This window comes from Lepisosteus oculatus, chromosome 5 (assembly GCF_040954835.1).
Source record: "Lepisosteus oculatus isolate fLepOcu1 chromosome 5, fLepOcu1.hap2, whole genome shotgun sequence".
NCBI lineage: Eukaryota > Metazoa > Chordata > Actinopteri > Semionotiformes > Lepisosteidae > Lepisosteus > Lepisosteus oculatus.
The window spans coordinates 44,118,626-44,262,804 of NC_090700.1; the positions used below are offsets into that span (position 1 = coordinate 44,118,626).

Genomic DNA, 144,179 nt, shown 5'->3' on the forward strand with positions numbered 1-144,179 from the left:
AAAAGCCTCAGCCAATACATCAAAGCCATTGGTTCCATCAAAGTTCATTTCTTTATGTCTCTAAACCCATGCGGCCCACAGCAAGGCTCTCTGAAGCCTTTAGGAGAGGTAAACAGACTAGTACAACAGAAAAAGTAACCCAAATTCAGTGTCCTTTCTCCAACACCTTCATATTTGAGAAATAGCTCAGCAGAAATTTGGAGACTCAAGTGACATTTTAACGAAGTGGGATGTGCCAATCTTGCCTTATAAAGTTGTACTTAAAAAAGAGTGCAGTAATTTTAAGCACCATTAAACTTGGCCTTTTTTAGCTACTTAAATCTACTCCTTTAAAGTCACTGCCTCATATAATGGCCAACATGCTGTGTACACAGGACCAGGCAACTAAAGAGGCACCTGAAGATTAGATCAGCAGCTCTTGTGCTGTCATTTGATTCTTAAAGGGCTGTGTTGTCAGGGCTATTGTACTGATATTGTCAAGATGCATTCTTGATTGCTCTTTTCTCATGTTGCCGTTAACAGGCACCCATTTTATGCCAGCTGGCTGGGGAATCATAAGTGACTTGTGCCAGTCTCTGTTCCCACTGCTTTTTGCTATGCCAGGATAGCAAGACAGTGCATTCTTGAATCCCCAGTAAGCCACTATTGTATTCAAGTTTCTATCCCATATGGTGTACTGTTGTTTCCTTCGATTTGCAGGTCACTACGTTCTCTGCAGTTCTTCTCACCTGGCACTGCCTTACTCCTGTTGCAAGGATTTCTTCCTGAGAACAATAATATTATTTTGCCTTCTCTCCCCAGGCTGTCCCCAGTATTGACCTGCAGACACACACGGAACCCTCCCACAAGAACAGTAAGTGTTACATTTGTTTTTGCTTTCCAAACTTGTCTCGTCCAAATAGGTTGTTATAGTGCTGACACAAACTGGGCGCAATTTTTTACAAGCCTTTCTTAGTACATATAAAAAGAGAAGCTGTCTCCATCTCTTTTTCATTAACCAATGACTGCACGCTACACATTGTGCCTTTTGTACCGAGAGACAATGAAAGTTTTTGTTACAAGCAAAGAATGATGCGTATTGTTTTCAGGTTATATCTACAGAGCATGGATTATGTGTCAGAGAATGTTTCTTTTGTTGTGATGCGTTTTGTGGGATGTGGAATGGAAGAGGATATGTTTGGGCTGCGATTTTGAGCGTTGTGATTTAGAGCAGCCTGCGTTATCATGCCAGAAAAGGGCATCAGCCTTTGGTAATTTTCTTATAATTTTAAATTATAAGAAAATCTTATAGGAAGGAGGGGGAATAATGAAATATGTTTTTAAATGCCCTGTGGCTTCATAACAAAACAAAAAAGCTCTTAAGATTTAAAAAAAGGAAAGTATGGTTTAGTGTACAAAGTTTCAGAAGTCAGTGGAAGCATATCCATATGTGATGGCCTAAATTCTGAAATTGAACAAGAAAGCAGCCCTGTTTTATTTCTGGCTGAAGAATACCTAAACGAGTAACATCATGAAGGGGAGGACACCCCACCTCACCTATCAGGACAAAGATTCAGTTAGGCTGCAGAAGAATTCAGAGCCTCTGCTGAACTATGACAGTTGGCGTAACAGAACTGGCCAGCGAAGTGCTTCGGGGAACAGAGACTGAATCCAGAGCAAATAGTGAAGCTGCCTCCTCTCCGAGACATTGGAGATCTCCAACCAGGCCAGCCTTCATGAAAGCCGCAGATGGCTCTGTAAAGCCTGCCACAAGGTTTGGCATGTATGGAGTTTGGCCAAAAGAAATCCAAACAAGTCAAAATCCTGCAAAAATAAATTTATTATTGACAACACAGTCCCAGAGGCAAAAGCTACAAGTCTTTGGCATTTAAACAAAGAAAACCAGCCAACAATTATTTCATCCTCATAAAATACCCTTCTTTACTTAAAGGGTGAAACAGTCTTTGTCTGAGCCTTTACTCTTAGCAATAACCAGGAATAATATCCTTACATTTGCTCCCTTTGGCGGGCCTGTAAGAGTCTCCTGCCGTGTTTCCACTTGGCTGGGCTGAAGTCGGGCTCAGTGCTTCTCAGTGATCAAAGAGCTGCTGTTCAGACCCATGACCTTTTTGAACACAAGGCTGACACACAATAGCATAAATGTGTTGAGTTTTTTTAACAGGCTCTTATGGTTTGTTTGTTTTTTAAACAAGGCATACTAGTCCTAATGTGTGGATCATTTTTCCTACTTGATGATATGCACTTGATAAATGTTTTTCTAAATCTTTTATTTCAATTGCATATACCAGAATGTGAAAGACTTAATCTTCCTCCTTTACTTTTTGTGTTAATTCTAACTGAAACCTGTTTTAAAACATGAAGGCTCTTGCAAAGTATAGAGACACCTTCATGGGGTAATGAAGCTTCATCATATTACATGAAATTTCTCAAAAATCCACTAAAGGTTTCTACAGTGTTGTAGGATAGAGCAGGAAATGTTATCAAAATGACATAAACTTTTCAAGCACAGTAAGTGCCAAAATTCATAGATGGGGGTAAAGAAATGTCATTTGAAGCAGCACATTAGGCTTGGATAAAGATCTATAAACCCAGGGTGAAAACAGGGACAGTATCGCTTCCAGATAAACTTAAGACACCAGAGAATCAGTATAGTCCAGGACTTTGTATGTACTGCTCCTCTGCTTGTGTGTGTAAAGCAACTGGAATATCAGCAGTGACAAATCCAGTGAGTATATATAGTCATTACCTTGCAGAACTCTTTGTGAAGCTGCAGTGTTGAGTTTTTGGCACATCAGGGGAGCAGGGACTGCCTATCTTCTGAACCAGTAGTTATTTTTTATTTATTTTATTTATTTGTCTGGGGATGTGAATTCATCAGGAATGCTGCACCTGAAAGGGGACATTCCCATTCAGCAAGTTTGTGTTCAGTCTCTAGATGCAGGCACATCTGCAGTAAGCCCTTCTGGCCAGAAGGGGTCTCTGTATCTCCTCATCTTTATTTCACAGACCTAGGCTATGCACTGTATACACTGATCATGTTATTGGGATGTCCTTTATTATGGATTAGCCAGGATATGTACTGCAGTAGAGACCAGCAATATGTACTGTGTATTAGAGACAGGATGGGTGACAATGAGAAGACTGAAATATTTCTCATTCAAGGTGGTGAACTGATAACTAACAAGATGCTTGCAATTTGGATCTGCTTTGCTTCTGCTTTGGAAGAAGTTAACCACTGGTAGATGAAAACTTTCTTCATACACCGTCATGATATAGAGCTCTCTGGATGGCAGGTGTTTCCATTACATTAAAATCTGCACAAAGGTACATGGAAAAACCCTCATAGGAAGTAGCCAGGGTTCAAGCATCTACTCTAGTGCTCTGAATATAGGGCCCTAAGAGTTTGGACTGATGGCAATAATGCCACACACAGACATGGCAAATCTGAGGCAGTAAAGGAATCTCCTGAAGCAATATGATCAATCGTTGCACAAGTGGGTCTACTTGAGCAAGAAGAAAACCTGACCTCCACATAAAGCTGTAATTATTTATCATTCTGTAATATGTTTATCTTCATACCCAATATGCGCTCCCTCCAGTAATTTTTTAATCAAAAGCTTCCACAAACAGTTCTTTTTCCAAGGCCTGTGTGGTGTTTATCATAAATCAACAAAATGCAAATATAGTATAAACAGGATTAACCAATCTAAGCCTTTAGTTCTGTCATAGAAATTCGTTTTTGTCTGTGGCTGTGCAAGAGATGTCATCATTGGCATTTTCCCTAGGTCAGCATTAGCCCCAGAGTACTTGTTGTTATGAGCATTATATATTAAAATTTCAAACTGTGTAGATGTGATTGTTTTAATAAAATCAAAAGATAAGCAATCTGGAGAAAATAAGGTGCCATGCATCACTGATGTGTGTTTTAATGTGCCTGTGCTTTGTGAAAACTTAAGGGTGGAAATCTATGACTATCCTTCCTAGTACCAGCTGTGCAGCTAATTGTTTTGCTTAATCTCATTGTTGATTGGGCTGGCTTTCAATTTTGTGTGACTGTTGAAGGATTGTACTGCATTCGCTTTTTGTAACAGTTATCAGTGACTTTCTGTCCTCATTATGTACTGTATTTTACTTTGCATGCAATCAAAAAACAACAGCCAATTCTTTCTCTATGCGCAATATCTAATATGGCAGAGAAATATAATGCAGCTAATTATGCCTGGTAGAATGACAGTTCTCCTTTGAGAATTAGAGCTGCTCCACACAATGGCTGATGGATCCTGAGTGACCCCTGTGGTTTCCCCAGTGAATGAGTACTTTTCAGGGCAGCCTTTAATAAGTTCCATCCCAGTCTGCCCCCTGCCCCCGACATTGTGCAGTGTCACTTCTGCTATGGTTAAAGTCTAGCAGGTGGTTTTTAAACGTGTCATTATGGGGTAGCAAAATTCAGCGTAGCCATGCTTGCACATGTATCGGTAGGTTCACCGCCTATGAGTAACAACATTTGTAAATTGAAACTTTTTTCTTGTTTTTGGTACTCAGCTATGTTTTGCTACACTTGTGTGTATTTAAGCTCTGGTTCTGGCTTCTTCCTGTTTCTTGGATGTATTTTCAATACCATTTCACTCAGTGAAGTTAATGTCATGCAATGTTTTGGCACAAAGACATTCTTCATCAGGCCTCATCACTAACGATGTGACATCAGACAGCACAAAAGGACTGTTGAGTGACATCTCTTTTCTGGGTCACGTATTTCATGTGGACGTTGCAAGTCAGTGGAGAATGGGCCGTGCGCTTTTATTTCAGTGCGCTGAAAATAAACTTAAAACTCAGGTATGCCACTGTTCTGTCTATGTGTAAATATAAAAAATGAGTTTCCAATAAACAAATATTACATTATGTTCTAAACACAGTTGCTAAACATTTGCCAACAAACATTGTTTTGAAGACATGCAATCAAATTTACTTCTTTGATGCAATCAAATATTTTGACTTGTCTTGATATCAAATGTAGAACAGTAAACCAACAGGTACAGGGTTACATAATAAGAATTGTTGGTGCTTTAGAAAAATAATTGTAATTAAAAAATCAAATCCTAGCTCTCGATTATAAGGTTGTTTTAGGTATGAAAAAAGTTAACTACAGACGCTTATCCTTTTTAAATGATGCTTTTAGGACTGGCTGTTCCTGATTTTTCCATATACCTCATGCTGCTTACCAAATGAAACTGCCTTAGACTATTTCTGTATTATATTCTATGAAAAGTACCTGCAGCACTTTGAATGCAAAGCTTTTATCACTGCAGTACACTATTAGATTGACGTGCATGGTGTTTTGTGACGGAAAATCTCAATCCACTCTAAAGATTTTAAACATCTAGAGCATGAGAGCATTAGCAATAATAATAAAAAAGTACATGTACTGTAGTTCAGACTGCAGTAGGTTAGCTGAAGTAAGTGCTCTAATTTGTCTCTTCTTTTGCCTGCAGGTAAGACTGTTTTGTAGAAGTGCTCATACTGAAAAACAGCGAGGGAATTGCAGAGCCTAGGAGAAACACAGAGCGTGCGAGTCAGGAAGTGACTAACACAGCTCTGTCTGCTGTCGAAAGGAAGGAATTTAATTGGGAAACCCCAGCCCGTTCAGTTCCTAAGATCCTGGGCTGTTGGCTGCTGTTATAACAAGGTGTGCGTGCTGAGTAATCTTAGCCCTCTCCTCCCGCTCGTCTGAGCTCCCGCCCTGGACTCCTCCTCTGCAGAAAGGTTGATGAGTGCATACATCAGGTAGAGGCTTGTGTGGTGCTGGTATAAGTCTACTTTCAGACTGTATTTGTCAGTGCTTGTTAGTTTACACACCAGCAACACCAGTTGCTTGAGGAGATACGATGTGTAAGCGCTTCTCCTTGGAAATGGTCTTGTAATCCGGTTGCAGGAGTGGGTTTTCAATGATTTGTACTCCCTGTTATGACATACCTCTTTACGCTGTATGACTGGGTTATTAGCCACACAAAACCTGTCCCAACACTACCTTACTTACCAACCGTTTTGTTTGTACATTTTTCTTCGTCTACTGCAGATGGACATTTTTTTCAGAATAATCATTTTAAATCTGGGAAAAAGGATCTCGCACAAATTGGATTTTATTTTTGGGGGGCTTTTGGGCTTTTGATTGACAGCTTTTAAGTTGATAAATGTAGTTGGCATACAAGTTCATAACTTCATGTTTTTTACGGCTTAGCAAACTTTAATTTAGGATTTAATGAATATTTTCATTTTAAAACATTGACTGTCCTTGTCATCTTGAGAAATATTATCCCTAAGAAACTGCAATGAAAGTTCCTTCTAATCTCTTGATTTGCGACAGTGTGCTTTTCCAAATTGAAACTTAATTCCATTTAGGTATTTTCATTGCTTGACATCCATGCAGCAGAATATAATCAATTTTGTGTGCTTAAACAAAAATAAGTCATCTGGACATTTTGTTTACCCAATAATCAACATCCAAGCAGTACAGTAATCAGTTGCAGTTTACATTTTCAATTTCTTTCTGAAAACTTCTTTTTAAAGAGCAAACTAGCATCAGGGAACATTTTTATAACAGTGCACTTTGCCTGGAATGAATTGCTTATAGGTGAGTGGTATTGGCATTGGGATGTCGTATCTTAAAATTAAAAAAGAGGAAAAGTAGATATATATAAAGTAGATATAGAAAATAATTTCCCACCATTCATTTGTCAACAGATTAGGAATCATTCGCATTGTGTTTACATGATTGAGAAGGTAATGTGAGCCATTTCCCTTACTTCCTTTACTATGAAGAAATTATTAAAGACCAGCTCAATCCCCAGAACCCTGTGGGTGATTACACTGAGCTTCAGACCAGTTCAATCTGAAAAGAGAAGAAAGAAAACAACGTTTCAGCTGTGGAGCCTTCTTCGGATGTAAGCTTACAGAAGAAAGATGTTTTCTTTCTTCTCTTTTCAGCATGGAATAAACCTATTACTTGTTCCTTTGCAGCCTGCGCATGGTGACACAGCTCCCCACCTGAACCAGTTCAATTTCTCTGTCAATCTTACATCCGTCAGCATTTCCTGCATCTGGAAAGAAAACATTTGCATTATTACAAGTGCACTATTACAAATTAATTTGATGCAAAAATCAAAGTCTTCTGTGTACAAACTGCAACACTTGTGTCCTTTTTCGGGGGTGTGATGGGGAGGGGGATTGTAACAGCAGAGCGTTGTGGCAGGAGACGTATGCGTAGACACTGCTGCGGAGACAGTGTGTGCAGGAGCAATCTGACAATATGGGTTTAGTGATGCGGTTTAAGACGATCAGTCCCAACCGTTAATGCCACTGACAAACATTAGTGATAAAAACAATGTAGAAACAGCCACAAGTGAGAGGAGGATGTTTGGTCTGTCTAGCCCATAATTGATGGGGAAACATACTGAGCTGTCAGAAAGCAAGGAGCAAAATAGACCCATCTACTACCTAAGACCCCAAGACAGAACCTTACACCACTTGGCCACCATGCTGTAAATAATCACACTAATAAATCTCAAGCGTTTTATTGATTGTCTTATTAATCTCTGATTTAGTTTTTCTTGAGTTGATCTCTTTATTTGTTCTTACTGTACCTTTTCAGACAGTGTAGAGTTGTGAAATGACACTGACCTGATACCATGAGTTTCACACTTTACTGTAGCAGCTGGTGGAGGGATCCTAATGTAGTAAAATAGGTAGGTAAAAATGATTTTCCGGTGAAATACCTCAACTTTGGTAAAACTTTAAAACTGGGAATATTGAGGAGCTGAAGGAAGAATAGGTTAAGGTGTGCAGCATTTATCAAATCTGAGCAACACAATATATCTTTTCTGGTGTCATTCTGATGCTTTTTAAGAAAGATAAAATACAATATTTAGTTACTTTATAATTTTATTTTACTCCTAAGTGGAATTTAAGCAGATTCACTAAATCAGTCTTGATGGGAACACTTCTGAAGATGTATTCTATTCCAGTGATTAGTACAAAGTGCTCTTCAGACACCTTTTTATAATTAACATGTCAAATTATAATTAAAGGTTTTAGATTCAAAGGGCTTAAAAAGAAAAGAACTTGTATGGCACAGTTTTCAGTATAATTGCTACCCTTTAATCTCCTGAAAGAAAGCCATTGAAACTGATTTTCAAAGACAGATCAAGCTGAGTGCAGTGGGAGTCAGACCTCAAAATTAGTGCTGCAAACCTTCACAGTTTCATATTTTTTTTGCCATTTCATATTTTACAGAAAGGGCATCCATCCAGCTAGACGGCAATAGAGAGTAAGAGATATACTTCTGGACTACCGCTACTGCTGTTGTACCCTTCAATAAGGCACTCCTCACATTGCTCCAGTACAATTCTGGAAAACAATTAGAAAACAATGACTATAGACTATAGTATTATCTAGTCTGTATATTATTGCTTTACTGTTTGTATTTTTGACATTTTTGTAAAGCAGTGTAATTCCAATTCTCACTAGTAGTTCGGTAATTTCCTGTGAAAATGTAAGCTTTATGCATTCTGTCGTTTTCTTTCTTAGACTATCTGTACACATGTACCAAAAGTTAAACAGCAGGTTTTACGCAGCATTTAAGTGACTAAAAAGTCAGCCAATTCCAAGACGGCTGAACTGGCTGATACAGACTTGGAAGGAGCGGGAGTTGATTTGTTAGCTCCGCACTGTTATTTTTCTCTCGGATGGATGCTGGCGTAATGATGCACGAGAATCAGAACACTTCTCTTGCTCTGCCTCTGTGATCTCCAGCCTCCGCTGTAGTGGACTGTCGAACATTCAGAATGTAACACAGAGGTGTCAGAGCTGGTTTTTTACAGAACACCTTCAGCTGCTATGAGGTGTTATTTTTGAAACCTCTCTGTTAAAGTAAATTTAAGAGGCCCTTTCCTTGCAGTAGAAAAGGAGGTGACAACACAGAAATTTCTCTGTGTACATGAAGAAGAAGTTACCATTCCCCTCAGTTAAAATACCCACATAAAGATAACCAATATGTAGATATTTATTTTGTATTGGTTCATTTTGTAGAATTTTAATTTTGATCTGAACTGCACTCAGGTCTTCTGTGTTCCTCAAGACAGATATTATATCACACTGCTGCAATAGACAAAGCTACACTGGAATTATGGTAATACTATATGTTAATATTTTAGGTGTTACAAATTCTATTAATAATTTAGAATCTGTAATTATACATACCATTAATACTCTCACAAATGATTCACTGTAGGTTTATTATATAGCAATTACCATATATATATACTGTATGGTAAATCTCTTGTATTCATCTAGCTGTTATCTTAGATTAATAAAATTGTGTCCTGTCGGTTGTCTTAGTTGACTAGTATATGGTGTGTCTGTTCAATATTGTAATCTGGAACAGCTGACTTGTTGTAAGAGTAATAGGTTAACTGCTTTATAAGGGTAAAATCTCGGCTCATCTGAGAGATCATCTGATAAAGTGAACAGAGAAAACCACCTGAGAGAATCAAGAAAGCTAGCATCTAGACAGTGCTCAGCCAAGCATTAAGCCCTAAAATAAGTCAGTCTGAAAGATCTTGTAACTACTGAGCCTTTGTAGAAATGTATTATAGAAGTGTAGAACAGATCACTAGTATGTTCTTTTACTAGTATCGTTATTATTAACTCAGTTCTGCCTTTAAAATTTAATTCCTTTTGTAACATTTAATAAATACTCCAATGAACAAAGTAAAAGGCTACAACTGAAAGAAGTTCAATGTATTTTCTGGATAAAAATGTTTTGGGCTTGAATCATATCCGTTGAATATAACTTTAAACTTTACCAACTTCCGAATACTTCTTTGGAGAGGATTTCTTCAGATTACTTCACAGCAACCAAAAGGCAGAGACACCTATTGATAGACTGTAGATTGAATCATTTTTATACATGTATTTCTTCAGGCAGAAATGTTTAATATTTATGTGCTTAGTTGAAATGCCTTATTATTCATTGTTTCTGTAAATGTGATTTTTCAGAAGACTGAACCTATAAATATTTCTGAGTTTGCTGACCCTTCCCCTTGTTTCCTATTTTAATGTAGCACCAAACTTGGCATTTGTATGGATGGATTGTTACAGTGTGGTGGCCCTGACAGAGAAAGTCTTGAATGGAATTTCTATGAGTATTTGAAAGGACAAATGCAGCATCATCATCCAAGCAAAGGAATTATTAACATGTCTACCAATAACCAGTATGATAATGTTCTTCGTGAGGAGGTTAGTCCAAATTCTGGCCAGTTGAACACTTAACATGAACCAGTAGAAGACATATCATGCTTATTGAGTGGGTTATTAGTAACTGCGAATGATGACTTTTAACTGACAAGAAAAAAAAGTTGAACTTTTTGAAACTATAAGTAGTCTTTTTAACAGATAAATGCCCGAAATGATTCAGCTATGAATGATTTTAGGATTGCAATACAATGAATGCAAGATTTTGAGAAGTGTAGATATAAAGTTTTGAAGTCAAGAAAGATCTAAAAAGCCTGCTATTTATCTGTTCGAAAAAAAGAGTAACCGAATGTTTCAGATGTCTCAAATGTGTAAAGCTCAAGTGAAGTAGACTCTTAAATATTCTTATACTCCAAGTTTGTTTGTTTTTTTTTTTTTTGGTGGTAAGGATGCAGACCAAAGATACTTTGAGAAAGAGAACTCTCTTTTCAAGGAATGACCTCCTGTGCATCTGCTGCAAAGCCCCCAAATTAATTAGACTGGAGAGCCCAGAAAAACAGATGTGCTAAATTTTTTAGAGCGGTGTGAAAAATTTTATCCTCACTACCTTTATCTTGCCAAGATATCGTGGGTACACTTTCTTTTCTTTTTTAAAAATGGGTGGAGGGCTGAAGAGAAGAAAAATATTAATAGTGGGGCTCAGTTGCACAAGGTGTTTTTGTCAGCATTTTGACCTAGCTCTTTTATAGTAGAGTTAAGCAATGATTCAGATACCAGAATGATAACAGCCAGATTTTGCTTAGAAGTATCTGGGCTCTGCCTGGAATGGAAATTTAACGTGTATCAAATGGAGATAGTTTGTCACATTTTGAATAACTTATCTAAAGATGGCTAGTTCAGAAATTAATTTTGTAGAAAATTGATTACAGTTGGTATTATAGCAGAGAAGGATTGGGCTTCTTGGAATGATTATTGGGCTAGAGTAAACCATGGCAGACTTGAGAAACAGAGGGAATATCCGAGAGTACCTACTAAGCCCTCTGCTAAAAATAATTCAGTGCTGCAGAGTACTCATTAAAGGTAAAAGGCAGCATGTTGTCATAATTCGAGTCTTTTGGTAGTCCCCACGGAAGTGAGGATTTTAAAGGGAGAAGCAATTTTGGTATTGCACTGGTTGTACATATAACCTGATACAACAGTGGTTGTGGCACAGAGTTTTCTGCTTTAAGGAGAAGTTATTCATGCCTATTTGAGTTAACTTTTCCTATGCATTTCAGGAGTGATTTGCAAACCTTTAAACTAGTACAAGTAGAAGAATCCCATTTTCAGTTTTTTTTATTCTGAAATTTGAATGTAGTGGCAACAGGGAAATATGTCTTCATTAATAAAGGATGCAGTTTAGGCTGCTTGTACTTCCGACGCTTGTGAGCTCTCTGAATAATGCATATTTTATTAGAAGTGTTTAACTGGGAACAGTGTGGCCTTCTTGGCCACCCTTGAGTAATTAGCAGAGTTACCTCTCATTCATGTATTTCTTTTGAGTTGTGATAGTTTGGTTTCCAAAAACTCAAGATCTACAAACTCTGGACACAGGGATGTGTAGCCTTGTCAGACACTGTGGTGATGACAACCATGGTCTCGGGGAAAGGTGAGAGTTCCAGGACTAGAGAAGCCAAGTGGTATGAATGGATGCATTCTCAGTGATGCTAGTCCATTTTAATCTGCATTTTACTAATACACTCATTTGTTTCCCCTATTTCTTATCTTATAAATATTCTGTTATGTTGTACTTTGTAATGCAGGGGTGCCTGGAGGGACAATGTTTCTAATTTTCCTTTTACCTGAGCCTTTAATTATCTAATTGAAATTTTAATTTTCTAACTGCACAAGTTTAAGCCTTTCCTAATTGTTGGGAAGCTGAAGACTTAACCTGACCTATAAACTAACTGGTTTTAATGCCACAGTAGTGAACTTGGTAGTGAAGATTGTACTTTCCCCACTAAGTACTGAATGTTTCCAAATGACAATACCATATTTTTAAACACTTCAATTCACTGGAGAACAACTGAAAAAATTATATTCATTGCTCCGCTTAGCAATGAGCTAAGTGAAGGTAGCCACAAATGAAAAAATAAAAAATTATTTTACCTTAGGCTAAGGAGCACTATCTGTATATATGGGTTTGGAGGAGACAGACCTAAACAATGCTCTGCCTACAAGGCAAAAGCTATGCAGTGAATCAGAGCAGACAAGCTGACGAGGTTTGGAAATTTATTTTTCAGTATGCTGGACGACTACTGTAAATTCCAAGTGTCTCATGTTGGAGAAAAGTTTTTTTTTGCTAGCCCCATTTACCAGATCTTATCAGACTCTGGCTATACATTACTAGAGTCCAGATGTTTAAATGTTCCGCTTCAGTGCTATGAACAGTTATGGAAGCTTTCTCACAGGTATCTGAAGTAGTTCCTTTTCAGCTAAAGAGAAGAGTGATTAATCCTTTAATGGTTATCATGCCACTTTCATAACACATTACAGGATATTTATAGATAGTTTAATTTTTTTATATTGTTACAGTGCACAATATTTTAAGCTGTTCAGCAAAGAGTGTGCGAGAATGCTTCTGCTGCAGTTACTACAAGCAGAGGCGTGTTGTTTTTCTAAGGATTAGCAAAACCGATGGATATAACCACTTCTATTCCATTATGATCATGAAACAATAAGGCAAACGCTGCAACTTAACATAGCAGAGGATTTACAACAGTATTCTGTTTTTTTTTAACCCAGAATACTCTTGTATTGTATACTCTTGTATCATAGTTTTAACTAGGACCTGAAACTACACTAAACTCATAATCAGCACCGGTACATTTATATTTTTAGATCTGAGTAAGAAAAGAGTGGAATACTGAAAACTGTTGAAAAAGCATAGGTAATTCAGACATTTGTACAATATAAAAGCTTGGAGAAACTTGATAAGTGTAAAGAGACCTGTCTGTAGTGGCACAGATTTGTTTAAAACTTTGTCAAGCACTCTATGTGGATAAAGAAGGCTCTCTGGCAACAGGCCAGTTTCTTCTGATATGAGGAAGCTGTTCTGACTCGGTATTACTGAGAGGTGCATCCAGATAGTACAGCCTAGTAGCTAAAGAAAAACTAAGCACAGCTGTTTTTGGGGTTGGACTTTGAAAAAACACTGAGTTTCAATTTTAAATTAAAGAAAAATCTGGTTACAGTCATGCCTGAGGAGGATTGGAATTTCTGTACTGTGTTTGAATTGTTCCGGGCTTCCAGAATAAGTATGGTGTCCACAGATGGTTTAAAAATTGGGCGCTTTAGATGACAAATGTGACAGTTCTCTCTCTCTCTTTAGGCTGAAAAGTACCAGATTAAGAATATTGCTATCAAACCAAAGGCACCCAACTGCCGTTTTATTTTAGAAAATGGCAAATTTCAAGAGACTATTTCTTTTTTGAATTGCAGAGTGAAATTAAATTGGTAAAACTTCAATATATGCCCATGTAACTGTTAAATCTAAAGTAATTTATCTCTGGTAATCCAATGCACCTTTTTTGGTAATGAAAGAATTGGGACATTTTTTACAACTTTCTAAAATGTGTTAACTTGTGAAACATCTGTGAGGGGAACTAGTATTGGGGAATTCAAATGAAAGCATTTCATTTTGTGAGTATTACAGATTTTACTGATGGAGCTAGTCACCTTACTTAGATCTTCTGCACTGTAATATTTTATTTCAGCTATACATGCCGTGTTAAAAAAACAACAAAAAAGCAATGAACTTAATTATTTACACATTCACAGTACAAGTTTACAAGATATCTACACGTTAAAGTACTCTGTAAAACATACAACAACTGAATCTCGGCTCCGATTTTGCACAATCTTAAAAACAAAAAGTTGACATCCCGGTTTATTTGCACACAAAGCATTTTAACTGAAATGTAAAGGCTTGAATAAGTCAAATTGCAACATAAAGACTTTGAATTCACATTGCAATATACAAGGCAGCTCAACATTACAAACCTTTGAAGATGGTTCACACGAATAGTTTTTACTTTGTACAAAAATCTGGTTATGAGCAGGTACTGACAATTACCTAAATGATTGATTTTCAAAATTGTAAACAAAATTGAACTTTGGGGCTCATATAGGTTACAAAGCATGTTAATTTTAAGAATTAAGCCATTAACATTTATAAATGGGAACAGGCTCTGCGTTATAGTCTGTTTTTCCTTTGAATAAAGCATCATTGTTTAATGTTTAAGTTCCCCTTTTCTCTCACATTTGTGACTTGACTGCTGTGTATAAAATTCCACAATGAACATCACCTGTTGGAGAAACTGAAACAGTAAATCATTTTCTCCCCTCTCAATAAATTGATATTAAGATTTTATTTCTGATTACCTGCACATCAAAAGCTTTGAGGGGGAAAATTTTCATAACAACCGTATAAACGCTGAATTAAAAAAAAAATGTGTAAGAGTTTAATTACAGCAAAGGACAATCCTGAACAGGAACTAAAGTAGGCAATTCCAGCAGAGGGCTATAAAACATTTGCTAATGATTAACAGTAATTGTATGCTCAGATTAACTCACCTTGCTTTATCATACTTCCATAACTTTCTGCTACAATTTGACAGTATTTTAAATAAGGTAGTTCTTTATTGTGTGGGTTTATGGATCCACGACTGATGTTTTTTTAATGCTACTGTACAAAGTGCAAGTGGTAGCATTTTGATGTTCTACATACGAAGATGGAGACAGATTATTGTACTACTCTATTAATTAGTGTTTTACATTCACTGAAGAGTCCTTCAGCTTAGCAAGGCAGCTCTTTTCTTACAAAAACAGAATTAACCTTGGTGACTTTCTATGAAATGGGGAAAAGCCAGTGTACTTTGTGAAATAATATTTCACGTCAAGTATTTTACTATCCCTTCTCCTAAAAATGGAATGTTTTTACAACTTTCTGATGATATTTTCGTAAAAATGCAATTTTGGTATTTTTGTTTCCTTCAACCAATTTTTAAAAAACTTATTTTTTTAGATAAGACGTTCAACTGGCACACAGAAAAGTTCAATGAAGGCTCAAGAACACTTGACATTTTCAGTATTTATAATGTTCATTGAATAAGGCACACAATGCACAGATTCAGGTAAACTTGCCAAAAAGAAAAAAAATATTTACACAACATTATTACCTGCATGACCCTTAGGGATTCCTTGGTACTGTTCTAAAATGATTGCCCTATTATCTTTTTTAATGGGATAGCTGATTTGTAGGTCTTGGAATTCATTTGTATCCATAAAAAGAATGCAGTGATAATACGAAGTTGACTTTAAATCGGTATGAGGACATTGTTTTTAGATCTCACGAGTGTTAAGGAACAAAGCTATAGTAACAGCCATGCACTTTGCTGACAAGACTCCCCACCGATGAACTGAACACACCTTCTCTATCGCTTAGCCCTCAGGTTGAGTGTACACCATTTCCCAACTACGCCCTGTCCTGTGGCAGCCCTGGGATGAGCTGTCACCTGTGATGACGACCGTGACATTATCAGTTGATTTCAGATGCTAGCCAAATAGTTAACTCAAGTGCCCCACATGAATGGGCTAACTGTCAGAATTAGCCTCTGTGCCATATAGCCCACACAGAGACCGCATGTAATGCTATGCATAACCTCTAAGTTTAAAACTGGAGCTTCGATTCACAGTGGCTTGGCAGTCTTAGAGAACCAAAATGCTTATGTAACAGAGAACCACAGCTACATGACAATGCTTTCGAGTCCAAAACACACAGATGTCTAAGTTTTAACAGATAGCAGCAAGTACGTTTAGTAATTTCTCAGCGAGTTAAAACTGCTGTCCAAGTAGGCACCCTGGACTGTTACCCCATACACAGATGACCCAAGATTAATGTCTTCAACAATTCTGACATTAATGGATCTCTGAGCATAATATCCTGTTTAGTTTTAGGAACTAATGTGTTGTTCGTGTTTTAATTAAAAGTGCATCCTAATGTGTGAGACCATTACACACAGGATTTGCATTAGTCTGTGTCAAAACATTCGGCTTTGTAGGAAATGTCTCTGCTACAATCGTCCATAAATGCATTTCTCTTTAGCGTCAAGGCCATATGCTTTCAATTCAAAATATCACAGATGCTAAATTTGTGATATTTTGTGCAAATGGCTAGACAAATGCATACTTTTTTCCTTGTTTTTTGTAAAGTTCACATTTAATGGGAAGACAATGCTCAGTGGCAGTGAATAATGGAACCCATTCTTCAAGTATTCTTGTGTGTTAAATCATGAATGCCACATCGGCACAACTGCATGAAATGAACAATTGCGCTCCTCTGCGCAGTTTGTTCATTCTCTCTGGCTCCAGGCTCACGAACGCAACGGATGTCGCGACCCGCTGCTCGTCCTCGAGCGCGGAAAGAAATCTCGCAACAGACCATCCGGGTTTCATTAGCAGAAGAACAAAAGAAAACGGGAGGATGCTGCCGGAAGTAGCTTCTTTGGCCACTTTTGCAATTTGTTTTACCCCCCCTTTTCAAGTACAGTCAGTCTGGACTTCCAGCAGCATCAGAAAAACCTCAGCAGGTCTTAAAACACTGTAGTCCTTTTACAGAGTCAACACCTACATGTTCAGTAGCTGTATTTGTTCACAGCCCTCACTTGTGTAGTCTGAGGGACAAATCCATTGGGTTTTGGGGGGACATCTGGTTTTATAGAGGGTGTCCGCTTGATCCCTGTGCGTGGGAGAGAGCCCTGTCCACTGTAGCTACTCTGCCTTGATATGGAAGGCTGTGGATGACCAACAGGTGCTCCATGTGAGTCCATCCTGGAAGGGGGAGTGGGAGGAACATATCCTCCTCTGTTCATACTGGGTTGCCTAGATAAGACAATGCCATTTGGCGAGTTTATGTTTTTAGGAAGGGCTGATATGGAATGCCTCTGAGAGGAATTCCGGTGGTAGCCCCTCTGTCTTTCTAAAGTGCTCATCTGCACAGCGGACGTCACCGGAGTAGTGGGCACATCCACCCTTTTAGTGGGACTATTCCTCGGCAGGGTCGAAGACGGAGAGTACAGCGAAGCCTCTCTGCTCGGGACTTTGGGAGGAACCTCGGTCATGTTCGCCATAGGGTCCAGCATCAGGTTTTGGCGAGTCATGGGAATGTCGCCAAGAATGGCTTTAGAGCCGCTGTTGGTTTCATTTAGATGCTTCAAGAGATCATTCAGGGTATTCCTTGCATCAACCGACCGCCTGTGGTCTTTTTTGCTGGGTTTACCAGAAGCAGGCTGATCAATATTTTGCATTTTCCTCTCCGACCGGAGGACATCTGTATTGGAAAAGGAAGCCCGGTAGTCGTGGGTTGCGTTTGGAAGAACGACGGCACTCGGTATGTGAGAGTGCCCCATAGGAGAATGAGGAGGGGGACTGGCAGGAAAGTATTGGGGGCTTTTGAGGGGAGAGTCCTTCCTTGAAGCATTTATTTTATTGTGGGCTTTCTCCCACTGGTTCTTGATAGGCTGAAGGGTCTTCTGCTGGAGAACAGGGGTAGATTCTGGAGTGGGAAGAGCGGCCAGTTCTGGGGGCTGACACTGGCTGCTCAAGATCATCGTCTTTGTGTCTCCACTAGGTGCACTGTCCTTCCCATTGCTCAACAGGTTTGTGTACAGCTTAGGCGAATCAATGTTTTGCTGGTATTCCTTCACTGGACTGTCGAATAAGCCGTTGAGTTTAGCAAAGCTCCCACTGGAGTCTGTGCACGACTGTGCGGACTCGGCGTCCTTGTGTATTTTCCTTGATTTCCGTAAGAACGCATCTCGGTAGCAGTAGACCACAACGGCGGCAATGAAAGCACCCAGCAGAAATGCAGCGAAAACACAAGTGATCAGGACGTTCATGTGGACCATCTGGTTCGACTCCCCAGACTGCACATCCCAGACACCTGAAATAAAGTGCACAACTGAAAGTCAAAACTACACGTTTAATTGTTGCAAAGTCAAATTATTAGCGTTTAAATAAAGCAGTAAAGTAACTGCAGAGCTTTAATGACAAATCTAAAAGGTTCTTCTCTATTCTTAAGTTTTCATATCATTACATTTTTTTCATTCATTTTTAAATATACATCAGCAGTTTCTTGACACTATTGGCTTCCAACATGATTAGATTTCAGAATAAGATGGCAGATATGCATCAATGTTGCAGCATTTACATAAATATATTGTCTGTTATTATTTGCAGACAACATGAATAGCCAAAGCACACAGTGCATCACTGGGGAAGCCTACTGTTACAGGGTCTGGAGTTCCATCAGGGTTATTATAATTGTTCTTTTAGAATTCATTGAAATTTTCAAAATAATTTTCAAGTCTACTCAGGCAGGTGAAAAGATAATGGAAACAACATATCAAATGCAAAATGAGCTTGTATCTATCCTAATCTTTCAGGCAAGTAGTTGCTTTCATAGAATTTTATTAATAACCTGCACAAGCCTAGAACATTTTTAAACAGTTTAATTCTGAGCACTTTTGTGAAGAACCTAGAGAAAAAGTATTTTTTTTACAAAGGGCATGCAGTTTAAGAGACAATAGAGATTAGTACTTCTCATGTTAATAAAAATATTTAGGAGTAGCAGTAATGTATAAAACAGAGGGTTTATAAAAATGTTAACCATCTATAAGGAATAAACAGTTGTAAAGTTGTAAGAGTTAATGCATCTGCATAAGCACATATTGCTACAGGCCCTCAGTAGTTTTAAACGTTGTTAAAATTTGTTAGTAACCACAGACATTTGTAAAGTTAGTCATAAAACTCTCATGCAATGCTGTATTGGATCTAACAGGAGGGACTGGAAATAAGAGTTAGTGGCAAGGCCTTTTAAACATTATTGGGGATAAATCTCAAGGTTAAAGGCTTCTAATGGCAGTGAGAAGAAAACAATGTGAAAAATAGAGGTATGAAGGAAAACATTTTACAAAGAAACACAGTTCAAACTGAAGAATAATCATGGCAAAAAAATTTTAAAAAAGATACAAAAGTATTGAACATAAAATCATAAGTAAATATAAAATCACTGCCATCTCAACTGATGGAAAGCCTGAATAGCTGCTTGTAATTAAGCTAATAATCCCACTTGAAACCTGTGATTTAAGGTGCTTCCTCTCACGGAAGTAATACTGCAGTTCAAAAGTCTTTTTTTATGAGTGAACTCATGTCTTGTTAGTGGACCATGGGCTGCTACTATCACAGCTGCTCCCAGTTTGCACTGCAGTCATCCGAAGACCAGGTGCTGTCCTAGACCCTGGCTGACTTACAGAGACTTTCTAATGGCAGCGATTATTCAGGTTTCCATTCAGCACTAAAGAACTCCCTGTAAAAGGCCTTACCCTTCGGGACACCTGGCAATGAATCAAAAGAACGGGAAGTGGCTGGGTCATCTTGGAGCACAAATTTCCTTGAACCAAACAGTTCAGGTTTCTGAGAGTCAATGATTTGGGGTGATTCTATGGGGCCAGATGCCATTGTTGTTACTGGAGGTGATGACAACTCCATGTCTGTGGTGACAAACAGATTGTTAACATTTGGTGCACACAGGGTATGAATGAAAACGTACCTTTGCCTACCAGGTTATTAGACGTGGTCGATGATATCAGTTAGTTTATACAGCTCTTTTCTTTTACTTATTCCCAGATAACAAAAATGTAGAATGGTAGGTTTTGTACACTGACATTAGCTCATTTTAAATCATTTACTCACGTTAAAAATAATTAATCTTGTAAAAACATGGTTAATTTAGTTTCTATATCCTTCCAAATTTACAGAGTGCTCTGATAACTAACCTGTTCATTTTACAATAAAATATCTGAGACTCGAAGAAGCACAGAATTATTATTAAATCTTTATATTCCAGCTAGTCTGACATGAAATGCATATTTAAATGGGAAAGGTAGGATTATTTCTGCATATTGAAGAATGACACCTGTATAAGCTTTAGAAGAGACAAAGCCTGATGGATTTTCATGCAGGAGATGTTAAATGAAAATCTACAGGAGGAAATGTGATCGGCCAGCGATGAATAGGTCTAATATGCTGTTGGAGAGCGATGGTGCGCTAAGCACGAAAAAGCTCATCTGTCACTATTGTTGTAAAGGCAAGAAATGAAGGAAAGATGGTAAGATGGATTGCCAGCAGCTTCAGAGGAGCAGAGAGGGTTGAGATATGCTGAACTTAAAGAAAGAAAAAAAGATAAAAAATTTAAAAAGTAAAAACTAACCAGATGTTGGATCGCCAAATGTTTTGTAATCTGGCGTAGATGTAGTAGCCAAAACTTCTAAAGGAATTAAAGGAACAAGAAATCAGTGTAAAATAACCAAAATAAAGCAAATGTGCCTGCAAATTATAAAAGGTTTTATTCAAATCATAAAAAGGGAATTTTCTTTGCTGCATATTACTTCTGAAGCCCAGTTTCATGTACAAGAAACAAACGTTATTTGGCAACTGGTGTTTGTTCAGATCGAACAGTTCAGCTTTGTGAATCTGCTGTGCCAGCACTGCGTGGTATGTATATGTACCATGAGTGCAAAATTAGTAGAATGTGACTGTAGATACGTGTATCAAGAATCCACAGAAGAATGTGACAAAAGGTTATTTGTGTGATACTGCAAGCTACTGGGGTCATTGGACATGACAGAGCTGTGAAAGCCTCACCATGACAGTCTCCCAGCCGCACTGTGTTGCCATATTCCACATCTTGCTCATACCCAGAGCTGTTCATTGGAGAGAGAAAGAAAAGAGACACTTAACTGGGATAATGAACAACTGCCATCACTCAGAGATACACTTGTCTGCTTTTTGGCGATACACATTTATTGGAGTATCCTACCAAAAACTGTGCTAAATTCCAGAGGCATTTTTCTTCCACGCAACTTTTTAAAATTCAGTCCAAGGAAAGTTACAGAAAGAGATACGTACGATATGCCTGGCTGCAGGTTTTCACATGATCCATGGGCCATCCAACCACAGTAAGGGTCACGGGAGGCAATGCAGGCCCTGTATTACACAACAAGAGAATGAGACAACTCTTCCTGAGAGCGCAGTCACACTTTGAATCCCACAAAACATGTTTATGCCCTGGCCTGTTAACCTGCTGCAATCATGTGGAACTTTACGACCGAATGCAAAAACGAAAGTAGAAGATGCTAGCCTTGACCGTGGTGTGAAAGATCGCTTACAGGAAAGTTCAGTAGCATCTTGGCAGCCAGTTGTGCTCACTTACTTCTGACACGTGCTGTGACGCTCACACCGGCTTAGAGGGATGCGGATTACGCAGCTTGAGAAGGCTACGAACAAACCGTGGTTTTCTTTGTCCAGATGCAGCATTACGACTTTTCGGTCTTCTTCGGTGTTTGATATACACCTAGAATAAGGAACGGAGAAGAAAATAAGACCACGCTAGTTCTTTTTTTCACCAAATAGGTGAGAAAAGAAATCCCGACTACATTGGAGGTCTTGGGATATTTAATTCTTTGTTCTAAACACCTAGTTAGCAACCCTGGCTTCGGTGAACCTTACAATTCAGGGCAGGGTTTTCTTAAACCACAACTATAGTGTTCCTGGTCCTTTGGTTGTTCAAAAATTGAATTTAAAGTTAAAAATAGGGTAAAGTTAAAGTCCACTGAATATGCCGTAACTGGACGATGCTTGCCAAGAACTGCAAGAATCAAGACCTCGTATGGCAGAAAATGCTTCTTTCAGCTTCCTGCAAAAATGTTTATCTGTAACACAAATCAAGGTACAGTGAAAATAACTTTGTACTTTGCCCGGTTGAAGACGTCAATCTCTTCCAGCAAGACGCTGTCATTCAGGGAGAAGGGTGCGGTCTTGGCCAGAACTTTGAGCACCACACCAGCTTCGGATCCAATGAAAACAATGGTGTAGTTCTGACGAGGGCCTGCAGAATTATCGACCGCTACAGCCGTCAACCTGTACCTGCAAAATGGAAAAAAAGGGAGCACACTGCTCAGTTTCTGGATCAAAACTGCATTTTTAGCAACTGGAGAGAGATCAGATGACTTCCGCAAGAAAAAAAGTCCCACCTGACACGGGTTTTTGTGAACCACGGCTCCTCACCGACAGAGGGGACGGCAGAATCCATCAAAGGATGGGATTTGATGAAAGATAAGGTTTCATCAGGGAAATCAATGGAGGTTTTGTACGCCTCTGCCAGACCTTGTCCTGCACAGCAGCCAGGCCTGAAAGAAACACAGCAGCGTTTTATTACCCGAAACGAGAAAGGGAACACTCAGAGGGGCCAGCAAAGGTCAGCCGCTTATTAAATGTGATAACAGAGATGGTAAAAACATGCCACGCACTTGTAAACATACACCGACGTGCATATGGTGTTCGTGAGGAGATACTGGCTCAAACATGTGACGTTTCTAATTATCGTTTATGAATTATTTATGCCGCCGCCACCACCTTTCGGGAGACCACATCACCTCAGATCGGGATCTACCTGGGTTTGGGCAGTTTGTCTTCGGGAAAAGCCGTCCAAACGGAGTCAGGAGTTTTTTGCTCTTTGAACCGGCCCCTGAACACTTTTTCGATATCGGCCATTGAAAAGGCACAAACTGCAGACCCCGGGATGCTGTCAAAACCAGAAATGAAAAATGAGAAACTCTGGGAGTCAGGAGTGTTGCTGCTTCCAGAGATCGGTGACTCGATACTCACCTATTAAGCTGTGTGGTAAATACTCCAATAACGGTGGGGATCCCATTGATTTCTATTATGTCTGTAATGGACTGCAAAACGTCAAAATAGAAAAATGACTCCCCAGGAACAGAGCAATTGAGGCGCGCCTTAACAAACGAGGTCCAGTGTTTTTCTAGCACTCTCTGGGACCCGCCGACATCATTTTTACATATGCGTGCCACTCGGGAGTACACAGCCTGAGAGACCGAGAGAGAGAGAAACAAAATGGGAGAGATTCAGTTTTATGAAAGCACTTCTACTGTTTAAATAATGCATTGCGAACCCATTCCTGCGCAGCCCATACAAGCTGTTCCTTCGGCCAGGATCTGAAAGCATGCACATCTAAAGCCTTTCACCTGAAAGTTGATGTTGATTAATGATTAATCTAGATTAATCAATGTTTTAATGTTTTAATCTACCTCCGTGCCGACAGCTCTCCCAACCCCCACTGCATACCCCCATTTAATACAAAAAAGGAACAGAAAGGAACAGATACTGGGATTTAAGGCCTTTAATTAACCATGAGTAACAAGCTTAATAATTTACCACTGCAAATCTACATCACAGTACAGGTATCATGCTCTGCATTAGTGCGACTGAAATATTTATCAACTTGCAGCTTTAGGGAAAGTGCTTAAAAACCTGTTGGGAGATTCCCAGCCCAAAGTATTGGTAAACTTCAACATTAGTGATGAGACTAGACTGCATCCTTATACCTTTAGGGGCTGTCTTATTCACCCACTAAGACAATTCTTTAAAGTCTTGAAATGAATTGCTCATAAGTGGGTTTTTAATATTTCCAGTCAGGTTGTAATTTAAAAACAAAACCTTCATGTAAGCATTTGAAACGTACCTTTCCCAAATTGTTGTGTTCCACCGCTATTTCCCTAAAGAAGAAGTAAACGTAGTTCCCATAATCCACAGCATGCAGGAAGTGAGGTTCTGAAACACAGGATGTTTTATTAAATTAAGTTAAATGCAAACTGTAGGAATACATTATCTACCTGTGTGTTTATCACCCCGGCAGCAGTAACTCTCAGTATAAGGTTACACATCAACTAAAGCAATTTCCTGCATCCTGGAGGCATAAAAATCTCCATGAGTGCCCGGTGAAGCATGAGGAGAAAAGTAGGGGGAACTTTCACAGCTTAAGATAAGAGAACATAAATGGTTCTGTTCTCCAAACCTCTGTATGCACACTGCAGCAATAAAAGAGCACTTCAGTGTAACTTCGCTGTAAAGAAAAGTTACATGCCACACAGCAACTAAGGAGAGTCACATCTGCAAAGGTAAAATGGATCAAATTGTACCAGATTTTGAAAAATGGCCATTACCTTTCAGCCACTTGGAATCATACTTGATTGTCCGCAGGGCTGAGCCGTCCCCCATGCTGCGGTAAATGACGGCATCGCTAGCCAAGAAGTCGGCCACTGTCGCTGAATACAGTTTGCCATCTGAAATGACATTACACAGGAAAGGTCAGGCACTGGTTCTGTAGAACCGCGATATTTATTTTGGACAATGACCTGTGATGCTGGCAATAAGTAGATAATATTAAAAACCGCTTGTGTATTTATTAACTCTGACACTCACAAAGCCTGGTTGCTATGGGCACCATTGTGCAGCTCATTTTAATGAAAATGATGATTAATAATGTTTCTGATCAGGCTTGGCACTCACTGAGCCTTCATATTTTCCATCTTAAATTCCCACAGCACTGAAAGAGCCATTAATCATTCTGACTTCTTATTTGGAAGTTTTCATACCGGCGAAGAGGGCAACATTGGTCTGCTTGGCATCAAACGGGCACCTCGCCAAGCCACTGATTTCTTCACCGTCAAATTCCAGGGTATCCAGCTGGATAAAAAAAACACAGATATGGACTTTGGTTGATTGGCTTCTGAGGTAAATGTGCACAGGCTGATACAGGCTCAAAAACATGACTTTCGTGCATCACCATAACTTAAAGAGACATTTCACACTGTAGTTGCGTAAAAGTTGGGAAACAAGCAAGCTGTTTAAGTCAGTTCCGTAAGAAAAGAATGCACCAAAACAACCAAGACTGTTCTTTCCTATTAACACACACACACCACTGGACATTGATTACCTAGCAGAAAGGAAAACGGTGTTGTGACATTTACTTACTCTGTAGTATCTACACATTGGATTGAAGCCATTCGTGCCACAGATGAATACCAGATCCTCATTTCTGGGAACTAGCACTTTAATAAAATTATGGCATTCATCCTTCAAAAAGAGAGAAAGATACATGACAACGTATTATTTCAGGAAAACAGTTTGGTTTACTTTTTATGAATGAAAAAACAGCAGCGATTTCAAGGCTAAGCTTACTCTATGTTTCCCTTTCATAGCGCAGGTCTCCCGGTCAGCTTGGCCTGATCTCCAGGTTAGTTTCTGTAAACGAGAAGGAAAAATGTTTGCAAACTGTTCACTTTCATTCTCATGTCTTTGTTACAACAACATTAGATTCCTGGTGGCATTTCACCCATAACATTGTCTTTTTGTTTTAAATCACAGCTGCTTGTTTGTAAGATGAGAACATTGCAAACCACAATTGGACTGTTACTGTACCAAGGGAACTTACTCTGTACGGGATGATTTCATTCCTGTAAGTTTCTCTTAAACTTACTGAGTAGACCTGGTCTCTACACAAAGAGAGAAAATTAAAAGTGGAGAATAATTAGGGCTTGCAATAGAAAGGACACCATTTTAATACCAACACAGAAAGTCATGGCTTTGCAATCTGCAGTATTGCTTAAGTCTTCCATCAAATCAATACTTTCTGTATATATTATCGCACAGATGTTTCATCACTCCAATACAATTAAGAGTCTTTTAAAGATTTACCTGCCAGCTATGAAAAGCGTGTCCTGGATTTTTATCATCAGCTGGAAGTCCAGTCTGTGTTGAGATTCATTGCCTGAAGGGCGCCCTCTAAATGCAGCATATTGCTTGGAGTCTGCAAGCCGAAATGAGAAACAGCATTATTTGGGATTATGGAGCACCACAATCAATAGGGAGTATTGATTAACTGTATAGATGCCATGTATAATGGTTTAAACTAAATCCCTCCGTAATGTAATGAATATTAAAGAATGTAACATTGACGCATTCTGAATGCTTACATAAACTGTGTCAGCAGATTTTTGTGTTTTTCTCACCGTAACTGAAGAACTTTACATTTTAAGGCCCCCTGATCTTCAGTCTGATAAGGAGATGTATAGTTCCGTATTCTGCAGTTTATTTTTTAATATCGAGTGTGATCATATATCACCACACCTTGAGGAAGCATAGCTGTGGGGTGGTAAATTTCACCTACACAGTTCCTGTTCGGTAATCTGCTGGCATGACAAACTTAACAACAGCAATATAAATAATAATAACAGCAGTCTGAGGGTTGGGATATAAAGTATTCCTGAAGCATGAGCCAACTTGAAACTACAATTGGCAAAAATGTTTTTACGATGACTTCTGCACACACAACTTACATTGATAGTCTACGGTGTCGAGAGGCTCAGCGTCTTCAGGAAAGCTAAGTGCTAGAAGCCGTGAGGTCGCGAGAAGCACCAAACCAAGAAAGAACTGTATTCTCTGGCCCATGGTTCGCACAGAAAGGAAATACTTTCTGCTTCAGAAGAAATCAGATGTTACCTGCAAGAAACAAAAACACTAGGGATAAGAACATGAGCTTCCTTCGCTTTTGTAACCCGACTGACCCATTTGCTAGCTAGTAGTTAACTGATCCCAGGATCTCATCCACCCGTTTCATGAAAGAAACCAGGTATCAGCTTCAACAACATGCCTGGGTAGCGCGTTCCATACTCCTGCAGCCCTTTGTGTAACTAATTGCACTCAGGCACTCCTCTGCTGCTATATTCTGTCAATCCTAAACTTTCTATGCAGCACACAGACAGTTTGGGGATTTTTTGAGAACCCTAATGGCCATTCGTATTTGCAGTGTTGGCATATGCTATTTTTTTGTTGTGATCTCTGCATCAGCAATTGAGAACTGCCTTTTGTGACAGTTTAAGAAAACGGTCAAATGGGGCTGAGACCTGGAAAGCTTGCAAGCTCCAGAGACGAGCACTTTGGACACTGTGAACATAATGGAGATGGGAGTTGTTTTTATATGCACGCTAACTTGTGTGCCCCTTTTAGTTTGGGGCAGTTGAGTGTAAACCAAGTTCCCATTCTTATTTATTTATTGAGCTGCAAACATTTTAAAACCCCAAGCAGTGACTTGGTGCCATTATCTCACATCTGTGCCCCTAGAACATTGCTCCTAGTTCTTGTGGGTCAGTAAATACGACAGGTAGCACTTCTTCCATGAGTTATCTGGATTGGGCCCTGAAGTAATAGCGTTACAATACAAACTGCACAGATATTAATGAACGTTTTTAGAGTCAAATATTTATGAGCCAAACAAATTATTGATGTCGACAGTGCCTGAATGGATATAAACAGTTTACTCTGAGACAACAAACGGCCAGGGACACGGATTAATGAGACTCATGCAGAATACCAAAAGTAAAGCACAGTAACAGTCTCTGTAAATCGCCGACTTGTACCTCTTCCCAGCACAGCCAGACGTCAATATTGACAATTTTTCAATTTGCCCTGCTGCACACCTGCTCCAAGCTTTTGATAGCATCAACTTTATATCCGCTAAGAATACTGATAGTTTAGAGCAGTGGAAATAGAACAAATTCACCTCCACAATCTGTTTAAGTCAACATTAATAGCTTTTTATCAGTGCTGAAGCACAATTTGCTTAATGTGAGCGTGCTGAAAAGACTGCAGTGCATATTCCACATTTGATCTAGCTTGGCTTCTGGTCTCGTTTGGTACCAAATTAGCATTGCTATCATGTCTGTAATTACAGGCCTCCACTCCACACTGGACATGGCTGATTAAGTACTATATAAAACAAGCTGTTATAACTTCTGAGTGATGCAAACGCTTGGTGGCAGACTGGGAGTAATTCATTCCGCACAACTTTTGATAAATTGGGTTCTTGTTATTTTTACCTCTCGGTTTTGATAGCTCCAAAATTTTATTTTAATTTGAATTTAACAGAAGGTATTAAAAATTCTGTCCATTTGTGGCACCTCTTACATTTTACTTAGGTCCGAAGTGAAAACTTTCATAAGGGACTGCTACTCCAGAAAAGTGGTCATTATAATCAGTAAGGGTTTGGAAATCGTCCTTAGACCACATTCTCCAATAATCTTCCATCCATTCTACAAATAGCTCATTTAAAGGAACAGCTCTTTGAGGGCTTTGCAAGTTGACAAATGTATGATAGGAACTCAAGAGGGACAGATAATTTTTCCTCCAGGGTCCAATAACAATTTCTGTTCACTACTCATAAAACATGAAAGGGGAATATTGGGGACAATGTAATTACTCCTAGTTTTTTGCAATATAGAATAAATAAGGGTTTGTGAGAGACACTTAAAAAGAAATACAATATGTTCAAAGGTCAAAAATCTAAAATTACTATTCAGACCATAGCAAAGAACTTCTTTATTGAATGGCTGTATGCAGTTTCTTGTTTTTGTCCCCCAGCGAGCAGGCTCATTCAGAGATGTGAGCATTGCAGTAGTCACGCAACATGCTAAGAGTCTAACCTTTCTCCACGCCCAGCCGGGAACTGCTGTATCTCCGTTTTTTCTTTTATTCTTCAGTCACGCACCTCATCTCCTTAACCAACTGCCCTGGCTTCATTCCAGAATTGTCCAGAGTCATTAGTGTTGTAAAAAAACGAACATCGGCCAAAGATTTTTTACAGGATCCGAGTACAAAAGACATTTATATCTGATGTGCACCAAGCAGCCTTCCTAGAGATTCTAGCATCTCCAATTCAGATGTGATGCTTGCCTAGCATTGACAAAGGGTGACTATGCACAAGGCAGGCATGTCACTGTACATCTCACCCAAAGTCATGGCTCCACATGACTGCACAATTGTTGTGCTTTATAGCGTCACTTTAGTCATCATTCTGTACCATGCTGTGCACAGTAACGAGAAGACATGAAACCAGATAACTGGTAAATTGGTTTTTGATTTTGTGCAGCACTACATGAAAATTGCTCCTTTCATACATAGGCAAAGGAAAGCCGTCATACAGAATATGCCATCTTATAGAGAGCAACACTTCTTTGTAGGTGAACTTCTACGTGCCTTTATTTTCGTTTGCTTCTTTACAATTTAAACAACAGGTCTAATCTTTTAGTGTTCATGCAATGATTAGTTTGAAAGGTTGGGACTTGCTGGGCTAATCGTACTGGCACAGGATGCAGCACCCCCCCCCCCACCCCTTGTGTGAACTCTGAAATTGGAGTCTCTTCAACCAAGCAACCTTTTAGGACTCGCAAAACTGAGCTGCAGGTGTGTTCAGCGAATGGGATCTGAGACGAGAGAGGCCAGCCACACAATAGGAACCTCATGTTCTAGATGTTAACTTTAGTTACTACTGCCTCACAATGCAGCCAGTGGTGTGGAAGAAAAAAATGGCTGTAGCCAGCTGTGTTGTTAACAGTCTGATGATCTCTGCTTGGCTTCAAATACCCATGGAGCCAGCAGCCTGTTTGTGGTCAGAGACAGAATGATTGATGATTCGTACACAGCGTTTAGGTTTGTGAGAAAGGGAGAAGTTCACTCTGAGGTTGTTAAAATGCTAATCTTGGCTAGTTAACAATAGGTGTGGCAAAGCAAGGGTAATAGAATAACTAAACTAATATATGTGCCTAAGCACATTTTAATCTTGGAGGTTATTTAAATATTTACTTCTTTGAAAGAGCAGGGTGCACTTGGCTGTTTAACACTCAAATCTGTGTGAGTAACCTGTGCTTTCAAATTATCAGTAATAGAACAGCTGTCCCAAGAAATAATGTACATAAATGCTGAAATATCACACTTTTCCGCGGGAGGGACAAGAATCCATGGGAATTTCAGGGGTCAGCAGTAAGTTCATCATATTTCAGGCAAAATATTGCAGCACTAGAAGTTATTTTGAGGTTTAAAAGGTACCGTTAAGAAGGGAAAACATTTGACTTAAGGAATAAGAAAAATAAATCTTCACATTTCTCTCCCGAGTGTACAATATAATACACCCATAAAATCAACTCCCATTTCAGGCTAAAAAACAACTTCGGTTCATTTATCCATCGGAAGAAATGTTGATCTCCGCACATATGCCGGTTTTAAAATGTTCTTTTCTAAACATATTCAACTCCCATGCTTAACAATCATGGTACTGTGGCGTACACAACAGCTGACATCAGCTTCTAATAATCAAATCATATCCAAGAAACTAGACATGATTTCAAATAAAATAATTGACCAGCTGTGACTCAGCCAGGAACTTCCGCCTTCGCAAGGAGAATATTATGACTGTTACCATTTTGCAACAGGACTTCAATTGGATTGATGTGTAGATGAGTAGGTTTTAGTTCTCTGCGTGTGCACACGTGTTTTGGTTCAAAAATGTGTTTTTAGAAACTGAACTTTAAATGCCCGTGGAATCTAAATCCTGTATTCCTCGGACACGTTTCGAAAAGCTTTAATGAATCCTCTTTTCCACGGCCAGACCAAACGTTTTATCTATTATCTGCCGGAAGAGAACAGCCTGACAGTCACACTATTCTCCCAAAAGAAGATATTAAGAATTAATTGTTATACTAAACTGTTCAGTAAATGTTACAATGGATAGGGAAATCGGGGTAGATTTTTAAGCGATTTTTTATGACGCAAATGGGTGAAACATTGATTTATTGATCCGCGGGTTTATTCCTTCGGCTGCAACGCAAACAAGAACAAAGAGTTGGGAGCAGCAAAAGTGACAAAAGGTAATGGGACCGGCAACAAATTGATCGATTCCTTCACCGTCAGGGGGGATGGGCACTGAGAGAAAAAAGCCCGGATACAAATGCCCCTGTTACAGATTTTGGGGGGAAATGCATATGTAAATTTCATGTACTGAAGTCGCCATAAGCGAAAGTATTTAGTTATATCCACTTATAGCCGCTTTAAAAACACCGAATTCTACAGCCCTATGAGTTTTCAAACTTGTGGTTTGCACAATTGTTTTCCAGGTTTTTCAGCTTCGCGATTTACAAAAACGGAAGAATGGGTTAACTTAAAGTGAGCTATGTTCGAACTCCAGAAGTTATTAAAGCATACGGTCGATTCCAGAACAACCCCCCGGGGAAATGTTTAAGTGCAACTACGTCTGTACTGTGTTTTCATAACATGACAATATAGCCTATGCACATACAGCTGTTCTTAAGCATTTCGCCCGGCACGCAATTTTAGATGCATTTTGTGCACTTTAATTTCGGGAATTTATACCGGGTACCTACGCGGGTATCGTAAAACTTTTATTTAAAATCTTGTTTTTTCAGATCGGGGTAGACGTATTACAACGTAGTAATAAAAACTGAAAACGTTTTTCAGTAACGGAATATCTATAAAGAGCATAGAAAAACGTAAACAAGTATAACGAAATGAACAGCACGCAACTGACGTCTCTGTCCAGTAACATACATGAAGTCTAGGTGATTTTTAAAAACCAGTAGTCCTTTAACTAGAATATTTTACTCTAAGTTTTATGTGAACAATAATTACTTTCCACAAATATGGTTTTGTTTACTTAGTATTGTATATTGATATTACAAAATCGATCAGACAGACGTTCTTAAATTCTTACAAACTGCAGCTCCCCTTAACACTATTCGATTTACAATGTAGCCCGTTCATTAAAAGTTGCCAACAGATAAATACAGCGTCTTGCACAGCACATGCAACATATGAACGAACGAAAAACGGCAACAGTATAAGCACAGAAACAAACTGCTGCATTGATATATGTCACTAAATCGCCACGAATGACTTACTTCGGCTTTCATATGCAAAAAAAATGCCCAGTGCCATACATTTTGATCTATCATTGATTTGATCGCCAGAGCATCCCCGTCCAAAACAGAGTAAGCTTTTGGAAGAAGAAAAACACACGAAAAGAAGTGGCGACTGTTTTCCCTCATATCTTTTATAAAGGATAACAATATATATATATAAGAGAATGGTAGCGATTGGAAATAATATTCGTCTCGTCCTACCTGGAAGTTTGTAAACATTCATGAAAACTGTCGGGTCCACTTTAACAAATTTAGATCCAAACAGGTCTCTTTCGTCTATGTTATAAATCCATTTGGGGGAAAAAATCTGTTTAATTCCTTGTCCACGTTTTAAATACTTTTTTTTTACCCTCTTGTCGCCTTATCCCGTTGTGGACCTCAAGAGAAAAACCATTAATTCCGATACCAAAAAACAGTCTCTACCGCTGACTCGCCAACCAATCTGTCCTTAGGCCCAGCTTTAAGCTTTCTGATCTTCAAAGCTCAAGACCGATCAAATGGGAAGAAGGCAGCCCCCCCTTACCTTACCCCCTCCCTCCCCGACATTAACTTTACAAAAACTAAAAAAATATATAAACAAGTAGAAGCAGCAGCGCTCTGGTGTGAAGACCCTACTTCAAGCGCAATGCAAGACTGAAAAAAAAAGATAACATCTATTTATAAAAGAATTAAAACAGCACCTGTATCAGCACAACCGATGCATAAAAATAGCTCATCAGCTACTATTTTTGTACTTACACAAAAGACAGACGAGTTGGCTCTGATGAAAAGCATTTCTACACTGACTGCAACACGGTGTTCAAATCTCTCACCTTAGGTAACGCAGCTCTTTTTCCCCCCGGAGCTCACCATTAGTTCGATCCATTAAAATCGGGGTTCGCTTCTGCAACTCACCTCATCTGAATCGGTGTTTAAAAATCCTCACGCAATAGTCTCCACAAACGAAATCTTCCAAACTCCCCAACTTCTTAGCAGCGGAATACGCCAGCAGAAAAACAAACTGATGCACGGCCAGTGGTGTAATTCGATCCATTTCGAGTCAATCCATCAAGAGAACAGCCCGGGCTGCCTACCAATAAGCCGGGCTCTGCCTGGCGTCCCTCCCCCAATCCTTTCTCTTTTGCGCTCTCCCTGGATGTGGATTTTGGCTTCTCTCCCTGCTTGACTGCCTTTTTTTTTTGCAGCAAGTGAGGCCCCTAGATCATGGTGACCCAGCAGTACCCCTCTTACCCATCCCCCAGCTCAAATAAGCACGCTGTAAAATCTTTAACAGATTTGTTTTCAGTGGGGATGATGTGGAGCGGTCACAGAGGAGCCGCATTTTTTTTCCAATTGTTCAGACTCTGTGCTGGCTTCAGACGTTCAGATACTGCCAAAACAGAAATCCTATGCCATCTCTGGGAGCTGCTATTTTTCGGCGCTAGATTCTATAGCCTCGCAGTATCACCGCGAAATACTTCATTTTCTTTCACTAAACATTGTATCCGGAGTTTCCAAGCAGCAACATCACGGTTTCCTTTCAAATTTCAAAGAGTGGAGCACCACTTACCAGTGTAAAGCATTTAAATATGCGATAAGACTTACAGTTCTTTACAACAATTAAAAGAAGTGAGACTTATTCGGGTAATTCTGCTTATTCGGATTTTTGTGCTTCATTATTTGCAGAAAACGAGCCATCACAACTGTTGAGGTAGTCATTTGAAATCTGTTCGTAGTGAAAATGCGGACACAGATGGAGAAGAGAGAGGAAACGTGGATATAAGGTATAACACGGATTGCCAGAGGTGAAACAGCCTGTGCGTGCCAAGAGAAAGGGTGGGAACGTAGCAAAAACCCGTAAATACAGCTCAATGCTTACTGCGTGATATCGCTGTTTGTTCAAGATTACGCATTTAAGCAAGTGATTAGACTCGCACACATTGTGCATTAAATGTCAGAAAATAAGTAGGTATGCTCCTTGCCTACCGTGGTTGGATGCCAGTTTTAAAGTGAATTAAAGCTGCAATGCAAAGAAGACAGAAGGCATAACAAGCATTGACAAGCTCTTACTATGATTTGGGAGAACAACCATGTCGAATTAAAATAATTTTGACCGCAGGAGCAAAGGGCGCAACCAGTAATTGCCAATGGTGAGGCGACTCTTATATCCGATTTTTAACATTTGTAGTTGATTATCCCAAAAATGCTTAGGACAACGCAAATTATTGTTGTTGTGGACAACACTAATTATTTTTGTTTTGGAAATGCACAGAATTGATAATTATCCCTGATGTCGCCCCTTTTGTACTTTAATGTGAAAAGTTTAAAAAATAAATAATATTTACAATTTAGCATTTATGATTCTGCCTACGTGTGTGCTTTTTAAAGAGAGGGTTAACCATTTGCATCCATGAAACAAAAAAGTTTTTGTATATACAGTAGATTTCCAAAATGCTATCCATAATTAAGTGTTCCTAAGTGCAGTTTCGATATTCCTGAAATCCTGCGAAAACCTGCCTTGACAAATTACTTAGCATTGCAGTTTGCAATCAATAATAACATGCCAGCTCATTATACCGTCTTCACATAATGTAGCTGCTTAGAGGTTTCGTAAAATGAATTTGAAGACAACAGTTTATTCCAATATAACGAACGTACCATTAGGGGTGTCGCACCGCAGTGTGTATCTCCTAGCATGTACATCTACGCAGACAATCTGGGATTCTTGGACCTTAATGGTTGAAATCCACAGTGTAAGCCTGCTCTGCCAATAAAAAGCCATCTTGACGGATATATGCTAACTGGGGGCAGGTTGGACAGAGCAGAGGAAAAAGAGCTATGTGATTTGAAGATTTTCCAAAGGACAGATGCCACCGACACCGTCCGGATGTCTATTAAAATATGGTAGCAGGGGTCAGGGAGAGTATCCAATCTTCTACTGCTGCCAAAGGTAGGCGAAGGCCACACATTTAAACCATTTGCCCATTTCCTGAGAGCTCCAGTATGCCTGTAGTGTTGATGTGAATGTGAGTACATGACTGAGATTTTCTTTAAAACAAGATTTAGCTTCTGACCTCATGATCTCCCCTCTGTACTTGCAGTAATGGGGTTTGTAAAAGGGAGATGGCTGAAAAGAATGTGAGGCAACAGGGGACTTGTTGCCTCACATTCTTTTCCACCATTTCCCCTTGTTTGCATACCCCACCAAAGCAATGATATGATAATGCTGGAAGCTCAGAGATGGATTTATACCCTATTTATAATTATCATTTGAATGCAGAGAGATGCCGCGTAGCCCCTTTGGTTTTCACTCACACAAATTGAAGTCAACTCAACAGACCAGCCTATTTGCATCTCTGTGGTTAACTTCTCACTGATTCAAACTGTCATCCACACAAAAGAGCCAACACCCAGTGGACATGGCTGCCTGTTCATCTCTCCAATAGCAAAGGAACAAGTAATAGGTTTATTCCATGCTGAAAGGGAAGAAAGGAAATGCATCGTTTCGGCTTCCACACCCGAAGGAGGCTCCACAGCCGAAACGTTGTGTTTCCTTTCTTCTGTTTTCAGCACGGAATAAACCTATCACTTGCTCCTTTGCAGCCTACGCATGCTGACGCAGCTACCCACCTGAATCTCTTAAGTAGGTTTGTCTACACTTCCGGTTCACACTGGAAAAAGAACGAGTAGCTTAGCAGATGTGCCTTCCTCCGATGTTGAAATTTAAAAACACTTCTATTTGCATTCATAGAAATTCAGGAGACAAATATGGAGGCATTAATCGCTGGGTTGGCAATTCTACATTAGCGTGTTAAGGTATCGAATTAAATTTAAAGCTGTGTAAATTAATTTAATGTTTGAGTGCACGGGGAGGGCATCTGTATTTGATTGTGGAGGAGTCCGTTGTCTAATGGACAGTGGTGGTCCTGCCTTTAATGTCCCTCGGGGAGCTATCCAAAAGCAGAAAGGACCCCCTGAGTCTCTCTGTCCACGGGCTGTTTGCCTCACCCTAATTTACAAGTACGGAATGTCCATGCAGATGGTTTGGAGATTGAGTTGGAGCAGTTCAGCATGCTTTTCATTTCAGTGATGTGTGAAAAAGGTCCTTGATCTAACTGAGAAATTCCCTTGCATTTACTGTGACTGACAAAGTCACCCAAACCAAGGTAAGCCTTGTATGAGAACCTTATCGAGCCAAGCTCCTATGAATATGTATTATAATTATAGCCATGTTCAGTTTTTGCATTTGTAAAAACCAAGGTACTTTGCAACAGAAACTAATCAGATATGATTTCTAAATGAAATAATCCAGCAAAAAAGTAAGTTAGACATAACCCAAATACAGCATTATTTAACAAAACGGAATCTGTGTATTGAATGGACATACCATCTATTATGAAATCCTACACCTATGCATGTCTTTCTTTGGGGGATATCCTGTCTAGCCTAAACTCTGATTTGTAATGCACACCACAGCGGATTCCCGTATTACACATGATGTTTGTCTGAAACTCATTGATTGCCTTACCTGCGGTTTTAGGATTTTTGTTGCCATGGAGATAAATATAAGGGCCTTCATATTAAAATTGCACCAGCGCAAGATATGCTTGTAGGAAGAACGTCACCACATGAATCAGAGCTTTTACGATGTTTACTCAGCAGGAATGCTCTGAGTCCATACAGGTAAGAGCACACCCAACACATTTCCTGGCTAAACTTTTCTCCTTCGTTTTGGAAGATACAGTACTGTACTGGTCTATTTTTCTGTATAAATTACTTTACAACATATTCTTAAATGTGGACAGTCAATTTTGCCTATAACTACTGCATTATCTGGGGTGCAGCTGTGTGAACTAATTTTAAATTATGAGCATGGAAATTATCGGTAACCAAATAGGTAGTTTCAGAAAAACCAGGCTCAGGTATTGCAAGGTTTTCTGTGTTCTTAATTATAATAATAACAATAATAATAATAATGTATTTACCCTTCTCAAACAACTCAATTTTTGTAATAGTAGATCATTTTTTCCTCCAAGACAGTAAAAGTATTTTGTTTCCTGATAGACTAGCACTGTATTGTAGTTCAGTTGGAAGCAAGCAGTATGACTCATCCATTACCAGCGCAAAATGAAATTAAGAAGTGGTGTGTTCCATTTGTGCCATCAATATTGTACTCGCCAGTATCCCAACTGACCCAGTTTTCTGGGAAGTCAAATATATCTGTTCTGAATCCAAATACTATGTGGGGTGTCCGAATACTTCCACATCTATTTTAAGCAACTTTTCCATTTTTTTGCCTTTCGTTTTGTTTTTATCAGAACCCATCAGCTTAATTCAAAGCTGCAACAAAGCCCAATCAACCTTTATTCTAATTTATTTTAATTACAATTAGGCAGGTAACAGCTCCTTTCAGGAGAAGTCTTGCTATAAAGTTCATGTCAGGAGTAACACCATTAATTTACATTTACATCAATGTATAACAGTTGCAGTAGGTCTACCTGGAATCTTGTGAATCACAATTTACACTAATGCAGGTAAACTCAGAGGAACCCTACAGTGTCCGTTTTAATTCAACTTCACATAGTCAAGAGGTTGTTTTCACCTTTTTTGTATTGATTCACGTTAATGTTAGAGGGATGAAATAAAACAACAACAATGATGAAGATGAAAATGAGAATGATAAAACACTTTTCTGGAACAGCACTGGGTCTTTTAGGTCATCATGTATTAATCAATTTCTCACAATCCATATTTTTTGTTGTGTAGAATTATTATCGCTTTTTAAAAATCAATGCAAATGTATATGTAGTACAAGAGATTTATACAAGGCATAGACAGGTGCAATCTGTGTGAAAGAGCCTGTTTTATTCCATTGGTATGATTTTGGTCAGTGTTGCTGTGATCATGCAATCCTAATTTTCCCTTCTACCCCCAACACACACTCAGCAAAAAGAACTGAACAAACAGCACGTTGTTTCTTCCAAAATAATACAATTGGATGGGCACACAGGATTAAAAGTATTATGATAATGAGTAAGTGTTGCAATAAAATACATTAAGAGGTAAAATATTTTCCATTACTTATCTTCTGTTTTATACTTCAAAATCCAATTATCTTAATCCAGTATAGTCACATATAGAGATATTTCCTGTTCTGTCTTGTCTTTTGAAAATGCTTTTTCATCCCACATTTGTTTTTAATGGAAGAGTTAGGTCTTTTTTCTCTCTGTACTAATAGCTTGGGTATCTTTTCACCAAATGGAACCGGGTTGTGCTGTGGTTTTTTTTTTTCATCCTCAAACCCTGACTACTGTATAGCATACATGTCTACAGTATTACCCTTTATACTTAAAAAAAAGCTTTTGTTGTTTTTGGATTATTTATTATTCTGCACACTGCACACATTTTTATGCATTATTTTATCTTGAGTAAACTGTGCAGGGAAATCTTGTAATTTGCCATATCAGTAGTAGCAGGATAATACCATGGTTGCTTTGTAAACAGCCTAAATGGTATGTTTGTTGACACCTTGTTATATTATTTTGCATTTAGTGGTTAGTACTAAAACTAATAAAATACGCTTTGAAATGTCTGTCTTCAGCTAGGAACAAGAAAGAGGACTGAAGTTCTCTAGTTGGAAGAATCTCCTTCCTATATAATGAGTCATCGTCAGGAGAAAAAAAATCCCAATTGCTGGTCAAAAATGCTGTGCTATATATATGAAGAACTATATATAAATATAATAATTTTTCTGTGCTAATCTCACAATCCCAGTGGCTACAGCAGCATGTCACAATTCTGTTTCTTGTTTCCAGATGTTGACGTGTGAAACTTTTATTCGGAGATATGTTGACTGCTGACTCCTTCCCCCCATGCAATTTCAATGTGCAAACAGTAGGGAGGAGGGGTGCTGCTGGAGACAAAGCTCTTGAATGGTGAGCGATCCTGTTGGCGGTGCCCTCGGGCAGTGATCAAGGAGCCGACAGCTGTTCCCATCTCTCTCTGGCCCAGCGGCATTTAGCTAGTTTATGCCACTAGTAAGGACTCTCATTCTCTAGTGATCATGTGTGCCACATGTGACAGGGAAACAGCATTTTAAACCAGGTTTGGTCAACAGGGCCAAACCCAGAGGGAGATAATTTAGCATAGCCAATCAAATCTAACCTGCATCTCTTTGGGAGGAAGTAGGAACTCGGAGTGCAAGGAGGGAAAATGGGAACATGAAGGAGAGACCATGCAAACTCCACACAGAGGGCACCATAGCCTAAAATCTGAACCTCAGAACTACCACCACAGTGGCCTCTCATCATCTGTGCATACAGCCTGGAGCCAGAGCTGACATGTCAGAGATCTAGAACTGCTTCTACATACTGCAAAGAGATGTGTCTCAGATAAGCCATTTGTGGGTCCCAGAAGCTCAGGCTTGTTAGAGCTAATAATTTGCATTTTTTGTTCTTAAAAAAAACACCCTCGGAGCATGCTATTTTTGCTTCAGATTTGGCAAACAATTGTATGCCCTTATTTAATATCTCTCTCACACTGCCCACATGTGATTAACATTTACAGATTGCTCTCGAATAAAGAAAGAGAAAACAAGCTGGAATGATGATAGTTCTCAAGCTCAGACTGGTAAGGACAGTCTAACACTGAGAGTGTAAACATCAGCAAGACAGTCAGTACGATGGTTAGCATGGATCAATGTGCAGGGGTTCCTGCTCTCAGTGTTTTCTTAACAAAACGGTTGGAGATGAAAACCTCCAAAATCTCTCAGTTCTGCTTGTTTTTTTTCTGATGCCGTTATCCATTTACTTTATAATATTCAATGCTTTTTGCTCATTATAGGATAGCAATTACAGTAGTACTATTGTAAATTCTGTGTATATGAGTTGCTTTCCTTTCCTTTGTTAATATGGATATTAGTGAAGCCAAGAGCAGCTGGAGACTGTAAGCCAGTCTCAACAGGTCATACAGTTAGACATGCTGGAGCAGGAATTGTATTTTGAGATTCCTAATTAACAAAAACCAACAGGGAAATCTAGGAGGTCGGTGGCTGGGTTAAAAATATATTTATGCTTTCCTCCACTGCCAGTGTAAAGCTCTTTGACTAGTTGCTACATGCTAAAACTAGCCCTGATTGTTTTAAAATAAGTTCGTAATATGCCGATAAATCATTTGTAGTGATTCAAAGACAGTTGTTTGATTTTGAATGAGTGTCAAATGTCAGCATTTCATTTTCACACACCTGAAGAAGGCTCCACGGCCGAAACGTTGTGTTTTCTCTCTTCTTTTTTAAAAGCATGGAATAAACCTATTACTTGTTCCATTTCATTTTCAAGCCTGCTGCTAATGCTGAAACACTACAAATGCAGTTCGGACACCATCAGAGTGCATCACAGAGAAATTGAACATACAGTATGCACATTCTTACGGGGCCAATGTAAATTCACTACCAGCTGTGAATTTTTTGCTTAACACAGAGAGCACTAAATGTTAGTGCTGTTAAGAAGCAGGGAGTTGAAATGTGGATAGAATTATTGTTGTTTGTAATACCACCAGTAAAGGAATTATCATTGCTTGAGATTAAAAAATAAATAATAGAGACAGTAATCTGTCTCAGTATTTATATCTTTAAATTAGGTTAACCAATGGCATGGTACTGCACGATAAGGCCACAGTGGGGCCTCAACACAGGCAGCACATACTGCAATGTATATTCTTATGTCTTGCAATATGACCTTATTACTAATGTATCTATACATTACAGCATGCTAAATTCCTAGCTATTTTCTGCCACCTCTGAAGTAACAAATGGAAATATATTTGAAAACCAGGTAGCAAATGGTGATACATTATGCATTTTCTTGGGATTTCTTCTTTCTTTATTTGGCTGTTGCTTCTTTCTGGAGCAGTTACCATACACATTATTTTACTGGAGCAATATGGGCAAAGTAGCTCTGTCAAAGTAGTGTCTTACCTGGGATCTGAATGCTCATCCTTCAAGATATGTGTCTAGAAACCTCACCACTGCTGCCCCCATTTACATGAAATTATATGAAGATATTTTCTTCCCAGGCTTATAGAACAAATGTGTATTATATGTATGTTTACAGATACAGACATTTTTTTTAACTAAGAGCGTGTAAATGATGTGAAAATGACATGCACGTATTTCAGTTGACTCAAGCTAGAAAATAATGGCAAATATAGTTAAATTATTTTTCCCTCGCTAGTTAGCTGCTGCATGGTGAATCAAATTACAATCAACATTCAAACTTTAAGCATTCAACAGAGAGAGAAAGGGAGAGAGAGGAAAAAAATACATAAAAAACCCTAAACAAAACAGCTTGAGCCCATACAGCTTTTGAAAGTCAAACAAAAGTAACAGGCTCTGACCTGCGGGATAATTCTCAATAACCACAAGAACAGTTTACATTCAGGGGGCACATTGTTCTGCACACTCACATGCTAAGTGATGCCATATTGATTTGATAATGGAGCGGCAACAGGGATAATGCATGCATCCAAACTGTTTTCCCCTCAAATTCCTTGAGAGCTTATCCAGGTAGCAGTACATGTGGATCATTTTTGATAGCTTGATCAGTATGTCTTGTGAAGCAGTACAGTGTGCTAGGATTCAGTTTAAATAAAAGTGAAATTATTTTTCCTTAGAATCTGCATATTAAGCACCATTGATAGTGTTTTTTTGTTCCATTGTATGACATACTGAGAGACATCAAAAATACTACAAACGCTGTTGAATCCATCACTAATTTGTTGCTATTTTAATTCCCTGGAGTTTATATAAATCACTTATCTTCCGAAGAGAGGACATGAACACCTTATCTTGCAGTTTGCTTTTAAAATAAACAAGAAGTGAAGCACTCTAGTGGTGTCGTTTTTCTGTTTCCTCAGGGTATGGGCAAGTTTCATCTTGCATATTAACTAAATCCTCAGACATGCTGCTTTTTTCTCTTCTCTTTGGTTTAACATTCCAGATTAGGCAGCTACTTCAATTAGAATTTAAAGCAGTTTACACTATTTTGCTTTGCTGTTTTAAAAAACTGTGAATAATTGAGTTGGTAATAGAAGAGAAAATGTGAGTAGATTGTTCATTCATAGGCTTTAGGGTGTTAACTTTATCTCCTATTGTACTGCTGTGCCTTCTCCCAGACTAAGTGGAGTCATTTAGGAGAGGTTAGGACAGGATTCATGGCTCCATGTACTTCAATTCCATTTCTAATTGTTGCATGCTGATAAGGCAGAAGTGACTGCAGCCCTCAGTCCTCAGCTGCCTTTGTCTGACCCTTGAATTCCATCATTTAAAGGTTTTGTCATTCGCTTTCTTAAGAAAAATTTCAGTTCTTTGCTAGCTCATGCAATCCAAAGTATTTCCACTTCCACCACTGCTCCTTACACACGCAGATCTTCTGTCAAATATTATATAAAATTATTTACATCTTCAGAACATTTCTTGCTCCCTGGCTTTGCCAAGATACCAAAACAAAAGAGCTGTATGTGGCTTAAGGGGTTGTATTGTAAATACAATAAAACCTTTTGAAGAGTGAGCACATCAGAACAAACTAAACTGGGAAAACTGGAGGGATAAATTGCAGGGAAAAAAAGTACTTAATCAAATAAAACTTCTTTTGTGCATGTAAATGGACCACTGTTTATTCATTTTTTAATGAGAGTTTTTGCAAAGATTATTATCTTCTATTTTCTCCCTGATCCTTTTCTATTCTAACTTCAGATTTGATCAACTTTTCAAATACAAATGTACAGTACACAGGTTGATAAATTCTTCAGTTGTCTTAAAACATTGACATGTTTTTTTTTACTACTAATTTTATATGTTACTGAATGGCTCCTGTTACATAAAACGGAACAAAATTGACTTTTTCATGTACATATATATTCAGCTCTGAAGCCATGTTAGCCTGCTTAGAAGGAAACTTCTCGGCACTTATTGAATGTATCTGCATATTTTTGCTGTATGTGTTATTATCCTGGCTTTTTCATAATGACCTCAGATTGACAAGTCCCATTGTGGACTGCCTCAAGCAAAGCACAGCCTCCTTTGTGAAAGTGTGGCTTATTTTAGAATTCAGTCAAGAAGTGTATTTGATTTTGGGGGGTGGAAAAAGATGAAGCTGTCTCAGCACAGTGACAGCAACATTTCCACATCTGCTACTTAAATCACAGCAGCTATTTCAGCCTTTAGCTGAAATAGGTTCTAATTGATCATAAACCATACAGGGCATTCATATATGAAGTTGTGCCAATAGTGTGCATTTTTTTGGTTATAGCTTTTTGTGATTTTTTTAACAGGCTATTTTGCTAACAGAAATTTGTTAAGTTTTAGAGTGTGCTTGATTTGTTTTATTCTGTTTTTAACACAATAACACAATAAGGATATTCACTCAGAAAGACATTTACAAAATGTGACCATCCATCCATTTTCTAACTTCTTTATCTATTATAGCAGGCCGGAGACTATCCTGGGATGCATAAGGTGCAAGGCAAGATACACCTTGGACAAGGATGCCAGTCCATCGCAGGGTAGACACAGACATTCATTCACACTAGGATAAGTTTTCCCAGAAGCCAATTAACTTAGCAATATGAGAGGAAACTGGAGTACCCAGAAAGCCAATGAAAACATAGGGAGAACATACAGATAGCACCCCAGGTCTGAAATTGAACCCAGGACCCCAGCTAGCACAAAATGTGATTACATCAATAATAACAATTTTAAACAACAACAACAAAAAAGTTCCCAATCATTCCTTTAGAATAAAAATGGTTTAAAGAATGAATGATATGCCACTTCCAGACATTTTGCACTTTTTTGAAGAACCTGCAGTGACAGATACATCAGAGCTCCCAGACTACAAAGAGAGTTCTTGATGTAGACTGAGTTTGGTAATGATTGTCTAAGATTCATCCTAAATGTCTCAGTTGTAGAGATCCACTTGTGGTTGAAACAGAAGGGGAGGCTAGACAAAACTGCTGTTTTTAGTCACAAGATGAATTTGATATGGTTACAAGATACTGTCCAATTAAGAACCATTCTGCGTGATTATTTGCGGCTACAGCTGGACAATATGGTTTTAGCCTTTGTTCAGGGAAATAAAAAAGGGATTTTTAAAAGCTGTTTAAATAGCATGACCTGAAAGGCAAAGAGGGAGGAATAAGTTAAGCATTCAGACCTGGTGATTCAGAGTAGACACCTGTGTGGGCCACGCCTGAGGTGTGTGAGGTGTCTGAAGTCTGAAGTGTGGTCATTCGATGATATTTGGCTATGTCCCAGCAGCTTGCAGTTTGTAAGCTGGAGACTTTTTCTCAGGGCAGTTTATTGTTGGTTGCTGGTTTAATTTGAAGCTGATTGCTTTCAAAGATGAAACACAGTCGCTCTTTTATTCTCTGTTCTCAATAGAGAATTGGCCTCCTGCTACTGTACCTGTCTGCCTGCGGGCAGGCCGCACAATAATTACGCAGTTCAAGAGGTTAGGGTACCTTTCAGAGTGGTTGTTTTTTATACAAGTGCAGCATGAGCGGGATCTCCTATACAGATTATCGGACTATTCCAGAAAAACAAATTAAACGCTGTGCTCTTTAAAGACCTTTGTTAAAAGAAGAGAGTGAAATCAAGTAATATATTAACATCAACTAATATTTTTTTTATAATACAGAGTATTGTGTTTATAAACTGGGAAAATACATTTATTCCAATATTCTTCTATTTCTTAAGTTAATTAGGAAGGGAGACAGTTATTCCTAACAAATACATTTCTGACTATTCGTTAAGTTGCTGTAGCTGTTTGTGCATCTGACAAGAATTCTGCGTATGTTTGTATTTGCAGTTTTAGGAATGGTACCACAAAAATGTTTACAAGTTTGCTTTACACATTTCTTGACGTAGATTTACAAGATCTGCCTTTGACCACATATCAAATTATGTAGGTTCCTCTGGGAAGATGTGCTCATTGAGGAGAGACAACGTAGGACTCCCCACCTTACGGTTCTCTGAGTCCTCAGTGTTTCCTGATTTAATATGTGTTGACATCCTGACATCCCTTACTGAGCTCTTTATCTAAGGCTAGTTGCTTTCGCAGAATAGAATTATTGTGTACTTTAGCAGAATTCAGATGGCCACAGCAAGCCCCCCTGAGAGTTTTTTAAACCCTCACAAAATGACTTTCATTTACATGTAAAAAAGAGTGATAGCCCATCTTTACGGACTGTTTACTCAAGCTGTATAGAAGCTGCCCTCACCACAGATGCTATGAAATGCCCTATGCAGATGGTACACTTATTCTGTATGGGAATCTGCTGTGCTGTGCAACTGGCGCAATTTGTTTTGTTCACCACAGATTTTAGGAGAGTGTCTTAAAATATGTCGTTCTGAAAGGTCAAAAAGAAATACAAAAGGGTCTTGCACTCTTGGGGCCATCTGGTTTCTAGCGTTTGCGCAGAAGGCAGATTCAGCACAGTGGTTTCGTGCCCTTGTAATGACTCCACGTAATTGGGCTTCAGATTTAAACACACATGTAGGAAGGGCTGAAATTAATCCTTCTCATGCAAACGCTTTTTTTTTTTGCACGCAGCTGTAAACGTCAAGTGTTCCAGTGCGATATTAAAAGGCTTGCACGAGACACGATTAATGGGCTGGGTGCTCCACCTAAAGTCTCTCCTGGGGGGAGAGCTGAGCATGTGCTGGAAAGGTTTTAGTTAATATGCAGAATACAGAAAGCCACATGGGGCCAATCATTCTCTGGAAAAGGAAAAGCAGAAATGAAGATGCCTTGTATTCATGGAGTATTTGTGTGTGACTGTATCTCTTTAAACATTTAGTAACCCATATGAGAGAATGAGCAACTAAAAACAGACTTCTAGTACTAAAGCCACTTGTGCAACCCAAGGAGCTGCAAATAACATTTTCCTCAGTTAACAGGAGGTTTGTCCAATGAAGCTTTGTATGATTTCCCAAATTAATTCTAGGAGGAGACAACACAATGGCTCACTGCTCTCAAATTTAGAGGTTTTGGAAATTATAGTTTTCAGGACCATATGCACTGTAAAAAATGTATATTTTCAAACATCAAACCACAATTCTTTGTACTAATAAACATTATTCATTTTGCCAAATGTCAGTCTTCTGAAGACAAAGACTGATTCATGACCGTTTTGGTGAATAAGCAAATGCTTTTTTCCCCCTTAACCCTGTTGCTGTAAGCTTGATCACCTGTGATTTTCTAAAATCCCAGCTCCAATACACAGTACTTAGAAAGTCTGAAAACCAGATGTTGATCTTTCGATAGTCTCCCTGTGAAAGAAGCCAAGAAAGATTTCTTAGGGGAGAGCAGAAGATATTAAACTACAAGCCTGGCTCCGCCTGTTTAAAAAAAGCTGAATGCAGCACTTTCTGTTCATGGACAGCAATTATAGGCAGGGAAGCCTGAGTCAATCCTGAGTGTTTGTGTCAGGCATTAAACAGGCCCCTCACAGAAAATATTAATAATCTGCTCTCTGTCTCAGTTTTGAGGTAGGTGGAGATGCTGCACAAATGTGTGCCATTCAAACACTAGACGCAGGCAAGACAGAGTTGCTTTACAATACCTTTTGCCCTAACTGTTGTATTAATCAAATTCCGAGCAGTACCACTGGTAAAGAAAGCATTCAGAATGCAGACCGATTCATGATATTTATGAGTTTTAAATGAATTGTCTTTTCTATTTTTTAGACTGACCTGCAGGGGTTGAAGACCTCTTGATTTATCCTGAACTGCACTACTGTATTTATACCACTAGATTACCATACAGCTATCCTGTGTTTCTGTAGCTGGTTGAACTTGAGATGTTTGCCAATAAGCATTCAAGGGCTGGTATGGTGCCATGCCATCTGCATACATCTGAATGTATTACTATTAGCAAGAAACACATGTACCAAACTGAGGATTAAAACAAGAATCCCTGGTTACTGTCCAAAACTCTGCTGAAAGGCTCAGCCACCTGTGGCTAGACTCTGTGCCCCTGGACACATTATTCACTTTAGGAAATTAATTGAAATGCTCCATCAGATTAAACAAATTACTCTTAGATTAAATTCATTTGTTTGTCTAATGCCTTTTGTCAAAAGATCCTGTCATTTGACCTTTCTTATTTTCTTATCATATGGGTTATGTCAAATAGCAACTCTTTTCTATAAGTTGAAAATGTACATTTATGGAATTCACTCACAGTCCTCGGTGATGGATATTTTGGTGACAACATATCGTTCTGACAGATATTGTTTTCTGTATTTTACTTTATTAACAAAAGCTTAAGAACAAATTCTAAAATGATACTGTCACATCTCAATTTAGGCAGCATCTTTCAGGAACACATCTGCCGTGGAAACAGAGATCTGCCTGTACAGGCCAAATGTTAAGGCAAACTCTCAAGCATTCAGTCAGTGCTGTTAACTGCTCATTAATCAGTTTTTCTAACTCTAACACAGAGGTCTTCATATGGCATCAACCTGTAACTGATTTTCCAGACTGATACTGCACAACATCTTTTGAGTGTGTGGAGCACAATAAATTAATGTGCGCTTTACATAATGCATGTCTTTCTTCTTGGCATTTTTCCTGAAGCAGTAGATCAAAGCCGTTAAAATATATGCTTTAGCTCTCCAACTTTAACAAAAGAAGTCTTGCCAGTTTCTAAAGAAGAAGATACAGAGGAGTCCTGGCAGGACAGCGTGGTTAGAGGATGGAGGATCCGTCAGCTCTGTGAGAGGCTGGGACCATACCTCAAGGCAGGCATGCCTGGCCAATCTGTCAGGAGCCAGTGCTGAACAGCTGTGGAGCTGGGGCTCCGTTTGGTGTACAATGCTGCTAATAAGTAGATGACTTGCTTGTACTGGCTTTATTTTAATTGGGGTTGTAGGGGTTGTACTCCCTGCTGTGCAGCCAGCCAGAGTGAGAAATAAATATGCAGTTCCAACAGTACAGTATAGTATTGCTATAGTGAAGGGGCAGAGGGTATGGAATTATATCAGTTTCAAAACAGTAACGCTCATACCGACAAGGGGCGAATCAGAGGACCTCACCCCTCCCCAGAAAACCAGTACTAGCCAGTTCTAGTGAGTGTGGTGGAAGATATTCATTCACATAAACAGAACTGGGAGACAAAAAAAAAAAGGTCTGCACTGACCTTTTTCACAGGGGAATGTGGACAAAATTCATACATTGTTGTGCTTAAAATGCAACTGCTATCTATACAATAGCACATTTCAAACTAGCATAACGAAAAATGCAGATGTCAGACATTTACAGTTACATAAAAACCCCAAACTGTGGAGTTGAGGTCTTGGATTATTAAAAATGATATGAAAGTCTATCTCAGACAGTTTTCTTGGATGATTTTTAGACAGCGGCTAAGATTTCTGACATTTCACATCTTTTCATACTTTAAATATTTTATAGAGGGAGGGACAGGTTCAATGGAGTTTATATTTTTAGTGTGTGTGCTTTTTGTGTTGGCTTTCTTTATGTAACCTTTGGGTTTGTGGCCACAACCTGCTGTGCGCCTATTTATCCAGCCTCTTAAGAAAAGTCAGTAAGGACATCTGAGTTCCAGCGGCCCTCATGGTGATGGACCAGCAAACAGGCACATGCTAGAGTGATGAAAGAAACGTTGACATGAAAGCAGTGTGCAAGTTCCAAATGACGTTAATAAAAAAAGGACTCAAGTCTTAGTTAGCAGGCTCCCAGGGGAATAAACAGTCAAATGCACTCATTTGCAGAAGACGAACAAAACAATATATACAGAATTCTGCTCAGAATGCCTCCCCCCTCAGCCTCCCTACACACACACTGCAGCCAAATCTGGATTGTGAAATATATTGCATACAGTATGTGTTATTGTAAATAGGCAAATGTGAAGAGTTGAATCCACATACTGTAGCTAAAAATATCAGTGATTATAAAAGCAGAATCATTCTTCTGGGTACCTGTAGGGACCATAAATACGACTGTCCTCGACAGCATGAAACAGGGCTCTGGTTTACATGAGAAAGTCTTGTTAATGGAAAAAACATTAGGGTGCAAAGTACAAAAAATAGTTGGACAGCAGCTGGGGTAGAAAATGGAAATGCCAGTTATTGCCGTTGTAATGGACACGTGATTACGTGCAGTATGCTTTTGCTCAGAAAAATAAACAGCGTAAGAATGTAGTGGGGGGGCATTGCCGGCTTGATGTTAACTAACCACTAGAATTGCACTACTTAAGAATGACGATTTTCACTTTTTTTCTGAATTGTTTTGTATTGCTGGGAATTCGCATTTCATTGAAAGTGCTTATTTCCTTGTGAGCTGTGCTCAAGTATTCCAACAGAATTTGTGCTGTAAATGATCGCAGTATAATCTTTTACTTTATCTTCTGTGTCCTGACTCTTGACTGTTACTGTATTGTTTCTTTGGTTCCTATTCATTTCAGGCTTTCACTACATGCAGTTTCGAGGCAGACACGCTGTATGTACGTGTATGCATGTCTTTTTGTTTACATATATATAGCAAGATGTCTTTATCCCCTTTGCTTTGTGCAGTGTGACAAGTATACAACACCTAACTAAAACGAAGAGCGACAGTGTGAATTAGGCTTGGAAACCCTGACTTGGTGCAGTTAGTTATCTGGGCTAATGGGATCGATGGTGACAACTGTAATTACCAGAGATGAGGTCGCCGCCTGTACTGTAATTACAATGCAATTGTAAAAGCAAAGCAAGCTGTAAAAGACATGCTATAGATTGTACTGATATTGGAGCTGTAACAAGGAGAATCTTAGCATTTCATTGCTAATAGTATGTATTACTTATAACCCCACCTGTAATACTGAGTAAATCATAGGACTATCCAATTGAAAATAGCTTTTTGTCTTATATAAGTAAATTGATCTGCTAAACTATTGTGCCAGGTAGATCACAGAGGCTTGAAGGTGTTGTATTTAAAAATGTATTATTTTACCTTTTCACCCTTAACCAGCATTTTTCGTAAATGAAACAATATAGGTAATTTTACACTGTTTTTCTTGTAAACATTTAATTAAAAAAATGTGTGAACAGATTTTGGGGGGAAATATAAAAAATTCTGACACTTCATGTTAGTAATTAACTGTCTACATTTCATTATCAGACTTCAGGAATAAGGATTTTCAAAGATTTTTTGAGTTTTCAAGTTGCAAAGCAGTTTTGCTTGACCAGTAGGTGGTGCTCTTCCCCCTGGACCACACTGTCCACATCAATGCGTCAACAGGGGACACTGTGCTGTAGGAAGTACTTTCCTTCGGATGAGATGTTAAAGGTTGACAACAAGGTCATTGAGCATAAGCTGAGGTGTGTTAGCCCCAGTATATTGGTTAAAGTCCACTCTTATACGGTCCTGTTCTGCCCAGGCATTCCCCTCCATTCCAATGGTGCAACGGTTTCTCACTTTTGTCACCCAGATGGGCTTTGCACTTCAGTGGTTGATGAGTTGGGCTACCTCCTACATGTACAGCACTTTGGGAAACATGCTGAGTATAAGTATATATAAAATATAAATATATAGTCATAGACAAACTGAGGACATTGGCATTGTTCCTTCTGAACACACAATTTCTTTAGAAATTTGCATTTACTGTCAAATTTGATTTTACCGTAATCATAGATAAAATCATAAAAAATCTGTTTTGGAAAGATGACCATGATTCCCCAGAATTCTAAAAATAAGTGTCTGACTTCTAACCAGCAAAAATCTGTATAATTTGGAAAATTCCATGCAGCAAAGTTTCTTTGTCTGCTACATAAAGAACAAAGCATAAATAATTGCAAAAACACTTAAATGTTTTTTTTGTTTGTTGCTGAACCACATGTTATACGCTTAGTCATTTTTGGTATTTGTGAATGAAAAGCATAATATATTTTTTATGCTCTTTGCTAGTGTGAAAGCAACTCCAGTCTCTTTTGAGTAGATGCCCTTCAAGAGGCTTCTATGCTTTGTGCTGATTGCTCTGTACTAGATCCATTCTCCTAGCCAAGACCTTGTAGTGCAAACAAGCTGTAAATAAGGGTCTCCTGACAGAAAATACTTATTGATCACACATACGCTATTCAGCCCATAACAGTAGATGGTGATTAACACCAAGATTGGCTTCAGAACTAGATAAAATGACAACAGCTGTGTACAACAGGTAGTGCAAATACTTATGAGTAATACACATATAGATAGCTCAGACCATTATTCTACAAATCACATTCTTCTTCAATTTGCTATCCTGTACTATTTTAATAGTACAGTGTTTTTCTTCATCTACAAATAGTCTAACTGCAATGATAGCACCTAAAGAAAAGAATGATTTCTCACAAGGCACCAATAATTTCCAAAGTTAATTTCTCTGAGAAATGTAAAATCTGAAATGTTGATATTAAAGTGAACTTAGATTTTTAATCATCAGCAGTTAACAAAATGATCAATTGAATCAGAAGAATTATTGTTGCAATAGATATCTATGAAAAAGAGTTCAGCAGTGAGTGTTAATATTTCAGAGTTGGAGACAAAGCAGGATGTGACATGGTATAGACAATACAGTACTCCAAGCATTGAAACAGAATATTTGTTTTTTACTGGAGAGATCATTACATAACAATATATATTGTAAATACTGTCACAAGTGTTCAAGTGAAATGCTCTTGAACCAATTCATGCAAATCAAGACGTGTCTCTTCATAAGAATACAGCATAAGAAGTGTTTCAAACAAAAGGAGTCTTGTTTGGTTGCCAGTAGCTAAACAAACTCCTTGGCCAACCTGTGGCCTTTTATGATTTGAATACTTGAATCAGGTCCCCTTGCACTCTTCTCTGTTTGAGACTAAACCAATTTCATTCATCTAGACTGTCAGTGTAGTGCATTCCTTTACGCCCTGGAATATATCTGGTCACTCTTCTATAGGCCGATTCTCGGACAGCAATTTCTTTTTTTGCAATGTGATGATCAAAATTCCCATAATATTCAAAATGATGTCTTGTGACATGACATCATAATGAGTCATCTGCTAAGCGTTGTGTAAATCTTTTTCCTTCAAAGATTCTACAGTGTTTGCTGATTCTCCCATTTTAGCTTCTTATGCAAAATTCAGTAGTTTCCTAACAATTTCAGGATCTAGATTACTTATATAAATTGGGAAGTACACTGGTCATAATAGAGATCCCTGTGGTACTCCAGTAAATATGTTACCCCAATCTGAGGATTTTCCCCTTATTTGTACTATCTGTAGTAGTCAGGACCATGGCTTGTTGTTGCATTTAAAGGATGGCACCTCTTACAGCATAGGGGACAGTCACCATAATTGGGGCGTTGGTTTAGAAAATTCTGGACCAGAGGGAGGAGCACCACTCACTGGTGCACCAGCACAACCTGATTTTCCTTGGTATTCATCCATTCCAGTGATGACCAGGACTGGCCTTGCTTAGCTTCTGAGCTTTGACAAGATCAGGTTGCACTGTAAGCCTCATTAGCTAGTTCAATGGATTTCCCATCACACTGCTCTTACTCTAGATCTGACACAAAATGACACAATGTGATGCAATTCTGAGATTGTCCCCAAACAATAATTCTGTCACTAAAGGCACATTTATTAACACAACCAGAGCAACACTAGAATTGATTAACAGAAAGCTCTTATACAATACAGCAGTGTGGAAGGAGGGAAGATTGCTCTCCCATGTGGAAGATACAGTGCTGTTCCATGAGGGTGCATAAAAGCATAGCATCATGTGATCCTTGTTCACAGGGGAACAGCTTACAGGCTAATAAAGGGCTTAATCCGACTTTCTAGCGAAAGACAAAAACACGGATTTCTGCTGCTAAAGATCTGAGCAGCAGAGCGATGTGTGAATGGGGAGCTCTTGTAGAACCAAACAGGCAGGCACTGAGAAAGGGCTTGTGTTATGTGACACAGTTTCCCATGCAGAGCTTCCAATTTGAAGTGATCCAAAATGCTGTTACTCTCCCGTTACCAAACAAAACCCATGAAATAAATGCAAGTTCTCATCTTCCCATTGAAAATAAGCACACAAATGCCCTGAAAGGAAACAAACAATCACTTCCTGTACAGTTAGCTCTACGGAGTTTGGAAATGACCATCACTGGCAGATTTACAACATGGTGATGAGAATAAAGATGAAATTTGATTATGGGCATGTACATTTCCTGTTCAATTCCACTGTAATAGTACAAGAACAGTAGCTTACCTTGCTTTACCTTTCCCTTGCTTAGCACATTGGTTGCATGAGGGTTTTCATCTCACAAGCTAGTTCAGTGAGTTTCTCTCAGATGGATGTGCTGTTTTTAGGAAATTGATTTTTTCAAGACCTACTTAATCTCCTATTTCAGATTGCCATAGGAACACTTTGTTTTAGCTAAGACCATGGCCTCTTATTTTATTCGTTTATTTTTCTGTTATGGACAAATATTTGTCAATGCCAGGTAATTAAAAAAAATGTTAAGAAAACATGAGAAAGGATTGTCCCCCTAGTTAAAGTCATATGGAAGCTGGTAATCCTGTTTGGACCTTAAAATAGAATAAAAATAGTAATCTGTCAAGCAGTTAACTAGATATCTTTTGATCAATTAATCTGTATTGTGCAAAAATCAATACCTTTATACTACAGACTTGCTTTGATTTCTTGATTTTAGGTTTCCCTGCACACTGACAGTTTGAACGCCCCTTTAATCCATACGTCTGACGTTTTACAAAACGCAAATTAATATGTCTCTGCCTAAACTGTACTTGACAGGCTGCAGCACTTTTCAACAGAGAAAGTGATGTCTTTCATCTGTCCCACTGCTCTGAACAGAGCAATAAGAGATGAGGAGGCCCCTCTAACATTTTTAAAGGGCTAGACAGTGCCTGGTGTTAGAAGGCTGCCAAAGCTCAATAAGACAAAATAGTTCTGTTGTCCAGGCTTTTAACTTAGACAAATGGTTTCTTAGCTCAAAGCACCTACAGCACCTGACTGCTTTATAAGGATTGTTTGAGATATCATTAGAAAACACTGTAGTACTGTCACAAAACATTGATTTTCCTTCACAAATCCCTACCTTAGAATTTAATTATTAATTTGTCAGTATGTCTAAATATCCTAAAGCTTTGGAGGATATATAGTCCTAAATTAGTTGGGAAGAGTTTTTAAAGCAGAACTACAAGGCTGGTTTTGTTATTGTTTTTGAAAATCGTATTCTTTCCCTCTTTTCAGACATCGCATGAAAGGAAATGTTTGAAATACATTTGGTATAAAAACTGAGCTCCTCCTTATTCAAATGGGAACAGAAATGAGTCCAGTTAATTTTCTTTTATCTGTTACTTTAGTATCTCTCTTCTTTGCAATTTTTCCTCAGAAGAAAAGCTGAGGCACCCCCCCCCCACCCTGGGCCAGACTAGCAGTTGGGAATTAAATTATTATTTGATGATGGTCATCTTCTGGTCTCTGGAATGGGTTAGAATGCCACTGACTGAGGCGATTCATGCCTGAAACTCAAGACCAGCTGCAAGAATTAATCAGCACTTTGTGAGGAAGAAGGAGGGACCTGACGAGGAAGAGAGGAAGACCAGTTTCCACACAAACACTCGTGGTTGCTGGGTTTTTAGTCATTTGTCCTTTTCGGATGTAGAGTTGTTTTTAATGGATTATTTTCAGTTTATCTGAAAATACACAAACAACACACAGGAAATACAATGTACAAATCCTAGCCACAATTAATCTTTTTAAACTCCTCCAAATGATCCTATTTTATGATGCTCCAGCGGAACTTCTGTTTAAGACAGGTTCTCTAAAAAATAATTTAAATCCTAATTCTTGGCTAAATCCCACTTAAATTTTTATCATATTTAATGATCTACATTGCAAACATCTTTACAGTGTTTTTTAAATAAATGGCAGAAGCTCGGGTTGCATTGTTGCATTTACTAGTAGTCTCTTGATTTGATTTAAGTGTGAAAGGTAAAATGTCACTGGACCCCATCCAGGCTACAACTCCAAGAAGATTTTATCCTGTCTATCACTTCCTAAAAAGGAGACTGACACAATTACCTTTTGTTGGCTGCTTTACAAATCCATTGTTAAAAGCCCTGTATTGCCTAATGTTCATCTTATAAAGAGACTACAGCAGGAAAGAGCTGTTAGCATTCTGATTTTTGAAGTATTTCCTGTACATTTTAGGCCAGGATTTCAAGCTTTCTGTGTGTCATAAAAGTTACTCTTTTCTGTAAATTTATTCCAAAAGAGAAAACGATCCAGACACGGATTTTTCATCTTTATGGTGTCTTCTGCTTCATATCTGAAAGGGCTTCCTATTGTGATGCAGTTGCTATTGTAATGTTAATGTTGGTGATTTGCTGGAAAAAAAATCCTGATTTGAAATCGGCTCTGCAGCAGGGTTACTATAGGCCTTTACCTCATGTTTTTTTAAAACTGCAGTGTTATCGGCAGGATGTGCTTTAATTTGTGAGGCATATCCTTCAAGACAACATTTTTATCATGCTCCGATCTGCCCTGGGTGACAAGCCTCAACTCATTGAAGGCACATAATTCAGTTCTTTATACTACCATTTGAATAAAGAAGCTATTGGCTGCATAATGTGACTGATGTCCTTTGAGCAGTCAGCTTAAAGAACAAGGACATGCGCTTGGTTACAAAGCCTGAGCAGTTTGCAGGTAATCGAAAGGACGTTTCAACCTTTGCATGGTATGTAAGGTGCCAAATTCTCTCTTTAATTATTCATTACATGGACCGGTCCAGAGAGGATACTAACATAACCACCTCTGGTCACGTAGTTGTCTAGACACAGTGCATTCTAAAAGCAAAGGCTCAGTCCCTGTCTAGGAAATATAATGTGGCACAGCACCTGTTTCCAGTGCAAGTTGCAGTTGTGTACCACACATCTGCGTCATACTGTATATTAACATTGCATACCTCTGTTCCAGGGTTTCACCTTTCTGAGATGTTTAAGTCATGTGACATACAGTATGCATACATTATTTCAAAACTCTGAAACCGTGTTTAACAGAGTGCGCTATTTAGAGTGTTTTCCCCATTTAGAACAGGGTTTCAGGTTAGTGCACTGTCACTCAGTGCTGGATTGCAATACCATGTCGAAAGCAAACTAATCCCACTATTGTTTGGCTTCTCGGTGGGCTCCTCTTCTACTTGCTACACACACACACATTTCATTTTCTTTGATGTTTTAATAATTTTCTTTAGAGCATTGAAAGTCAAGCAGAGCAAACCAAGACTTTTCATGAAGGGGTGACACTTCCTTCTTTCCTTTTAAACAAAACAGCAGTTTTAACAGCCAGATGTTAAAGTAGGAGTCAGACAGAGGTTTGCACTGCTGTTTCACAGCTCTTAGGTCCTGAGTTTGATTTTGACAAGGGGGGCCTTCTGTGAGGAGTGTGCATGTCCCTCTTGGGGTCTGTGTGGCTTTTCTTTGGGTGCTCAGGTTTCATCCCACCCCCCAAAGAATATCTGGCTTTCCAATTATGGATAGATAAAATAGGGGTGATCCTGTGGCCATTTACAAGTTTATAAATTTCACCACATTTGATGTTAGCAGTTTGTCCTTGACATTTCCCTTATCACATTTCTCCTCAAAAGTTAGACCTTTGCTTAACAATATCAATAATGAATAAGTTAACGTTTTAACATGTTATTCCTCATTAAAAAACATTTTCAGCAAATAGTGGAAAAGTTTAATCATATTACAGGTTTGGAAAAAGAAAAACATTTCAAGTTATGTATTTGGGAAATGCAAACTTTTATTCTGGATGGGACGGTGGCACAGGGGTTAACATTGGGGCCCCAGGGTGCTATCTGCACGGAGTTTGTATGTTCTCTCCATGTTTGCATGAGTTTTTTCCACATGCCCTGGTTTCCTCCCACAGTCCAAAGACATACTGGTATGTTAATTGACTCCAGGGCTAATTGTGTTTGTGTCCTGCAAAGGACTGCTATGCTTGTTGGGATACTGTAGGTTCCGGCTACCCTGCGACCCTGAATTGGATGAAGTGGTTAGAAAATGGATGGTTGGAAACTTTCATTCTGCACAATGTTGCAAGGCGCTTGCAGTGAACACTGGTTTTCATCACATAACATAGCAGATCATTACCATTACAAATGTTATAAGTGATAGGGAATGTGGCTTGTCATCCAAAACAATGCAGACAAATATTTGTCTTGTCCCGTTGGCGCAGAAAAATCTGTTGATTTGTAAAGTGGATTCTCTCTTGAAAATAAAGCATTTCCCTGCTACCCGCACAGAGTTCATGAAGAATAACATTCAATAAGAAATTGTATTTAGGAATGTTTACAGAGATGTTGGGCATAAGAGGCTTTGACTTAACCCGCTTGGCTGAACACCAGCCACCTGGACAGAAAAGAAGGAAGTTGGGACCCCCTGCAAAGCGAGCAGTGAACCAGGGAGTAGCTGCAAAGATGGAGTTGGGGTGCAGGAGGGATGCAGAAAGGCGAATTCCAGGCCGCCTGCGGGGGCTTACTGTGCTATTTATAGCTCTTCAGGAAGTGACATCACAGAGAATTACAAGTTAGGATTATGAGTTGCAAACCTGAAATAGAACTTGGTTGCCGAAGTCTCACTAAAATCTTCATGAAGTTATTGCAGTTTTAAAGGATTTTCGTCTAACCTTTATATGATTACTTTTTCTGCACTGGTACTTTAGTTTCATATATGTTATTTATGTATGAAATAGCTCATAGTCTCAAAGGTTAAACTTTGTATATTTAGTGCCTTGCAAAAGTATTTTAAGATAACCCATTTAAAAAAAATGAAGGAATACAATTTTTTAAATGAACGTTTTAAATACAAATGTAAACCTTTAAGCTGAACACTTTTATGGGTGTAAAAGTTAAAAGTCTGCCTAGAAAAAAATAAAATGTTGATTGCATATGTAATAACTTATTACAATAAACCCAAGAAACTGTACATATGTAAAAATGTGCAGATTTCATTATAATTCAACAAACCTAGACCACATTGGAAGGGGATGAATGCTTTTGCATGGAAATGTTGATAGTTTCTAAGCTGTTGTTTTGTGGGTTGTAATTATAATTTTACAAAAAAATGCATTCAGCTAAAGTGATCTCTTTATTGTGTATATGTGAAATAGAAATCTAAAAATAAAAGCAAACATATATTATCTTCCATGAAGAGAAGTCCCAAACAAAGTAACACAAATGCAATTTCATTATTTGTATCAGCTTTAAAAGAATAGATATTGTGAGATCTCACTGCTGTTGAGCAGTGTTTAAGTATAAACATACAACACATTACAAAATGTATTTGTTTGCATCTTTTTGTTATATTCATGTCCGTTGATTGCAGTCTTGGCATTGCATATTTTGAACAAAAGATAAACTTGTGGCTACAAAAATGGATCTTTCAGTGCAGATTGGTAATATTTAGTTCCCACATGCCCTGTGAAGCTGACAGCTAATATCCCTATCTCTAAATGAGAAAGGGACTGTTCGTTGTTGAAGTAAAGGATCAGAAGGAGTTATATTTTGCCCATAAGGTCCTGTATTTATATTGCATAATAAAAAATATTATAGACATAAACATTTTACATTGTCTTCCTTTCAATTCTACTAGAGAATGTATTTCAGCAGATCTGGTTTGGATTTGTCTGCTGCTCTAAGGGACTGCTTTGTGCTTAAGCTCTGTTTCAATCTCTGAGAATCTTGTGCGCATTGCTAAATTAGACAATTCAGTATTGCTTGAATTAGAATATATGGAAGTACAGTCTGAAAATTTATATGTACGACATGCCATTATAAACCAATAAACCATGGAACTGCATGTTGTCTTTTTGTTCTGAGGTTTTGGGATAATAGCCCTGTAATTAGTGAAAGTACATGGTAAATGATTTTTTTTTTCAAAGAAAAGAGCACGGCACAAACTTATTCTTACTCGGAACTGATGATTTATGTGGTTTTGTTTCTAACATTATGCATAGCTGACAAAATGACAGAAATGTAAAATTCAAGAATTTCAGCATTTTACTGATGAGCTAGAACTGGTATGTAAGCTCTAATTGCTGTTTTCTTGTTATTCAGCTGTCAATAAAGGCTCTTACTGTTAGCATGTAATACTTTCGGCAAACTAGGGCATCCTGTTCTTAAATAAGCTTCACTGTCCTAATGTAGGTCTCAGGGAGTGGGACTATCTATCTTTTACTAACAGGAATGAGAAGAAGAAAAGCACTTACAGTACTACAACACTAAGAATTCATGCCTACCAAAGGGCATTGTATTCAGATGCAAGCAACTTATTTCATACGCAAATGAGTGAAGACAAGCCATTCTTAGATTAGTTTTTATTAAAATATAAAGGCTTCTGATACCAATTTTTTTAATGTGGTAAAGCTTTCTTCATTATTGCTTATGATGCTTAAACATCTCCAAGGAGAAGAAATGATATTGCATAAAAGTGGTTCATTTTCATATGTACGATGTACCGTAGGCTCGCTAGATGATTTCCATGTTTAGCATACTGTGGGCACGGTAGCAATGTTGACCTACTGAATAATTCAGCAAAAGTACGAATTTCAATCTATTGGAATCAACAGGAGTTACGATTCGGGTTATGACTGATGTACATCATGCTGTGGCTTAACTGTTAATTACAATAAGAGTTGGATGATTGTTGTAGACACTTTACTGGCAGGACCTGCATGAATTTCATGTTTCCAAAGGACTTCCTGGTGTAGTGGTCTGTTGAATATTAGATTTCACGGTGACCTTTCTATGGTTTCCATGGCTGCGAAGTGAATGTAAATAAAGCAGTGGTGTGCAGGAGGAGGCGCTTGATTAAGCCTTGTACATGAGGGCCTTAAAATTAAAATAATGAAGGTTTGGGATCTGATGAGGGCACTCTTGAAACTGCAGGCTGTACTAAAGCAGCTGGAATTTTTTTATTTGTCTTTATAGAAACACTGCATTTCTTGCGTCAGTACGTTATTATTAGCTGTTCTCTCATGCTCCTCAGAATTACAAAATAAATGGAGAGAAAAGCATAGATTTGAGATTACTGCATACATACAGAAGATTGAGGATTATCTCTTTACAATTATTTTTTTGAGAATTGAATGGGCTTCGATTCTTCTGAGTCATCGTATAATAAGCCTGACTAAGCTGTTTGCAGAATCTCAGCTTTGTTTTGTCCTCTCTGTCTCAGGAAATACTTTGACTGCAGTTTTTTTCTTATAAAATACTGCTACACCACTGCTATATCAATTTAATCCTACTCTGGCAGCTCATGAAGAAGAAAGTCAAATTATGTAAGAGCATAAATATAGCATAAAACCCATGGAAACTCAGTAAATCAGCTCGGCTTGGCACACTCTCTGAATTTTTGAACAAGATCCGAGTAGTGGTTGACTGGGCTTTATGGTATAAATTGGTCTGCTTTCAAAATCTAAGAAACTTATTTGGGACTAGTGGAGGAGAAGGAATTGAAAAATCTTCACACTATGGGAAAAATATATTACAGAGAAACAGAAAGAATACTGACTTGTTGAATATATCTGTGCATTAAGGTTTCCAGCCAGGAGTTAATTTAAGAGGTGTGCAGTCACTAAGCTCTAATGATAATATCAGCGTTACTTGATGAGGGCAGCATCGAGTCACTAGTTCATCTATTGTATAAATTGGAATCCAGCCTGACTTAACCACAGTTGGCACGCTGCTTTACATAAGTATGCTAAGTCTCAGCTGTACCTAATGAAAGCCCTATGCGTGTCTTGGTTTTTAAGCAAAATCTTGTTCACACGTGTGTGTTTGATCCTTGAGATACATGTCCACGCCAGGGCCATTTTCTGTGTAACATAAATTTGTATTGTTTTGCTTTTGTAAACTTTGCACATATGATGTGTGTTGTGCTGATCTCTGTACTCATATATTACAAAGTCACATCTAAACATAGATTTAATCATTTTAATGCAAATACTAAATACATGTAATGCAAACACTTGTATTTTTTACCTAAGGAGAGACCAGTGTTCTGTATACTTTTGTTGTAGCTTGCATGTAATGTTTGAAAGCAATGGACCATGCACAGTTATTAATGCATTTGATCTGCATTCATATTTAGGTAGAAGTGGGCTAGAGCAATTTATTTTGCTTTTTGCATGTCGGGATAATACTCAAATACATCATAATGAGAACTAGACAAGGATAAAATGTAAAGTGAAACATATCTTCTGAAGCCTGAAGCACTTTATATTAAAAACAGTTCTGAGAAGCTAAAGCTCTGTACTGTGAGTTGTTTTGAACAGATGTTAAATTTCCCTAAGATAAAATGCTTTGGAAGTAACTTCTCCAATGTTTTTATCGTTTGGAGACAGGGAGACACCTAATGGTTATGAACGGTGATCTGTCAATCTGGTTGGGGTTCCTAGATCAGACAGACTGTGCAATATTAACAACCGTTTACAATGAATAAATAGGCTAAACCCGAATCCTTGTCTCCAGACGTGTAATATAACCCTTTCATTGCATTATTACATATCCTCTTTTCTTCACTAATGAGTATGAAATCTTGTTAATTAAAGCTGCATTTTCCAAGGAGACTGAACAAAACCTTGTTGGTGGGTAAGGGGACAGAGATCTCTGTTATAATTTAAACAGTGCTTTGGGTGAATTTTTTCCCTCTCCTCATTAGTGGAAACATTCCCTGGTACAGACCTGGGAATACACCTCACCAGTCTCCCTTGTGTGATTTTCTTTGTGCACTGGTTTGTTACAAATGTATTGTAACATAATGCCAATTTAACACAGGTGGCTGGTTTTCAGCACTGTTCTGGCAGAATAAATACTGCTACATTTTTTTTAGTCTCAAATGAATACCCTTCCCACTCCCCTCAACACAGAACCCTTAAATGATTCAAAGTCTCACCGTCTCATAGATGACTTCGCTAGGACTATATTTAAATGGAACGTCACCTCAGAATTATTTTTCAAATCATTGTACTTTTGGGTCTTGTAAGAGCAGTATTCGATGAATATGCACAATAATTTGTCAAGAGCAAATGTAGATTAATTAAAAAACATTTTCTATTTTATTTCTTTAATTGGGTACTTTTTGCTTTTGTCAAAAAATGTAACTACATGTAATTATTGTCAACATATTTGCTAACACTTCACCAACTAATTAAGGTGTAAAGGTCAAGTGAAGAATCCTTTGGGCATGACTTTTTATTAAGTAATTTTAATTAGTAGATAACTCCAGCCGCTTTGCCATATGGTACAGGTTTATCATATATTACATTCCTTATTACAGTTGGCAAATTATTTTCACCAATTATCTGATGATTTAAAAACACTGATGTATAATTTATATGACAGTCTAAGAGAGCTGCATTATGCAGGCTGATACCTATGATCAATAATTGCTTGTTTGCAGTCAGTTAAATGAGCTAAGATCTACAGACATCCTTATCACATTAGTGTGCACAGAGCTGATTATTTCTGGGGCCTTGTTTGCAGGGGTAATGCTAATTGCCATCAAAATAAAGAAAATAAAGTTTTCTCAACTCTCTGGGTAAAAATGTTCAAAACACAATAAGAAAAGTAATACAGTCTTTAGTATTTGTTTTATATTATTCATTTAAAGCATGAGTAGATTTTATGAGAATAGGATCAATAGAGTTATCGATCTTATACTCTTAAATTACTAATAAAATGACTGAAACTGACTAACTTGATTTTTTTTTTCACTTCAAAGATTTTATAACACTAATTAATCTCTGTGTGTCAATGACATTTAATGCATTATCACTGAAGACATTGAAAGGATCCTTGTCCTATGTTTAGGAGAGAGGATGAGCCCTACATAATTGCTAAACCATGACAATGCTGACCAATGGTCGTTGCCAATGAGAAACACCAACTGCTTTTTCTCATAACATCATTTATTAACATCAGGTTTTAAAATCTCATTGCAAGAAACTCTCAGAAGAAATGAGTGTAGGGCTAATGTACGTGCAGTAATCTTACAAGCCCTGCATTTCCACAGGTAACAGTTTTAAGTGCAGTAGGCAGTATTGTGCTAATGTGACAGATTTATCACAATCTGCTGATGGAAGGATCAGCAGGGATATTCATGTCCTGATAGTGGTGAATTGTTAGCTCAAAGCTGGATAAACACCTTGAAGTTAGTTCATGTAAAGAAAGGAGGAAGAGAATAGAGACTCTTCTCAGCACCTTCCCTTGCTAGTGTTACACCCCCTGGACAGCAGTGACCTAATCAGAGATGATTAGCGTGTTTCTAGGCCATAGCAGGGTATGATTAGTAGATATGACAGCATGATTGTAATCCTGATTGTGCAATCAGGAGTGCTGCAGACACAATTTCAAGCAGGAGACTGGCATGATGAGGTCACATCACTCCAAATGCATTGAATGGAGCTCCAAATGCCAACCCAGGAATGGAGGTAAGAAAACACATTGGAAGGTAAAGCTTGACTTATTGCTGGCCTTGTGTAAAGTTGATGGAACGTTTATCATGGTCCTATGCGGCTTGGATTTGTAACATTAAGCAAGTTGACATGACTCTCCCTGGATAGGACTCTCATTCATTGCAAGTTAACCTACTGCCTGATTCACATTTATGTAGCTGGGTTATCCAGAGCTCTAACCAGTTCTCCACATTTTCCCGATACATAGGACGAATAAAATTATACTCATGATTTGTTCATTATTGCTTCTAAAGGAACAAATATATATATATACCAGCAGCCATATCACCCTGCAACTCACAACTGGCAACCCACTGAAGCTAAGCAGGTGTGAGCCTGGTCAGTACCTGGATGGGAGACCTCCTGGGAAAAACTAAGGTTGCTGCTGGAAGAGGTGTTAGTGGGGCCAGCAGGGGGCGCTCACCCTGCGGTCCATGTGGGTCCTAATGCCCCAGTATAGTGACGGGGACACTATACTGTAAACAGGCGCCGTCCTTCGGATGAGATGTAAAACGGAGGTCCTGACTCTTTGTGGTCATTAAAAATCCCAGGGCGCTTCTCGAAAAGAGTAGGGGTGTAACCCCGGTGTCCTGGCCAAATTTCCCCCCTGGCCTTTACCCCATCATGGCCTCCTAATAATCCCCCTCTATGAATTGGCTACATTACTCTGCTCTCCTCCCCACTGATAGCTGATGTGTGGTGAGCGTTCTGGCGCACTATGGCTGCCGTCGCATCATCCAGGTGGATGCTGCACATTGGTGGTGGTGGAGGGGAGTCCCCATTACCTGTAAAGCGCTTTGAGTGGAGTGTCCAGAAAAGCGCTATATAAGTGTAAGCAATTATTATTATTATTATTATAGGGAAAAATGTTTATGGAATGGACACTGAATATATTATAATGGACATATTCCGCTTGCAAAAGTATTCAGACCCTGGTACAGTTTTCACATTTTGGTACTTTAAATTCAGATTTTAAGCTTGCAGTAATGACACTTTGAAGTACCAATTAATATTTGTTATATACACAACCAACGCCACATATTGAAAGCAAAAAAATAATGTAAGTAGATAATTAATATGAAAGAAAAATGGAAAGATGCTTATTTTATATATATATATACAAACTCTTTGTTTTTTTAGTTGCACAGATGTACCTTAAGTACAAACTCAAAGTATTAGTTGAAAAGTTGTGCAATAAATGTTCACAGAATTTGAGAATAAATATACCTGTCACTGTAAGGTCCCTCAGTTAGGTAGTGAATTTCATTCAAATATCAAACATGAGAACCAGGGAAATTTCAGACCAACTCAAGGATGAAGTTGTATAAAGGAAGCTGTATAAAGGAGAACGGTATAAAAATATTTCAAAGACCCTTAATAACTCTGTGAGCATGGTGAGGTTTATCATTAAGAAGAGGAAGGAACCCCAGAAACTGCCTAGAAACTGTCAAACTGTCCCAGTTTCCAAACTGAGCACCTGGGCAAGGAGGAAACCAATGGCAACCGCAATAATTCAACACTATTTGTCAATAAACTCCCAGTCCCTCCACAAGGGGGACTTGGAAATGGAAAAGAACTCAAATCCCACATGGAGTTTGCAGTATCACACCTAAGTGCTAACATAGCAAAATGTTTTAAGATCAGACAAGACTAAATTTTAAACTTTTAGTTTAAATGCAAAAAGTTATATCTGATGCAAAGTCAGCGTAATCTATCACTCAATCAGCACCCTTCCTCCTGTCAAGCATGGTGGTAGAAGCATTATATTATAATTCTGTCTCTTATCGACAGGGAAATTATTGTCAAGACGAATGGAAACATAGATGGTACAAAATACAGCAAACCTGAGAGGAAATCTTGCTTCAGACGTGATCCATGTTTCAGCAGGAAACATACTCAAAGAACAAAGCCAATGATGCACTGGAGAGGCTTAAGAATAAGGAAGTGAATGACCAATTTGTATCCTACCAAAATTCTGTGAAAAGGTGAAAATATGAGAGAGCATGAGCAAATCTACTAAGGCAAATGGTCAAAAGTTGCACCAAGCGAGTGTGCACAGTGTGCAGTGGTAGAGACTTACACAAAAAGACTCATAGCTGTAATTGCTTCCAGAGATGCTCCCACCAGATCTGGAGTCTGAATACTAATGCAGTCTACATTGCAGCCCCTTTAGGTTTTCAAACTTTTGCATTCTTTTACAATTTTACAAAATGGGACACCGTGGGACTTTTCTCAAGACTTTTTCAATGCACTATAATTAAAGCCTCACCACGTAATTCTACTCTAATGATGTAGCAGAAGAGCACACACTTTTTATTCCTGGTTACATACACAGTCCAGCTGCATCATTAAAAAAGGTGACCAAACTGGGGCCACCCTCTCATTTTCGAGGCAACTGGATCTAACCATATAGAGATAGTGTATGCACCCCCCCGGTCCCTGTAGACTCAGTTCAAACCCATCTGGGGAGACTGTCTGGTTATACTGTATATTTACACCACTGCGCTATTTTGAAGGATATACGATTCTTGCAGGACAAAAAATTAGTAAGAGTGTATAACTTTGCTGTCATGTGGTTTTTAATGACATTCCAGATGGTGCTTCTTAACTTTAAAACAAGGTATGCTTTTCAGATGGCACAGAAAGGGTGCTTATTGAATTATTTACACACGGCTTTAGACACGAACATGCAGTGAAAAAGTAATATTCCAAGTGTAGCTAGCAAGACCTCATTAACTTTTAAGATTATTTATGCAAATAGGCCAGGGTTTGTTAATGAGAAACCCTTTCTTAATGACCTGCAGTAGGCATGAATCTTGAATACAAGGTTAATGCATGAAGTGTAACGATACATCATTATAATGAATTGGGGATGGCTTTTAATATCATCACATTTGTTTTTATTATTAGGCTGTATAGGCCTGTTCCTGTGGATGTTTATGTTTTCTTGGGGGATTAGGGTGAGTAAAGGAACAGAAAAACAGAGCTTCTGCTCCCACTAATGTTTTCAACGCTGTGAGACATTTTGCAATTTCTTTGAGAGAGCCTGTTTCATGTGTTGCAGCTACAAGTTACCAACCTGAGTCTCTATATTTTGTTTGCGCCTGCCTTCAGACTCAAGAACATTTAATTATTCACTGTTACCTTCTGTACTGCAGATGTAGTATAACAGTATAAGATGAAAATAGTGCCCTGACAGCTGTTCTTGTTGATGTCATATTTCCATACTGCATGAAATCATTTTTGATCCTGAATTAAGAGATAAGATTATATGACTGTAAACTACCTCCTGTTTTTACTTTGTGAGTGAGAACCGCCACACATTAGATATAAAAAAATCAGCTCTGTTGTTTATACATTAATTTTTAAAAGCTGTATTTCAAGAAGCAAGACAATGTTAGTAACATTTTCTATAATCTATACCTGACTTTTGGGAATTATCCAAGATGTAATGTAGCCTTCAGCACATACTGTAGAGAGTTTTTAATATGAGTTATTTTAAAGAATTAGATTACAGTCACTGTGCCACACTGCTTCTTCTGCTTTCCCGTATTCATGGAGGTTCAGTTTCAGTAAAAAAAATGTAATAATAATGTGCTGTGCATTGTTGTGTTAAAGTTAATTTCCAAATCTCTGCAATATCCACCAGAATCTCATACTTCAAGCTGCCCATCAGTCTCCTGAGATAGGAACTAATAATTAAAAATGAGTTTGTCAATATTACAGTTTCCAAATTAGGAATATTGTCATACTTGCATTTTGTAGCTGATTCTATTGTAAAATAGAATTTTGAATTACAGATAGCATGCTAAAATGCCACACTGTAGTACATGAAATTCTTCATTGGAGTAGTTTCCAAGATATTACTTTTGTATCCTTTACTCAGTATAAAGTGAAAAGGTATTAACACAGTAAGCTTAGTGGATTTTTTCAAACGAATGGAGAAACACGATCCAGAGGAGACAAGTGGTAACTTAGTGGAAGTGCATTTAAAACTAAGAACAGGAGTTTCTTTAACCCACGGGGTTGTGGGAGTATAGACAGCCACCATGTTGTTGAGGCTGATATCTTGGCTGCTTTCAAGAAATGGCTGGATGAGATCCTTGGATAAATTAACTACTAACTACCAAAATGGTAGTTTATAACATTTCTTATGTTCTTACAGGTACAGGACAGCTAACAACCTTTCAGTTATTCCAGGGGTTCAAAGTATTAGCTTGGTAAAGCAAACCTTACTGATGCCTATGTTAAAGCCAGTCACAAAAACTGGGAGCATGCCTTAAAAAGTTTACTTAAGTACATCTTCTAGTTTAATTAAACTGACATCTTTATCTTAGGTGACTTAGATGTACTGTATATATTAGAGCATATACTGTAAGCCCTGATTCTGTTTTATTATTATTTACAAACCTCTTAGTCCCAGAAGGAAAAAAACCATCAGTGGTAATAAACGTATTACTTGAAAATACTTCAATGTTTTATTAATATGATGGTCCAATTGTCTTAAGATTGGCTGATGTTGTTTTTTAACTCCCATATTGTATGTATATTTGTTTTTTTTAAATAATGATAATGCCACATTTTAATGTAATTAATTCTCTGGTAGCTGAGGGACATGAAAGGTCATGACTGCATATCTGCGCCAGCCATAAAACATAGAACTGTTATTAATGGTGCTTCTAGATATCCATCAGAATGGCTTATCTGGCTTAATCCCTTTAATTCTGATTACAGAAGTCTGCAATTAGCTTTAAAGGCTAATACTGCACTGACTTGGGGCTGAAGGCAGTTCTACCATCTGTCTTTATCCTTCCATTAAGGTAATTGTTAGGATACAAACAGCCGAACACTTTCCTTGAAACCTTATTTAAAGTCAGGCTAAATATAAAGGAAAGACCGTGGATTCTAAACAAAGAAACAGCAATGCTCTGTGCAAATAAGATAGACATGGTAGACTGTTTAGATATTCATCTGCTTAGAATTACAATGTACAGTATCCATTTCTATTTCAAGGCATGTGTGTTATTAGTATGGTGGGTCACGTGATTAACTTCATTCTGTGGCTCACGATGTGTTGGAGATGCCTGCTTTGGTCTGATGTGACCCATGACCTATGACCCATGGCTGAAGAGGTCAAACTAAGATCTATAGGGTTTGCTTGTTTTTAGCTCCCTGCAGTACATTAGCCTGCTGACCAATTAGCTGCTTAGTTGCCTCAAATGCATATTAAAGCACTTCTTTAAACATCTACAAGCTCATATGGACAAAAATATTGAAGAAACATATGTCTGCAGGTCTGGATGGACTCTCAGGAGCAGTTACACAGGTTTTATAGGCTGAAATAAATGTGACCAGGATAGATGCCCTTGTTTTTATCAGCATTATTGACATCCAGGTCATTTGAGATCCTGTTGTTCTGTGCTTGGTTCATGGCTTAGAATGATGGGCTTGGGCATTGATCTAAATCCCACAGCATCCTGATTCCAACCGAGTCCAAAACTACCTTCATGCAGAAAATGCTGATTAGATCTGAACAAAATGGGGGGGGAGGGGAGGGGGGGGCACCAGAAACTCCTTTTATAATGCTAAACGTTTTTTTTCCTTTTTGTATTTTTTAAGCTTCTTTGTTTCAGAAACTAAATTTCATGATCAGAACAGTGAAGAAAGCATTAGGGCAGCACACAGCAGACTCTGATGATATCACAGTGGTGTGGGCATTGAGAATCCCGATAAATCCTTTGGTGTGCGTTAATGAATACTGACGGGCTTATTCCTGTATCTTGACCAAGACTTATTTTTTAATGGCGGCTTTTTTTCCCTCTAGGGAATGACATTACTTCAGAACAACTAAACCTGCAGCAGCAGCTGATGCAGTTGGAAGAGAAAGCACTGTGCTGCAATCAATGACTGTATAATAAAATAAAAAAGTGAATTGTTCAGTTATAGAAACCCCGAGCACCTTTATGCAGCCTCTTGTTTGACAAAGTCATGGTACGATCTGCAGTTTATGAAACCTATTGTTGTGATGGACATTCAGTAGCCCAGGGTCACAAGGCCGATGTATAACCGAGCTCACCTCACACAAGGTCCCCAGTGTTTCACCAGCAGAAAGACCAGCATCAATCAGTTCCTTTAATAACCGCTTGCCTGTCATATGATATGCTGCACACTGATTATAAGAAAGGCTTATAAAGGGTTTTCTGGTCAGAACAAAAAAGTTAATGAAATGGGAGACATGATGCATAAGATTTATTTCAAGTACTCCTCTATATATATCTCAATTAAAACCTCCAATTTATTTTATAGTTCTAGGTTTGTAATATGTAGTACAGTGAAAAAAGGTGCATCCCTGCAATGCCTAGACACAACAGTCTTCCTTCTTGATGAACTGTAACTAAAATATGAGTTAGAAAATATATAGATTTACTAATATGTGTGAAATGTGATACAAATTAATAAGGATGACTGAATATACAGATTAAAAAATTACATATTTCTAAACATTTTTTTCTACTATGATACAACTACTGTAACATTCATTATCTAATGTATTTACTCATCTGGTAAAAGCATTAGAACATTGATTGTCACAGAGTATTAAAGTAGGGTGAATATTGAATCAAATCACTCAGTACCGATTTCATAATGGAGAAAGTCAAATAAGATCTAAGGTAAAAATGAGCAGCTTAACAAAGTCAAGTGGCAGCTGTAAAAAATCCCATTTTTGATTGTGGCGATATTTCCAGAGCTGATGGTTCCAACAGTAAGCAAAAGGATCCAAGAAAAACGAGCAGCCAGAAAAGTGATCTTGGAGGATAAAACACTTTTATCTGACATTATCAGGACACCACATCATTGATCAATCGATATTAAGGCACTTTACTTAAATTATGAATATATAAAATATTTGAAGAAACACAGTAAACAGAAAAAATGGAATAGTTACACAAAACACATACATAAATGTGAAAGGTAATGAATCATTTGAGCCTGAAGACCAATTGAAAATCCATAGGTTCTGAGACAAATATCATGAGACAAGACTTGAAAATATCAACAGAGGGTACATTTTTCTTATGTGGTCAGGAGAACTATTTCAAAGCTAAAACTACTGTGTGAGGCCGACCTCATGAATATGAGGACTGTGGCAGAGTTCTATGACATAAAAGAAAATGACACGATTTTATGTCAAACGACAACAAATTGACTCCCAAATTAAATGGGACTGCATGATGTGGAAAGATGAAACACAAATTAGTTTTGAACAGTCTCACCAGGAGCATGATTAGCACAGAAAGGTGCAGCTTGTGTTGGAAAAACACTGTCTTGTTTTCTGTGCAGTATAGAATGGTTCTGTTCTATAATTTTGTTGATTTGCATCCACTCATCCTGGTGTCCTAAGTGGAACCGAGGCAAAAAGGGATTTCAAAGTCTGCCAGGGAATTTTGGCCAAAAGCTGGTGCCTTCTGTCGTAAAGCTAGAGCTTGGTCACACATGGGCTTTACAAAAGGATAACACTAAGTCTGCATGAAACCTAAGAACCAAAAGGTTAAGAGCACATAAAAAAACAGTGTTCTTGATTGGCTATTAAAGTCTCTAATAGAGACTCCTCTGTTTCCTCCATCCTGGTGGAGCTAGAGAGGTTCTGCATGGTGGGGTGAAATATCCCTTGCTAGTATTTTAGGAAACTATTAAAGGACTACAGGAAGCATATTCTAGAGTTTATCAAAACTAAGCCTAAAAGTGTTAATGAAGATGGTAAGATAATATATGAACAACTTATATTTAGAATTATATGTAACCGTTTTGACAGATTTTATTTATACATGCAATATTGAAAATCAAGTCTGCGTTTACACCTGGATATTCATGTTGAATCAACTTCCAGTTACGGTTTTTGGAAAGTATGCATAAATCCTAAGGCTGGTGTTCTAGCTTTTCCTTTAAAATGTCATTTACTGGAACAGTGCTTTCACTTTGACATGTTGCTGTTCATTTTCTGCGGTGCAAACTATTGTGCAATCCCAGGCCTTTGCTGTAAGGAAAAGACCAAAGTATGATTTGTGATTTGTGATTTCTGGGTTCGTCAGTAGCTTGTGGTCTCAAAATACTCTTGACTGATGCTAATGACTGTGACTCGATGCAGCTGTTAATAATTTATTGGGTGTTTTGTGTTGTAGATTTTGCTGTTCTTATGTAGCTTGTGGAACGCGACACAATTCAGCTTTTACCGTTTAAAGGCCCAGTGGAGTTTGCTGTTGATTTCAGATACCATTTATTACCATGTACATCAGTGTTTTTGAGTTTTTTTTGTGAGCAAACCTTTTACATTTAGATGTTATGCAAAATAAAAAAACATATATTCCAAGATCTAAATGACATAAACCCTAATAGGAAATTCAGGTGGAAAGTCTTTTGGTTCACCCTGAGCAGTGCATTTGCTAATAACATTTTTTTATCTAAGTTAACTATAAAATGTTTGTTTTTCCTGTCTGATTGATAGATTTTCTCAAATATATTCCTGTTTAAGCACTTTGTTTAGTCAGAGGCGGTTCTTTACAGAAATTTCATAAAGAAAAAATGTCAATTTGATTTACAGTGTTATCTGCTTTTGAATTCTTTATGTTTGGTTTTGCACAGAATAAAGGTACCATGATACAACATGGAAGTGTTTCTACGCTGTTTCAGACCGAACATTAAAATTCCAGTTGTTCAATTTTAGATTTTGTGACTGAAAATTACTTTTCTTGCCCAGTGTCTATCATTAAAGGTTAAGTAAAGTAGAATCACACATTTGAACAACAGCAAAGTAGATTTATTTAATAGCTATCAAACATTCTGTGTAACTGCCAGCCAATTAGCATATTGTGTTGACACCTTTGGCATATGTTAATAATTCATAAATGGTTTATAAAGGTTGAATTCACATTATTTAGTAATTCATTATTAATGCTTCACTTGCAGGATTTCACATTGCTGCGATGTAAAATATTCTAATTAAGTAGTAATTAAAACTGGCTTCCTTTACGTAATGTAAATAATTGTCCTGTTGCTATACTTTTTAAGGAGATGAACATGCAGACACCTCTGACGTTATTTTCTTTCCTGACTGTTCTGTCTTCATGCAGAAAATTGGCGGCAAAGTGACTTTGGCTGGTGGATTAAAAGCTGATTAGAAACTTCCATTCAGTTCTGGTTCTCATTATTGGTGCTGACAGATTGTGCACACCTGAGTACACAGTCCCAGGCCTTTCAGCCTACACAATCCAGGCCCGCTTATATTATAGTCGCTCTCCAGAAAGCTAGCTACACTTCAGAAGCCCTGAACTTTTCTCTCAACCGTTTAGCTTTGCATACATTAAAACATATGAGAGCAATTTTCCTCTTTTGTGATTTGCAAAAAAAAACATTTACCGGTATGTCCTTTTATGTAGAATTTAATGTGGCTGTTTCAGAAAACAAACAAGCAGTTCCCACAGGATGTGGATTATAAAGCTGTGTATTCTGTGGGTGCTGTGTGTTCCTTTGGTCAAGCAAATTAGAAAATAACGACCCACTTCTGCTTTGTTAGGCAGCAATTAAATATTTAGATGAGCTTGCTACTGTTTATGTTATGTTACCATTTTTACCTTGTTTATATGCAGACCTCTAAATATATTTTTGAGGCATACTATTAATTAATTTTTAATTTGTCACAGGTTCTTGCATTGGTGCTTATTTATTAGATATTTAGGAACAAGTAATAGGTTTATTCCATGCTGAAAAAAAGAAGAAAGAGAACACAACGTTTCGGCCGTGGAGCCTTCTTCAGGTGTCAAACTTCAGGTGACACCTGAAGAAGGCTCCACGGCCGAAACGTTGTGTTCTCTTTCTTCTTTTTTTCAGCATGGAATAAACCTATTACTTGTTCCTTTGCAGCCTACGCATGCTGACGCAGCTACCCACCTGAACTATTAGATATTTATGCTTACAAAGCCCTGGATCATTAAAAAGTGATTTACTTGCTGTTGGAAATGTGTTTTGTATGAAGGACAGGTGAGCTTTTCCATGCCCAAGATAATATTATACCTGGAAAATTTGTACAGCTTTCGTTGAATGTTCCCGGTTAATGCAAATGTTAAATTTAAATACTTTATGATTTAATACTGCCTAAAACTGTAAACTCTGCATTATTTTGAGGAATTTTATTTGTAAATATAACTACTACTATACTGATGTCAAGGCACAATCTGATTTTGCCTAAGAAAAAATGAGCTCTTTTACAATTTTTAGCTGATGGGTTTACTCTGCAAGAGAGCATATTCACCTGTATTTTGCAGGCTCATATATTATTATAAACTTATCATTCTCCATGGTGTGGAGCAAAGTGATTCTTACATATCAAACATCTGCACATTTTCTAACCACTTCTTCCAAGTCAGGGTCAATGGAGCTAGAGCTTATCCTGGCCAACAACAGGCATAAGGCAGGGCACACATAGATGTAGACACACACCTTGGGCCAGTTTTCCAAGAAGACAATTGACCTAACATTATTTCTTTGGACTGTGGCAGAAAACCAGAGCAACCGGAGGAAACCCGCACAAACACAGGGAGAAATCCACAGTGACAGCACCCCAGGTTTGGACTTGAAACCAGGGCTCTGGCTCTGAGAGGTAGCAATGCTAATCCCTACACCACTGTGGCACCCCTGCTGTAAACATCTGAGTTAAATATAAGACAGTTACGAGATACTGATTAACTGTTGTCCTCGTGGATTAAAATATTGCCATTTCACCAAGAGCATTCTCATTCCCTCCCTGGCGTCATTGCATTGTGGGATATCTTGAATTAATTTGGATGGAGTTCTGATGCTCTAAGGTGTTGGTTTGTGTGTTTGGTGGGACAGGGGCAGTGAAGACTTAGGCTGCTGCTGCTGCTGAGTTCAGATCCTTATTGCATGGTACCTCTACAATACCCATCTGACCTGGAGGGGATATTACTGTTTGTATGTGGGGGGGAATTTTAGATTTTACTTAGGAGAAAATGATTTTTCCAAACTTAATGATTTTTAAAAAATAATTAGGAGCTGGTATTAAAACTGCGTACTTTGTCAGCATGGTACCACATTCTAATTATGTGAAAATAACCTGCAAAGTTTATTTTTCAAACTTAATGAGTCTTGTTCTGTCATTGTGAAAGATGGTGGCAATGAAGAGTAAGCTTCTTACAGACCAGCTGGTGAAATGAATCATACAGTCCACCCAGTTACACACCCCAGAGTGTCTGCTTGGGTGAAAACACTCAGTTAGAGGATCTCTAACCTAAGGCATGAAAGGCCTAATTACAATACTCTGCGAAAATCACTTTTTGCAGCTGTTGTAAGATGAATACAGATTTTATACTTATTTATGGTTCTTGGTAGACTTACTTTGCTTGAATGCTTAACTCTGCTTCTTATAGGGAAATCAAAGTTATGAAAGCAGATCAAGATTTTAATTTTTGTGGAACTATAAAAAGATGAATATTGGAATCTTTCAACAAAGCTTGCACCCCCCAGAGCTCAGAGTCTCCATGCACACCGGTGACAGCCTTCTGGTACTGTGTGCCCTGGTTTAGTTTAGTCTTCTGTGTTTAGTTTAGCACCCTGTGATATAGCATCCTGTGCGTCTGTGCACGTCTGAGCTTTCGTGCACCACCCTTTTTATCTCCTAGTGGTTCCGTGCATCTAGAGAGCTCTACATGTACTCAGTGCCTCTGAGCTCTCTGTACACTACCATGCCACCATGCATGCCAGTATTTGTGGGCCTCCATACAACCCTCAATAGATTCTGTGCCCTGGTGCACCTCTCTATATGGCATGTCTTCTGCTAAGATTAATCTAGGCTATTGCACAAAAAACTTGGAAAATGCAGCTATTAAGAACAATGGAGATGAGCTTGGGAGGCTTTTGCTCTGCACATCACATAGGCAACATACAGGCCTCTGTTTTGTCTTCCTCAGGCTGCTTTCCACCTGCAGGACTGCCCAGATAAACAAGTGGACAACTAAAGGAGGTTTAGTACTATAACTCATACTGATAACTCCCTTCTGGCTGGCTATTTTAAGACAAGACGTAGGTCAAGTAACAAGTAACAGTGATGCTTTACATCAAAAATGTTTTATGTTTATGGAGAGGGCAGAAGCTGTGGACCTTACTGACTTCCTATCTGTGGACCCATCAGCTATAGCCTTGGTGTTGGTGCCCACTTTGTCAAAAATATCGAAGGTGCAGTTGCAGGTTTTGATTCATTTGTCCCTCTGACACAGCACTTTTTCTAGCATCATCAGATCATGAGATAATAGGCCACTTGTCTGTGCACATTTCTTCTAGCTGCCTTCCGGTGAAAGGTCAAATAAGTGCAGGTGATCCTGCTCATAAACCTGCAGCGGCTTCTGGATGGTCTGCCTTGGCAGATACCACTTTGGGTGAGATCTTTTGTTACAGGCTAGGCACATGACATAACACTGAATCCCTTGGTGTGGCAACTACTGGTCTTGGTCAGTGAATAAGAACATGTTTGTTGCCATTTTTCCAACAGTTATTGGCATCATTCAGGGAGCAAATTATATAGTTGTATGAAATGTATAGTTGCAGACACTCTTGGATGAGGGAGTCTCCCTTCAACCTTGAAAGTGTACAGTATCTGGCTGCTAGTTCTGCATTACCTTGTATTGCTGACCAGCTGTTAGCCTATTGTAACTATAGGGTGTTGGATTAGTGCCATTTCCACTGCATGGTAGATTCAATTTCAGTGAGTCTACGAGAATGCAGGTCATCACCCCCAGAGAGAGTGGTTAGCCACATCTTGGGACCCTATTTCATGCTGCTTCTCTGTTTGACATCTGTTGCACCTAGCTAGGATACTGTACATACCGTTTTGAGTTTCCACTGCCTGGATGTGACTCCTTGAGTCATTTGGTGGTTGCCACTGGTGGTTGGAATAACAGAACAGTGTCCTAGACCTGATGCTTAGGCACATATGTGAATGTTCCCATTAGTGTCACCATGTGGCAGTGTCACTGTTCCATCCCAATGACTGGTGTCTACTTTTTTAAATGAAATGGCACGTTAGATTACTTCTGGAACCCCAGAAAAATAAGAGTAGCCACCAGCCTTCTTATTGGCAACTCCAATGGGGTATTCATCAATAAAAGAAAAGAAGGAGGAAATGTTGGGAATGGACTGCTGCTGAATTCCTTCATGAGACAAAATGCAGTTAAGGCAAAACACTCCTGACTGGCCTACTGGTGGTGTTGGGACTCCTCTGGCCCTGGGAGTCCTAGTCCCCTTTGGATGGTGATTAGTGTTTGAAATGAAGGGAACTAGATTTCTCTCATGTTAACGTTGTTGCAAAAGCTGTAAAAATAACAGGGGGTAACTGAATTTTAATAACCTAAATTGCTGTTCCTTTATTGCTCTTTGTCTTGGTGGATGAGCTGGAAATTTCTTTCCATTTCTGATGTTAAATATTTATGTCAAAGAGAAAATAAGTCATTTTGGAAATAAATGTGAAAAGCAGTATGAATTAAAATATGAAGTCAGCTTTACTCGTTTTTGCCCTCCATCCTTTTGACAATAATCTTCTAAATGACACAGGGTATTGCTACAGCGGTGCTTAAATTTAAAGATTTACGCTGTTAAATTTTTCTTATGGATTTTTGCAGCAAAAGTGAGCTGACTGAAAAACAAGACCAAAATTCTTATCCTTTGTACTCGGTAGGATATCTTTCATTTCACTCTTGATATGAATATCCTTGAAGGATTTCAGTGGTGTTTTTAAATTGACTTTAAATATCTTAATTTTTTCATGAGTGCATATTTGCTTAAAGAAATCAAGGGTTAATGGTATTTTTCTGTAACGAGGAGCAGGATCCATTAAGCCAGGACCCATGTGTGCTGTGAGAAGTGTTTCTGACTATGAAAAGGCAGTAATAAAGTCTGAGTGGCGGTAGGGTTCCAGGTATTACCACTGCTGTTGAATGAAATAGGCTAATTACTACTTCAACAAGGAAACCCAAGGAAATAAAACTCCCAGTGTGTGTTTTTTATGGATTTTTCTTTATCACCTTGCCTTCCATCCCCGAACTTTTGGTCTGGTTTAGAATACTGTGACATTATTTATGAGGTTTGTTTAGGGTTTCTCCTTTCCAGAAAGAGTAGAATTGGCATTTTCCAGCTGTGCATCTCTCCCAGGCCCTCTTCCCACTGCTTTGCTATCAACATCAACAGCACAGACACAGCTGGATACTTTGCTTAGCAGCAAGCAATATTTTTTAATCTAACACATCTCATTTTTGCTCATAATTTATTTACCCGCCCACACATTATGAAATGTGGGGTTGGCCGGTGGGGCACTATTTAGAAACCAGCTCAGTGGCAATTCACATTTTTGTAATTGGCCTGGCTTAGCAATTACAGCCCAGCTTTAATGTGAAAACTCTTGTTGGAACCCAGCCCTCTTAGCGCCTTACATACATTAATCTTTTTCTCAGCTTTCAACTGTGTTATTGTAAAAAAAAAACTATTAAAGATGCTTCTGTTATAAAACCAAAAAAAGGTGTTCTGTTATAAAGACAAAACAGTGCAATCATGGAACATTTTATAAGTTACCACAGTATAGTCTTGTAACTAAGACATTGCAGAATGTGGGCCTTATTTATCACCCGATTTGGTATTGTTGTTTCTGCAATTTTCCTTAGTAGAAGATTCAAGTCTTATAATATAAACGGTGTAAGAAAACTGTGCTGCAAAACTTTTGAATTTCATTAAAGTGAGCTAAGGGAAATGTTAAGATGTATCCTATACAGTACAAGATGTTTGATGATGACATGCAGTATGTTCATGTCTTTTGGACTTTTGACACTGATACTTTCTTACTGTTAGCTGTTTCATGGTCAAGGCTGTGCCTTTTTAAGTCTGACATCAGGTTGCCTGTGAATTATGTGTTCTGATACAATGCAATTGATGCAATTTCCAGTTTAACTCTCTTTTGGGTAGTTTTAAAAGATTTAAAATAAATAACTTTGAAATTATACTTAATATGATCCTATCATTTACCTGTCATCTGAGATTTTGAGGATTTTGAGATTCATGAGTTCCACAGCTATAATTGTCTGGTGGTCTTGATGGGAATTAAGGCGGAATTAAAGGGAATTAAGCCAGCTGGACTTTTCTGATTGGGTTAGCCAAGAATAACATGTTGTTCTTGTTGTGTGTCTATATTGCTCGTAAAACCCACCCTGCATGGGTGGTGTGGAAGCAAGACAGTCAGTGTTTGAGCTGAGCAGCTCTGGTGTCTTTCATTCAATTCTGGGCTGGCGCACCTTCTGTGTGGAGTTTGCATGTCCTCAAAGGTATGCTGGTCTATGCTAAACTTCCCCACCAGGGTTAGTTACTGTTCCTGTCATCAGACTGAATATGACTGTGAATGTTGTATCCCTGTTACAAGTGCTATATGTGAAACTTTCTAGGTGGAAGTATGCAGTATGCTGCAATGAACAAACAGTTCTTTGAAAAGAGACTTGTGTTAAAGCTTGAGTGTACCACTAAACTTTCCACCTTGTTTAAAGTGTTTTTATCTGGTGTGGCATAAAACTACAGAAATGATTCCAATTGCAAATCCCATTCTTGATGTTTATCTCTTCAAATTTATTTTTTGTTCTAAAAGTCTTGCTCTTTAACCTTACACAACTATTTGTGACTATTGAGAAGACTTAAAAAGTTCTAGCCAGAAATGTGGTGTGTAATCAGCAAACAAACTCTGACTCTCTGACGAACAGGATTAGATGAGCTTCATTATTATTTTAAATATATATATTTTTTCATCTGGGTATTGGACACACACTGTTAGTCATCCGAACCGTTTTTAGTGAAAAGAAAAAAGTAAAAAGAGTTAACAATGCTTTTATGAAGCGTAAATCTTTTATGAGTGCCATTATGAGGGAACAGCGAAGGGAAATACACACCAGCCATCTGGAGTGCGATGGTTTATCGAAGCAAAATTGCGAAATGAAATTTAGATGAACTTTATTAGAAAACCAAGATCTAATTTATGTGGCCATTCATCAGGTTTTTATTCATGACTGCTTTGGCCTGGAGAAAGCTTAATAAACTGTGAATACAGGAGCAGTCAAGGAGGTGAACAGAAGCCTAAAATTGTGGATACATAGCAGATCCTCTACCAAGAACCCTGTTTCTCTACTTTTTATTAAAACAGGGGCACATAATTATTTGTGGCAGAACATCACAGAAAAGACACCAATCACCTTCAAGATATAACCTGTCCATACATGTTATCATTTTTTTCACAGATCTCTGATTATAATGCATTGTGATTTTTCCTACATAACCAAGCATCTCTTAAAGAGAGCTGCTGATGTTTTATCTAGTTTATTGGATACCAGAACAGAATTCTAATGCTTGGATTTTTGTCAGAGTGTCTTCTGATTTTCCTTCAGAGCTGAAATCTCACGATCCTTTGAAAATTGATGTTGAAGGTTACTTTTACTAAAAAAAATTAAATGAATAAAAACAGGAGTTTAGAAATATGGCATTTTGTCTTTTAAATAATAATGAAGACCTACAAATGTGTGATGAGAACTTCAGCATTTTATTTGGAAAAATTTTACTATGTTTATCACATCTCTCAACAAGAGCAACACAGAGTGAAAGAGATGGAGTTGTAAAACAGACAGAAGTTTTATCATCTGTAAGAAACAAATGGTTATGTGGAGATGTCAGGCATCAGGAATAAAATAATGGTGGAACTTGAAGAAAGAAACCATACAAAAATGATACAAAATAAATATTGAAAACTTTACAGCTTTGATTGCAGTGGCCCATGAAAAAGTGTTCCTTTATCAGGAAAACAGCAAAAATGAAAACAAATCTTTTAACATTACCTTTAGTTGGAATTAAAAAATGTTTGCTTTCACCAACAAAGTAGAACAGAACTTAACTGAATTAATTCATCTCACTCAGACTCTCCACTCAACCATCATTCACTGGAAAACATTGGCTATTTATGTACTCTGTGCTGGACTGCCCTACACCTTACCAAACTGCCTGAAACCCAAAACAGTTCAGCTGTTCAGATTCAGTTATTTTGTAACAAGTTAAGAAGGCTGCTGCTGCTATTAGTAATAATAGCAACCCCAGAGTTTAAGAACTAGAGTCATTTTGCCATAAACACAATAAAATAAAGAAAATATATACCTCTTTCTCCTACTGTACACACTGAATTAGTACATAATCACAGCACATGAGTATGATAAAGTGTGCTGCTAGTACAAATCTTCTCTGAGGGCATGCTCATTCAACACAAGAAGTCCATTTCCACTCCTTCGTTTTAACAAGCAAGCACCACGAGTGTTGAGTATCCCAAAGGCTACCCATCTTTAACACTTTCAGATCCATACATGACATCTTTGGCCTTTAGATCAGTGTTTTGGTACTAAGACAGTCAGACTCAGAGAAACTTTCTGCCATCATTCTCCTGTGAGCACTTTGATTGCTCACTTATAGTGATTTACTTATACTTAAGATTTTTGTGGGAAATATTCTTATTTTACATTCATCCATGTCTTTGGACTGTGGGAGGAAACTGGAGCACCCGTTGGAAACCCATGCAAACATGTGGAGAACATGTAAACGCCACACTCCAGACAGATAACACCCCGGGAATTGAACCCTGGACCCCAGTGCTGTGAGGCAGCAATGTTAGCCTCTAGTTTACATGTGCATATAAAAAATGGCTTTTTACAGTGCAGCAAACTTAACATTTGTGTTTTTATTATTTTAGACACAGCAATGGCAATTTCTCACTACCACCCATCAGGTAAGTGAACATTTTTCTTTTAATATTTTACATTTCAATATACTACATACAACCAATTATATTTAAAAAAATAACTCAAGGGAAGAACAGTTGCGCTTGATGTTAATGCATTACAGTTCTCATAAACAGGATTGGGGTTTGCCACATCACAGAAATGTATATTTTTTCCTTTTCTTTTAGCATTCTGGTATGATTACTCTGTGAGTTCTAAGCAAGCCTGCCTGAAGTTGTTAAGCACACAGTTAAATACTGCTTCTTTGAAAACAGGATGTCATTCTGACCAAAATAGTTTCTGAGAGAAAAAAACTCTTTATGTATAAACATTTGTCAGTATGCTGGCACTGCAAGAACTTTCTCTAAAATATGCCTATATATCACAACACCTGGACAGCAGAAGAGAGCAGGAGTTTCCAACACTGGCCCTGAAGAGCCCCAGTTAGTTTGATAGTTATCGATCAATTAACCCAATCTGTTCAATTAAGAGAATTCCGATTCTTAAGGGCTGAAGAATACTCAGATCGTAATCACAAATAATCTCTATATTAGCTAATAAATCTCCTGTTTAATTGATCACACAGAAGGTTCAGGAAATCCTTTAGAAATAAGTGTTTTAATAGTGCCATACAAAACCTGTTAGACCAGGGCTGTCCAGGACCAGATTTGGAGACCAGTGGAGTAGAGAGACAGTAGATACCCTCAATATGAAGCCCATGTCCATCCAAATTCTCAAATAAAATTCCTTCTTCTCATTAAATGTAGTAAGAAGTATTAAAAAACATATCATGCATTCCAAGTTGTCTTGTCTTCCACAGAGCAAGTCTGGGCAGTGACTTTGTGTTGAAACTTTGTGCCATCTATCTGTAGCCTTGCAAATGCTTTGTTAAATGCATTTTTGCATCTACCAGTTTTGTCTTTCATTGTTAAAAAATCGTTAGTTATGTTTAATGAATTATAGTTACATTTACACTGATTTATTTATGTTTGTTTCATGTGTAATATGCCTCCCCAAAGCTGCAGAAGCTCCAGGGGCTATGTAAAAAGTAACTTTATGGGCTCTATTAAAAAATGGGGCACAGTGCTGAAATTCAGATTCAACACTGCCAGAGAAAATTCCTATTTACTTTGTGCTTTTCTAGCACATTACTCAAAGGATGTGTGACATGTATGTAGTATTTGCTTTCATAATATTTTTTCTTACCTCTATAAACAACAGCTGTAATCTTTGTGAGTTTCAGGCATTGGTAGTTGATGTAACATGCCAACTCTGTTGGGATACGTCCAAGAGTCCTACAATTAAGAAAACGTCTGTCAGACACTCACAAAATCAAAAGCCTAATGATTTTTAACTGTGCAATTATTTAAAGAAGTAAAACTTCATTCCTGTATTACATTTTCCTCAATCCCAGCTGCTAGTTTTATGCAAAGGAAGTTTTATTTTTAAAAGAAAGTCTCTTCATTCTATACTTTCCTTATCAACGAAGGAATTTCACCCCAAACTAATCTCGAACCATATGACACACTAATCTACTCTATAAAATGTGCCTCGGAATAGCTTGAATACACTTGAAGATTAATGAACCCAATTTGCGGAGTGACCTTTTTACTGCCAAACTATAAAGACACTAAGCCGCTTGATGCTTCCATTTTTAAAATGTTGTTATAGAGCCGTTCTTCAGATAAGAAGGATAAAAAAATAACCATATCAAAAATTATAATGCATATAAATTAAACTTCTCTTAGTAACTATCACAGTGGGCCACTTGAAGTTTAAAGATAATAAGTAGTGAAATCCAATGCAGTTCATTTTGCCACTTCAGTTTTGGGGGAGTGTACTTTTGCATATCCCCTGATACTAAATAAGGAAAAACGACATGAAGCTTTTTTTTTGCCCAAAGGCAAAATTTAAACAGCTGGTCAAATGAGAACTTTTTAATGAGAGCTGGTCGAAATGTTTACCCTATTATCTTTCTCTTGGAAAGAGCATCTTCAGTAAATAAGGAGAATCTTTGCATGAGCAGTGTTAAAATTCATTTGGTTTCATTTACTGACATTTTGGTAGGAAGAGGCTAATATATCCAAAAATAAAAGCTTGGCTTCTTTACAATGAATTACGTCCCCACAGACATTTTTTAAAGCCTCTTTCATTGTAATCTTCAACTAAGCCATACTGAATACTGTTACATATCGTTTGAAAAAGTACTATAAGTAACTTCAGTGTGAGTTTATGACTTTTAAGTGAATTTATTATCTACATAGAGCTCTCATTAACATTATTAAAATGTGCTATTTTAAGACATCTTTTGCATTGACAAAGCTGTGCTAAAGTTTTAAATAATTATAGTAAACATGTACTGTGTAAGTATGCCATTTATATGAAAGCATGCTGCTTTTAACCATTCCAGTTTTGCCTGCCACATGTATCCCAATAAAATGGATAGACCTTATTTAAAAGCATAGTAGAAGACCACAAGGCATGTTGTGACCCGAATCACTAGAATGTCCAAGGGGTAATATAGTATTCTGATTGATGCGAAACAGCGGTTATCAAAAATCTGGCAATTTAGGTTGTCATTGAAATTATCTTGGGTGCAGAGGTTGTTAATATCTAATTTTCAGCACACACAAGTCTGCTTTTGGGATTGGAGGCAGAAATGCAATGTTTTTGAGGGTGCCCATTCTGAATAACTTTTGCTGTGACTGGAATAGGCTATGCTGCCTGAACAATCTTCAACAGACTTGAAGGATAAATGTTTATTCAGTTTCAGTTTGTTAACACAGTAGCATTGCTTTGCCCATTGTCATGATTTGTTTTAGATGTTTTCTAAAATGTCTTCATCTGTACCTTATCCCATGACTCCAGTGGACTGCCTTGGAGAAGATGTTATAGGTTGGCCTGTTTTATGTCACATTAAATGGCACATGTTTATTAAACACTTCTTTGCATTGCATAGAACTTGCTCAGTCTGTTCCAGATTTATATACAATAGATTGCCTGTGGGTGTAACATTTTTCCACAGATTATATCCACCCACAAGATTGACTTTATGTTTGTTCTTCTAACTTTTCCGCACTTCGAGATTTCACTTTGATGGTACATATTGTGCTTCAAAAATAAAGTGCCTTTAGAGGGATGCAGGTCATTTCCAAAAAAAAAAGCAAGAGATTCTTTAATTTTTCAGCTAATCTACTGAGTATCAAAAGAAAACCAACACTATATTTATGCATATTATATTTTAAGAAGAATAAACCATGAAATTTGTTGAATGTCAAAACTTTTGAAAATCAGAAACAAATACAGGACAACCAAGGACCAATACTCCCCATTTATCAAGAGAACAATAGCTCTTAACCATGGATTGTCATTTTCTAACCTGGTTACAGTAAAACACAGTCCATCAAGGACAGACCATGGTCTGGGAGACCATAGGTCATGACGCTTTGATAGGAAAGTCCAAGTGCAATGGTCTCAACAGGAGTATCTATTCACTACAGATCTTCACTTGTAGTAATCGATGGAAAGTTAACTGCACGGCACTACATTGGTCAAGTCCTGTGACCTTACTGCCCTTCTTGTGGGCTCATCACAATACGTGCCCTCATGCTGCTATTGAAACAACAGATTTGCAGGACATGATGGGATGATTTGTGGGATGATCTGGGATAAAACAGGGCACCTAGGGCTCAGAGAGAGAGTGAAAAGACACATGCTTTCTGAAGGCCTTTGAGAGAACTACTGTACTTACTACTTACTTCAGCCCCACTGAACATTTGTAGTGTGAGCTGGAATTTGTGTCTTAGAGACCAGTGAACATACACATACATCTTCAGGCTCAACGAGAGTGGAGCAAATGCCATAAGATAGCATCTGCAACATGGTAGTGGCATGTGTTATAGATGCACAGTTTGAATTGCTTCCAAAATGTGTTGGAACATTCTGCTAGCCTGATTTTTACAGTAGACTGCGATGTTGATCAGTCTTGTTAATGACAATTGTTAATTGGGGTCCAGCAGAACCTTGTGAGCCTGGCTCATGTCCACTCAGCCCTAGAAACACTCAAGTCTCTGTGTCACTGCTCATTCCTGACTGGCCGGTGACACAGCCCAGACTCAGGCTCCACCTACCACCCACACAAATGCTTCTTGCCTGTTGGGCCAGTGAGAATCCTTATCAGATATTTTTAAGCACATTCCGAATTTGTCAATTGAAGCTGAAGTGCAAATGTGTAATTCAACAGTAATTGCATAAAAATGCATTTAAGGATATGCAGTTATTCCATCATGACCAACTCAGAAGAAGAAATTAAAACCTTATGTAATAAAGGTCTGCAGCTGTGCTTAGGATGTGTGTTTTAGTTTGTTGTGCTGACCTCTGTGTGTGTGTGCCGTCTATGTTATTTAATGTTATTACACATTGTTGTCAGTGTCGTTATTGTGATCCTTTTTTGTGGTTTCATTGTGTGACATTTTAACTGAATGCCCCATTTGTGCAGAGCCCAGTGGGAATTACGTCATCTAAATCTAGCTGCAAACAGCTTTTCAATGCATCAGGCTCAATTAAAAAGATGACCTATGTATGACCCCTTGAACATAAGTCACTGCTGACTTCACCGCACTGCAGATGGTACTTCTTTTTCATATTGATTATGCAGTATTGATCCTGTAAGGTTAAATACAGGAGTTTCAAATTGAGTGGCACTTAACTGGGTTACTTTTTTAATATATAAACCCAATAATGGTACTTTTTTAAATATGAAATTTGTACTTACTACCTGTCAAAGTAATTATTGCCATTGATCAGAATTTTAAAAATAAGTCTTAAGGAAGACAGGGTTTGTTTGTAATGGGATCAATTGCTTGCTCTAAGACTTAACCCACACCAAGAAACTGTCCCCTTGACGGTCCATCTTTGGAAGGTTTGTAATTTGGTAAAAGACATTTGTATTGACACTGAATCTTTTTTTCAGTAACATAGCTATCACAGCAACCAAGATACTGGATAAGTTTGTGTTTGGCCAGTTGTGGTCAGTGTATGGTCAGTCAGGATGCTGTTATTGCAACAGTGTGGAAAATATTGCAACCAGGATTTCACTGTAGTTAGTGGGTCGTTTGAGGAAAAAAAAACTAATTAGTTCTGCCAGCAGGAATAGAAAGGTTGAAAACATACAAATTGGCAGCAGTTCTTTTTAAGCTTTTTTTAAGCTTCTTTCAGCTAGTCAGGATCTGGTCACCGGAGACTACTGATGAGTGCACTGGGTTCAAAGATGCAGACCGAGTACTGCTCATTAAATAATAGGTTTGATTCTGGAAAGAAGGAAATAAGATTGCAATGTGTCTCTGTAATCACTAAGTTTTAATGTTACTTCCATTTGCAATAAAAGATGGTGTTGCAGTGGTTAGCATTGCTATCTCGCAGTGCTGGGGCACAAGGTTCAGTTCCGGGCCTGGTGTGCCATATGTGTGGAGTTTGTATGTTCCTCCCATGTTTGTGTGGGTTTTCTCCGGGTGCTCCGGTTTCCTGTCACAGTCTAAAGAGATACTGGCTTCTGGGAAAATTGGCCCTGGTGTGAGTGTGTATGATGTGCGTCCCGTTCAGGGTGTATCCTGCCTTCTGTCTGTTACTTGCCAGGCCAGGCTCTGGCACCTCTGTAACCTTCAGTTGGAAGAAGCAGCTAGAAATGGATGGATTTTGCACCTTGTTTTTCTTGCCTGTGTAAACCTACCCTAGAGTGTGAGCGTTCCTAGAATATTCTTCTTACAGCCACTTGTAATATGAAGGGGGATGCTTGTCCTTTAGTTGTAATATGATTTGGAACCTGGGTGTACATTTCATTTTACATTTTATTTAGCTTAGCTAAAAAAAATAGCTCTGTAAACCTTAATGCCATTGGACATGTTTTTTAAAAGTACTTAAACATAATTTCTTTTATATTCCTTATCCTTGTATTCTTGTTGACATGTTGCCTTGTTTCCTATGTTGAAATAGAAAATTGATCAAAATAAGTACTTGAACTGAATTCCTGAAAATAAGCACTGTTTTGATTTCCAATTTAATTACTATGGTTGCTTTGAAAATATCAATATGAATATTGATATGAAAAAGAAACCATTTTAAACTTGCCTCATTAGTTTTTTTCTCTTGTTTTTAATTGGCGTTATATTTTTATTTGAATTAATACACAACCTGTGATCCCACAGACTCCTTCACAACCTCAGTGAAACAGGTGCTCATGCAGAACAGCTGTTCTCTGGGTCTCATGGTTGGCAAAGAAAGGAGCACGCAAAGCAAATTATCGAATTAGGTCAAAAACAAATGTTTTTTTTTAAAAAAACAAATGGTTTCAATGACGTTCAACACCTTGTCCTCTCCTGAAGGTTTTTCTTGGCTCAAAAGGCAAATCAATAAAAACTATGCAAGCGAAGAGGGCACTTAGATCATACAGCCCCATCCGTAGTTCACTTCAGATGTAGTCTAAATGTATAAAAGAACCAAGACCTCCCCCCCTTCACTCCCCACAAAAATAGCTGATTCTTTGAGTGTTTGGGAACAGCACATTATCTCACTAGCTTTGTGTTTGCACACAGTTAAATTTCAGTGACAATTTCACAGCTCTCTTTTCAGGGCTAATGAAAGGAGGCAGATTCCTTCCTGGTTACTCAACCTAAAGTGGAGGAGGAATATCATGGGAAAGCCCAAACCTTTGGCACCTTTAATCAGACATTCAGACTGTACCCTCTCCACACTGAGGCTAAGTCCTCTGCAAACAGAGGCCTAAGTAATTGGTGTGAAATGTACGGATGACGTTCACGGCTCATCTTGGATAGTTAAAAGGGTTTCATTCATCCCATTTCGGGAAGACTGGCGCATACCGTTTTAAATGTTTGCTTTTTCCATATAATGTATACACGTATTGTTCTCCATGCTCAAACTGACCCTGCCAGATGCAATGTGTACAAAACCCCCTTTTCCTTAATCGGACAAGTGGCTTCGTTAGCCAGCATGGCAACCGGCCATCTCAGGCCAACAAGCACTGTGAGGTTTCATTGGGCTAGCCAAGAAACCTACTCCTTGTGCCAAAGAAAGCAACGCCAATTATGGCTACCATAATGCAGCACTATGTGATAAACTAAGCGTTCTTGTTATAATGTTTTTAAATCCTCAGAAATAATGTAGCTGTTTCTTCCACTTATAGCAAAGGTTTTATTTATGTCAGGATCCAGGTGTTTCATTGTATTGGTTTTAATGTCCATGCAAAGGTTGAAGTAAACTATATTACATTAAACTGGATTTTGTTCAAGGTTTAAAAACATTAGGCTAGCAAATTAGGGAAGCCACATATGCCCAATGAGCTGTTTTTGTTTTATATATTCACTACGCTGTCTGTCTGTCATCCTCAGAAACGCTTACTTCTCTGTTCCAAGAAGGACAAAAGGTTTTTCCGTTTTCTAGGAAGAGTGAAGCTTCAAATTCCACTTTGTTCTGGACCAAAAAATGACTTCAATGCTTCCAAAAATCAGCTGAACAGTTTGAAGTCCTTGCTTTCTTGTTTAAAGTTATTTTTTCAAAAATGGCATAATGAAAAAGTAATTACTTGCCTTGAAGTTTGTTTGATTTACTGTTTTTTTTTGTAACTAAGATAGCGTGACTTTTTTTCATGTAACTCCTAATGAAAGAATCCAGCACAATGCGACCTACTTTGTGGAACTTATTGATGTTTATGAAACAAAGAAGATACCCGACTGTAACATCAAACAGTCCAAACAGCTGGGCTACTGTGGGTGTGTTCTGTGCTGTACTGGTGGTCTTTGTACTTCTTTGCGTTTGGCCTTATTTCACCTCTTTTATTTGATTTAAATCCAGCTTTGGTCTGACTGACTGAAAGTAATTTCCAGCCACAGAACAAAAAGTTGTGATACTCTCAGCATAGTGGAGTGCAGGGAGAGTAAAAAAAAATCTTTCAGCTAGGAGGAACTAATATGTACCTCATTTGGCAGGCTAATTCTTCTCTGGGGACCAGAGAGGTTGAAATGTAAAGGCAGCTCAGAGGAGTCATTGGATGTTATGCTAATGTGCCATTATTACTGTACATCTGAAAAGCACTCCATTATGCACACTACTGCTCTATTCTTCTATAGGAAATGTGGTGGTAAATAGGAGAAACAAGCAAGAAAACCTTTTCGTTTAATTAAAAAAGCAACACCTAATAACTTTAAAAGTGATTTCAAATCAGTATGTCAGCAGCTTTTGCAAATGTATCATTAGCCTCCATATATTCCTAAAAGAAAACTCGGATAAAAACTGTGCATTCTTCAGAGGAGACTTTACCATCTCATTACTACAGCAAAAGCACTTGTTCCTGTCTGTCTCTCTCTTTCTATCCTTAACTGAAATTCTGTGGTTTCAGAATAGGACCCGTTCAGTTGCCGGTCTGGTTTGAATTTAGGTCTGAGATCAATGTATTTACCTACTGAATAATTTAACTCCATATATAGACATGGATTATAATTTTAGTAACTGCTCAAATTTGTAAACCTAATAATAGCATAAAAAAATCTGCCATAAATGTACCAAAATAGCACTAGCTTTTGGATGAAAACATTTTAGACTGAAAGCAAAATCTTAAGTAAGAAGCATCAGTTAAACAACTGTAAAAATATCTAGCCATGCCTTCGGGGTTCACTGGTATATCAAATGTCTTTCTTCAAAGAAGGGTCTCTAACACGTTCATACCTGTTGCTTTGCTTTGTTCCTTTGTTATTTATTCAAGTAAATAACATTAAACCCTTGTAACAGAGCTCAGCCCAAACCACACAAACTACAATAAACAGTAAACACTGTATTAGAGACAACTAACAAGGTAACAACTAACTTAGTCTTCTGTTCCATAGCATCACGGACAGAGTGTAGTGAAATATTAAGGTGGAAGATGTAGAAACCACAGCAAGGTTTTTTCTTACCTGCTCCAATTTGCAGCTTAAATCCTAAATGCTGTTTCAGTCATTCAATCATATTAAAGAATGCTATATGACAACAGAATGGCTAAATGGGGAATGTTTTGTGTGTGACAGTGTAAATGATAATGCCTTTACTTATATCTTGCAGTTAATGTAAAATTACTTGTTTGATCATAACAAATAAAAATATGATTTATTACACTGCACTTTGCTTCATACAGCACAAAAGCACATGCATATGTGTCCCATTAAATACTTCCTTTTGTACAATTCCTTTTGCTTCTCTCTCCATGAATGGGCCTGAACAGACAGATTGCTGATTCAGAAGTACCAGAAAGCCATGCTATTCTCCTGACCATTAGCTGCATCAGTGCTTGTATTATGGTAATCACTTACTTTACATATCATTTCCCATTAGAGTGGAGGAGATCAACTAACATTTACAATTGTAAGCAATTTGTTAAATAGGAAGTTGATGAAAATATGGCCATGGGCCTTAACTACTGCCCTCTGTATTTTTTTTTCCAGAAATTGAATGTCTGGTGAGGTGAACTTTTTGCTGCATGGCTAACAGACCAAGGAAGGTGAAAACTGAGGCTGGCAACTTCCTTAAATGTCTTAAAATTGTTGTATCTTGAAAGCTACACTGGTTGTTGAGCAATGAGCATAAAACTGCATTTCATCAGGCTCAGAATATAAAGTACAGCTTTCAAGTCTATAATTCAGCATTGATTCTTAAGTTTCATTTTCCATTTGCACACTGAAACTAGCAATAACCATCCAGTAAATCTTTTCATGGCATTTAAAAGTAATTTAGACGTTTAATTGTTCCAGGGTGCACATAAAGTCCTTGGTGCAGTAAAAGTTCAGTGTAATTTTATATTTTAAAATGTCATTCAGTAACATAGTAGGAACAACAAGCAAACGTGTGCTTTATTTAATTAACTTTATATTGGAATTCAATTGCTGGTGGATTTCAAAAATAGGATTGAACTTTATTTACCATTCAGAAAAGGAAATGGGCCAAGAACAGACTTTTTTTTTCAAAATGCTTCAGGAAAATGTTTCTGAACACCTCTTGGTTTTATATAGCAAAGAATAATACACAATCTGTCAAGCTAACCTCTTCTTAAGAGTTATTTTTCAAAGGCAAATATAATTTATTAGGAAGATAAAAAATCCTATTTTAACCAAGGATTTTTTGTTAGGTAGTAAAATGTGGAATGAAAACAACATTCAGAAGCAAAATGTTCTAGCTTAAAGTATCCTGCATACTGTACATGACATTGATGTAAATGGTATTGTTGCTTTTCCTCTTCTTTTGAAGATGTGAGTCTTATTAATATACCTACTCTCAGATAATATTAAAATAAAAATCTGAAAGTAATTTTGGAAGACACAAACAGTTCACATTTTGCAAAGTCTGTCTCTAACAACATTTTGCCAACAACAATGAAAGTTGTTTTAGCAACTTTCTCTGAAGCTCTTTATAGGTGAACCATTTGGATAATTTGCTACTTTTTTCAAGTTTCAATTTTAGCTAGGTATTTATTTCCATCCTTTCTATCTTTTTTGATGTCTGATATCTTTTGGTCAGGCATCCAGATGTTCGAGCACAGAAAATTGAAAGAATTGAAACCATATGTGTCTGAAGAACTGTTCTGATGTTCTTCTCACTGTACACTGTATATAAGAACTGAACCCTTTCAGTCTTGAACAGAAAAGACTATGAGGGATCTTGATACAAGTACAAGTATACAAGTACTAGACTACTTCCGAATGAGCAGTCAGACAAAAGCAAGGGTTTAAAACTGAGAGCGCATGTCACTACTTTACCAAAAGAGTTGTAGGAGTATGGAACAAACTACCCAGCCATGTTATTGAAGCTGAAACCCTGGTTCATCCTCAGAAAAGGTTGGATGTGATCCTTTTAATGAATTATCTACTGACTACCAAACAGCACAGGTGGGCTGAAAGGCCTCCTCCTGTTTATAAGTCTTTTTGGTCATCTGTAGTGAAAGATTTAAATCTTATAATAAATGTACAGTGAAGTACAGTACAGTGAATTTTCTCTGCCAATCTTGTCCATCCTAAATTGCCCTGCATCCTTGCTGATCATCAAATGGTAAATTCATACATATTATAGGAATCACTGCTAATGTATCAATTATGCTGCTTCAGTAGTGGCCCTGTGTGCTTTCTGCAGTTATAGCCTGCTGCAAGCCTGCCTTAAAGCTGAGGTGAAGTTATAAAACACTGATCACCTCATGGCTGATGCCTCTAGGCTGTACTTAATGTGCCGCACCACAGTAATACAAACTATATTAGTTTAAGTATGGTTTATTTATCTCATCTTCTGTCTTTTTGCAAAAAGCTGTGGGAGTCTGGAACAAGCTCCTCAGTCATTTTGCTGAAGCTGATACCCTGGCTTCCTTTAAGAAATGGCTGGAAGAGATCCGAAGATCGATTACTTCCTAGCAACCAGATGAGCTGGGTGGCCTTAATGGCCTCCTCTCGTTTGTAACCTGTCTTCATGTTCTTATTTACATATGGACCTTGCCAAGTCTGAAGCTGCTGCTGTCGGAGTTTAAATACCCAGGAGCATGAAACCTCTGCCAGACTTGGTCAGAGCAGACTGAGGTTGTTTGTGCTGCTGCACAAGAACACGTGAGATTAGGGAGTGAACTGCACTCAAATTCTTCTTAGTTTCACTGGTTCTGGATGCCTCATTGATCCCTGAGCTGTGGCGTATTATAGATACAAGATTGAAAAGTATGATTTTGCAGGTTACCTCTCCCAGTTCCCTGCAGTTTGCAACCAATCAAAACATTCTGAACTCCCACATAGAATCAATGTGGTTGAATCACACAGTGATTAAAAACAGAAATGAATCTTCTCATTGAAGCAGAAGCTCAATATCATTTCACCTCCAACAGCAATTCTAAAACATCTGTCATATAAAGAGTGAGTCTCTGATTTCCAAAGAACTGAAATGTTTGCCAAGGAGAAGCTGACTTCTTTTACTTTATCAGACACTCTTCAAAGTGGTGGTTACAAAGCAGGAGATCAGCACTAACTACCAAAGTGCAAAACCAGGTCAGCCACAAACCAGAGCTCTGCACATCTTCTGGAAGTTCTTTCTGGGAAATCATGATGTGATGAGGTGGTGAAGTTTATATGCCAGTAACTCATTCTTTCATTCTCTTTAATAAGCTGTGTTGCCAGAAGCTTGAACAATGCCCAGACAATGTGGTTTTCAGTATCTGACCTCCTGCTTTTGCCAGCGGAAGCTTAATAAGGCTTTGTTTTACTAAAACATTAAAAGGATGACTGGCAACATCATTTGAAGCTCAGTTAAGCAGCAGTGGAGTTTTTTGTCAGTTCAATTTCCTGATGTGTGTTTCAGTCCTAGATATACTTTTTACAAGGGATTCTTTAATCATAGAACTTGCAGATTTTAGAGGTGCAAAACTAAGCCTCAAGGCATTTTAGATAACTTATGTTTTGCTGGTGCAACCTTAGACCTAGAAACTCTTAGATGAGTGCTCTGTCATTGTCCTTTATCTGATAGTAAATACGTTTTATATCTTACTGTTCACACAGACAAAAGTTTATATTAAACCCATCTGTAACAGCACCATCTCTTCACTTTCTCCTGAAGGGAACCTGATGAGCCCCATTTGTTCAGACTAGGTTGAAAGATTTCCAAGGAGTGATGTTTTGTTTCAAAGTTAAGTAGTTAATCTAGTTAATCTACTTTCAAATTAAGTAGTAAATCTAGGCTGTTTTTAAATCCAAAATACACTACTCCTTTTCTATATGTAACTGTATTGCCTTATGATTAATTAAGAGTAGCTTTAAGGAAATTTTTGTATACAGTAGATTAACCACCCTTTCACTATCATATTGAAACCCATATTTTGTTGACTTCTAACAATACATATCCCTGAAACTCCTTTATCTGTGCTAGTTTTAACTAGTAGTTATAGATTGATCTCAGTGTTATGTAGTGGAGGTGTCATCAAACAGAAGCCACCATCTTGGCTCAAAACTCAGGCCCCACCATCTTGGGCATTGGTTTTGAGCCAAGATGGTAGCTTTCACATATGCGGTAACCAGCTCCACTACATAACATTGCATTAAATGTATAATTACTAGTTAAAGGTAGCACAGATGAGGGGTTTTGACATATTTATTGCTAGAATGAAAGGTGTTTGTTAGAAAATGTAGTTTGAGTTTGAGACCAACCTGGAGGTTAATGTATTGCTCAGAATGTACAATCTATATGCTCTCTTCAGCCTGTACATACTAATTAAGAAAAAAGAGTATATCCAGCAGTGCCCTCCTTGATCTCGGCATGAAACATTTTTTGCATGCCTTTTCACACCTTTTTTCATATTGTCACAAACCTATCAGAAAGAATACATTTTAATCCACCCTTCCAAACCCTACTCCAACCGTCTGCACATCCATGTGGCTTTTCCCAAATAGTTCTCCTCAGCCTCGAAGTGAATAAGCCTTTACACTCATCCTGATGAGAACTCCACTGTCAACACAAATATGCCTTGCACTGTTCAGTGTCCCTCTGAATACAATGAGCACGAAAAGCCAGACAGAATGCATTTATAATAGAAGATATAATTGGGTTATGAGGGGGAAAGAGGAAAACAAAGTGAGGAAATGAAGCTAATAAGGGCAGAATATGAATATTAAAACAGCTTTATGCCTGTGTTTTTCCAGCAGATGTTCACTGACAGTGAACCTTTACAATCTGCTTTGTCAATAATAAAAGGAAGGCCTTCAGCTCAAAGGTCAAGGACTTTAAGACCAAAGGGAGACACTGCTTCCCAGTTGCAGGGTGATCTGTGAATCCCATTAAATCTTAATGAAATGGTTTGCAGGGCTCAGCAGCATTTAATCTGGCTTATACTTTACATCTGATCTATTCCCTTACTGTTTAGCTATTTACAAAGAGCAAATACATTTTTTTTCTTGAATCATTACACTAAAAAAAAATATATATATATAAAAAGAAACAGAACATGAAAACAGAGTGCCATTATTTCTCAAAACTGGAGAAACTGGGACCCTGGCAATAAATATTGACTCTTAAAAAACCTTAACCTTACTTTTAATTTAAACATTTTTTTTTCACTGTACTGCTTGGATGCTTCTGGGCTATCTTTACTGTGCAAAATGATGAAATGCAGTCCTAGAAGCAAAAGGGTGTTAATTATGTATGGGAATATTAACCTCAATACTTTGTCTGAGGAACTGTTTGCAGTAAAAATGGATATAGCATCTAGTCTCCAGAATGAGAAATAGTGTTTATCATTTATTTACTACACACTGCTATTGCCTCAGGAAGTGAAGTTTAAGTGTAATGTCAACAGACAAAGGATCATACTCACAGCCATCTGCCCAGCCTTGTGTTCACCCTTCAGGCAGTGGGCCATCTGAATTCATTCAATGCCAATATATTAAAAAAGCCAAGAAGAATTACAATAGCATGCTGCAAGAAAGAAGAAAAATCATTTCTCCAAGCACTTCTAGCTTTATTTCACCTTCCTTAATCAATAGCACTGCCTCATTCCTTGAACTGGAAGTCCGCTTTCCACCTTAGATGGAAAACAGTCATCTCTCGAATTGATATGCATTTGAAAACTAGCATCTTAACTTATTTACATTATCATATTTATGAAAAAAAAAATGAACTGCCACTGTTACGGTAGTTTTTTGTAATTGCCATTCAGAACAGCTCACCGGAGATGCCTGCCTCTGCATTAACTTTAATTACATTTTCAAGTTGTGCTCTCCAGATAAATTACAATAATAAAGTTGACATACAGCAAGTCCTTCACTTTCTTTTCTGCTGCGTGTGTATGTAGGTAGATATTTAAATTTGCAATTAAATGCAATCACATGTCATAATTATCCTTTTAGTCATATTGATTTTTCAGCTGTGATATGTTTCTTTCATCCTGTCTTATTGACTCGATTAGAGTGCTGTGTCAAGTTAATTATTCACAATTGGGGCACTTTCCTATCAAGAAGCTGATCAATAATTTTTGCTTCAGTGATTCCGTGACTAGAGAGGAGTATATCATAGGATAAGCTATGGAACTAGAGTTAAATTTATGCAATATGTATGAGTAAATATAAATCTTCAGATACAGAGTACTTTTAAGCCTCGTTGAAATCTGAGGTCCATAGGGAACATGACACTCGACCAGAGGATTGTCCTGCTACACAGATTTTTACAGTATGTGCACCGCATTAGTGATTGTCATTCAATACCCAAACACTTTTGCAACCATTATACGTCCTTCCATTGTTCTGGTATTTTAGTATGTCTCTCAGAGTCGTGATACAAAAAGCACAAGGTTCCTTTCTGCAGGAATAATTTTTCTCATCCAGAATTTGCAGCAATTAAATAAGCTGCTCCCTTCTCCTATTTTGTAAAGTATGTTGATCCTTAACCTCTTCTCTAAGGGCCTGCGGTTTTGTGTGTCACATTAGTGTCTAGATGATGGACATTAGGATAGGGAGAAGCATCTTGCTGTAATGACATTACCTGCAGGTCTGATCTTTCATTTGTTGTTTTTTGGACTTGCAGATTGTTCCCTTTTTTTGCTTTCAAAACATTTATTTAATTATTTCTAAGAATATAGTTATATACTAAGAATATAACTAAGTTATAAAACTAAGACTGCTTTTTTAAACTCAGGAATCTAAAAATGATCCATAATCTTTTTTAGTCACACTTTACTCACTACTTAAAAATGCTTTTATTATTTGCAGTGTGAGACATTTGATTATTGTACTATTACCTTTTGAAAAATGCAATGTGTTTCTCTTCACTGACAATATATACTGTTTATACACAGACTGTATGGGCACCAGCTAGCCAGTGTTATATGTAAAAATTCCCATCAAAATTAAAAATGACACTGCGAATGTTTTTCTATTATAGTCAAAATTGTATTTCTGTATAGTGGAAAGTACTTTTACTTAGTTTTCTACTTTCAATATGTGTCCATTTCCGCTGACACAAATTTGAGTTCATTATATATTATAAATTAAAATAAAAATGTATAAAGATACTTTTTCTCTAAAAGCCACAGAATAAAAATAGATAATAGTGCAGATGTCACTGATTTATTCTGAATGTGCCTGAAACTCGCTTGTGTTAGCAGGAGGTTCTCAAACAAATTGTTTTCTTCAAGATTGAAGGAATTAGCAATAATTGTGCTTCACAGAGGGCACAGTAGTGATAACTGAAGAAGATGGGATTGATTGGAGAATCGCTTCATTTTGCCTATTCTTACACAGCAGAGAGTGTTGTATTTGTAAACTAAAGTTTAACCGTTGTTTTTCTTAATGGGTAGCTACAGCCATTTAATGGAGTATGACATTGAATATGGCAAACAGCACTGGAACTCAAGTGACTTTGTTGCACAGCAAACATAAAGATGTTATATTTAAGCCAAGCCTTTTAGAGGTTCAGGCAGCCCAGTATGGGATTTAATTAACTTACCAAACTAATACAATTACTGTTACTGTAATTTACATTGCCTAACAGAATGATCTGTGTGCCTAATGTTTTGTTCGGCTTTTGTTCAGGTTTTGCACTCAAATGCAGTGGCAATATCTGTTTTTCTAAAAAATATTGTGATTGGTATTATCAAAAAGGCTGTGTACATGAATCAGAATGGATCTTCAAGGTCACTATGTTACTCAGCCTTGATAAAATATCTGTTTTTAATCTTTCTTCAGAACTGTTCATTCCTGATGTTTTTTTTAAGTTTCTTTTATGAAATAATTGTGGGAAACAGAAGTTATTGAAAAAGCTAGATCCCTGCCAATAATATCCTGATAAAATAGTTTTATTGCAATGTCTATCTTATTTGTTTTGTGTTTCTTTCTTTCACTGCTGATAATCTCCAACATTCTGTTGTCACAACTGCTGCATGTTATAAGATATAATGCTGTTTTGTACAAAGCGAAAATGCACACACTTTTTATATGTGGCCAAGAGTAATAGTTTTAAAGCCCAAACCAGCAGTGCGTGCTTTAAAACACCCAATCTTGTGATTCAGTAAGATTTTGTATGGGTCAGGTCACAAAGCTGCCAGACTTTTAGGTCACTGTCTGCGTCAGCTTCATCTGAGAGCCGGGGCTTTACACTGGAGAGGGCTTAGTAATTAAAACTCTAAGACACCCAAACCGTTCCAAGTCAAGGTTAATAGAATCTGAGCCGCGGAGCTGTTGTGTGTTAGTGACTTTCTGACCAACAGTTGCAAACTGCTGCTCTGACGGACTGGGGTCAAACTGGAAACACCTGTCCCTGAACCAGAGGGAAATGATGAGGCAAAAAAAAAACTCACACAACCTCAGAGTAGTGTACTGCATGTCCTATAATTGAGCCAGAATTCTACAGTATGTGCTTAATTTGCTGAAGGAAAGCACTTTCATTTAAAAAGGGAGAATTTTGTAATTTTCCTGAGGTTTCTAGATAAAGATAGCGCTCAGAAACATGGCTGGTGTCTTTCTACCAGCTGTGTGATTTAGTGAAAAGCAAACGTACAGCTACCAGAAGACTGCACCTTGGAGTCCCAGCTGTTTTTTTTTTCATATGTGCTCAGCTGCGTCTAAGCATTAGTCAATAAAGTTTTCTTTTATGGTACCACAAACAAATATATAGAAAAGTTTAAATTTTTGTGAACATTTGTTAACAGAAAGGAATACAGTTTATGAACAAAATAAAACATTAAAGTGAGCATAATGGTCCATAATTCTGATTCCAATCAACTCTGTATCTTTTAAAAAGATATACATTTATATGTGAGGTTTTTAATATTGATGATAAACTGATTTAGAAAATGAAAGCCTCCTCTGGTTCCTTTTAGATTTGAAAATTAGATGGACAGTGCCACTGGTGGTCACCTGGTTTAACTGCATCTGTCCAAACTGATTGTAAAATACCAATGATGATACTTTTCCTGTGGAAACATAAGAAGAGTTCTAAAGGAAATTAGGGCAAACCATCCAGTCAATGTGTTTGCTAGTAACTAATTAATCAAACAGTCCTATCGAAGAAGGATATTGAGTAGCTTTCACAACTCTTTGTTTAAAGTAGTACCTTCTGTTCTACATTTTAAATACACTTCTCTGTAGTTTTTACTGGTGTCCTCTGGTTCCTGTTTCAATGTAAATTCTGCAGAAGTCTGTTGGGATGGCTGCTCTATTGGTCATTCTGTTTCACCTGGGCAAATCTGAGCTCACAGGTCCCAGTCTCCTTGGCAACCGGTCATATTCACACGCAGAGCCAAACACATCCCAGTGGCATGAGAATGCGATCAGTATGGCTGTCCATGCCACCTACCCCCACTTAACGGGTAATTTTCTCATCAGTGCTGGATTTTAAACCCTTGTCCTGTTCACAGTCAGATGTTCTGTCATTGGAGTTTCACCTTAGTATATTGAAGTGGTCCTAGCACAAACCAGGCAGTCTGTACAGTACCCTGAAATCTGTCTGAAACTGTCAGAGGCATCTGATTCAGTGCCTGAACCTGTACCTGACCACCAGCCAGGTCCCTGCCTGTTTGCTGTTTGGCCACTGACAGCATTTATAGCAACCTCTTTGATCTTCCTGGATGTGGAGCTTTTACTCCGATCTGCCTGTCTGCCCAGCGCTTCTCCTGCTCTGCCTGTCTGCCCAGTGCATCTCCTGCTCTGCCTGTCTGCCCAGCACATCTCCTGCTCTGCCTGTCTGCCCAGCGCATCTCCTGCTCTGCCTGTCTGCCCAGCGCATCTCCTGCTCTGCCTGTCTGCCCAGCGCATCTCCTGCTCTGTCTATCTGCCCAGCGCATCTCCTGCTCTGCCTGTCTGTCCAGCGCATCTCCTGCTCTGCCTGTCTGCCCAGCGCATCTCCTGCTGTCTATCTGCCTAGCGCATCTCCTGCTGTCTATCTGCCTAGCGCATCTCCTGCTCTGCCTGTCTGCCCAGCGCATCTCCTGCTCTGTCTATCTGCCCAGCGCATCTCCTGCTCTGTCTATCTGCCCAGCGCATCTCCTGCTCTGCTGTCTGCCCAGCACATCTCCTCTGCTGTCTGCCCAGCACATTCTCTGCCCAGCCTGTCCGATTGCTTTCACCCACACCTAGCGATTGGATTCCACCACCTCTCTCAAAGCCACAGCATATTACCGCTGAGCTGTAAAGCATTCATTCGGTATCTGCATTTATCTCGTTGCTCTTCTTTAGATTTATTCTGTACCTGTACTTAAAATGCTAAATAAGATCATACAATGGCATTGTACAATCTTAACATAACTTGCCTGGATTTAAATTCTATGCGTTTCTTTTTCATTGTTATTCTACAATTAAGTGTCAACATAAATATGTAAGGGTTTTTCCCATGTAACTTCTTCAAGATCAGCATTTTCCATTTTACATGTGAAGTATATTTTTGCTATCATAGTTACACTATGCATGTGCACTGATTTTGTTTAAATCATTTTGAATATTTTTTGCAACTTCTACGTTCTTGCCTGATCCTCCTATTTTTCACAAACATGACTAGTTTATTTAATATTACAGAATCTCTGAATCTAGATCATTAAATTAGAAAGAGAAAAGGTCCTAATACAGATCTGTGCGGTACTATATCACCGCAATGTGAGCATTCACTCCTTACCTGTACTCTGTTCATCCATGGACAATTGAATGTGAACAGAATCATATTTGCCAATGAATTTTTTAAATTTTTTCTTAAATTTCCTGAGGCCTGGATTTGGGATCAGCAAGTTTTTTTGTCTCAAATATCTAATTTACATACTGAAACAAAAATGTCAAAAGCAACAAAGGCCATTCTGTAGAATTTCTATTTGCAGAGTAATGTCTTTATAGAACCAGTGTACTCTATTGTTATGACTGTATGTTGAGCTGGATACATTTTAAAAATATAGTTTCTTGCATCTCCTGCTCCATTTATGAGGAGGCCACAAATCATTGGAAAGTATGCTATGACATGCTGAACACGGTGTGTAGTTATTGGAATAATGCCATTCTTTTCTTTGGTTTGCAAAGGGAAATATACTATAGATAGTGCTCTCTAGGCTGTGCTCAATGTGCAATGTAGTATTCTGTTATCAAAGTGTGCACGATTTAAGTTTCCCTGAACCATTGATTACAGTGCTTGGATAAAGTCTGAGTGTTACAGCTGCATTGAGAATATGGCAGCTTATACGAGCAGTGAGCATTTGGAGGTAGGCATGGAAGTGTTGAGGGTTCAAAGTGGGCTGATTTGTGCTTATTCATTTCTGGAATGATTTCAATTAGGCAGACACACAAGTGAAATCAACTTGGGTTACCTACAGTACATTCTTTCCCTAACTGTGGTCTGCATCATAAAATCGCAATATATGCAGCACAAATTATTCACAGTTGGCATGCAATTCTGACAAGACCTCTGGAAGTACTGGGCATGCTTACTGCAAGTGTACTCCAGTAAAGGGGGTTCCAACATGTTTGTTTTTTATCATGAAACAGAGCTTGCATGTTGTAAAAAAATAATTGGTTCTTAGGCTGGTTTTTTCAACTTGTTAAACCTGTAGCCATGCACAGAGAGCTCCAAATTCTCCTTCTGTTGAGCTTAGTGTGTCTTTTCATAGGTGCAAAATTTGTTGGCAGAATTTATCAAAGGAAGCATTAAGTAATTATCACACACCGTAAAAGGAATCTTTAAACGTGAAAGTGAAATGCAGTTTTAAAATTCTTGATCACAGATGTTTACAATGTTGCTGAAGGATTTGGTTAATTGTTCAGGAACAGTTTGGTTTTGAAGTTCTTTATTATTTGTGTGTGAAACGAAAATTTGAAGGGTTTAATAGTTCATCAAAGACTTTGGGGAAAATGGGTTTATGGAGACAATATGCAATATATAATTGCTCCCTAATTATCATATTCTCTGTTGATGCCCTTTAGTCTGTCACGTGCTAGAGATTTTTAAATGGTCTATGATCACTGAGTTTTAATTTAGAACTGCAATTAGTGTCTATGAATCAAGCTTCTCACTGAGGGCAATCAGCCATTTGTAGAGACATGTCTCCAATAATAATAATAATAATAATAATAATAATAATAATAATAATAAACTTCATTTTATATAGTGCCTTTAAAAGTGGCTTCTCAAAGCGATTTACAGGATGACAACAACAATAAATAAGAAGAATACACAAGATAAAACACCATATATAGAGGAGACCGTGGATGGTGGTACTAAGAAAAGCAGAGGGGTGAAGAATGGAACCAGTTAAGTAAAGGCTTTTCTGAAGAAGAGGGTTTTGAGTCTGGATTTGAAGGAGTTTAGAGAAGGTGACTCTCTGATATCCTTGGGCAGAGAGTTCCAGAGCTTGGGGGCATAAGAGGAGAAGGCTCTGTCACCCATACAATGTAGATAGGCTTGGGGGACAGTAAGGAGAGCAGAATTAGAAGAGCGAAGGTTGCAAGGTAGGGAGTTGGGTGATAATAGTTCAGACAGGTACTGAGGTGCCAAGCCATGCAGAGCCTTATAGGTGAGCATGAGGATTTTAAAGTCTACATGGAATTTGACCGGAAGCCAGTGCAAGGACTCCAGGATAGCAGTAATGTGAACACTTGCACTAGACCTTGTCAGGATTCTGGCTGCTGAATTTTGGACATACTGCAGTTTGTTCAGAGTAGATTTAGATACCCTAACGAATAGAGCATTATAGTAGTCAATTCGAGAGAACACAAATGTGTTGATCAGCTTTTCAGCCACAGTTAATGATAGCATAGGGCATAGTCTAGCAATATTTCTAAGGTGAAAAAAAAGATGTTTTGACAGTATGCTGCACATGTGGGTCGAATGTTAAGGCAGAATCAAATATAACCCCAAGGTTTTTCAATTTTGATTGAAGCTCAAGTACAGAACCATCTACAGATAGGGTTACAGGACTGGCTTTACGAAGTTGATGGGGGGTGCCAATAAGCATGATTTCAGTCAAACAATATCACACCCATTGTTTATTTAGCAAAATATGGAACTTAACAGCAAACTAAAGGTTGCAAACAACATGAGACCATCCAGTTATAACACACTGCAACTCACAACTGGCAATCCACTGAAGCTGTGCATGTGTGAGCCTGGCCAGTACCTGGATGGGAGACCTACTGGGAAAGCTACAGTTTCTGCTTTGGAAAGATATGAGAGTCCTAAACTCCCAGTATAGTGATGGGGACAATATACTATAAAAATAGTGCAGTCCTTCTGATGAGAAGTATAACCGAGGTTGTTAGTCTTAATGGTGGATCCTGCACATCAGTGGTGGTGGAGGGGAATCCCCATTACCTGTAAAGAGCTTTGAGTGGAGTTTCCAGGAAAGCACTGTGTATGTGTACAGATATATGTTTAAATGTATTATTATTATTATATCTTGATCATTGGATTTATAATATCTCATTGATCTGAGAATCATGTCCAGTTGTTTCTTGAAGAATTATAAGAAACTGTCTTTAACAATTGAATTATGTGGTTCAGGACACAAATCTTTGTCTGTCTTAAACACACTTCGCACAAATTATCCTGAAGTTCATTGTTGATCTTTAATTAATCCATTGGGTTGACTTTGATTAGAACTCGCTGTACTGTGTACTATGTTCAGTTTGGAATATAAAAGCTATTTATCTGTTCTAAATCAGTAGGCACCTGGAGAATTAGCCTTTCACTGCACTTCTCCACAAATATATCATCACAGTCTTCTCCTTTCTCTTGTGGTAAATGTGCTTTCCAGCCATATGGGTTGCACATTCCCGAAGAGTTCTCATTGCTAAGCACAGATATACCTACTTTCAGACTAGTAGGATTCATAATTCTGTACCTAAACAAATGATCATTTCTTACATTTTTAAAACGGCGACTAACAAATATTCATGGAAAATGACCGTGTTCATTTGCTATAATTATGTGGTTCTGGACAATGTACTGAACATGGGAATCTGTGACAAGGACTGACAATTTGGCATGTGCTACTGATCATTTTCTATACACTTTGATTCATGGGAATTCCAACAGAACTGGCTTGACACATTGTTGGATTAATTGGCTAGTAAGAACTGGATGCATTCATTTTTGGGAAGCAAAATCTCTTTTGTTGAACATCTCTTCTTAAGCGTGGGCAACACCTACTTTGTATTCAAAGGTCCCTGATCACAAGTCAATGCAGCTTTGGCTCTTATTTTAGAGTTTATGCTTGATATACATGTCTTCAGTTTAAAAAAAGTCTAGATCAACAGCATCTTGGGTCGAGTTTAGTTATCTGCTGTTAAGACGGAATGTATTTGTCTTCAAAGAGAATTCAAATTATGCTGCTTTTACGTTCTGACAGCTGTGGTTTGTAAAAACAGCCCCAGAGCACAAGCCAGGTAAACAGAGCCAGAGGGAAGCTATTATAATCAAGACAGTGAAACAGGAGAAATGTGAAAGTGTCTTGTGAAAGTTCCGATTGCTACAGATCTCATGCTGTCGTGTGCCCAGGCTGCATCCGGTCAACTAAGTGATGCATCTGTATCACATCTTTTAATGTGTGATAACATGAGTAATAAAAAACAAAGGAAACCAGAATACAAAATACAATATTTTTTAATTATTTTAGTAATTTTTAATAATTTTATTTTACAATTAAAACTGCTTTCAGTAGGCACCGCAACTGAAGTCAGTGCAAGAATAGACAGTATAGCAGTTATGTATTTTTTCCAACCTGTGAGAACTAAGTATGGAATGTGTAATTAAAATGTCTTTTACTGTGACAGTAAAGCTGGAACGCAGCCATGGAAGATAGGTCTTCACTGTTCTTTTTATTATATCCTATTGGTTTTATCCCAGTCAGTATAAGGAGCAGAGGTTTCTAAGGAAATCTCGACTTGCCCAGCACTGTTGCTTGCTAATGAGAACTGACTTTGGTTAGTGACATGAGTTATCCCCAGCTCATGCTCCTTCCCTATAGATAAGAACACAAGACATGTCTTTCCCACTATTTGGGTTGGTAGCACAGCACCATGCTCATAAATAACATACTGCAGCTATTTAAAAAGCTGCTAAGAACTGAGATAAGTAACTCAAAGCAAGTGCCCAATAATCATTATGACCAGGATTTAGTATCAGTGTCATATTTTCTTAAAGCTTAAATGGTCCAGTAATTAAGGTAAAGTGTCCATTACCAGGTGGCTCTGGGTTCAAACCCAAGCCCAACCACTGACTCCTTAACATCCTTGTGCTGTTCTTCAGGCGAGAAGTTAAATGCATTGTCTCATAGCAGTGTTTCTTCATCCATAAATGTTAATGCATAGTTCACCCTGTCATTGCTGTCAGTCTTAAAAGGGTCAGCCAAAACATTATTACTAGTATGTACCTCAGTGAGTAAGACTGAAATAAGTGGCTTACTCAATGTATTCACCATTGCTAAAAACTCATAATTCAATTTTATATCATATCAGCTTTCTTTAAAGTGTGACTGCTGAAACATACATATAATTGTAATACATGCACATTAATACTTGGACTCACAGATGGACTGCGATTAAGCAGGTTGAGAATGTGATAGACTCCTGCTAGCAGAAGATAGTGACAATATGGGACCCGCTGTTAATCAGTCTGAAAGAGAGCCAGCTTTCCAGCTTATGAGGCAGGTGACCAATCTTGGGGGTTCACTTCTTTTCTTTGGCTCACCATTAATGTAATGGGCAGGTAGGCCTTAGCCATCAGGTAATCAATTCAGAAGGAAAATAAGTAATCATGAGTAATCTGATTTGAGGTGCTTTACAGGTCAATTGAAGTTTGCCTTTGCCTGAATCAGGACAGACTCTCTGAGCTTTAATTAAAACTTTTTTTTTCCTTCAGCCATTCACTGCTTCTTGAATTGTCCCTCCTGCTGCTTGATCTGGGCACAGATTCATGTCTTTCTCTGGAAATTGTGGAAAGCAATTTTTTTCTCTGTTTTGCTTTTCTTTTCTTTTTTTGCCATGCAGTTTGCTGAAAAAATTGCAATAAAAAGTGCATCAAATTTTCTTTTAATTTAAAGTCTTGGAAATTGCTGACATACTTTGGCCTCTCAGCTGTGGAAATGTGTCAATCCCATGCTGTTTTGAGTTGTTCTTTGGGTTTTTCAGAATCTCGAAATGGTAGATTTGTGGAATGTTTTGTTTTTCTTTGCTGCAATCCCATTGTATTAAGTGTTTAAGCTGTGTGGCTCATAATAGATGTTTCTCACCAGTCTGGACTGTTGAGACAATAAGAAGCAGCACAGCAGGAAGTATCACAACAAATAAACTGGCATCCCCACACTGCAGCAACTGTGACTAATGCTCAGTATAGGCTCCAATCTGCCTCCTTTACAGGCTCGGATTAGATTTTATCAAGACAGAGTGCGGAAAATTGCATCCACCTTATCTAATACATCAGTATTGACCTTAACTTTTCTTTTTTTTTTGGAAGATTGTTTTTCAGAATACCACCTTTTTGGGGTTGCCCAATGAAATGCTCCATAATGCATCTATTAAGTGTGAATGTGGATCAAAATATAACGAAATGAAACCAATGCAGCTATTTTCCAGTGGCAAATTGCTTGCATGTGGACACTAATATTTTTTTTTTTGTTCTGGCAAATAAGACCTGACGATTATAGTTCAGTAAAATGGGTACAGTTTCCAGTTCCTCCTGAAATGAATGTGAGACATATGTTATTTTTTTTAAATACCCTAACCATGCAGAAACCCGCACCAGTACACCTTCGCCATTACACATCAGCTCCCAGGCAGTATAAAAACTATTAATCTGATCACTAATGCATTTCTTGCCTTCAAAAATAGTATCAAAAACAATTCAGGATAGCATCTGTATTACGGAGATGTCATGCCAGTATTTAAACAATAGGTAGGACAACCTTGTAAAAGGCTTTTTTAGTGCAACATAAATGGATTATATAACATTCCTTTTACTCCTGATGAAGGATTGCTTTCTCTGAGATGGAGCTTTTAACCTTGGGAATTTTTAGAAGGTGCATTACACCTTAGGTCCTCGTTTTTATCAGACATTGAGCAGGAATATACATTGTGTGTGCTACTATTGTGTAACACATGAAACATTTGCAGATATTATTTTTTAAGGCTCCAGAATGTGGCAGTTTGTTTCCCTTGCTTCTGACAGAAAAATCTGACCCAATTGTTTAGGCTGGGAGAAATAGAAACAGCAACACTGGGAACAGGCTGCGAGAGATGCACATTACATCACACGCGCACCGAAACAGATGGGCGAAAAAAGGCAAAGAATATATTTCTTAGCATGAGATGGGTGATGACCACCCTGGACTCTTATTGTTGAATGAAGCTGAATGGACCTACAGGTAACACCTTCTGGATAAACAATGTGCTTTTTCACAGTTTTAAATTGCCACTGCTACATACACACATTCATGTAGACCTTGCACAGCAAAAACACAAGTTCAATCCTTTTCAGAGACAGGTTGAATTTCCATCCTCTGAGATTAATTAGAAGATAATCAGACCAAATCAGCATACAGATACTGCCCAAGTAACTACAGTAACTCTGTATCTGATCTCCTTTTTTTGTTTTTTTGCCATCTCACTGTTGTATTTTATTTTACTATTTTTTGCAGGTCCCCTTCCTTGTAATCTTCCTTCTTTTTCCTGCTGACCAGGAACTTCCTAGCAAGCAGGACTGTGGGTAATGACTCTATTGATGATATCAAATAATAAGGCCACTGGACAGGACTTCAAGCAGGTTACTGCAGCTCTATTCCTAGGCATGATAGCGTTTGTCAAGATATTGTGTAATGAGCTCTTTCATTGTGTCCATGTATACAGTGTCTGCTGTTATGTTAAGTGTGCAATGTGTGTTTTTAAATCAATAAGCCAGAGATGCGGTTAGAAAAGACTCCTGTGGCAAATGTCTTCAAAAAGATCTCACAGTGCTGTTTATTACCCTCTGCTTGTAAACTCAGGTTTTCACCTCTTAAACAGTCCGTCTTTGTGCCAATTGAAACCTCTGTCTTAAGATACAGCATTAAATCAAGATAAGAGAAAGAGGTGGCATGCCATGCTGTAACCCATCAATAAAAAACTGAATAAGCCTAGCTTGCTAACATTCTGCAGCCTCTGTAATCTGTAGCACTCAGGTACATCAAAGCACATTTGAAGAGTTTAGTTCTGCTGTTCTTTTTTTCCTACAATTTCGTCCATTTCCCAAAGTGCACCTTTGTCTATTTCTTTTTTTCCTTTTGATTTCAGAGAGGCAATTATGGCATTTTTAGCCACTCGTAGGGCACAGCTAAGCAATAAAACAAGTCCAGTCAACAACAGCCAGACAGGCTGTGTAACTCACTGTAAGCTCAAAGCACACATACATAGTTACTGTACTAACAGCACTGATGACTAAGCATCTAGGGAACATGTGTTGACATTATGGGAATTGGCTTTTACACTTACATCCTAACTCCAATATCGCCAAATGTGCATGGCAGTCAAAGCTCAACATGTCACAGCAGTGATATAGTGTGTGTCTGGGGCGGGAGAATGCACATTTTGACATAGAAGCACTAAATGCATGCAGCGCACTTCTATACTAAAACAAAACTAAATGGAGAAAATCAATGTATAATTACAAAATACATGTTGCAATTAAGGGTGGCACAGTGATTAGCATTGCTACCCCACAGAGCTGGAGCCCTAGGTTCAATTCCAGAACCGGGGTGTTATCTTCCTGGAGTTTGTAAGTTCTCCCTATGTTTGCATGGGTTTCCTCCCAAAGTCCAAAGACATATTGTTAGCTTAATTGGCTTTCTGGAAAACGCGCCCTTGTGTGAGTGTCTGTATGGCTTTGTGTGTCTGCCGTATGACAAATTAGCATCCTGTCCATGGTGTATTCCACCTTGTTCCCGATGCTCGCCGAAATACACTCTGGTTCCTCTGCCGCACTGAATTGGATGAAGCAGTTAGAAAAAGGATGGATGTACAATTAAAATCTCATTGACTTACAAAAACATGACAGATATAAAATATGTTAAACACGAAGAAGAAGCTCTAGCTGTAGTCATCTAATTGTGAGCTGCTCTTTGGAGAACTGTGGTCACAGTTGGCTAAGGACATAGTCTCAATCTGAAGAAGCAATTTCTGAAAAACTTATTTCATCCTCTAACAGTGAGTTTACACATTACAACACTGCTGTTATACCTCTCTCTGTTAGCCTCCATGTAAAGATGTAAAAATGCAATAACTAGAAAATTGAAAATATGTTTTAAAAAAATATCAGTAATATCATAATTCAGATTGTACTCTTACCATAAACAAATGAGTTGCCATCATTTAACGTTTGTTGTATCTTATTAGTTTTCCTTTGGTAATCTGGATATTTCAATTATTCATAATGTAAAATTCACATTTCATTAAAAAACAATTAACTTTTTTATTTATAATTACAAAAGTATGTGTTACATTGAATCCCGAAAGTTTTTTTTAAATGTCATACCCATAAAAAGCACAAATTTCACAAAAATTAAAAAAGGATAAAAAGAACACATCTGAATTGAACTGAAATGAATATTCCATCATTCCACAATTGCTTTTTTATAGTCTTACAGCCTGTTTTTCAGCTAAATAGATTTGCCCTACTGGCATTCATAGGCTGGAGTTGTCTTTCAGGCAAGAGAACATTCTTTTTTTTTTGTTTAAGCCAATTAAATTGCTCCATTACAAGGGTCACCACTTTGAGATGCAACAATCGCTAAAAACATTGACTGATAAACTGCTGAAAAATGTCCGTCCATCCATTTTCGAACTACTTTATCCAATTCAGGAGATCACGGGGGAGCCAGAGCCTGTCTTGGCAAGCAATGGGCGTGGGGCTGTATACACCCTGGGTGGGACGCCAGTCCATCACAGGGCAGACACAGACACAGACAAACACACACTCACATGAGGGTATGTCTTTGCACCTTGAGGGGAAGTCGTAACACCCAAAGGAAACCTACTCAAACACAAGGAGGACATACGAACTCTACATAGACAGCACCCCAGGAATTGAACTCAGAGCCCCAGTGCTGTGAGGTAGAAATGCGAACCACTGCGCCACTGTGCCGCCTGCTGGAAAACATCCAACATATTAAGAGCACTTAACCATGAGGTACATCGTGCTTTCACTGCCGTAGATTTGCTGTGTGAGAGAACTTCTTTGCTTCTTGAGAAAGCCTGCAGCCCTTTCTCAAGCACTGTTTGTAGGGAGGGGCTTGCCTGTGATTGCTGGATGCGAACCTTTACAGTGTTACTCTCTAAATTACGACCTTCAGGGGTTTGAAACAGAGCAATAACTTGCGTGAGTTTTTCTTCAGTAAAGAGAAATCTGCCAAAGAAAATGTGAATGACCAAGAGATAAAGAGATGTGCTGCCTTTAGACATGTTCAATTTTGCAACCATTCAGCAAGATTGTATTACCTTCCCCGGGAAGCTATTGTAAAGAACGCATACATCGGCACTCTTTCTCCACTCTCCAAGGTTGTGGTTTCTGAAGGGTAAAATGCCTCTTTAGGACAGTATTATTGAAATTTCTGTATTTTGATTTATTTTTTGAGATTGTTATTCCATTTTCCTATCCTGATATTGTATTCCCAATATGAGTTCAGAACAGCTCTCTATCACGCATACATTTTCTAACCACTTTATCCAATACAGGGTCATGGGGGAGCTGGAGACTATCGAAGAAAGCAACAGGCAGAAGGCAGGATACAGCTTCAACAGGATGCATGTCCTGCGCAAGACACACACACTTACATCAGGGCCAATTTTCCTAGAAGCCAGAATTAACCTGACAGAATGTTTTTGGTCTGTTGGAGGAAACCAGAGCCCCTGAAGAAAACCCAGTGAACACAGAGAATACATACAGAATCCAAACAGGCAACATCCCAGAAATTGAACCCAGGGCCCCAGTTCAGCGAGGCAAAATACAGCACCTGTGGTACTCCCCGCCAGGAGAAATAATTAATATTATTATTTAAATTTCCTGATCTGGTTTCATAGGCTTAGTACGGGCTCAGAACAGCTGAATACTGTGTGCTTTCGAAGATCAGCACCCCTCCAAGAAAAATGAGAGTCAGCATTACTTTGCAGGCTCGTTGTTTGCATTAAAAATAGAAATTTGTCAGTTTTAAGGTCAATCAGAAAAAAACGTATTGGTGCATTGTAGACTGTAGTACCAGTACCAGAATGCTCTGAATAACTGTGTAATTTATTGAAAAGAAAATCAAATCATAAGGCAAAGAAAGCTGGAGGGAGTAAAGAATTCTCCTATTGTATTAATCAAATCCCTGACATTCCACTTTGCATTTCTCGATTATGAAAGCAGACATTCAATGGGGGCAGTTTTAAGAGGCATCCCAAAGGGAATTGTACAAATGATATAACTGCAGCACTAATAAGATGAAAAGTATTCCCTGATTGATGCGGTCTCCTAACAATGAATACTGCTAATGATCCACCTTTAAAAGAAGATGTTTACTGGAGCTCCATGCATTAACAGCACCTTTAGCTCTTGGAATAGAGATAAGTGGGGAGATAGCAGTGAACAGGGGACCTATTGATGGATGATTAATGAGATTCTGTATGAGGCAGAGAGCGACATGCAAATGGATAGAACAAGGTGCATTGCTAAGCAGATGCCACAGCTGGGTGAGGACTGGAGGAAGGATGGATTGGAAGACAGATTAATATGCAACAATCTACAGGTAGATCGATGGTGAGCTGTTTAAGGAACAGAATCTATTACAGGAGTATTTGAAAGTGCTGGCCACATTTGGAGACGGAGAGAACTGGAGGAACAAGCAGAAGGGTAGGGAGTGACAAGTGTAGCCCGAGGGATAAGCAATAGATTAGTGGACCAATACTGAAGAAATATCCCTAAGGAGAAAAATAAATCTTCGACATAAGAGATTGTACAAATGTAGAAATCTATACTATTGTACAGTAATGCTTTCGCCTTTTAAAAGTAAACTCCTGTGACATTACCCTTTATATTTCTGTGATAACAGGATTAAAGACATAATAATAAAAGATATGCTGGTGACTCCTAACACATTGTATTTTACTGCAGTTTAGTACTATTGCAGATTCTTTGCTTTTGGCAGGGAATCTGACACATTGCAATATTGAACTACAGCATCAGAGGCATTGAAGATATAATAGGATTAGAATATCAGAATTTCAAAAAGTCCCTCAGTTGAGACTGCAGCAGATGTATATTAGGCTCTGAAATACTTCAGTTTCCAATCTCTAGTATCAAACAGTCATCTGTCACAAGAATTTTCATAATTTGTATTATTTTTCTAAAATGTAACTTCCATTTCACATTACCAGGAGACCTTGCTTTAATAAATGCAATTTTGCAACAGAGACACCAGAAGCATTCCATCCTTTTCTGTACCTCTCTTTCATATGTACAGTATATCTTCACGTGTAGACATTAAAATGCCTCCAAAAAACTAGTGCAAGATATTTAGAACTAGGGGATGGATTCTGAAGGGAATAAATATAGGCTTTCTTTGAAAACAGAGTTCAATATACATATTCCTGCGAGACATCCAAGCACCAGGAGTCTGAAAATCTTTCAGTTTCTAGGGAAAGAATTTCCCAAAGAACTAAAATAACAGGGGACACCAAATCACCTCACGATTTTTAGACTGGGTAGAGGCTGGTAAATACAGGAATTGATTCCGCTACTGGATGTAAATTACATTAGTGCTTATCTTGCTGGCAATACACAGAAAGTCCTTTGCATTTATAATTCATTAAGAGGGTGAGGTGGGTGGGGTTCTCTCGCATTAAGCTATCAAGAGTCCTTGATTCAGACAGGCCTTGGCAAAAGAACAAAGAACAGAGAAAAGATTCTAGATCACTAGCTTTAAAAAAAAACTCCACAAAAAACAAATATCTAAGCCACACTCTGCTTCTAAAATTTGGGCTGCAATGTACTGAACACCAACAAATCATCCTCAATGGTCTGCAACTGACACATATGGGCTTCTTCAATCAAATCCATCACCTTTTCATCTGCTTTTTTTTTCAATTGTAAAACAAAAAATTGTCAGCCTAGTACTTAATAAAAGCAAGGAGCACAATTAAATATCCCTAAGCATTAATCCCACTGAAGAAATGACTAAAGTGAAATAGCTAATGGAAATGGCCTTCTCAGGAATGTAAAAAAGCTTTAATATTGAAAACTGAGAAAGTGCTGTGTTGCGTTTCTGGAGTTACTTTGGTGGAACATCAGAATCGTTGCTTTAAAAACAAGATTGTATGCCAAGATACGTCTTTATTATATTGCTAAACATCGGCATTTTTGGCAGGCTGCTGTTTTATCCTTCATGATAAAGTACTGACTGTGCTTTCAGTAGATAGGTTTTTCCAGAACACATCAGCTTTAAGAGAGTTATAAATTATTCAGTCAGTCTATGGTCATTGTAATTAGACTCTATTGATAGACTGCCAGCATTCACACCCATAAGTCAAGAAGAATAAGAAACCAGATACAAATATAGCTCCTCTGAATCAGAACTTAATAACTTTCTGAACAGAGCCAGTGTGTATGAACAAAGCCTGAATGCTAACACAGAGAATGCTTTTAGGGTTAGAACTGAAAGTACATGAGATGTTTACAGATGCGAGGTCAGTACCATGTGCAAGCAGTTTTCATTTTTCAGCATCAATTATTAACCACTGCAATTTCATCTGAAACGAGATGGAAATCATATCACAAAAGGTATTGTTCTGTCAAAATTGACAGTCAAAATCCTGTTTTGTCTGTCTCTGCTTTTTTTATCCACAATCCAGTAATGCTTTCCCCTGATGCAAATAGAAGGCAGAACACAAAATAGTCTAAATGCCAAAAGCCTGCTGGATTTGCGAACCGACTAAATGCAGACTAAACCAGAAACATAAAAGAAAACAAAGCTCCCAGCTACTTGCAGAAAAGTAATATGTTGCAACTATTCTGCACTGACTGCATCTCAGAGCCTTTATCTACAGAACAAGCCGACAGAATGAGTAAAATACTTACTTTTAAATGATCACCCACAGGAAACAAAGGAACTGGCTCTCTGTTTATTTTCTGTGCTATTGAGCTGTTAAAATCTCAGCCTGTTCAAACGTACACTGTAGAAGCTTTGTCTCAGCTGGATTTGCTGTAGTTTCCTATGGGCTGTGTGGATTTGCAATAGTACTTTCCACTCAGCTGGTTGTTTGGTGTTCGGAGGCGCGCTGCTCTGTAATGAGGAGATACAGCCAGACTCTGCCTATTTCTTAAACTCCAGGGAGTTGAGTACATCCCCTTCCAAGTATCCAAATTAAACAGCGACAGCACTTAGGCATTGCACATTAATGCCTTTTTCTTTTTTGTTGTTGTTTGCAGACTAATAGGAATGAACAGAAAATAATATAAGCACATTCGTTTTTTTGTTTTTCTAAGGAGTAAGGAATGTAATGTGTTTGATCCTGATAACTGATTTGCATCTTTGACAATGGAGGTCGACAAAAAATATTAAGTATTCCATACAGTACATTGATTGCAATTAAGAAAATACCAGGTATAGATTAGCCTTGTTCTTCAATAAATATAGTGCATTTATGCAGTATGTAAACTAAATAGTAAACTAAAGACGTGCATTGATAACAGTTGTTTTTTTCTTGACTGCATTAGAGTAGTAACTACTACCTTTTTAATATCACATACTACACAGTCATACTACACAGTCCTTAATGCAAAATTGTAATCTTCAAGATGATAAAATGAGTGCGTTCATGCAAAAATCAAGGTCAAATTCCAGTTCAAGTCCATGCACAGTAATTGATATTTGAACAGAACATTCTGAAAAACTTTAATTATGCATTACATTATGCTTTAATATGGAATTCTTGGTTGTCTTTTACCATGGGTAACCTTTAATGTCCACCAGTCAACATGCATGGTATTTTGCAGTAACCCAGCTTTGTGGAGAACAGGTCAACCAGCATGTGCATTCTGAGTAATGTTAAAACATACTTCTATAGAGGAAGATTGCATTGAGATTCATGAATGTTGTGATGTCTATGTAAGCATGAACATATTTCCAAGTGAAAATAGTTTATGTTCATTGGAGCATTAGCATCTGACAAGCTGTAAAACTGCTGAATGGCAGATGGCCATTCTTTGTGCCTGGAAAAGGAAAACTTTATCAAATCCTGATTGTTATCACACTGTATGAGTGTTTCCAAAGGATCTTCCTCCTCTGGTCAGCACATAGTCACCATCCCTTGATAGAATCACAGTTTGCACTGGGCTTCCTCTTGATATTGCCTTTTTGTAGTGATTAGAACTGCCCCCAATGCTCAGAGGCTGTATTTAATAGGCTGACTTCACTGAGATCTTGATCAGGCTTTTGGAGCACTTTTTCATACGTTGCAAAGTTTCTGGACACATAACAGTGGAAAACAGGGTGCTTTCACAGTAACTGCAGAATCAAAAGATACTTGGATTGCATGCCATGATGACCAACTTGCATCCACTGCACACAGTTACACTGAACATGTGTGTGATTGCAACATCATCTGTAGCACCTAGAGTAAGGATTTCAAAAATGCAATTCCTGGAAGACTTTGTGTGTTCTGGCTTTTATCCCAATCTTGCTAATAAATTCAAAAATTATCCCACTTATTTTCTCAGGCATATAAATGTCCTTGTATTGTATTTATGTTTGGTTACTCAGAAATGTAACTTCATTGAAGATGCCAATTACCTCCTCAGTGCCTGATTAGTAGTATATCTGACCTAGAATGTCTTTGTGTCCAAATGTGGAGCTGAGTACTTTTGACCAGTGATCCTCAGTTCTGGTCCTGAAGAGACCTCTTAATGACTGAATGGAATTCATTATTGACTTAATTGGTTTCAATTGGAGTTTGAAATAGCACTCAAAAAGCGATTTGTTTTTCCACTTGTTTCTGACCTTAATTGCTTAAGGGTAGTAAACATGTATATCGAGTTGTAACATATCTGCTCTCAAAATGAAATGATGCATTTTGTGAGAAGGTTATTATAGTTTGAAAGGACATTCGAAATGACTTCATGTAGATATTTTCACTAGTAGTCAGATTTCATTCCTTGTCCAACGAGGGAAATGTAAATGGGTTAGTTAAAATAGGTTTGGAATATGCTAATTTAAACATGGATAGAGAGGTGTAAATCAAACTCTAATACAAAATTCAAGAAATTCAGTGTATTGTCGGTCAGGGAATGAAGTATTCAATGGAATCCTCATCCATTTGTGCAGCTGCATGCAGCCTATGAGCACCATGATTTCCCCCTAGAATTGTAAAGTTTATTAGTCAGTGAAGGAATGGATGTCTGCACTTACATGAGAGGACATAACATTCTTCATCCAATGATAACATTAATTGTCAGTTTCAGAGTATAGTTATTTGTAAGGTCTTATCAAGTGTAAAAGTAATTTACTGCCTGAAGAATGTTGATACTACATGTGGTGGTGGGGGTATTTTGCATATTGATAATAACAACTAGTAGAAACAATGAGCTTTGTTTATAAGACCTTGCAGCATCTGTGACGTTTGACTCTAAAGGGGTTAACAGTTTTACATATTAGGACAACAATGATTTCAGCTCGGTACCCCTGAGAATTGTCTCACAAGTATTTTATCTCCAGAGGTACTCTATACAGCTTTGCTGCAGCTCTGTAGCTCTGTAATGATATATGGCATCATTTTAAAGCTAAAACTATTTTACATTATAATACTTTACCTTCCCTTCCACTGTAGATATTGCACTACACACCCTTTCAATTCTTGCATTACAAAGAGTAAAAATAATATTTTTCTGCTGTCCCCTGCTATGTTTTCTTTACGAAATATGAAATATGTTGATTGCATAAGTATTCATACCCATGAACTCAATATTTGGTGGAATCAAAATATAGTCTCAAGTCTTTCTGGGTAAGTAGCAACTTTGCTCACCAGCTTTTTCCAGTTTTTGCCCATTCTTCTTTACAGATTTTCTCAAGCTACTTGGGGATTGCTTATGGACAGCAGCTTTCATGTCTTTCCAAAGACTCTGAGCAGGATTCAAGTCAAATCTGTGAGTCAGCCACACAGGGATATTCATTTTCTTTTTTTGTTTAAGCGCTCTAGTGTAGTTTTGTCTTTCTACTTTGAATCATTGTCCTACTGAAAAGTAAATTTTTGTCCAACTTTTAGGTCTGAAGCTGGTTCTCTTTTATGATTTGTCTGTACTTTGCTCCATCTAAATTCCTATCAGTCTTGACAAGCTTCCCAGCCCCAGCTGATGAGAAGCAGGACTACAACATAATGCTGCCATCACCATCATTGACGATAGGGATGGTTTTGCCTGAGTGATGCACTGTGTTGGGTTTGCATCAGAATTAACACTTTGCATTTAGGCCAGAAAGTTCCAATCTTGTCTTGTCTGACCATAGAACCTTTTGCCACACATTATCAGTATCATTTATGTACTGTGGCGGGACCAGGAGATTACTGACCCATTAATTTCTCCCATCTCAGCCACTGTTGGCCTGATGGTTGCATCCCTGACAAGTTTCCTCCTTGCCCACTTGCTCAGTTTGGAGGAATAGCTTGATCTAGATAGTGACTGGGTGTCTTCTACTTCTAAATAATTGAGCTCTCTATACTCAAAGAGATATTCTTGTATTTGAAATGTTTTTATTCTTTCTGTTGGTTTAAGCCTTTATACAGCATTAACCTTGAGTTGCTTTGAAAAATCCTTGGTCTGCCTGGTTTACTTGAAATTTCTTATAGAGATAGATTTATTTATTCTGAAATAATGTAAAACACTATCATTTCGCACAGATAGAGGCCTCTTAGCTTATTGTGTAGTTTGTTAAGGTAATTTTGTGCACCTAAATTAATTGCCACAGCAAAAAAATTGAAGACTTACACAATATTAATTATCTGTTCAATTATTTCTTTTTGTAATTTCTTGTTTTGAATGTGCGGAGTTGGTTGTGTACAGTACTGTATACAGTATTAATTGCTACTTCAAAATGTCATGACAGCAAGCTTTAAAGCAACAAAATTAGAAAACTGTGCGAGGATGTGAAAACTTTTGCAAAGCATGATATGTGTTTTTAGAGATCTCACAACAACAATATAGGTGATCCAGCACAAGTCTAGACATGGGACATATTTGCTTAAAATGTATGCAATATGCATTATACAGTAATTGTAGGATATAGAATAATGCAGGATAAATATAAATCTCCTATAGACAAAACAAAGCCTTACAGTGTTACGTTTGGAGCCCTGCAAGAACGTGCAGAAAGGTTTTAAAATAATAAGAGCGCGTGGGTGGTCTGTAATTTCTTGCTTTGTATAAAAATCCATATAAATCCATATAAATAATCTCAATATATTCCTCTTGTTTCTGTAAGTGCCGACAGCTCTGCTAGCGATCTATTGAATTTTACTTACATTTTTCAAAGCGTGTGCAATATTTCAAATGCTGACACTTGCTAGGGTAAAAAATGACATCGGTAAATAATGCTTGGAAAAACACAGAATCACACTGGCCAGTCATGCATTTCTGCCTCCAGCACAGGGGGGACAGTGTTGCTGCATTTTTTTCGCCATTCTTATATAATACTAAATATTGGGCAGGTCATTTAGATGTCTGGGAATCCCATCCCCCACCGATTAACAGTAACTGTAAATACCTGCGAGCATTTCTGGGGGTCTGTCTCCTGATACATCTATCTGTGTCTACTGTTGCCTCCATTATTATGCATTTGTGTCTAGGTGTTATAAATGGCACAGCCTGACACCCATTTATCATATCTGATAGTTCTCAAATGATTTGAGTTCTGATAGCCTGCTTTTCCTTAATGCAGGCAATTTTATGTAAAGTACCTAACTTGACTATAATAGAGTGGGTGACATTTCAATGCCTTTTTGAAATTATCAGCTTATGAACCACATTTATCCATTAGCTTCATGCATATTGAGAAAAATGTGACACTATTATTTGTATGCCCCAGGCACAAGGGGAGGTGATGTTACCAGTTCTGTGCTGTTTCACTGTTGGTACACACCCTGTTTAAACTCTGCCACTTAACAGTGAATGTTCAGGAAAACAGGACAACTACAGCAAGTCACAAATACTTGAGCAATGCTCAGTGATACTTTATTTCATTTGAAAGCTGGAGCTGTGCACATGCACATAACAAATTACCTTCTGCGGAACAAGCAACACTGCCTCAGGGAAGACAAGGAGACACAAGCATCAGTAAATGTTCCAGCAGGGCTTCAGTGTTTTACATTACATATGTTAATGCCAGGTTAATTAAAAGCAATATAAGCTGAAGTATGTATGTTCAAAATTAAAAAGGTTTTTTTGTGGAACAGTTAAAAGGTTATTTTTTTTCAGCAACAAGATGATGTTTGGACTTTGTATCATGTATCATGTCACCTCCACTGGAATATGATTACAGATTTTTCGGAGACGATTGCTGAGCATTGGCTTACATGTGGTGGAAACCACATTTACATCGAAAATGCATTCCCATTCTGAAAATCACGTACATACTGATACATACTGTTCATATGGAAAGAAGGGACATGTCTCTTAATCTTATGGTGGATTTTTTTTGTCCCATTCTATCCTGACTTTTTCTAAACATAAATGAAAATAACCATACAGAGATGAACATACTCCTTATGGAAGAATCTGTATTAATAAGCCTTTTTCTTGTTGTTTTTTTAAGATTTGGGGGATCTGGTTATGTATTTTGTACCAAGCACATACTGTACTGTTAAATCTGTCCTGTGAAGCAGCGGGGTGTGTTGTAGCTGTAGTGGCGGGGGGCAATGCCTCCAGTCTCCTGCTACCCCTGGTTGCCAAGGGGACAAGATATCTGGGGCATCTGGCTGTAGTAAGAAGGCACACAGAATAAGGTGCTCTAGGTTATTTAAACTCTGCTCAGTTTGTCCTGTGCAATCCGGCATTGCGTCTCTTATGGATCACCGGCCAGTTTTATCCAATGAAGTTCTCCCTGCTTTTTTCCTGTTCCCGATCTGCCCAAATCCTTCCTTAAGCCCATCCTGTATCCCTGCCTGCCTGGATTTTCCCCCTTGCCTGCTCGTATCCTGACCTGCCGGGACTCTCACCTTCACTGCTCCAGCCTGCTGTGTGTGGCGAATGGCCAGCTCTCTGGCTCTTGGCAGTGATGCATGTGGCTGCAGGTTTGGTGCGGCAACTGCCTGCCGCCAGTGAGCACACTTCTGTTCCCACAGTGCGCACGTCGCACTGCTTCGTTCCCTGCAGTGGGCACCGCACTTTTGAACCCCTTGGTGGCTGGTGGTGAGGTCTGCTGCTGCATCTGCCTCATAGTCCTTGTGTGGTGCTGTTGCCGGCCAGGGACTGGGTGGCTCAGCCCCGTGAGCTGGCGTTTGGCACAGCTGACACCCCTGGTAGTCTTCCCCGAACTCAGCAACCCCACCAGCCTGCACTCCTTCCCCATGTCCAGCTCTATGTCCTGCCTGCACTCTAGCTCTGTTCCCTTGCCTGCCTGCACTCCAGACCTCTGTTCTGCCCTGTTCCCTGCCTACTCTTCTACCTGCACTCCTGCCCTGTGTCCTACCTGCATTCCAGCCTTGTTCCCTGCTTGTTCACCTGTCTGCACTCCAGACCTGTGCCCAGCCCACACTCCAGCCCTATTTCCTTCCAGTCTGCTCTCTGCCTTTTGGATTCTACCTCAGGCTGCTGGCCTCTCTGCCTGCCCCACATCCTGACCTGCCCCTGGCTCCAGGCGCAGACCAACCAGCCCTGCCCTGTCCCAGATTCTCCTTTCTGTACCTGTCTCTGTAAAGCAGAGTCCATTTCTGAGTGTGCCAGCAACTATCCCTAGATGCCCTTGCTCTTGTGTCCATAACACCTTCTGGCCCACCCCAGCCATCTTGTTGGGTGGCGTAAGGTAACACATCATACATCAGACATCTCCATTGAACAAGAATGTAAATTTTAACTAAAAAATCTGAGGCTTCTTCTTAAATATTTGTTATATGGAATTAGACTGATACTTGTGCCAAACAGGACAAACCACTGCAATAATAACAAGCATCTGAATAGTATTTGCATATGAATATGACAGTTTAGTGAGAACCAAATGTTCTTAATCTTAATTCCCCTGCAGTAGATTATGGATGTAGTTGCAATCTCATTATAGTAAAGAAAGACGAAGTGGGCAATTAGAATGCTGAGCAACCCACAAGATGTTAAGATATGCAATGTCGTTCATTTTTATGATTTTCTTGACAGCACTGTGCGATTAGAGAGCAATATAATACCATTGCTTTTCTCATACTTATTCTGCGCGCAGCAATACCTTATTAAACATGCACTTCATTGTTGTTATATCAGCAAAACCAAATCTTTCTCACAGCAAATTACAGGAAGAGGCAAAAGAAAGCAGAACAAGCACTTACATGACACAATCTGATTTTTCAGATGACACAAGGAAATACAGGGGAATCAACTAAGGCATAAACTGTACTATCTGAAATGTTTTTCAATTTAGATTTCATGACCATTTCACCACAACACAAATTGTATTTCTAAGACTTCTTCAAAATTGTTTTATCCCTAAAACGATATCCTTCATTCTCCTCTTTAAATGTATGCTCTTTGAAAATGAGCCCTGAAAACTAATTTAACTAGTTTTAATTTATTTTTGCCAGTGTAGTGTCTGCTACTCCTTTGTAGTGTTTAGAGCTTAATTGCATTCAGTCCACCTAAACTTAAAGAGGTGAGCTGTATCAATGATTGACCACAAGGTTTCTTTCATTTATTGCCGGAGAATCAAGTACGGCCTTGCCATTAAACTTTCTGATCTAGTTTTCTGGTGCAGACCTTTGAAATAGCGAAGTCCATCCACTGCTATAATAAAAGTCAGGTCACAATGGGGACATCTTTCATTCCTGTCATCACTGCCTCTGACACATTCCTTAAGGCATGGAAAATGGGACTTTTATTACTTTTTGAGAGAGAGAAAAAAAGCTTTTCACTTTTCACTTCACATGTAAGAGAAGGTAAAGAATGCATCATGTTTCAAAGAAAAGCAGCAACCTTTCCCCACAAGATCTGAAGAAAGAAATAGCTTTAAATCAATTTTTTTCACACCTTCCACACTGATGACATGTTATTAATATCTGTGCATCTGTACATATCTATATATTAATTTGTTAGCTGTAAGTGTGAGTGTGGGTAGGACAACTCTAATGAAACATGCAAACAGCTCAGCTAGTGATGCTAACACTAGCTTTTTTCGTTTTTGTTAGTTTCACAATGTTCTGAACACCCATAACTTTAAGTTAACTGTTTTGCATTTCACCCTGAAATCTTTAAATATAGAAAAGAAAACGTTTGAAGGCCGACCTTGGTGAACTGCTGTGCACTGGCAAGTTCGCTGCGTAAAGACAAACTGTCCCCTCAATCTGATTTTATCAATATCACGGCTTGAACAAGTTTTAATGGAAACCAGTAACAGTTTTCTCTCTTTGGGATTTTTGCGGCCTGCACACTACCAGTGAGCTGGTCCCTATGTGGCAGAAAATTTTTAACGGCAGAAAATTACTGTTTCTTTCACTGAGCTGTGCAAGTTTTGGATTACAATCTGGAACTTATGGCTGCAAGACCTAACCTTTAACCCTTTACTACCCAATGTGAAATGGATCCTAAATCACCTACTTGGAATTCATGCATTATCTCAGTCGCTCAAGCTTGTATGCCACGTCCTGTGCCTATATCCATCATATCTGTCATCTCCCGCCATATGTGTCAATAAATGTTCAAAGCACTGGCTGTACAAGATCAGAGGTCGGTGCATTTCTATGTTTTATTCATGCTGCAATTCTGACCTATGCCCATGTTCTTTTGCACTAGAACAGGTAAATTAAATGCTTTTGTTGAGGGAAACAAATAAGCAGAAAAGAAAATGAGTGGTATAGTATCGACAGCACCCCTACCTGCTCACACCCCATTGTCAATCTGACCTTTTTAAAACATTGACCTTTTTAATCACAAGCTGAAGGGTTCATTTGAATACTTAGATCCCAACATATCCTAGCTCCAGGGAATGAGCCCCCTTTTATCAGGACAAGAGTGCTTGTTGATAGCATCATTCATCAACCTGCTCTAAAGCAATGTGGTGTGTGGATCTCAAAGCTACTTCTTTGGCCTTTCCATAGCTACCACATGCATTCATATCTGTATTTTATATTCATTTACAAAGTTCACAGGCACATAGTTTGAATAGCATGCTTAAGTTAAAAAACCTTAATGCAATATTGACATATGAGATGGCATAATAACATATCATTTATGGAAAAAAGCAGAAGCTGAATTGGATATTAAAAAAATAAGAATGCAAAAACAATCATTATCACACCAATAATATTAATACTCATCATCATAATAAGCCCAGCTTTTACGGTTCAGGTATGCTGCTAATACAGTGGCACTTGATCCATCTGTTCCCATTATGATAGGATTGCACCCCATCCACTGAAAATTCCTTGCCTGGCACAACCGCACCCGAGAGGACAAATAAAAACAAAAAATGACAAGACAAATTAGAGATAAGAGAGGGGGTGTCTGCAGATTGACATTGGCAGAACCGGCTTTGCTTTCAATTATCTCCATCACCTGTGCCATAGTGTAAACGAATCGTTAATTGAACACACAAAGTACGGCAGCAAGCAGCAATGCATATTAAGGAGGGGGCTGTAACCCTCCATGGGCTTGAACAGAATGTGTTGAATTCATCTGTCAGGACTCGTTTGTTTTTGCAAATGGCTTTTTTGTTTCTCTTCCCATTGTCAGCCTTCATAACTCCAAACAGCTTGATGCAGCGATTGGCTGAGTTCTTCTGTCTCATTCAGGTTATCATTTTTCTGCCTTCATTTGAGGCAATTATTACCTCCAGCCATCCACCCCCCCCTCCCTCCCAGGATGCTGAACTGGCTGCCCAGGATGCTGCAGAAGCTGAATCGGAAAGTGGGTGCAGTGCCAATCACCATTCTTCAGCATATGAGCAGTTTGAGTGACAGTGTGCAGTATAGCAGTAGTTTGAAAATTACTAGTTAGATATCAATGTAGGAGACAGATCTGCACAATACCTTCCCAATATGAAGCTCTTCACGTGAATTCTTAGCTTACAGTGTGCGCAGCCTTGGGTTTCTATAAAAGAGAGTGACTTAAAGTAATGCTTTCTGGAGCCAAACAGTTGCAATCATTCAGCTTCATCAGCAAGGCTGCTGTTCCTTATTTTATTCTGGTTAATTACATCCTTGCAGCATTTGTTTTCCTTTCCCAATCTAGCAGTGTTACAATTGGTAAGCAATTAACTGCAGCACTTCCAAAGATGGTGCTGAGAAGAGTATTTAGCAGGTTCTTTCTCCCTTGTTTCCTGAAAGAGTCCTTTAAATTATTTTAAAGTTTTCATACTTGGAGGCTGGAGCATGACTCATCCTGGATTCTTTTCTGAATGTGATGCTCAAGGCTCTAGGCAGGAGAACCATGAAAATTCTATTAAATCTTTAAAGCAGAGGGTCGTCCAAAGGGGGTAAAAAGATCATTGCTTCATTGAGATGGAATATGACTATAAAATGGTAATTTTTGTGGAAAGTAATATTGAAGTATCATTTCAGAGTTCATACTACTCTTTGATTATTGTAATCCATGTTTAAGAACATTTGGGTTTTGCTCTCTCTCTGCACTGTTAAAATGGATTTTTTTTCTGTTTGTCAAACTCTTATGCTTTTGAATTAAGCGTGACAAGAGATTGTATTTTCAGTCGCGCCGTTCAGATTAACGGCATTCTCTTATTTCCTGCCTCAAAACAGTACTGCTGCTGAAAATCTGGTGCCCTAGTTAGCTTTATAAATGCACCCTGCTGTGACCTTTTAAATGCTTCTAAAGATATAACAAAAAATGGTGACTATTTCTGTTTCGTTTACTTGCAATGACGTATATCCAATGCACATTTACTTGCTGAAAATGAGAGTGTGCTTGGCATATTTAATCCTTGCATCCACAATTTAAATTACGACTATTATATATAGGAACCAGCAGACGTTGCATGCTGACGTCGCTTTATAGAGCAACTCCCTGCTCTACACTGTAACATATATAAATATTTTTTTATAAATTATCATTTAGCACTTTCAGTATGGAAACATCAGAACATTTATCATGTGGAAATCTCTGCATGTTCTCAATCTGTTCCATTTCTGCTCTATGGCAATTTTCCACTCATTTTGTGATCTAATGGCAAGGATGTATTTTCGTTTGATTTGAATGTAGTGGTTTAACATGGGAAATATAATATTAGGTATACACAAGGATTAAATTAAGTCATCAACCTGCCCACCAGTCTCATACTACAAACTTGATATCTAGCACTTGATAATTTGATTATTCTTTATGTAACCAGATATGTTAAATAATATTAATATAAGTCAGTTGAGAACAAATTCGTATTTACAAAGACAAATGAGTCAAGAGGTTTCTGCCATTGTTACACAGAAAACAAAGTAGTGATAGAAAGAAAAAAGCAATCAATAAAATGTAAATAACATAACAGGACGTGACAGAGTTAACAAGTGCAAGTGTCAGGCAGAAAAGATTTAATCATACAACTGAAAACACCCTCAGATACAAAGGTGGATAGTTTTAGCTTACTCTGCAGATTGTTCCAGTCATTGGCAGCAGCAAATTGAAATGACTTGAGCCAAAAGTCAGTACTTACTCTTGGGAGGTTCAGTAAAAGAGCACGTCTTAAATTGTCAGATGGCACAGAGGGGTGCAATAAATTATGAAGATGTTTTCACAATTAAAGATCTGTAATAACCAGTGAAACATTTGTTTGGTACTGTATGCAGAGGGGGTCAATCACAGAATAAAGATCACATCGATGATTGTGATACATCATCAGTGATAAAGATTCATTTTAATATTAACTTAATATTAAGATCAAAGAATGCACCATCACCAGTGATAAATACTATGGCAGATTGGAATAAGACATCTTCTTCCATGACCTCCAGTTTCTTCCTACAGTCCAAAAGCATACTGGCAGGTTAATTGGCTACAGGGAAAATTGGCCCTACAGTAGGTGAGAGTGTGTGTGTCTGTGTCTGCCCTGCGATTGACTGGCGTCCCGTCCAGGGTGTATCCCACCTTGCTCCTGTTGATTGTTGGTATAGGCTTTGACTCCACAGTAACTCTCAATTGCAAGAAGCAGTTAGAAAATTGATTAATGGACTTTAAATAATAAAAAAGTTATTTTAGTATTAAAACAACAAAAGAGCCACCAAGAACCAAATAAAATTCATTTAGGACTAAAATGAGAAACCTCTAAACAATGAAAGGAAAATGGCTGATGTACTGTACTAAACAGGTGTTTAAATCAGGTGTTAATTAAGGAAATATGTAAAAACCTGCCCCATTGAGCAGAAAGACAAAGTTCTGTATAAAACAGTTTCAGCATAAAAGAAGCAGAAGTACTAAAATGACTGATAAATCCCCAGGGTGCAATGGTATCTTGCCAATTGTACTCACACAAGATATGTTATTGAGAAACCATTGACCCAACAGTCCCTCAAGACGGGTAGTACACACTGAAAAATTGCTGATTTAGTGTCTTCCTTAAGAAAGGTGACAAACCGAAACCAACTAATTACAGAGCAATAAGTCAATATGGATTTAGCAAGGATAGGTCTTGCCAGAGTAGAGGTAAAGTTGAGAGTTGCCTATTGCCTGGGTACAATAGTTAATAGAAATGGAGAGAAGAATGGGGACCAGGATATAACCTTGTGGGACTCAGTTGGATAAGGCTGTGAAACAAATCTGCCAGACTTTACATGGTGTCATAATTACATGGATTTATCAAAAAGGCTGGCTCTGTGTTGGGGATGAGCGTTGACCCCCTGGAGGTGGTGGCTGAGAGGAAAATGCTGACCAAACTCACAGCCATCATGAACAATGCCTCTCATCCACTTCCTGGGACTTTTACTGGGCAGCGGAGCACTTTTAGCAACAGACTACTCCAGCTATGGTGTTCAAGGGAACGTTTCAGCAGGTCTTTCCTCCCGGCGGCTGTCAAGGTGTATAACGCTGCCCGAGTCTAGGACTGTTTGCCCTTCATTTGCTCATCTATGGACAGCATGTTTGCTCCATTGTACTTTTTGGACAATCAGTTGGACAATCTATCTAAATCCGTAACAATGAGAGCAAGTTAATATCAATATTAGTTATGAATGTCCTCAGTCTGCCAGCAAGACCTGGATTTGTGATTTGCAATGTAGAGCTGGGTTGAAGCTTTCATTTAGTAACATATTATGCCCATACCTTAAAGTAGATAGATAGTATGGTCAATTAACTTTTTAAATATTAGAAATATGGAAGGATTTTGTGTTAGCTGGTAGAACCAGGCCTCTGATGTAACTGTTAAAGGCTAGGTTTAAGGATATAGGGTGGTGTATTGTCTGAGACATTTATACCCTTAAACAATAACATTCTTGTAAATTGGTAAAAATGGAAGTTGCTTGGTATAAAAGCATCAGACAAATCTAACTGTTTGCAATAATTTTTTTTGCCGGGGAAGTAAAGAAGGAACAGAGAGCATCTGGTGTCAAAACAGAACTGTCTTCCCTTCCCAGACTGCTTTGTTTAGCTTGACACAATATCTAAAAGAGCTTACTGAACTCTTTACTATGTATAAGCCCCAAGGAGACAATGTTCTTTTTTGTGGAGCTTGACTGACAGCATAAATGATTGATTGGCCAAGTGAAGAAAATCAAACCTGTGTGATACATTCAAGTCAATGTGACAATCGAGGTGGTGGATGTGACAGTGGCTTCAAGAAATCTCCACAAACATTTTAAAATTAATTCAGATAGAAAAGAAAACATAACCTGAAAGTGAGAATAATCATAAATGTACAACCTCATGTTTGGTGAATTTATAAGCTCTGTGACTGTGAATGAGTCTAAAGGTGTTCACACTAACTTTGGATGTGCTCAAAATATATTTTTTCAATTCTAATGGCTTGGTGTATCTGTCTGTCAGTAGTAGCAAAAATAGATATCACTTGTCTGTCATCGAAAAGTTGCATAACTTTTCACAAGTACATATAAACAGATACACTCTTTGTTTCTCCTTTGGAGCCTTTCTTTAGTTTTAATAAAAAGGAATCTTAGACACATGCCATTGTTGGATGCATTGGACATTTCTAAAACCTTCAAGAGAGTTGCTGTTTGTTCTTAGCTTGCTACCAGAGAAAAGGAAAGAGGAAAAAAAGAATAGTTTTCACTGGAAATGCTTACCAATATATGGAGAGCCATGTATCACTGTATCACTTCCTGTTTTTTCATATCTTTTCAAATTGGATATAAACAGGACTTCCCGGCCCTCATTGTTCCTCCAGCTGGCCTCCAGCACTTAGGGTATCTTTGTTGCAGATATGATTCAGGATTGAACTTGTGCCGCCTGGGCCATAGTGCTTGACTAAAGAAATCAGGCTTTGGATTTTATGTGGTATTGGATGACCTGTTAGAAGTGTAAACTCCTCTGTTTTTAATTTAAAAAAATCATTTTTTGCAGTGTGTCATTTCACTAATAACTCATTCACTGATCATTTAACATCACCAAGACTTGAGAATAAATATCCATGGCAGCATTATAGATTTATCTGAGGATGGTAAGAAGCTGGACTACTGTACAGTTCACAAAAATGCAAGATAAGGTACATATCAAGATACATGCACAAAATGTATATCTGTGTGCCTTGACATCAGTGAGCATATCAGTGATGGAATAATAATAATATTTCCTTACACTTATATAGTGCTTTTCTGGACATCCCACTCAAACCACTTTAAAGGTAATGGGGACTACTCTCCTCCACCACCAATGTGCAGCACCCACCTGGATGATGCAATAGCACCCACAGTGCACCAGTACACTCATCAGACACCAGCTATCAGTGGGGAGGAGAACAGAATGATGAAGCCAATTCATGGACAAGGATTATTAGGAGGCCATGATTGGTAAAGGCTAATGGGAAATGTGGCCAGGACACCAGGGTGATACCCCTGCTCTTTTTGGATTAATGCCCTGGGACATTTAATGGCCATAGAGAGTCAGGACTTCAGTTTTACATCTTATCCAAAGGATGATGCCTTTTTTCAGTACAGTGTCCCCATCACTATACTGCGGCATTAGGACCCACACAGGCCTCAGGGTGAGTGCCCCCTCCTGGCCCCACTAGCAACACTTCCAGCAGCAACCTTAGTTTTTCCCAGGAGGTCTTTCATCCACGTACTAATCAGGCTCACACCTGCTTATCTTCAGTGGGCTGCCAGTTGGGAGTTTCAGAGTGATACGGCTGCTGGCAAGAAATTGTAGAATTGCAGGTATTTCTTCAGAGTGTCTCAGTGGTTATTGAAATGGTTTTTATTTTGCAAAATACCATTTTTCTCATAATTATTAATGTACAAATGCATAACACCTCTATTTGTTATGTGTTTCTGCCTCTTTTTCTAAGGAGTCTTTCAGAACTAATATCCCCATGAAATTTCTACCGAACCCCAGCACTATGTTAATGGCAAATGCTGAGAATATTAAATTGTCTAAATTCCTATTAAGCACAAGACTTGATGTGCTGTTTCATTTCACATTCCAAACATGATTGCATTTAAATTAAGAATTGCCCTTTTCACATCCCTTTTGGTAATCAAGTGACGCATATCTGTTTGCAAAATTCAAATTCTGACAGATCTTAGGTTCTCTACCTAGTCAAGATTACGTGATTTATTAGAGACTTCTGACTAGACTAGTGGTTTGCATTTTAAGCAAGGATTAAGGGAATTATCAGTGATATGCATTTAAGCACTGAAATGTATTACACAAATTGTCTTCATAGTTCTATTGTGACTTTGTTTCCAATAATATAGATAACTTTGTGCCACAGTTGCTGCATAGATTATAACTATCAAGCTGAGAGGCCTCATCACTTCTTCACATTTTTTCACTTTAATAAGAACAGAAATAACCTGTAGACCTGTTTGCAGTAAAGGATGCTTTATTTCAGCCCTCTTCAAATTATGTAACCTTGATTTACTTTAGTTACTAGCTCTAAGGTTTTTTTTGTGAGGCAGTAATTATATGCTAGGAACCATTGACTTGAAAAATACTTTCTGATCATTTCCTAGCAGTACAAAAGCAAAACTGTAAAAGCACAATAATTTTGGCCTTGAGCACTCCAGCAATTCCAATACCCGACTAGTTATCTGATATCCATTTGTTAGCAAACAGCTGACTTCAATAATACATCTGTACAACTTTGGGGGGCTCATTTGATGTTTCTGAATTAAGATGTGATGGTCTGACATTGGATTTATTGTTAAATGAGAAAATAGACAACATACTATAGTACCCCATAAATACTGTCAGGAAGTGTTTGACAATGAGCTCTTCTAGGTACGGTATCTGACTTTCTTGTGCAATTATGTTCTCTTAGAAGTATTTGCTTTGAAGCAAAGAAGAACATCATTTTGGATTTTCATAAGAACGTATTCTTTGAAGAAAAAAGTTATCTTTTCTTCAAATATTATTACAACACTAATTGTGCTTAGATGTTAAGAGGGGGAAGGGTTGATTTTTGTGCAGGGGAATCTTATCTCCAAATAAGATTCATGTTAAATAGTTTTTTAAGGCAGCATACCCAATCCTTCATTGCAATAAAGATGTGATCGTAACTGCTTTGTTCTAACATTATTTAATTTTTTTGCATTAAAGTTCAGTTATATTTACATCTGCATTTCTCTGCCTGCAGTGAGAGTGTAAACTTGTCTTGCAGTACCTATTCAGTATCGCTGTGCTCTGTCTTAGAAGAAAACTCTTAACTCTTGGTATCGTATCTTTTTCCCAAGGAAAGAGATTTACATTACAGTGCAAGGAAAATGTAAATTCAGAGTCTAGAAAATAAAATATATTGTTTGAAAAGGTGGGTTTTCACAAGATAAACAGAACTGTTTTTTGCTTATTTATTTTCAGAAAGTTGAAAATAGTTGGGCACAATTACTTTTTTACGCTCTGGACTCAATATAATATAAAGAAAAGGGATGTTTTTTTAGAAAAGCAGTAATGCATTAATCATTTATAATTAATAATTAAAGATTTAATTAAATACTTCATCAATGGGTTATTAAAATGCACATAAAATCTATATGCCTGCTTTTTACCGAAAATGTCTATATTCTGGAGTGGAATACCCTAGTTGGACACGTGTGCAACATGTGCAAAAAAAGTAAAATGTTTACAGTCATTGTGAGAAGTGAAATTTTAGATATTGAATCTCATAATTCGGTTTCCAGTCAGCAGTGCTATAGATGAAACTTGTGAGCTAAGGTTTGAGCCTGGATTGTGACTATAAATTTCACCCCACAGTGTTGACTAAAGAGACGTGGGCTAACATGCAAGAGTGTTTTGGATGGCTTTCAGTTTTGTCTACAGCTGTGTATAATACCCTCCAGATGTCTACTTGTTTCCTAGTTATCGTCTGTAATCATAAGGGCAAACAATGAGTGAATTCACACTATTAATCCCAGATATTATTCTAGATACATAGTTATTTCTCCTTGTTTTGTTGACATTGCAGTAATTTCTGTCTTGACTTGTTTATTTCCTCTTTAAAACCTACATTAATCTTTATTGTAATCCGGCACGCACGACCCCTTTTTGCACGACAGGTTTACAACTTTCTTTTTTAAACTAGCAAAGGCACTTTACTCAGAGTCTCTGCCTTTGTTTCGTGTTTCAATGTTGTTTTCACAAGGCATCTAAAAGGTAAGCAATTTAATTATATACGTCTGTATGCTTTTTGTAGGCATACTGTGATGCCATGAAGGGCTGAGTCCTTGAAGGGCATTACTTGCCCCAAGGCCTTTTACAGTTTTTAGAAGTTTTCCCCTTCCCAAGCTGGGTGACTGAGCGTTCAGAAGAGGCTGGATGTCTGCAATTACTGGAGCAGGGATCAGCTGTTCACCCGCTACAGCCCACATAAATAGAGCGCCAAACGAGAGAGGGGAGAAGCCAGAATAAGAACCATGCAGGATCTATCTATTAGCTTCTGCTATTGCACAGGCTGATACACTACTAAGCCAGCCCCAGGGCTGAAGATTCAAGCCACCTGGCTGCATTACAAGCCTTTGGGCTGAAGACAGGCCCTGGTCATACTGCACCAGCCACGCTAACACAGCATACACTGCTGATTCACTATTACAGCCTCCGGGCTGAGGATTTCAGCCACTCGGTTATCAAGCACGCCTTCAGGCTGAAGACAAGCATCTCTGCTAACCACCTTGGCTGCCTAGCCTAGAGTATCACCCACTTCTGTTGCTGTGCTGGATATACTGTAGTGCCAGTAATGTAAATAGTTTCATTTAAATAAACAACTGTTTGACTTGTGTGTGGAGTGTGTCTTTGGTCAGGGACCCACCTAGAATCTCTGCTCAGGAAGTGAACTGCCCCCCCATGGAATCACAAAACATAGATACAGTATGTGATTCTTTTTTTTTAATGGCTCAATATAAATATTTTTTTAGTAACTGATGGTCAGGAAATTTACAGAGGTTTTTAGTTCTGTCTGAGTGAAAGAGAACAAAGTATGACTCGAGAAGCAGCAGAGAAAACTTCAGTGGGATAATGATTTCCTGATAGATTGATTCAGAGTTGTGTGTTCTGAGTTACTGGAGATGAAAAAGAGATTATAAATTGTGAAGGAGGGAGGCAAGTGTTCCTCAGATAAATACTGTGAATGCTTAAACGGCAAGCAAAGAAAAAAATCAATGTTTTCATGTCCTCCTTAAAGTGATTGAGAATAAATAAATGACTAGGGGCCTCCTGTAGGACATTCAAAGGCATATTTTGTATTTAAATTTTAGACGCTAATATGAATGTTTCATATGCCAATTTTGATTATTTTATTTTATCCTGTTATTAAAAGTCTGCCAAAACTTTCATTATGGGAATCATTGGTATTGCACAGCTTTTGGCAAAACTTTTAACCTTTATTTATATAAGTCAGGCTGGTTTTAAGAAAACACATTCTGAGTCAAACACTACTTAAAACTCAGTTTTTGTAACTATGCAAACCGTAGCCGTTGTTCATTCAAAAGTGTGTATTTATGGGTTGCATTTTTTTTACATTTTAACTCTGTTTTTCATTTGTCATTTTCATGTCCCTGTGCGTTAAAATATATATTTAGTGGTAAAATATGTACAAAATTCTTTTCACAGTCCATTTCCTTTGCCTTTTATAAGCTGCTGAAAAGAGGTGTACTGTATATGCAGGTAGTTATCCCTGAAAGCTTGCTGTTCCATTCCGGTCTTTGTACTAACTGTTCAAACCAGACACATTAAGTCAGGAAATTAATGGCTTGTCCTTTTAAAAGAACCACTTTGGGAAAATATCACAAGCTAATGTCAACTGTGACCATATGATTGGTATCAATACATTAGAACCCGAAAAATAATTCACCCCCTTAAAGTGAAGTTACATTTTTGCATTACCAATGATGAATACATGTTTTTAAAATCAATATTTTTTATCAGAACTCAAACACTTTAATGGGTGAAAGAAGCCAAATGTCAGCTAAAACCTCAAAGAAAAATCAACAAAAAATATCTTGATTGCAAATACTCACTCACCTGAATCCCTCTGTAGAAGCATTACATCATTTTAGAAGCACTGCCTATGTCTGCCAAATTTGTATGCAGGGATGATGAAATGTCCACTTCTTCTTCTTTGCAGTCTTAGTTAAACTTTGTCACATTAGTTTGGGATTGTTTATGGACTGCAATTCTCAAGTCTTCAAGTTATGCTTTATGATTTGGACTTTGCTCCATCTATTTTCCCCTGAATCGTGACAAGCTCCCCAGTCCTTTGTGACGAGAAGCAGACCTATAATATAAAGCTACTTTCACTGTAGCATGGGACATGACAGCAGGGATGATGTTGACTGGGTGATGCATTGTGTTGGGTTTTGAACCAGGCATATTCTTTGCCTTTAGACCAAAAAGTTCCAAATTTGTTTTGTCTGACCACAGAACCTTCTGCCACATGTTTGTAGTATCACATACACACTTTGTTGCAAACTCCTTGCAGCATCTGAAATGGGTTTAGCCCTCATTCCCACTAGATTTTTGGAGAAAACAGGATATTGATGACTTAATGAAATTTTCTCCCATCTCAGTCATTGAACTCTGTAGTCTTTTCAAAGTCACTGTTCCTTCACAGTGGTATCCCTAACCTGTCACCTCCTTTTCCAGCTGCTCAGAATGGAAGAACAGCTGCCTAGATCTAGGCCGTAAATAGGTGTTACAATACACCTTTGACTTCATAATAATCAACTTCACTATGCTCAAAAGGATATTAGTTGTCTTTTATTTTTTTAACACCGTTCTCCTATCTGTGCCTCTCTGCAACTTTACCTTTTAGTTGTTTTATTTAAATCTTCTTTGGCTTCATGGTTAAATTGTTGCTTTATATTTACTGCCTGACAGCAGACATTACAGTGACAGGTGTATCATATACGTTATGATAAATACTATTACAAGTCTATGTGCGTGTCTCTGTCTGTGTGTGCCACTGATGTCCTGTCCAGGGTGTTTCCTTCCTTGTGCCTGTTTCTTGCTTGGATAGGCTCCCCCATGACCCTGAAATGGATAAAGTGGTTAGAAAATGGATGGATGGATGTACACGTACATATGTGGTCAGTCTGTAGTGTAAGACTGAGAGTTGCAGTTTGATATTCTTTAGTACATTGGAGTATATATACCATTTGTGAATAATCACTTGAAAGTGCTGCCAAGACTAGAATTCCAGCCCAAACAGTGAGCAGCCTGTCTCGACTGTATTGGATATCCTCAACGACATTCACGTATCAGAATTCAGTGTCTTGCCCTGTCGGTCCCCACCTGTTCATGAAACCCTGTAGACTGATCAATAAATTGTCTTCCTCAGGCTTGCTTGCTATAGTTTCTTGTGGTTGAATAATAAAATAATTTATTTGGTTGATGCTTTTATCCAAAACAACTTACATTTGTACACATTTCCTGTATACAGCTGAAAGGGAAATATCTGCCTTACACATACAATGGGAGTGCACATACGGGATCTGAACCTTCTATTTAGTCCAGCTCTCTAGCTCCCACTCAGTGCTGCTCCATGTATGCCTTCCACTTTTGGGAAAAAAAGTGTATTCTTATTAAAATTGTTTCAGTAAACAGTATTATAATAATTGGGTTGTATGGTGTATATTACCTCTGATGCTGCTGATGTATATAAAAACAGTATTTAGGCAGTATGGTGACACAGTGCTTGGCCCTGCTTAGTCCTGAATTTGATTCCAGCTCTGGCTCTTGTTTGTATGGAGCGCTCTCCTTACCTACAAAGATTTTCTCTGGGTACTCCAGCTTCCTAAGCATCTCCTCTCCCAAAGGCATGTTGGATATGTTTGATGAGCTCATTTTAAATTGTCCCTCTTTGGGTCAACAGAACAAAGCATCACACCTCATTACTCTGTCCTGTCATGAGTGACTCCGGTACCTTTCTGCCCTGTGCTCAGAATCAAGAGCAGGTTGCAGAGACAGATAAGTTGGTAAATATATAAATAAAACACCTATATATCTTGACCACACGCATACAGGTCAATTTAGCAAAGCAGTTCCATGCATCTGAAATGTGTAATGTGTGTACTGTATATTGAGTGTGTGTGATTAGGCAGGAATAACTGTAGTAACAATATCTTCCTAAGTCTGCCAGCTGAACTGTAATGCACTAGGGAAATGACTGGTTTCCACAACACAATATATGGAAAGTATTGCCCTGTTGCCAGGCAGTGGTAGATGTAATGTTGTATTATTAGTATCCGTTAAGTTATTTTGTAGCTTTGACTTACTATTTCCATTATACTGTAAATGTTATTTGTCCTGTTGCTTAATAGTCTACATCATGCCAAAAAGCGTGCCACTGTTTGTGTGCTATGAGTTTGTGATCTACAGTAAGTATAATTAACACTGATGTAAATTAAATGAACCCCTCTACCACCACCCACTTTCCTTTAATGTCCACTACCATAAATAAGTAATAAGGGAGCTTTGCAAACATTATGTGAATTACAGTTCATAATTTCCTTCCCCTGAATTAAAGCAGCCTAACCATTAATGTAAATCTTATAAAACAGGAGGATTATTAACTCGGTGCAGGTTTTATTATCCCCAGTTCCCCGGCAGGAATCAATGTTATTGGCAGATTGCAGGGTTGTTCTCTTGACAAATCAAGTTGTTGGCTGAGGCGTGAAGTGTAAGATTGTGATCGGCTTGGCGTGACATTGTGATTCATGGATAGTATATTGCAGCAGGAAAATGGGGATTTATGCTTCACATCCACTCTGAATTCCTTATAGAGATAACCAGATCATTCTGTGCAGTCAGAGGAGCCCAGACACGGGACCCAGGGACCAGCCATTCTTCGAGCAGTTTTTTTAATCTGACCAGGGAACGTTTTTAAATGTTTCTCCTACACTGTGCATGGAGATATATTGTATACATACTTTACATATGTTTTAATCTCCTTTAAGGACATTTCAATTAAATTACATGATGATTCTACCTGTGGTTTTACAGTAGGTACTATAACAATTTAAGAACATGACACAAGCCTTCTATTTTAGCACATGATATCACTTATTAACAATTAAAATAAAGGAGAATGCATAATGCGGTCTTGTGGGCTTAAGCAGGTGATGAAATGTGCTAGTGTCTAGTGCATCTTTGTAAAAAAAACTCTGAAACAAAACTTGGATCCTTTTTTGTATCGAGCACAGTGGGCATCTGCTGTGCAAGAGCATCGATTTCTCTCACAGAACTCAGCTCAGTGCCCTCGCCAGCATGCAAGATCAGAACTTTTTTTTCTAGTGTGGAGCCTGGGAATATTGTTTAAGCTGTTTTCGCTATGTTTTCCATGTATTTTATGTAACTGTTTTGTGAAACAGCAAAGTGTATCAGTGAAACTTTTACAGATAACATAAATGTTTTGTAAAGGCACTTTGTGTCTCAGCATGGAGATGCAGAGTTTCAACTGAGAAGCCTGTTCCTCCTTTGTGGAGGACTCAGGGAGGTGTGAGCAGGAATATGAAGCAAAGGGGCAGAGAAGGAGAACACAAGAAATAAGATATGAGAATGGGTAGGGGAGGGGGAAAGGGACTTTAGGTGCTAAGAAAGTAAACTGGGCAATGAATTCCAGGGAAATGTGAAAGGCAGCACACTGTAAATGAACAGAGAGATTTGGAAATAAATCAGTCAGTTGTTGAGACTTGGGGGAAGGTGTAAGCCTGGTTTATCATGTGGCTTCTGATGCCCTTCTGGCAGGGGAGTCTTTGTATCACTGTGAAAAGGAGCAGTCAGAAAGGTCAACGTAATCATGGCCGGGAGACGTAAAATGGGGAAGTATTGGCTAAATGAGGTCATGGAGCTCCACAGCTCTGCCGTGTAAAGAAAGTAAGAAAGGTTACAAACGAGAAGAGGCCATTTGGCCCATCTAACTCATTTTGTAATTAGTACCTACTAGGTCCAAGAATCTCATCCAGCCATTTCCAATAAGAAGCCAGAGGGTATCAGCTACAGCAACATGGCTGGGTAGAGTTTTCCACACCACTTCATACCACTTCACATTTGGGCAAAGAATTCTTTCTTGTTCCTGGTTTTAAATGCACATTCCTTGAAATGGTTTTCCCGTCTGCTTCCTGTTTCCATGTTCAGTAAATGACAGAGCAGCTTCTACGGGAGATGCAAAAATTGACATTGTGAGACAAACGTGAAGTGATCTAGAAATAACTTGCGGGGCCATGTACAAATGTGTACTGGATGTGAATATTTATGGGAATGCCTCCTGGGAAAGATGTTCCAATTGACCTTTGTCAATTCCTATATCCTTTCTATTTCTAATGTTATCAAATACAACTTTTCCTTATTACAGAATTACTAAATGAATCATTTATTCAAATAGTGATTTAATTCATTAAAAAAGATTTTAGAGAAATAGTGTGTTATTTATCATGAGCTAAGGGACTGGTCAATACCGGGCCCTGTTAATTAGACTTTAGCAGCAGCAGTAAATGAGTTTGGGAAATAGAGTTTCCTCAAATAGCTACAAGAGATTTTAATGGATTTTTGAAGCACAACCCTTTAAGTCTTTCCTGTTTTATTCTTCTAAGAGATGTAATAGACAAAGAGAATCATTCTATTGTTCCACATGCAAAGAAAGCAATTTTGTGTGTGTGTTATGTATGATGTTTACATCTATAAAACTATCTGGAACAATATTTTTCAAGGATGTCTTTGTGCCACTTCAGTGACTGGGGAAATTGAACCAGATTTATCAAGGATTCTGTTGCAAAGAGTGGTTTGTTGGATTTAATTTGGAAGGAAAATCAGATATGTCTGAAACCAGTACCCTTAACCTTTCAGAGTAGTCAATAATACATTTTGAATGTAAGAAATACAATTTCCCTTCATAAAATATGCTACAGATTACACTACATAAAGGCATTGATAAATTGATGCTTTTCAGTCAACAAGTAAGTTTGATAAATTATGTGGTATGGCTATATTTATTACTATCCAAACTCAATGCGTTGATGTATGTGTATTTTATTCCATAAATCTGTGGTAATTAGCTGTTAACATTTTGTTTTGACAACAGCAATTAAAGTCTCTTTTCACAACACTCCTTTGATATTAAAAGGACTAAAACTGGCTTCAGCTTGTCAAGAGCACCCTGCTGTGTTTACTTGTGCTATAGAACAGACCTGTGATCTTGCAGTTGAAGGTTTTCACTTCACTTTCATTTGACCTTCCTGGGAACGAGTGTTAGAGTCATAGAGAGTAGCTTGTGCTGGGAAAGGAATGTAATTTAAAAAAAACACAGTGTTGGCACAGGAGTAGTTTTAGTGTTCTGTTATTTCCTGCTGGTGTAAGCGTGACAATGTATAGAGAATGTCCTTTCTCAGTGCGTGACTTTTACGAATGAGTCATAGACATGGGGTTCCCCGCTTCCCTTTCTGCAAAGTCAGTAAAAAAGGGGGCTCAGCTTGAGACCCGTAGTCCAGATGTCACCAGCTGCAGGAGAGTGCTCCAGTGGCATGTGGCCTTGAGTTGGCCCAGGAGCGCCCCCTGCTGTTTCACAGGTGAACGCGATTTCCCAGGCAAACGCAAGAGTTGCATCACTCCTGTTATCGATGTTGAATCTCCTGTGGTCACAGCAGGATGGTCCTGGGTAACCGTGGACAACCCAAAAACCCCTGTGGTAATATGGGGGATAGAGAAGTAAAAAAAAATGTTTTAAAGTAAATAAAGTAACATTGTATTCCAGCTGTTTTCTTGGAGACTTGTTTGAAAAATCCAAACAAAAGCTATTAATTTAACTTTTTATAGATCTCAGAATGCATATTCAGTGTTGTGTTTTTTTGGGACAGGTTGACATGATGTCATCATAGGCACATTCAGGTTATAGACAGAGAAACAGGAGCACCACATTCTTTAGACTCTCTGTGCTCTGCTGGCTTTTTGAACTAACCTGGCTGTGTTCCAGTCTTGTGGGTTTTGTTGTAATTTAATATTTAATAAAACCATTTAAAGTGACATGTTGCCTCTATATCACCCATAAATAAAAAGATAGCAAAGGAGCAGCTAGTAAATTCACAAAGGGCCTTTGTCATGTAACACCTAAGAAATATCTATCATACCACTGTGCAGCATCATTTTGTTAACCATTTAATAACCGAGATCATTTTCCTACATTGTAATGATGTTAATAATAGAGCCATAAATATTTTACAAATTCTAGCTTGCTCCCTATCCAGTGTACATCTTCATCTAATCGAATATAGTTTTTCATGTATTTGAAATATACATTACATTTAATGGCTATTCTGAGATACTTAAATATTAAAAATGATTGATTCTTCTAAACAATGGGCACAAATCGAATAAGTGTTTACTGTGTGTTCTTCCTGTATTGGACATTTCATTATCATTGATAACTTTGAACCTTTAGTCTTCCAGATTCTATGGCAGAGTGAAAGAGATCAGTCTGAAATCTGTTAAAAAGAGTGAATGATAATGTTACAGCTCTTCCTAAAAAGTAGGTTCAGAAAGCAGTTTCCTCATTTTTGCTAAGAGAGCACTGATGATTTGGGCATAGCTCCTTTTGCTTCAGCACCTTATTATATAAGGAGGTTGGGGGGGGGGGGGGTCTGATTAGAATGTGCAAATTGAAAAGGCATTTATAAGAAATAACTGGGGAAGCAACCTTCAGACATTCAAACTTCAATACAAGATCTCTGAGGTTCATCAAGAAAGTCGCGAAACATCCTTACTGTTGTATTTAAATGATTCACCCAGCACTAAATAAACCTTATCGCCAGACTTCTTTAGCCTTTCATCAGGTCCTGAGCATCCTAAAAGGAGCAATGTCCACATTTCCACATTCACAGATAAAAACTAAAGATCAGGTTCAGATCAGAACCACAGCAGTTCACTGGACCAGAGACCAACCTAGTTTCCATAGCATTAAGCAAACTAGAGAGTTTACATTAATAATAACATGTATATGACACATCCCAAAGGATCCCAAATCTTTTAATACGGATTTATCTGTAGTACGCATTCACCTGGGTGTAGCAGCAGTGTGCAGCAGATCAGGCAAAGCGCTGAGAAATTACTTTAGAAAGGCCAGATTGTACAAGGACTTTAGCCAGGACATCGGGGTTAAGACCCTGTTGCGGGATCTTTAATGATTAAGCAGTAATGTTCTTGGTTAACATCTTATCAAAAGGACAGCACATCATCAAGAACAGTGTCCCCAGTCATTGTACTGGGCAATTGGTTTGGAAGGTCTGGTCCAGTGGGATGAGTGCTACCTACTGGTTCATTAACACAACATGCAGCAGCAACTTGGATTCCCTGGAGGTCTCTTGTCTTATTACCATCCAGCCTTGCTAAACTTCAGAGAGCTAACAAGAACACTACAGCCAACAATGGCACGCTTTTGTCATTTTCTCCTTCTACCTTCCCAACATGCACATGTGACAGGGCTGTATGGCACTAAGCTGCACGCACAGATTCCATGCTGGGACCTAGCAGGACAACTAACACTGAGATTAAAGTCATACTCTCATCTATGACACACACTCAAGTGGCACTTTAAAGCAGTAAAGGTGTATTCTTGGCCAGTGTATCATGGAAACACCAGCTCCTACTGTGGTCCCAGAGAGCTACAGAGTTTGTTTTTCTCCACATTAAATTTCAGTTACTCACTTTAACCAGTTATTGACTTAATTCTGGGGTCCTCAATCCTGTAGACACACCAGCCCTCCAGGCCCAGGATTGAGGATCCCTGATTTAATCAGTCAAGATTAATGTCATCTTTAGCCTTTAACTGAAGTCACCTATAAAACTGAAAAATACGGGCTCTAGAGAACAAGCATTGGAGACACTTGTTCCATCTGATTCAATTGAAATTGTCCTAACTACAAGTGAAAATAAATAAACAACAAGGTAGCAAGTAAATGCTCTCTACAGCATCTCAAGACAAGGGAAGAAAAACATATTGCAAATCTACTATAAATTCCTCACTGTATGAACTCTAATTCTTATGCAAGAGGCAGTCTGATAGGTAAACATTAAGCAGGTGCCACAGTAACAAGGACGGTTGTGCTATTGGTCTGATCTGAGGAATTGGTCACCAGACTGCATCAGCACAGGCAATAGAACATCGCTGGGATGAACCTGAATGGCATACTAATCAGGGACACTGTTATTGTCTCTGCATCTGCTGCATGAACTTAATGACCGTACGAAAATCCATCCACAGAGGCCAGCTTCCAGGACTGTGTGGAGTCTATTATGTCAGTACGGTAAAAATAAAAAATAGAGAAAATGATCTCACTGTCTGATATCACACAAAACAGCTAGAAGATTTACTTCTAATGGATAATCTAATGTTTAGATAGTTTAAGCATGTACAGTACATAAAAGAGTATGCATTTTATGCTCCATGTTTTCAGTGTCCTTTTTTAAAAAAGCATTTTTCCTTTAGACAATGTCATATCCTTTGCTTGTAAAGGTGCCCGCAGCTGATCCTAAAAAAAGCCTTTGTTTACTGTTTTCCAGATGACCATCTGAGAACAGATTTCACCCGTTCCTTGGAGACTGTCTTGCACTTGAGGGACACAGGAAACCACTGGTAAACAACCTGCTTCATTACTGTGTACCCCTGGTTAGTTTGTCAGCAGTGACACAAGCAGCATGTACTGTACAGGGGCACACGGTCCTCACAAACTACAGGGGTGGTGATGCCATATCAGTCTGTGTCAGGTGTGTTCAGTACTTATAGTGTACAAAACTAAAACACCTACTGCCTATGGGCATCATGCAAATCTAATTTTCATCTCTTTTTATACATTCATATCAACACTTTTTTCCCCTGACCTACAGTATTATTACTTGTTACTGGATTATTTGATTATTGCCACCTCTCAAAAAACTTTTTTTCTCAAAAGAAGGCCTTTAGAGAATTATAATTTTAGAGCCCATAGCTTTCAACTCATCATTTAATTCTAGAATACCTCATTTCCTGAAAGTGCTATTTGTAGTTCAATCTTTTCTTCTATTACTTGTATTGTTTGCAGGAACATTAATGCTATTATTAATTTTCTTTTGGTTAAAAATAACGACAACAACAAATTGTGATTAGCCTCAGTTAGAGGCACGTAAAGTAGGATGGTAAGGCCACGTTGTGAAAGTAGGCATGTCTTGTGCAGTTTTGGAGGTTTCCGAGGTTTGGGAAACTGTAGCACATCTGTTGCTTGTCACGGTAGATTGCACATGTCTGCAGACTCAATCTGTTATGACCTGTGTGTAACCACAGATGTACTGTCATGCTGGAATATTCCTAGAAACCCTGTCATGCCAAGCAGGAAGCCCCAAGAGACACTGTGGGCTGACACATTCAGGGTCAGACCAGTGCCACTGCTTCATTCTAGTGTGGCCGTTGTGGAGTCGCACTAGGTTTTCTTGTTTAACACAATGTTTTGCAGGCATCCAGGCCATCACTCAAAAAGGTTGTGCTGTAGCAGATTACCTGTCATGCTCCTTATATTTGCATGAGGTGAAAATGAAGGGACATTCTCTTATTTACATTCCCTAACGTTTTGTAGAGCCAATATGAGTATAACTGCCTTCCTTCCTCTAATGCTGTTTTGTGTCTAAAAAGGCTCATTCATGTGACAAAATGGTCCAAGCTTCAATATTCTCTAATGTAATGGAAATGTGCAATGGCAAATTCATGCGTTAGATTTATCAAAGTAGCGTTTCTCTGAACATAGGCTATTATTTATAGTCAAGGCGTGACTTTAAGCAGAAAAAGAGAAGGATATAAAAAAAGCTCTTAATCACATAATACTCTGAGGTTTTATAGAAAGAACATACAACACAGAAACAGCTTGATTTAGCAGAATTATGGTTATAGAGCTTCATATTAAATATACTGCTCTGTGCTTACTAGTTCTTTAAGCTACCATCCACTCTTATCATTTCTCAAAATTAAACTTTCTATTTTCTATGCAAAACATATGGTAATATATTTTAAATCAT

The 144,179-nt window shown here is 38.2% G+C and overlaps 1 protein-coding gene across 11 annotated transcripts; it reads right to left on the bottom strand.

The window, feature by feature from the left end:
- Positions 1-13,972: 13,972 nt before the first annotated feature.
- Positions 13,973-114,637, bottom strand: sema6d (semaphorin 6D). 11 transcript variants are annotated; one of them, XM_015342924.2, is made up of 20 exons: positions 114,444-114,637; positions 82,554-82,642; positions 26,541-26,703; positions 25,900-26,011; positions 25,637-25,697; positions 25,384-25,446; positions 25,177-25,278; positions 24,798-24,888; positions 24,366-24,485; positions 23,885-23,973; positions 23,011-23,228; positions 22,796-22,927; positions 22,377-22,532; positions 22,096-22,269; positions 21,557-21,697; positions 21,253-21,330; positions 20,989-21,047; positions 20,555-20,611; positions 19,668-19,835; positions 13,973-18,226 (listed from the first exon to the last, which is right to left on the bottom strand). In XM_015342924.2, exons 3-20 carry the CDS (start codon positions 26,650-26,652, stop codon positions 16,920-16,922), a joined length of 3,240 nt encoding a protein of 1,079 aa, XP_015198410.1. In that variant the 5' UTR covers positions 26,653-26,703; positions 82,554-82,642; positions 114,444-114,637; the 3' UTR covers positions 13,973-16,919. The 11 variants fall into 11 exon arrangements, with proteins under 11 accessions (XP_015198410.1, XP_069046599.1, XP_015198415.1 ...); XM_069190498.1 differs by lacking the exon at positions 114,444-114,637 and adding an exon at positions 95,719-95,778; XM_015342929.2 differs by lacking the exon at positions 82,554-82,642.
- Between the last annotated feature and the right edge of the window lie 29,542 nt (positions 114,638-144,179).

Coding starts and splice junctions, on each gene's coding strand:
- sema6d (XM_015342929.2), bottom strand. CDS start 26,652: ATGGGCCAGAGAATACAGTTCTTTCTTGGTTTGGTGCTTCTCGCGACC. Junction 25,279..25,383: donor CTATGAAAGGGAAACATAGA/GTAAGCTTAGCC, acceptor CTCTTTTTGAAG/GATGAATGCCATAATTTTAT. Junction 21,048..21,252: donor AACCTGCAGCCAGGCATATC/GTACGTATCTCT, acceptor TCCAATGAACAG/CTCTGGGTATGAGCAAGATG.